This window comes from Rhopalosiphum maidis, chromosome 1 (assembly GCF_003676215.2).
Source record: "Rhopalosiphum maidis isolate BTI-1 chromosome 1, ASM367621v3, whole genome shotgun sequence".
NCBI classification, from domain to species: domain Eukaryota; kingdom Metazoa; phylum Arthropoda; class Insecta; order Hemiptera; family Aphididae; genus Rhopalosiphum; species Rhopalosiphum maidis.
Window position 1 is genome coordinate 42,750,310 of NC_040877.1, and position 143,325 is coordinate 42,893,634.

Genomic DNA, 143,325 nt, shown 5'->3' on the forward strand with positions numbered 1-143,325 from the left:
TAACAAATTTGAACAATACAATACATAATCATTATAACATAAGTAAACAATAATATGAATCTATAATTAACAAATGGTAAAAATTGGTAATAAACTGCTTAGATTACAATACTATTATTAATAATTTTATTCATTCATTATCGTCTTCATGGGGATCATATAGGTATAATTTTAAACTATATATATATGATTTCGCTTTTAGATTTTGGCTTATCATTTTCATTTTTATACGTTTTATATAATTTGTTCTTATGTGCATGTTACAAATACACGTATAATTAGATATGTAAATAAAATATAACAAAAAAGGAGGAGAGGATTGATGGAGTGGATATCCATCAATCGCTGTCCCTCAATTACGCCACTGAAAATGCTCATTTCTTTGTTGTGGTGTGCGTAATGCCGTAGAAATCCGGTAGAGCTCGCACCTTGTACGCGCGAGTACGTATGTGACGGATTATGCGCCGTGGTGGTATTGGCAGATAGACCAACGACAGCGCGCCTGTTCGCGTCGACGCACTAAAGCGGACAGTCTCGAATCACGCCCAACGTGCCGCCCCGTTCTCAATCAGGTCGATCGTCCAGTATTTTTATTTATTCACTTCCCCCCGAAGCCTCGACCACAACCGAAAAAACAATTTTACTAAGAAATAGTGTATATCTACCAATATACCATCAAAATGGAGTAATCCTTCAAAATAATAAAAATGTATATATTATTTTCGCTGCAGGCATACATGATGCGCAAGTAGGTATGATCATATTTATATTTCGAAATACAACGAATACTTATTTAAAAAATCTATCTTTATCACTATAATCTTAGTAATTTCCGTAGTATTTTAAAATGATTGGATAATTGAAAATAATGGTTATTTATAATTTCAGCATTTTTACGTTATTAGGTAATTCTTATAATTTTCTTATTGTAAATTATATAGGTATGTATTATTTATACTATATTTCAGGGGTAGCCAAACCGCAGCTGGCGTCATAATAGACTTTTGCGGCTCTCATCTTATCTTAACATTTTTACAAACATTTTTTTTTAATATGAATTAATTTATATATATTTTTTTACATTTTGGCTCTTCCATATTTATTAATAAATTTGGTGACATGCGAGTCTCTTCTCACTGGCCACCCTTGCTATACATATACCTACCTAAATATAGGTATTAAAGTATTGTAATTTTATATAAAATTACACGCAATTGTCGCAATTAATTTATAATACTAGTTATGATGTTCACAGAAGTAATAGAAAAAATACATTTGAATTAATTCCAGATTATTAAATAAAAGTATAAGTTATTGTCATTAAAATAAATAATAATTATATAAAATGTAAATATAACTAAGATATTTTTATATAATTTATGTCCTTTTATGATGTAAAATTAATTTTTGGGAAATAAATAATACAGATAATATGACATGATAAATGATAATAATTTTTGAGAATATTGCTTTTGTGAATTTCGTAGTTTAATGTAGGTATGCTTCAGTTTGGACCTCTTTTTATGTATTAAAAAGACCACAATATAAAAAATGTTTTCAAATTTTCCAAATTATATAGCATCATATTTCACAATTTTCAACTGTTTTAAAATATTTGGAACCAATTCGAATGCACATTTTTACTTTTTGGGTACATAGATATAGGTATCAATTCCCATCGTCACCCCCCTTGGTCAAAACGATTCAATTCTACGTGTACCTGTACTAACACGTTTCTGCAGGGCGCAGGCTGTAGTTTGGTTGACTTCTATAGCAGTCGTATTTACCCATACACAAATACACAATACATACACACACACACACATATATATATATATATATATATATATTAAGTGTAAAAATATGTATATTGTATTATACTACCTTAAACGCGCATAAAATTGAATAGGTGCCTATTGAAACTCTGCAGGTCGACCATGTTTATGTATTTTTTTTTCAGTACAGACAGTTCGGCGGCAGAACTATATATCTATCCACAGTCCATACAATAATCGACATTCCTTTACTACCGACATTGGGTGGTCCAAAAATTACGCACGCATGCATTCCCACACGACACACCCTCACCATCGCGTAGTTGTTTCACACACGCACACACACGTTCCCGTATGACTCGTAAGAGTTCTCAACACATCTGGTCCCGCGTTTTCAGTTCGTCTACAGCATGAGTGACCCTTTCTCGATTTGATTGATTGATCTATAGGTATAATTGGGTATTTTTTATACTTATTCTATAGGTATGTCAATTAATCGCATTTTACCGAAAAAAAATAATATCTAATCGTTTAATAGTCGCTAAATATTTAGCCACGTGTACGATAATATAAAATAACTATAATAACAATAGTAAATAAGTTGTAACCGGACGCTATGTATATTATATGATAATAATATAATAATCTTTATTAACGGAAATTTAATTCCAATTTACATTTTTTTTTTTTTATATAATATAATACAAAAATGTATTACTATGAGTATAATGATAGGTACGAATTTATAATTTACAAAAATAATTTACAACAGTTTTAAAATTAAATTAAAAGATACATACAAAATACAAAGTATTTATTATGTATATATACTTATCAGGATATGTAATAAAAAAATAATATTGTAGTGAATACTGAATAGCCTCTACATTCTGTTGTCTGTCTCATTCTCTCGCACTGGTGACTCGTACGGTCGCATGATTGGCCGCCACGTTGCCAGATCACACGCCGTTTCCGCCGATCGATGTAACGTTGTCGGCTCTCAGAATCACTGTTGGTGACACTGTGACCAACTCCATCCGGGAGTGCACGTCCATTTATCTTTCGTTCGTGGTTCGCACTGCATCGCCTCGTGTACACGTCCTCTGTTATCACGTAATTATCATCAGTTATCTCTCGCCGCTGTTTAGAGTCACTGTTCACGTGCTGTACTTTGCTTTTATAATTCATATTTGATTTAGTCTAGAACATAGGATTGTGTTTTGATTTATTTTACAATATTGTGAATCACGATAAAAACTCACAATGGTTAAGTCTGGGAAAAGAAAGTTTGTAAAAAAGGAAAAAGCCAAAGTCCATTTAAAAGTCTCACACAAGACACTACTACCCAAAGGACAAAATGTGACCGATACGAATTTCAAAGTACGCAAGATCGTGTTACATGGCCAACTTAAAGAACGTGGTGAGCATGAGATATTGTCCAAGGGAAACTTAAACATCAAGGTATGTACTAAAATTTTGTTCATCGTAACGATACATAATATGCTGTACATTTTTGTAGGAATTATTGTCAAGACTAAATCATCATAACATGTGGCAAAGGCAGTCTGGACTTGAAGGTCTTATAGACTTGGTAGCTTCTTATCCTCCACAAACCATGGCTGTTCACTTGTCGTCATTCTTAGAAGCAGCTTCACGTTTAACACTAGATTGTGAGGCGGACATTCGCCAATTGGCTGTCAAGTTATTATCATCAATATTAACAGCAGTAGATGAAAAGCAGATAGCTCCTTCTTTTGAAATTGTCATCAGATACTTAGCTTGTGCCATGAGTCACATAAACTCTGCTGTAAGAGAGACGTCTCTTAACGTATTGGATGTTCTTATAACTAAAAATCCGAAACTTACAGCAATTCATTGTCAGGTATTATATACATTTACTATTTTAATTAAACAAATTGAACTGACTAGAACAAATTATTCCTTTGTATAATTTAGACTGTAGTGTTACCAGGGTTTTTAGATTTAATATCTTCAAAACTAAGTGATACAACTTCTCGGAAACTTACTGTACAAATCAATGAACATACTACTACAAGTGTTTGGAGATTAAAAGTATTAAATAGTTTACGTTCATTGTTGAGTGCGATTGTCAAAAATACTTCATTTGGATCAGAAAGTAACTATGAATATCTGTTAATTTCTATTATATTAAAGGTTTTAGGGAACTTTATACCTACCTGTGTTGTCTTTATCTTACTAACTTACAATAAAGAACATTTGCATTTAGCAAAATTTGTTTTATGCTGTTAGCTTTAATATTAGAGCCAATTATTTACCTATTATACAACTTAAAGGAAATAATATTATATTGAGAATTTCATAAACTTTTATTGATATTTTCATTTTAATTTAGTATTATAACTATGTAAAATATTACAACTTTATAATTAGAATATTAATAAAATCCCACGAGACTCTAAATAATATTCTTACCTTTAAATCTTATAATTGGTAAATTGGCTCTAATAAAGCTAACCACATAAAATGGAATCTGTTGAATACAAATTGTCTATATTTTGTATAAAAGAGAAACAATACATACAAGTATGACATTCTCTTAATACAGCAATTTCCAACTGCTTTGGTATGAAACATAAATTTACTAAGTTTTCCATGTAATTTTTGACTTATAATGTATGTTAAATATATTTCATAATATATTTTTATATTAACTATAAAATATACAGTAGTTTCCGCTTATTAACTGTATATTTATTTCTATGATGTCTGTACTATGAAATACTGTAAAAAGACCAAGTGTGCCTTCAAGTAAAAAATATTGAGATTCCCTAATTAAATAGATACATTTTATTATTTATTATTATCAACTCAAAAACATTTAAATTAAAAGCTGTATATTATATTTGATACATATTTATAAGGTATGTAGTAAAATATTAAACTAATAAAATAAAAATGTATAATGTATATTCATAAATATATTATGTTATAATATATTGATAATATATATATTTATAATATCGAAGAAAATATTTAAGAAAAGATAACAATTATTTTAATCAAAATATTTAACTATAGAACTAATATAAGATTGAAAAATATAATTATTGTGTTTTTTTATAGATTCTTCAAATCTAAATAGAACAGTCAATTGGAAAGATTCTTGTCGTTTGCATGTCCCATTATACAATTCCATAAGTTTGAAAGCTGGTCCTTTGGATTTCAACATCTTTCAAAAAACTGAAAAGAATTCTTCAACAACTGAAATACAGGTTAGAAAAATAAATATAAATTGATTAATTAATAACTAAATATTATTCTTAATTATTCTTATTTGATTTGATATATTTAACATGTTCGTTGCGACTCAATGTTGTATACTCATACCTGGGTGCTGGTCAAATTTACGAGTTTTTTTTTATAACACTTATTGGCGTTTGAAACTTGAAATACAGATTGCACACACAGTAATATACACTGAACAAAGCTAAGGAAAACAAAAATTCAAACTCAAGGCTGACCAAATTAAAAATAGAAAATTAATGTATAAAGGATGCCTTATGGCGTCATCCAGTAGCGAACATGTTAATTAGCAACGGAACTTTTTTTTTTCAATTTATTTCTGTTCTTTAAAAATTTTATTGATTTAATATATTTTTTAATTTTAGAATTATACAGCATCATTGATGCCTCTTTTAATTGATACTTTCATTGAAGTGGCTCCCAGCAAACGAGAAAATAAAAACAGTTCGGAAATTTCATTACAAACAGCATCAATATTGAAATGTATATTGGATATTATCCTTTTGTTATGGAAAATTTTTCAAACTTCTGATAATCCGTCAGAAATGGTATGTAGTCTATACACTATAGCAGTGGTTTTCAAACTGGGTGCCGCGGCACACCAGTGTGTCGTGAGAATCCACTAAGTAAGTGTGCCGCGGTTTTTTCATAAAGTGGAGTACAATGAAGTGTACGGTGTGCCGTGCATAATAAAAGTTTGAAAACTACTGCTCTATAGTGTAATATACTATAAATTTAAATATCAATCATATTAATTTTTAATTAGTATTTAATAAATGTAGGTTATTTAAATTTATATCTATACATGAATCATATTTTATTTCAGTTTAAATCTTTCAAAATATGTAGTTTAAAACAGCTTAAAAAAAATCTTAACTATTATTCATTATAATTATTAATTATTTTGTCATAATATACATTTACATGTTAAATTAAGTTTTAATATTTTTAAACTATGATGTGAACTACACTAAAAGAAAAATACATGATATAATAAATGAAAATCTCATAAGAAAACCAAAATGTAGTTAGTACAAGTCTAACTCAAATATCTGGTATTATAACTGTATCCAGTTTCCATTTAACTATGTTTGAATGGCAACTTTAAATTAATTCTGCATAGATCTAGTTAGATGTGCTGAATCCTTGGGAACTCAAAAAATCAGAAAAAAATGAACATCATTTGAATTACAGGGCAATTCTTTTATTGTTGAAAACTCATATATTTCAAAATCTATTAAAGTTAATGAAAAAAAAAAAAAACATTTAAATTATAACTTATTAACTACTTTTTTGATTTAAAATTTTCATATACAGTGAAACCTAACTTAACGGACACCTTTCTTAATGGACAAAATGACCAGGACCCGGCAATAAGATAGGCATTCCAATGTATTTCGACTTGTTTATAATTATAACGAATTCTTTGTATTACGGGACACAGACACTAATATTTTACCCCGGTGATTTTGTAACAGACAAAAGTCCTAGTTCAAATCTAAATGTAATATTATATTATGAATATACGAACTATGAAACAGCATCAATACAGAGTGAAATTTAGTACACGTGAAAACACAGATTATGACCGATTGCATTATTGTCAATTTCGATAACGTTAATTGCGAGTACCTATAGAATTTATGAAATTGAAAATAGATATAAATCCAGAAATAAATTGTTATAGTATGTTTAAAAGAAAACCATAAGTAATTCTAATGTTTTTATTCAGTTTCTATTGGTTTGCAGTCAGAGTTTACATATTTTTTTTAGCAATGACATTTACCGTACCGCGTAAATCTTTCAAGTTAAAACACAAGGTGAACATTATTTGTTGTAAACAGTCTAGCAGTTTGTCTATTCGCAAATTTTCTGATGAATATTAAAATTAAAATAATTTATTACATACATATATGTAAAATATAATAATATAATAATAATGATAAAGATTATAATATGTACTATATCAATATAATATAAGTACAAAATTTTCATATTTCCTTAAACAGACGTTTCTAATTTTACTTATAAAACACTGAAACCTTTCTAAAACGGACACCTGTCTATAATGGAAAATTATTTTGATCCCGTGACTGTCCGTTATATACTTATATACAGGTTTTACTGTATATATTATTCTATACGCTGAAAAATATTCTTTTTAAAATATGAAATTAAAAATATATGTTGTCTTACAAAAAAGTAAAGAACTTAAAAATATATAATGGTAAAATATTTTGCTTTATTTTGAATGAAAATCATAATAAAAAATATTTTCATGAGCTTTAATTTATTTTTAATTAATGAGTGTTTAATGATAAAAGAATAACTCTGTATACAGTATAATATACATACTTATGTTTTAACAATTCATGGTCTATAATTATAAATATTACATTTTCAGATGTCTTGGTTTAGCATTAACTATGGTCCTAAGATTTGTCAAACATTTATATCAACTGGTTTTCCATTTATTACACTCAACAGTGGTGGCCGTACTCCAGATAAAGTCAAAAAGCACAAAACTGACACAGATGTGGTTTTAGATTTATTTGGAGATAGTATGGTACAATCTGATACAAAGTGTTCCAAACAAAATATAGACCTGTGCCTTGTATATTTTTTACTTAGTAAATACAAAGTATTACCTGTACCAGTTAAAGTCATATCTTTATATATTAACAGTAAGTATAAAATTATAATTTTATTTTTTAAGATTTTAATAGTTATTAATATTTTCAGATTCATTAAATTCATACAAGTCAATTGATCATCAATCTTTTGTCGTGCTAATGCATTGTCTAGAAACTGTATCTGACAATGATGACTTAATTAAACCAAAGGACTCCTTTGATTTGAATTCTGTCATAGAAAAATTAGTTAATATTCACAATGAAATGGTAACTACTGATGGTCGTCATCGTCAAGAGAAAACCAAGTTAGTTTTTAACTTCTTGTGTTCAATTACGTCAAAAACACATTTGAAAATAGCTGAAGAGTAAGTTATGATGTTTTTATATTTGTATAGTTTCTTAAGTATATCAATTAGATAAGTTGTTAAGCTTTTTCATTCTTTTTAGAGTCGAAGATTTTAGTAGCTGGCTGACTTTGTTGCCAGAATTCATGTGCCAACGCAAAGTACCATATCATTTAGTGAAAGCTCTATCAAATGTGTCAAGATATAATTTACCACAATTTACGAAATCATTGAACTTGTTAAAGCCAGCATTATTGAGTAAGTATTTAAATTTAGTGTATTTCTAATTTTATTTTTACTTGTACTTAAATTTTTTATTGTATATATTTTTAGATAATGTTGACATTGTAGCAGATAACAAAGCTGATAAAATTAATGGTCAGACCTTATTAAAAGATATGATGTATACACAATATGATTGGGAAAAAGAAATAGGACTTGTTAATTAATGTGTACAAACTATTTTGTTATGAAAATTAAATTTCAGTTTTTATGCATTCTAACTAATAATATTAAATCTGAGTTAAATAACTAATAATTGTTATTTATGTTTTATAATTTTAATCATACAATAAAATCATAGAACAATAATAAAAATTTTCTAATTTAAAGACAAACATTTTTATTTTATTTAAATGCTTGAATTTACTTTAGCTATAAGTCATAACTATGACTAAAAAGATAAGTATCATGATAGTTTTTAATATGCACACTTGTTATATTATTTTAATATTTTGCCTTTATTATAGTTCTCCACTTCTAATTGTATGACATTACTATATATTATAGGGATAAAATCAACCAATCAAAAATACAACTATCATAACATGCTCTCATGAATCAAATTTTAGATAAATACTTTAAAGTACTTATTTAGGTTGTTTTTTCAATATGTATATTTTAATAGTGTCTTAGTATATATTTTCTACTTTAGTAGAAGACAAACTAAAACCACTCACTGTGGACACTGACAATAACAAATTAGTATTTGTGTTCTTGGAAAATTATTATTACCATAAATAGAAAAGCATAGTGCCATGTAATAAAATTGGAAAAACAAGAGTTTTTTTTTTAGGATATATTATTATTTTTTGGATATTAAGGGGAGGAGACACAGGAATTAATTTTTTTTAGCACTTATTTGGATAATTTTGGATGCTTTAACTTTGATAATGACTTAATTCTACACATTTTATATTAATATTATTATAAACTTCTTTTAAGTATTATGAATTTTGTCAAAATTACAACTTTAAACATTTCACATTAAATAAACATAACTATTTTTATGAATATCCAACTAATAAAAAAATAGTTAACAAATGTTAAAGATTTTGACAAATTATATAAATACTTAAATTGATAATAAATAACTCAAAATAGTAAAAATATTTTAACTAGATTATGTAAGCACTTGATGAAAATTTCATGTTTTTATGGTGATTTGTTGTTGAGTCAAAACAATATACAAAATCTATTGTGTCAAAAACTAGTTAATAAAAATTCCTTTTTTGTCTCAAAATAATAGAAAATCTATTAATAAATATAAATTATAATACAATTCAATATCATGAATAAATTAAACTCCCGAGTCATGACTGCCACACTGGACAAAACTCGAAAATCATAAGAAATAATACATTTTATTTTTAAGATTGAGTAAACCTTTGAAAACAGTTTGATGTATAAGTTATACATTAGTAAAATTGTTACTGAAAATAATGCGAAGGACTGGATAGATTTTGTTAATAATTAGAAAAACCAAAAAGTCAATGAATTTATTAGTTTAGAATTTTTATTTTATTTTAATTATATTAAAGTTTTGAGTTTACAATGTATTCATAACATTGTAAAAAAATAAAAAATTATGTTTATTATTGTTTAAAATTATTTATTAAATACAACATAAATAATAATAAATTCTTATAAAAATTTATTTTGAACTTTTCTTATCAATGATTTTTAACTTTACCAATGACCAAGGTGGTACCTAACCTTTCTATAAACATATCAGTAACCTGTGTTAAATATGTCAAAAACTGGTTGACTCTAACCTCGCCCAAAAGCATAATTTAGAAGCTTTTATGATTTTTTTGGTGGTAGAAAATCAGGCATTGACTTATACAAATAATAATAAGTATGTAAATAAAAGTAAACCTGTGAAGTTATGAAAAAACTATACTTATCTTAAGAAATTCAGTAAATTAATATTCCTTTACTTAAAGTTATTTTAGTTTTAACAATCCAATGAACAATTTAAAATTGTAAAAGTTTCATGAAATTATAATAAAGTATAAATTAATATTAAATAAAAATAAATAGAATTTATGAAAAAAACAATTTGTATTTCTAATTTATAGAAGAAAAAAAAATTAAAATTCACTTTTTAAGTATAGTACATACATAATACATTTATTATTAATGAAATAATTTAAAAAAAGATCTTAGCTGTTGGATCTATTTTAATTTTTGGCTAGGTAAAAAAAATCACATTCTTACATAAATAAATATCTTATTAAAATTTTTGTAAATATTATCTTATTAAAAATTATGTAAATATTATCTTATTAGGTATTAATATACAATATAAGTTTAGGTACAGTAATAAAAATAATTAAAACAATACTGACTAACAATATTTCTTAAATATATTTTGTTTATAGTATAAAATGTATAAAATATATAAAATTAACTTATTGAAAATTCATTTCCGGTATCATTCTGCAAATTTTCGTTTAATGTAAGAATTAATTTGTGTAAATTTGGAGCTTCCGTCTGTAGCAAATCTAAAGGATCCTGAACATTTAAAACATGTTTATAATCATTTAAATGAAAATTAAATTAAATAAGGATAAAACATGTTTTAATTAATTAATTATTACCTCCACTGTATGCATAGCGTTCATATAATATGGAGCTAGAGCAATATGTTTTTCCATTTGAAAACATATATTTAAATTCACTATTTTAAAATCTTTTTCAACTTCCTCTTCATTCAAATTCTTAAACATAAACCCTTCTTCGCGCTTATCAAATAACTAAAAAAAATTCTTTTAGTAAAATATAATAAACTTGTTTTAATATTTTAATGTATTGTACTTACCTCTCCTGTTTGAAGCGCATTATAAAAATCTGCCATGTACAAGTCAAACAATTGTAACGTTCTTAAAATTGATGGATTATCTGCTATGTCCTCAATTCTGTCAGTATCTACCTTAATGTGCCTAAATATATTTTAATTTTTTTTTTTTAAGATTTATTTCAAATTATATAAATATCATAAGATAAAAATTAGTTTTTAATTAATGTGTTTATATGTTAATCCATTTAACATAAAACACTCATTATTTCAAAAGTTATTGTTTTTGAATATATTTTTGTCACATAATTTTAAATCTTTAAAATACAACTTTTTCTAATATATATTTTTAATGACTAAATGCATTTTTTATTCTTTAATCTAAAGCAGAACATTTAAGCTGTAGTATATAAAAATTAGATTTAGACAAGTAGATTAATGAGCTATAAGTACTCATATTACCTATAATGTTTAGATACAACGTAGTGTAGTATAGAAGTACTCTGCAAAATATTAGTCCACTACTCAGCTCGTCCTAACTTAATTTAAACCGATTTTGATAAATCAAAATACTCCATATGATATTCTACTTTGGAAAATTAAATAAAAAATGTATCCTGTCATTCAAAAGTTGTTTTTTTTTTAGTAAAAACTTCAAATATTATAAACTATAAATAATATAGTTGAATATAATATCTTTTTTTCAATATTATTTTGTAATGACATAAGATTATTTAAAATATAGGTTTTCAAAGGCGTAGTTATTTTTAGAAATAATGAGTGTCTAACATTAAATAATAGATCACCACATATAATGATTATATTATCACAGTATAATTGTATAAGGTTGCATAAATAAATTATTTATCATTAATATCTTGAAATATTGTATTATTTAATAATAAAAACATTGTATATCACATACCTTAACATAAGTTTAGACAATCTATCTAACCAATAAATATTTATTGACATCAACCCATTATAGAAAACATTTGGTGGCATAATTGTCCAAATAGGCCAAATAGATGGTTTCAAATTTTCTAAAATAGATACCTAAAAGCATTTTTGTTAGTAATTTAATTTATGTGCATGCATAAAATATACTATATTATTCTTGATTTACAAGAAACTCACTTTTTCAAAAAATGTATAAACTGTATGTTTTAATTGTTCTTCTTGTGGATAATTATAAATACATATTGAGCACCAATGTGATATATATTTTGTCAAACATTTTACTATTTCAAATTCTGTTTCTTCTCTTAATTCTTCACCAAATAATGTACAGTTTTTATTTGTTCTGGTTTGTTTAGAATTAAAATACTAAATAAACATTAATAATCAATTCAATTATTTAATGTATTAAAAGATAATATTCTTAATTTGAGAAAATAAATTAACAATAAACGATCCTTAGCTTGTTGAGAAATGTTTTAAGTATAAAATGATTTCAGTATACTAAATAAATAAATTAGAATATAAACATTTTGTAAAAAGTAAAAAATTTAAACCTAAAACTAATATCGTAATTTAAAATAAAAATAAACAATTAATTTATAAAAATTACAAATTTTAGGGATAACTAATCATTTATTTGCTAATTTAATAATAGAGAAACAAATTAATTAATTAAATTATTGATCCTAATATGACTATTAGAAATAAAAACCATAATGTTAACAAATAAAATCACTATTCAACTTACCAAATTACAAAGAAGATTCGTCAAAGAATTAATTACCATTCTATAAATTAATTCATCTCCAGTAATAAATATAGCATATAACTTTTCTAAAAACCTATTTTTTAATTCTAAACATAAAAATAAAATTAATAAATATAAAACTTATAATTATTTCTTAGCAACACAACCTTCTTCTGAAGTGAATGATAAGTATTCAAAAAGTTCATAAATTATTCGACTATTTTCCATTCCATCCCATGAAATTATGTATTGAAATATAAACATATTTACTGCTGTCAAACCTCGATGGGCAAATTTTTGAAATTCCAAAACTTCTTGTAAGAATTTTGTTTTTTTTAATGATTTAACAGCAACTTCATTACTTAAAAATACTAAAAACATTTTACAAATTAATATTTATAATAATTATAAAGTTAAAATAATACTTTAATTACTTTGATCTAGACTATGATATAAATTATTTGAAAATCTATGTTGTAAATTTAATTCTTTATCATTGTTCATAAGTAATTTACACCAGCCGCTCACATTACCCAAAAGTATCAAGCTGTTATTAGAAGAACCTTCTTTTATGAATGATTTTGCTAATTCTTCAGTACTGAAGATAAAAAAGTTATTTATTTTAATATACATAGTAAATATTATTAAGATATTTTACCTTGGAAATTCAAATTTGTTATTAACATTCACAAACTGAATTTTATTATACAATTTATCTGAGGACTTTCTTTCCTAAAATAAAATAAATATGAGTTTAAAATGTGTGTTTAAATTAAAATTTTTGAAGATATACATAATCTATGAGTTGCTGAGTGTGTGTAGACTGAGGATGTATATTCATTAATTCTTTTCGAACACTACGCAAACCGCATGCAAGTTCTTTACAAAATGTATTGTTACAATCAAAAAGTCCTTTTGGGCGCGTATTGTTCATTGAATTAGGGCTTTCAAAGAGACTAAAAAATTGAAAAAATATATGCTGAATAATTAAATACCATTGTTTTAAAATATTTATAATTACGTCAGTAATTTGTTCAGATGTGGTTCAGATTTTGAACCCTCTATATTATTCTTCAAACATGTTATCATCCACTTTTGAACATCATCAGATTTTGTCAAACAATAAATAATACCAGCAACAGGTTGATTCTAGTACAATAAAATTATAGTCAAATATATCTCATACATGTTTGTTTTAATATTAATAATATTATAAATATTTACTTACTACATTTTCATAGTTACAAAGATGAAATAGGACTTTATAATATTTATCAACTATGTCCATATTAGTTAATTTTTCTTCAACTACGTCTATACAAAAAAAAAAAAAAAATACAATATTTATTTTAATAATATAAATACAAATAAGTAATTAAAAATTTATAATTCAATATCAATACATCATACTAACAAATTAGGCAATACAGGTTAAATTAAAAAAATGTATTATTATTATTTTTTAATTACAATTGATTATTTAATATATTTATATAGTTTAAAACCATAATACTTACAAAGTAACCAATATAATAGACATTGAGCTTTTGTTGCATCATTAGCATTTTGGCGATAAACTGATAAAGCCCAAACTATAAGTTCTTCGCAAATATCATGTGGTATTGATGGTTCTTCTGGTACTAGTGTTAAAAGTATTCGTTTAAAATTTTGTACACCTAAAAAATATTAATTTGTAAAAATTCTTAAACTTAATCTATCTAAATCTTAATAGTTACCAATTAATAATATAATATTTTAGTAAGTAAGTTGGTACATACATTAATAATTTAATATATTTTTCATAATTAACTTATGATATAGTTGTAATACTCAGGTACTTACTTAAATTAACAGTACACAATAATTGGCAAACAATATTCATCTCTTCATGAACTAATCCATTGTGTTGAACAATGTCTTTAAAATCGTTTAGATAATTACTAAATAATATATTAGTTGATAACTTGTTTCTTTCTAAAATAAATACAAAAAATTGGAATTAATGCACCAAAATATTATGTTTTTAAAAATGTATAAGACAAAAATATCCCAAATATAAGCTACTAAATGGAAATAAAAAATTAAAGTACTTTATTTTCTGAAAGTTCTAAATTTTGTAGCATGAAGTGTACAGTAGTCACGTTAAATTTTGAACAAAACATGTTGTAAATTTGCTCTATTTAGGATAAACTTGTATACACTATCTATTACTTTAAAATTTAAATTATAATATTTATTACATAATCAAGTAGAAGAAGAAAATAATTAGGTATTTTTATGTTATGTTATAGGTAAAACTTACCAATACTTTGTGACAATTCATTGAAAAACATAGCACGGTCATAGTGATAATCCTCTTCTTGACCACTCATTGTTATGAATTTTACTACAACTTACAATAGAAATATGCAATACAATAATTTTTCATAAAACAATTTAAATATTATTTAAAGAAGTAGTAATTCTGCCATTGAAGAACTATAGTAATACACTATTAAGATTACTGTTTAGAGTTTTTCCCTCGCAACAGTTGGTTGTAAAAACAATGTTTTATGGTTGGACAATCTCAATAGACAAAGCTACAGTCTAAACGTCTAACGAATAACAAACGGACTAAAACGCGGACCAACTTGATAGTCAGTAGTCATCAGTTTGAAATTAGCCATTCTCGAGAGACTCACTCGAAAAAGCTCGATAGACGATACTGAGTATTGAATACTGACTACTGACTTCCAAGTTCCAGTTTCCAGTGGCAGAGTCCTGATACCATAACCAGATACAACTCATACAAGTGATACAACCAAATTGGAAAAAAATAACGAATTTTCGTTATCAATTTATCAGTTATCTCAAAACTCAGCTACCATGTTAGTGGTAAACTGGTAACAGAATAGTTTGTTTTTCGTTCTAGAAATTCTCCCACTTTTTTATTTAGTTATCGTTTAATTCTTTCGGTGCTTACTGCTTACTTCATACTCATACTATATAGTTTACAATGAGTAGTAAGTACTAAGTTTCATTAGTTTGGTATTTTGGCTTTTTGACTAACGGCTCGCCTATTTTATTATTTTTGACTTGTTTTTATTAAATTTATATAATTTTTGAAGTTTCCTAAAATATTATTTTACTTAATATCGTACATAATCCTACCATTTAAGCAAGTAATAACGAACAAAAACAGAACCAGTGAATGTTATCATCCAAAAAATATCATTGAAATGATATAAAACGAAAAACATTGAATACAATAATCAAGATTTTACATTTAAACCTAGTATTTGAAAAACTAGTGCACAGGTACCTTCAATTTTTATAAACTAATATAACTGTCTCATACATTGTATTGATCTTTATATTATATTTTTATGTTACTGTTCTATAGTTAAACATTAACAATGAGTTACGGCGATTCTGAAGCTAAAATGAATCTTTCTGCTTTGCAAAGAGTAGACCCATATGTTGATAGTATTGTACAAACGGCAGGACATGTTGCTTTGTATTCATTTAATGCAGAAGCGAATGCATGGCAAAAAACCAATGTTGAAGGGACTTTACATGTGTATACACGATCTGCTGAACCATTACATAGTATTATGATAATGAATAGATTGAATACAAACAATTTGATGGAACCAATTGAAAATGGCCTAGATCTTCAACTTCAAGAGCCATTTTTACTATACAGAAACTGTGGTGGTTCCATTTATGGTATTTGGTTTTATGACAAAGAAGAATGTGCCAAAATTTCTAATATACTGAAATCATTGATTAAAAACTTGATAGTAAAACAAAATGATAAAATTACTAAACAAGAAACTGGTTCCACCAAAAGTATTGATCTCGTTTCAATGCTCAGTCGAGCACAAGAAGATTATAGGTAATTATTATTTTATTTATTCAATATGCTTGTATGCTTAATCCATCGGTGTTAAAGATATGATGAAATCAGTTGATTTTTTTAATTTAGAGAATTATTTTAATATCTTATTAAGATGATAAAAATGGATCATTGACTTGCTATTTAGTCAAATAACGATCCATTTTAAATTTAAAATCCAAGAATTTAGTATAACTACTAAACTACACTTTTAGTTGTGAAATTTTACAATTCATGATGTAGCATTTTTCATACTCGTAACAAAGTTAAATAATATTTAGATTAAAATAAACAAATCCTGGCTCCTCATGACAACTTTTTTTAAGGTTAAAATGGTAGTATAAATATTGGTTTTTGGTTGATATTTTTTTTTTAATAATAGCGATTTGTAATTTGTGATAATATATTAAATATTGCTCAGCTCATTATACTATTATTAACTATATTAGTAATAGGCGCTCATATTAATTAGGTAATACATTTTTTACTATCTTTAATGTGTTAGTGCTAGCAATAATATTAATTTAAAGACCAAAGCCAGTAGATGTAACTAAGAACAGCGGTTCCCAAACTTTTACGACCACGGCACCCTTGAGAAACAGTTTATGTTTCCTGGAACCCCCTTTTTTTAAATAATATAAAATAATAATTTTTAATAATATAAATACTCCAAATATAATTTAAAATAATTTTCTCAATAATCACATACATCAACCCTTGAGATTGTCCCGCGGAACTCTAAGGAAGACACTTTGGGAAACGCTGGCTTAGAACAATGTTTGTACAATTTCCCTGTGTAGGTTAGGTTTTTAAAGGCAACATTTTTAGTTGCCAAATAAATTAAAATAATTTTTATTAAATTTTAAATCGGTATATCAAATTTATCACAAACCACCAAAACTACTATTGAAGCCTATACCTTAAGTAAAAACCACAAAAATAGCAAACTTCAAATTATAATAGCTTTTTAATAATGATTTTCAATAACTTCTGCAAAGGGCGCCAAAATACAACTATTAAAAAAAAAAAAAAAACAAAGATTATAACCATGAAGGTGCCACTTATGTTAGGTTTAATATTTCACAATTGTATTCTTCAATTTAGAATAGTATGTCAGGGATAATCCCCTTACAAACTTATACCTGATAAGTTTATATTCAGACTATATTTCCAATATTTTATATAATTATAAATAATTTATGCATATATAATCACTCATTCACTCATTACTTTTTCTCAATAATAAACTTAAAGTTTGAAATACTAACTCCTCTAATGCTCTAGATGTACAATAAGAAGGGATTTTAAAGATTGGGCTCACACATAATTTTGTCTCAAAATATATATATGTACAGTAGAGTAGAGTCATGATAATCTAAACGCGATTGGGGAAAGGGGTTGTCCGAATTACCAATTTGTTCAGATTACCTATGATTGCGTACATGGGACCATATTCTTGTACTTTTTCGACAAAAACTAATAATTGTTATCAACATATTATGGAGTTCGATGACGCATGTTTTTGATATGCAGTCATAATAATTGTTATAATTATAATTTTATTGGTCTACTAAGTACAATAATGAAACGGTGGCAATGTACATTCGAAGTCGTTCAGATTATCATGTCTTTCAAATTAGCCTGTGTTTAGATTATCTAGACCCTACTGTATAATATGTACTATGTAGTTGCCATTAGTTACAGGAAAAAAATTGTCAGAGTAACCGCATAGCATTAGAAAATTGACTTTTGCAATTAAAAACCAAACTTATTTATAATATTGTTTTTCCTTTTATTTATCTTAAATAAAATAGCTATCATAATTGGATATAGTTTTATATTTGATCAAATAATCCTATTAATAGTGTTCAAAAAATGTGCAGTTTACATTTAAAGGAGTTTAAAAAGGGATAAATCATTGGGTATATAATTTGTCATAGGCAACACTATGTAAGATCAATTAATAAATTATATATTATTCTAATTTAATAGGGCCAATAAGACCAGTTCCAAAGGATCCGAAACCCCATCCAAGAAAGTTGAAGAAAATGCCCCCCCTCAATGTGTTATGGATTTTTTTGCAAAAGCAGGAAGTGGGAAAAATTTCTCAGAAGGATTACCATCATTATCAAGTTATGCAAATACCCAAAGTACTCAAACTCCAACTTTAAAAACAGGATCTAACGAAGCTTTGTTGCACAAGTTGATGGCAAGTCCAATTCATACAGTAGAACAAATTGAAATGCAACAAAGATCAGCAACACCTAGAACAGATATCTTGGTCACAACTCATACTGAGCAAATTAAAACTAAATCATGTTCATTCAATAAAATAAAGCCCCGAAGTTTAATAAATCAATTAAATCAACAAGATGAAGATAATACTTCCCATGCTAATCGAAATGGATTTCATCGGCCAAAAGATAATAAAGATAATTCATTTAGTGCATCATTGATTGAGCATTTTCTTAATCAAAGTGATATATCGGAGAAATCAAGTATAGCTATGGGTAAGTACTAAATATATATTTGTATTAACTTCTACTAGATTCCTTTAAAATAAATATTACATTTATTAAAACACCTTTTTTGAATGTTTCATTTTTATAATCATTATTTAAATGAGTTAAAAAAACAAAACACTTTTTTGTCCTAGGTGCATCTATGCCATTAGAATCACAACTTGAATCAGATGAGTTAATGCCACCTACTAGGTTCATAATGGATGAAATTGAAGATGAACTAGTTACCTCTTCAGTAAATGCAATGTCAATAACAGAACCTAAACACTTGGAACCAGCAACTAATAGATTGGAACCATTAACAAAGAATCAGTTATTACAAGCTTTTGAATACTTATTAAAAAATGATCCAGATTTTATGGTTAAAATACATGAAGGTTATGTCAAGTCATTATTACGGAATTAAGATTATCTATTAGGATTCCATTACTTTAATAGAAGTATGACTATTTCTTTTCGACATTTTGACAAAAATTGCATTATTTTTTAAGCAATATATATTTTTTTCCAAACAATAATAGTTTTTAATTGCTATACATAAATAATAAAAAAAACTATTCCCTATTTTATTTTGTGATTTGAAACTGTTTTATTATTATATACAATATACATTCTTGTACTAATCTGTGCAGTTCAAAACAAATGCACGTATAAATTGAACATTTTGATTTATATTTTGAAGGTTGTAAGTGCTTCAAAGTATTTTTTTCATAATCAATAATTAATAATTTCTCCAAACGGTATTTCAATTTTGAAAAAACAATACAATTCTTATTACCAACTATCATATATTTATGCTGTTGATTAAAATAGCTACTGTTGGTATATTAATTGTACTTCACTATTTAATTTTTAATTTTTTTTAAATAAATCTTTTGGTTTATTTTCATGCCAATTTATAATTTATTTTATTTAAAAAAAAAGTTATGTAACTTCAATGTTATCTATTGAAATTACAACCTTTCTTTAAAATTAGACTTCTGTATTTTAATCATGTATAATGTTTAGATTGTTTTGTATAATATGAAAAACCTGTTAAAATTAAGCTTTAAATTATTATTATCAATTAAAATTAAACACAATTGTGTACTAAGTTTTAATGTTGATACTGTTAATAATGTGTGAAAATGTATTGATGCAATTTTGCATTTTAAATATATTGAAAAATAAAGTAATGGAATTTTAGTTATGTTCCAAACAATAATGATTTGCAAATACATTATAAAAATAATTTACCTATTATAATATTTTTTAGAAATCTAAATAATTATAAATTGAGATGGCTTCAAATGCATTATCATTGGCATTTAAGATATTTTATAAATGTATTATAAACTACTTAGTCTATCATCTCCTTTGTTTTTTTTTACATTGGACACTTAGATTTTGTTACTATCTGAAATACTATTTTGGTAGATCTGTTGAATAAATTCATATATCAAAAATTACATTAGCAATTTATTTTATAACTTATTATGATATCTGTTGTTTATAACAATTATAACTAAATATATATATATACAAGTACAAAAATAGATCATTAAACATCCTATTTTTCATTATTTATTACTATTTGTAAATAGTTTGAATAAAGTATAACCATACTAACATAGTATAAAGTGTAATATAAATGTGGATTCAGTTAAAATGTTTAAATTTATAGGCCAGCTTTATCAGATAATTTTTAGTTTCGATAATAATAACAAAATAATATTTGAACATAGTGATAAAATACACTTATGGTTGCTTCATAAAATCTATGGTATACCTAAGTCTAATGTACAATATTAAGACTTATTAAAAATAAAAATAGACAATAATAACTCATTAGAATTTTGACAATCAAATTCTAAATTAAAGTATAGTAGTGCTATTTCTATAGTCATTTAAAGAAATTAAGTGGTTTATAAAATTCTTTAATTATATTATATTTATCTAATGATCAGTAGTGTAAGTTAGTAGTAATGTTTATTTTTTTTTTTTTTTGGTGGGGGGGTCAAACAAATATTTTTTACCAATTGTGTATAGAAAATATAGTAATGGAAAAGGTAATAACATATCCCTAAAATAAAGGAAACAATTAAATAAATTTGTATGTGTTAAGTTGAAAAAATAGGACATATAGAGCCGTAGAGGTAATCACTCTGCTATACAATAGGTGTTAATGTGTATCTCTTCATAGATCAAGTCAGAAATTTGAGTGTTTGTTGTTAATGAAATGTTAGACACTTTAATGTATATATGTTAAATTTAAATTATGTATAAATAATTATTTACAAAATACGATTGTAAGGCGATCGTTGCATTGATTTTATCTATCTCATAAAGCAAGTTTTTACATGCAATAAAATAAGAATCTATAGATAACAACCATTAAAATTGATATTAAGCTATTAAAGTAATTTATTTACTATTACTAATATAGTTAATTAAATTCATTTTCGAAAACATTGCATTTGAAAATGTGATAGTGTATAAAATATAATATTTAATTTAAATTTAAAGTATAATGAATAATTAAATATTAAAATGTCTCTAGAAAAAAAAATAAAATTTTGTTTTTCATTCCTTAACTATAAAAATTTGAACATTTTACAAAGAGTCAAATATTTAGAAAATTATAATTTAAACATCTGGGGAAAACTTCATATATCTATGGTTATTTATTTATGGATTACAACAATATATCAAAAATCGATTGGCGATGAATTGTTATTTTACAGATTAATGATCAATGTTGTAAAAACTTCAAGCGCTCAAAAAATTGATGTGGCTTTATTTTATTATTTAGGTCTAACTAAAAATCGTAAACCACCAGAAAACAACTAGCGCACAATTATTACAATCTTTATAGTTTATAATCGTGGTCCAAAATAATCACGGAGACACGTAGTAAATAGTATAAATACATGTTATTGTACACTATAAAGTAAAGACCACGAATCAAGATACTTTCGTGGTAAAGGCTAAAAATATAGTTTATACTATAATATTAGATATGATAAATAAATAATCATAGACAAGTATACTAATACAGTAATACACTAGAATAATATATTCTTAGTAGCCTGTCCGCCGTCTATGAAGTATGGATGCTGTGACATTATCAATACCCCTTGACTGTTCTATGATAACTTATCACTAATAAATCTGTATAGATAGTAAAAAAAAATTAGTCCTAGAGAAGAACAAATATATTATTTAATATTTTATGAATTATGAACAAGACCCGGCATAGTTCCCATTAAAATTGCGGATTCTCGATTCACCTATTATCACGAGTCAGCATTTCTGTTTTCAATAGTCTATTCATAGATTAAATTTTCATAAATCTTTGCGAATACCTTGGTCGTGTTCTAATATGTTTGTCTACAATGATAACTCTTATTATTATAGGTTATAAAAATATCCGGTTCTCTTTTTGTTCGTGAGATTTCAGATTTTATATTTATTATTGTTGAATAGTAAAAAACAATCTGTTTTTTTCTGAGTTCTAATAAATATTTATTGGTGGACGTCTGGATATCCGATATTGTCATTATCGAGACGTTTGCCTTAACCTTGGATAATTTTGTTGATAACTCATTTATTTTACTCTGAAAGTCTGAATTACTAAATTTCCAAAACCCCAAAATGGACAACATTTTAGCTGCTAAGCAAATTTTAGAAAATTATGACGCTCGTGTTCCCAAGGATAACGATCGGGTGTATAAAGACGAATGTATTTATTCATTTGATTCTCCAGTAAGTATAGAGTTTTGCACATATAATATTAACCTTATATTGTATTGAGTATACATTGATGATAAAATTAATGTATATTTTCTTACAAAAAGTACACTAACATCTATGAGAAAGAAATATCTAATACCTTAATTTTATGTGTTGATTTTTTTTAATAAAGTGACATTAATTATACTAAATGTGTGTATAATATTTTACAGGACTATGAGAAAGGTCTTTTTATTTGTTTAAAAACATTTGCTGGGTTTGGAATTGATCATGTTGAACGTTATCATAGAAAAACTGGATGTTCCGTATTTTTACATATGCTTAGAGAAAAAATAGAGGTATGTTTATTATTTAAAAAATTCTAATCATTTAAAAATTTTTAACAATTCATTTTGAAGAATAAATTTTAATTTCGTCAGAAACATGAATAATATTTTTACCTATACCTATTATTTTATAGGATAATTCACAGAATATTATTAACTTACACAAATCATTGTAACAGTAAATTAAATATATTTTTTTTATATACAAAAGTAGAAGCTTCGTTTAATGTTTTTATATTAATCAAAAAATACTAGTAATTAGTATTTAGTAAATGCCAATTTAATATTGTAATTTATGTCAAATTAAATATTATAATATTTCTGACTTATAAGCTATTGTAGATAGTATGTACCTATCACATATGTATATATAAATTATTAGGTTGAAACCAAAATGACACAGGTAGGCGATGCTCCAACTGAACGTAAAATTACTAGACTAGCTATTGGTGTAGATGGTGGATTTGATCCAGATGCTGAAAATAAAAAGTATAAAACAATAGAAAAATATTCTATAGTTATATTACCGTCTTTTAATTCAATTCCATTTGAAACTAGTGAATTACCACAAAAAGTAATTATAAAGTTATATTTATTTTGCTGATTAAAACAGTTAACATATTATTTTAATTTATTTTAGATTATTGACTCTGTAAAAGGTATTATTGAAGCTAAATCTGCTAATTATTTGGATGAATTACAAAGTTTGTCTAGTACTTGGGATGGTGAAGTTCGACAAAAAACTGTGTATGTGATTAATTAAATTTATGACAGAATGTCTGTTTAAATAATGCTAATATAAAAATATACATGTCCATTAAAACGATGTCACACCCGTGTGTTATAATTATTTTAAAATAGAAAAAAAATGTATAGTATTAATATGATTACATAACTTGGTTCAAAATTAAAATATTTTCTTTAAAGATAAAATTTGCTATGTTGTACATCTGGAAAAAGGAAATAACATATGCGAATGTGACGTCCTTTTAAAAATAAAAAACAATACATCTTTCTTTACAATCATAATTTTTTATTCATTATTAACTAACTTTAAAAAGTTAGTACATTTATATTATTTCTTTGCTTGTAGTAAAATATTGAAGTTACTAATTTTAGTAACAACATTTTTGTTTGACTTTTGATTAAATATTCTGTCTTTTAACATGATAAGTTATGGATTTTTATGAGCTTTAGTTTAATACTTAACATTTTTTCTATTCATTAGATATGCTGATATAGAACAGTTAAATAACGGTAAGAAAATTGCTCCCAGTGGATGGAAGTGTGAATATGAAGATTGTGATAAAGTTAATAACTTATGGCTTAATTTAACTGATGGTTCAATTTATTGTGGTCGCAAATTTTTTGATGGATCTGGGGGAAATGGTCATGCTACTCTTCATTATGAAAAAACAAGTATGATATTAACATTTTGATTTAATTTTGAACTTGATCTAAGCTTATTTTGTATTATTATTATTTTAGAATATCCTTTGGCTGTTAAGCTTGGTACTATAACAAAAGAAGGTAAAGGAGATGTATACAGTTATCCAGAAGATGATATGGTGGAAAATCCAAATTTAATCAAACATCTTTCACATTTTGGTATCAATATTTCTGCTTTAGAAAAGGTATTGATTAATATTGTTCATTGTTTATATACAACTAAAAACTAATTAAATATAGTAAATTTACAATATTTAATTATAGACTGAAAAATCAATGGTAGAATTAGAATTAGATTTAAACCAAAAGTGTAATGAATGGGCAACAATACAAGAAAGTGGAAGTGAGTTAAAACCAATTTTTGGTCCTGGTTATACAGGTATTCACAATCTAGGAAATTCTTGTTACATGAATAGTATCATACAAGTTTTGTTTTCTATTTCGGATTTTACAGATAAGTAAGAAATTCATTATATTGATTTAATATTTATTTATTTATAACTTAAAATAAATATTCTTATTTTTAGGTACTATTTAGGCTCAAGAGATATATTTGAAATGTGCCAAACTAGCCCCATTGACAATTTTGATGTGCAAATGTATGTTAATTATAATATTCAAATATTTATATATTTATCTAAATAATTTTTTTAGGGCAAAAGTAGCCCATGGCCTATGTTCAGGAAAATATTCAATGCCACCTCCAGAAGTTATTGAAGGAAAAAAAAAATATTGGCATCATGGTATTAGACCAAATACTTTTAAATTATTGATCGGCAAAGGCCATTCCGAGTTTGCTACAAAAAAACAACAAGATGCACAAGAATTTTTCTTATATTTCTTGTCATTGATAGAGGTACATATTTTTTTGTTTTTATATACATTTATTTACAAAAGTAATAATCCTGTATATAATTTAATGAATATTTTTAGCGCTTTTCTCAAAATTCTCAGAATCCAGCAGAATGTTTCAAATTTAATATTGAAGACCGTTATCAATGTTCAACTACAGGACAAATAAAATATACTTATAGACCAGAATACTGTTTGCCATTGTCTATTTCAATGGACAATATTATTAACAAGACTGAAGTCGAAATGTTTAAACAAAAACAAGCTGAAAGTGAAATTAAAGAGTAATACATTTTTTTTTATTATTATTATTGCTAAATATATCCATTTAAACTAAACACGGTATAAGAAGTATATTTTTAGTAAAAATTAATAATAAATTAAAATTTCAATTGTTTGATTACTTTTTATCTTAAGGATTCATGCAAATTAAAAATAATTATATAACAAATATGTATTCATGTTTTATTTGTTTTTAGTGCAAGTTATATAGTCCGTCCAAAATTAAAATTTGCATCTTGTTTAAATTCTTTTGGCCAGCCTGAAGTCATTGAACAATTCTTTAATGCTGCGTTAAACCAGAGAACTACTGCAGAAAAGTATGTAGTATTGGCTTTATACTTTAAATTTTATGATGTATCTATGCTGTTTGTTCTTAATTTTCAATTATAATATTCCCACTTAATTTCAAGGATTACAAGATTTGCTTCTTTTCCTGATTACCTCATGATACATTTAAAAAAATTTACACTTCGTCATGATTGGGTTCCTATTAAGCTGGATGTATCTGTTGATATGCCTGAAGATATAGACATTGAATATCTTAGAGGAAATGGACCACAAGAAGGTGAAAATCTCATACCGGAAACTTCAGGTGTGTAAATTATTATCAAGACCTTGTTAACCATGTGACTTAATATTTCCTATAAACATTTTTATATTTTTTCAGATGCTCTTCCAGTATTTGTTTTTGATGAAAATATTATGTCAGAATTAACAAATATGGGATTTCCTCCAGATGCATGTAAGCGTGCAATATTTTCCACAAAAAATAAAAGTCTTAACGATGCTACAAATTGGCTTATGGAACATATATCAGATCCTGATTTTTCAAGTCCTTTTGAACAACCTGGAACGGAAAATAATTCAGGTTACAAAGTTATTTTTATGTTTAACTATTTTCTTATAATTCAGTTTTTATTAAATTAACATTATTTTAATTTTTCTTCTTTAGAATTTTTACCTAATGAAGAAGCAGCTGCTATGATAATGTCAATGGGTTTTGAACGAAATCATGTGATTGCTGCTTTGAAAGCTACTGAAAATAATTTAGATCGTGCTCTTGACTGGATAATGAGTCATGGACCAGAAGAGATACTCACAACAGATGAAACACCAAAAAGTAATAAATCTGAATTCAGAGATGGAAGAGGAAGTAAGTGAATATAAAACATTTTTATATAATACTACCTATACCAGTAACCTTAATTTTGGGACTCAAATTTATGAAGCTAATTCTAAGCGAGACACATTGTTAAGAGATGTTTATTAAATAGAATAATTTTACTCTTAAGCTTATGTCAAGAGCCGCGTGCAGTTCATGGGCCTTGTTGTGACCACCTCTGGTTTATTGAAATTATATATATATATATATAGAAATATAGATTTTTGTTATTTTAATTAATTTTTAAATATTAATAAGAATATTTTTGTTTTACAGTATATAAATTGTTTGCATTTGTATCTCACATGGGCAGTTCTTCCACGGTTGGACATTATGTTTGTCACATAAAAAAAGAAGGACGTTGGGTAATATTCAATGATGAAAAAGTAGCAGTTTCCCAAAATCCTCCTACTGACTTAGGTTACTTATATGTTTATAAAAGATGGTCTAATGATCAGGTTTAGTGTTATTTTATTATAAAATATCATAAAGAATAATTTTAATTTATTTATTTTTTTAATTCTATTATGAATTTTTGTATTACTTTCAACACTGAATAATTTTTTTATGAAAATGATTTTTGTAAATTGTATTCAAAAGTATTTTCTGATGACAACGTTTATAAAAAAATTAAATACATGTAATTCATTAAATATTAACATTGAAACCTAAGCTAAATGCTTACAACTAAAAAAGTTAAGTTAGTTATTTGTACTATTGTTCATAGCTTTATTAATTTTTTCTGGAAAAACAAATAATTTAATATATTTTAAATAAATTTGAACTTGAAATTTTAATTGAATAAAAGGTACCTTTTTCTGTTATTGCCTGATTTATACTGTACAAGAAATATATTAATTGAATTTAACCTTGTTCTTGTATTGCTATTTATAATAATAGATATTAATAAATCGTATTAAATAAGATAAGATTTTCAGCATAAATTATTATTAATATGCCTTTATTATTATTGTTATTAATAATGATCTAAATTTAACCAGCTACATGGGCAGTAGTTATCAAAAAAGTTACAATATTAGTAAACAAAATATACTAATCTAGTAATTGCATGTAAACTATGATCTAGTAATCATTCATATAATTTTACATGTAAAATCATATAATAAATTACTGAGTTTCAAAGACATTTTTCTAATATTGAGACTATGAAGACTAATGTAACATAAATTCGGCAACTAGGGGCATGACCTAATCAAAATGCATAACCCTGCTGCAAACCAATACGAAAATTTTTAATATGCTGTAATAAATATCTATTATTATTTTGCTACATTGCACATGACAGAAATGAAAAACAGCCTATTAAATTTATAAATACTCATTTTATACATATTTTGACAGACTAGCTTGTGTAGTTGTGTTGAAAGTTTATAGGTTGCCATTGATGGGTTATGCAAGTTGTTGAAATATCTAAAGAAAAAAATACTGAAAGATAGAAGTGGTAATTATATTTATACTATACTATAAATTATAACTATATTTTGGTTCTATTCTGTCTATATAAAAATGTAATATTTTCTTAATTTAACATCATATTGTATAGTTGATGGACGAATCATTACCATGATAAAAGAGAACAAATTACTGTTATTGTGCTTGTAATAATTACTCTGAAATCAAAAACTTGGAAAAGGAAGAATGGAAGATACCAAATAGAACCTTCAAAGTGCCAATGCATTATTTTTAGTGAAAGAATAAATATAATCATATATTCAATAATGTCAAACTGAGAAGTGTATATTTTAAAATACACCTACCTAAGTCACTTGGTGCAAAAAATGAAAAATTCATGTCAATCCCTCCAAATCAATTCAGATTACTTTAATCGCTCTTCTCTCTATCGATTGTTTTCCAGCCTACATCAAAAAATACCTCACCCGAGGTCCTTACCTAAAGACTAAGTGTCAATAATTTAACTGATGTATTCATATATGCTCAGACTCCTTTTCCGTTCAAAACTCCTTAAAAATAAAACGTGTATAATATACAGAGCGTTTTTACGATTCATCTAGTATTATGGTGTAACACGATAGGCCTCTTCTAAACCTTCAAGTACAAAAACCGTACAGGTATTTCAAATTCCAATCAATATGTCTAAGATAAATAACTAGCTCCCTGGTAAATAACTCGTTCCATAAATAACGTACTTTTAACTTTGCATTCCAACGTTTACTATATACTTGCTTCTCTTACAAAAAAGGAACTATTAAAATCCAATTGACAATAGTTTTGCCCTAAACAAGTTCCTAATAAGCCACCTAGGCGCCTGAAAAAAATTAATGTAGGAATGATCTACTTTCCCCTTAAAATTCTCACCTGAGGTGCCGCTACTGGGCGACTTCTCACCCACACATCTTGACTCATTTCTACAGGTACATAATATCAGCATATCACATTTACTTATTGTAACTTATAAGTGTTGTATTTATTTTGTACAGATTGTAAATTTTCATATTTAAAAAATAAAAATGTTTACTAAGTAAAAAAAATGAACACTTGGAAATCATTTTCCTAAATTCTTTATCAAAAAATATTTATACATTTAACATAAGTACACAAATCAAATAAATCAAAATAATATCTAGTTTAAATTTGAAATCACGCAATTTTACTTATTACAATTATTATACCCATTAATCCATTTATTGCAGAATAGATTATTACATCATTCACGATTTCTTCTAATAAAGCTTGTGTTCGAAGTTTGAGTTTCCACTTTTCCCAAAATATTTTCACTTCGTAGATAATATTTGAATTTAATGATACCTATAATTTATATCATAGTATAGTAATATTACGAAAAACAATTCTGAGAAATAATATGGTTTTAGATATTTCTACATTAAAATAATTTACTATTAATATTACAGTAAATGTAAATTGTTTTAATTTTCAATTTTCGGCTTAAACATTGCATTTATTATCTACATCATATTGTTATTAACTTTTGAGTCAATGCCACCTTAATTTAAACCTGTGAGAAATATAGGTTCATACCGTTGATGAGACAAACAAGAAATTCCTTAAAAATAATCTTTATATTATTTTGAAAGTATCATGCGTACCTATAGTAAAATACATTATATACTGGTATGCAAGTTTTAATAAAGGTAGTTAATACACTACGAATAATGTTTTTGAATTACAAAAAATAAATATAAAACATCTTTAAACTTCATTTAAATATATAATTTTGTCCTGCAAATTTTAATTTTAAATACTTATATATTTTTTTTTTTTTTTTTGGTACCTAATCTATAATCTATATGAAGTATTTCAAAGGAATTTCGTATTAAATTGTCAAGTTTTAACTACAAAAATAAAATATTTTTTTAGATTGTTTATTAAAAAATAATTCACAATTTCACAAAATTTTTTGCTTACTTATTTATTTTACAGTACTCACAAAAAATAAAAAAACTAATATTTTATTTACGACAGTCTGGTTACCACGGTAGTTATTTGACGAAGCTATTTTTCAAAGCTTTTATTCATATGCTAATAAAGAAATTTAATGCGCATACGGTTGCGACATGGCTGACGTAAATTTTCAGAGGGGTCCTGCCTACACGCTGGGCATGCTGCTGCCGCGGAAACAGACTTCACTCCGAGTGCCCGGCCCCAAGTACGACTTGAGCAACGTCACCCGTCACGGACCGGTCAGAGTGATCGGAGCCTCGCTGGCGTCCAAGTTAAAAGTACAGACTACGCGTACTCCGGGGCCGGCCGCGTACAACACAGTACCCTGCATGTCCGCCACGTTGCCCACGATACCATTGTGTTCTATAGGGTTAGTATATAACAACATTACGCACGCGTATGTGTAATATTAATTATTAATAATTGGGCAGCCAATGTATATTAATATTTTATAAAATATGTAGCTTAATAAAAGTTGTTCACAACGGTTTTTGGTTGACTTTACATGATTAACATTCAATGTATAAGGTACATATGCGGTGTATGCAATGTACGCTTCACCTAGATTTTATTCGGATAAATACTGTATAGCAACTCTGAGACGAAACCCATGTTATGTTAGTTATGTTTTTCAAAGTTCGAGGTATTGGTAAACAACAAAATAGTTCGTGAAATAAATATGATTCGAAATGAGTACCTACCTACTTTAGTATCCTGTACTATCACTATTTTTATTATTAATTAATTGGAATCATTATAACTGCAAGGGTTACGATTTGATTTTTTCATTACTCTCATGTGAGTTGTGACATAATCGTATTTAAAAAACTGTTCAAGACGTCGTATTCGTAACGTTCTTTTTTTACTTTGTTTTTCATTTTTCTGCCTTTTTCCCCACTTTTATTCTTCGATACGCCCTGGGGCTGTGGCAGAACGTTACTATATAAATATAGATAATAATGTTTAAGTACAAGTAAAAAAAAACCGTCTGTACAATATGATACATTATATACCTACTCAATAATGCGATATGCACGTCGTTCACAAACTCATCATCATACGCACTGCAGGACGAGACGGGACTGTCTGAGGAAAACCACACGCACGCCGGCGCCGAACGCTTACGCCTTGTCCACTACCATCGGCAACCAGGCGCCCGACATGCCGTCCGCGCCCATGTACACGATTTCCGGGCGGTCGGCCGAACCAGGACGCGGGGGCGTCGGCAGGCGGGGAGCGGCGTGGTACTCGTCACCGGGACCGGCGCGGTACTCGGCCGTCGCGCTGGACCGTTTCAAAAACCAGACTCCCCGGCCCGTGATGCTCGGCAGCGTCAATCAGCGGACGCGCGGAAAACGCACACCCGCGCCCAACGCTTACTTCCCCGCCCCCGGCCCGGCGTCCCGTTACGCCAACGCGCCGCAGTTCTCAATCGGCGGCCGTATAACGACCCGTGCCAATCCGTACTACACGGCCGCCGACAAGGTGCCCGACTGGGAATGACGTGCGCGTGCGGGCCGCTGTACGGTACACCAGGGCGTAAACTCCGATGACGTTTGAAAGGGTGCCCGCGCTGATCGGGAGCGGACGCCACGCGGCTGCGATTGCACCTGCGAAGACGTCGACAGCCGTTTTCGTTTTATTTCGGTTTTATACCCGTGTGAAAATCATTGTAAATTAAATGATACAAAAATGATTGGATTCTGTGTATTTTTATAACCGTTATTAAATCCGGAGGAAAAAAATATTGAGACTTCCGGTAAACTTTATTTTGTTTTGTTAGAGTTAAAAAATAACTTTTAAAGAATCTTGTATTAAAATTTAAAATATAAGATGTAAAAAATAATTGTATGCATTTATATCTACAAAACAATTTTCACCATTTTGAAAATTTTAACATCAAACGCTTGTAAAAAAAATATTATGAATACAATTATTTATTTTCTATATTTTTTAATTGGTGATAACTTATAAGGAAACTTTTATCAGATTTTCAAGATTTCGACCAAGCCAGTGATGGCATACCCAAGGGAGGGGTCTGGATCCTCCCATTGTTTGACAGAATTTTAAATGGCACCAAAATGGTGCAAACCACTGATCTGATTGTATAATACTTTTTACAGCATATATTGCAAAATGTTCATCGCATAAAATTATTTTAACATTTTTAAGTAATAAATACTAGATTCAATTTAAAAAAATTAAATATTTTAATTAAGTAGCCGGAAACAACTTGTTAACATCTCGACTTGGATATAACAAGATCAACAAAAAAATTATTTGCTCAACAATTCACAATAAAAGAGAGAGGTTTTTTTGGTATCAGTGATCACCGCACAAATCGTGTGTAAAATATCGTACTAGAATATTCCAAAGATCAGAATTTATCGTAGTGGAAAAAGAAGGCGAGTAAAAAAATGCGTGCATGATTGGTTAATCACCCTAGCAGTATAACATTTGTAGGGAATACGATCTTTTTGTGTAATTTTATTTTTCGTGCCGATTGCTGGGTAAGTATTTAAAAAATTTGTATTGCAAATTTATTTCGTCAAATGTAGATGTATAATATATGTCATATTTGTTTATATTTAATGTTACGTCATTGCAATCTAAATTTATCACGATACAAATAGCACTTATGCAATTTTCATTAAACGTTTATTGATTTAATTAAAAATTGTACTAATAAAATAATAGGTAATTATTAATACCTCAACATTAACGGCATTACGGTATCGTCGTATAACAATAAATATGAAAACAACGCAGTTATAATTAATACACACGCGATGAAATCTTACTATGAATTTTAATTATCAATTAACACATTCCAAAGATAAATGTGATAGATAACAACAATGTCATAATATATATACCTACTGTATAGCATTGTATATGCATACCTATGCATTTTATTATATTTTGAGTGATGGCCATTCGCTTAAAATAAATACGATCGCACGCGTGCTTATATAAATAAAATACTTCCTACTCGTTTCCTATTCGTTCTTTATTTACTATGTGCGTGAATACGTACCTTATAAATAATAAAATTTATATTAAATATGAAAGTAAGAAAAGGTAACTTATACCAAAATAGAAACTTAAAATTCATGGTACTTAGTGCTTGCAACATTTAATTCGATGTATCTATCAACTACCAAGTTGTCCGATTGGCTCTTTTTTATATGAAAAAAATCTTATACAATGATAGACTGGATAGAGGAATAAGACATAATAAAAATAATAAATGAGCAATGTACAATAAAATCAATAGATTGGACATTTATATGATAAAATAAAATAGGTGATTCGTTTATTAGTTATATAAAATCAGAATTTAATGTTTATATTGTGTATACTGTACATCGTATATGTACCTATTGTACCTACGGCATACCTATTGGCTATTTGTAAGTACTTATATATTATATTAATTTTTTTTTTAAACTTTTATTGGAATGACTAATGAGTAATGTTTAACAGTTTTTTTTTTGTATAATCAATGTATGGTTGATGATAGCTAGACGATGGACTGGACTGTCTGGACTATGCACAACGATAACATACAAACACTGGAAAAATATTTTGACTCTTAATTATCACCAATTTACTTCATAGGACACACCCTAGGATATTGGCTGGTATTTTGTATCATTATATACTCACGAAGAGTCGTAGATTACGTTTGAATATACTTTTACAATATTACATCAATTATAGTTTTAAAGTGATTGATAAAATAAAATAATAAGACATGCAGTATATAGTCCTATACATTCAAACTTTTTACATACGTCCCAAATAGTATTATTGAGGATTACAACTCTTAATAACCTATACATAAAATAAAAAATGTACCCTATAAAATGCATAATACTCCCATATAATGCCGTACTGTACGATTATTATTTTTATAGTTTAAGAATGTCAATAATTCGAACGATATCGTTGATTTGACTTTTTGTATCCGTAATAGATGCATGATCGGCCGAAAACCAAATACCAAATTATTGTCGTGTATATTATTTGAAGTCCATCTACATACTACATGTAACAATAATAATAATAATAATAATAATGATAATAACAGCAATAATAATAGCCAGTAGTAAGTATTATATTTATTGCGACAACAAAATATACATTATAAAAAAACTAGTTGCTGCAAGCTCGTCCAATAAGCGCGTATTACATTGTGCTCGAATACGGACGATATTCTATTAATATATATATCATGTATAGTACGTGTATTATAATGATTCATGACACTTGCTATACATAGTTCATATTAATATATTATATACGGAGCGGTTCGCGATATTATCGCGCACTCATAAATTATAATATGTAATAATAATAATAAATTTCGATCTGTTCGGACTGTTCATATCGTCTTTTTCGATATTTTCAATAAAATATAATAGGTACATATACCTAGAATATTATTACGTATAAGACTCGCGTCGACGGCGTACGAGACTGTACAGAAACGCGCGTCGTATTTACTATTTACACCACCGCTGCAGCAGGCGGCGTTTTCGGTCCGCCGTGTAAAAATGCCTCGGCCGCGCGCATCTTGCGCAGTGCGTTGCGTACAATGGGCGGCGTGTGTTTTACATCCTCAACCGAATATAACATGTGAATACAGTAGTCGACGCCAACTGTCGGGGGCGTAGGACGTGATTTGTTTTCAGCTTGTTTTTATTATTCGTTGCAGTTCGGCCGTACGCACGCACACGCGTTAAGACACATAATATTATTACCATCGTCGTCGTCGTCGTCGTCGATTGTTGTTAACGGCGTTTTCAAAGCGGCCGAGAGGAGAGAATATGTGCTTTTGAGATTTAAAAAATACTCCAGGTACGTTTTTTTCTATAATAGTTTATAACATTGACGAATTTATTAAATTCTTATACCGCACGGAATAAAATCTCGAAAACTTGTATAGACGGCACAGTTTGGTTAGTGTGTTATTTCGTTTTTTGAATAATTTATTTCTATTCTCGACACGCGAAACACTGGTCAAACGAATGAATTACATATATATATATATATAGTGTATATACACATATAGGTATAATGGAAGTGCGTGTTGTTGTTTTCTTTTTTTTTTTTTACACAAGCAATAATTATTAATAGACATCCCTTACCTATGATATTTCATATATACGATAGAGTTTAATATAATATTATAATATTCCGTTTATTCGCGAGTACAGCAGTTAGTAGTGGCCTTATACAACGCGCCGTCTTGTAAGCTCAGTATTTTTTATATCGTATACAATTTATAAATTTTTGTATATACACATCACACGCGCGCCCGCGCTATAGATGTATAATATCAGCGTTATCCATACACGGCCGCACCTTTGACCCGTTATAAATACTGGTGTGTACGGTAGCCGGGCCTCCGATTAACGTACAGCACGATTGCGTTGCCAAACTTATATTAATCATATTGTACGATGTTTATAACGCGTATATTATAACGTGGAGAACTGCTTGCGTATACGCGTATCCAGAGACGAAATTGATTAGAATCGGCCGGACGATTTGTTCGATGATTTTTAATTGCCAGTAATTAAATCAGCGGCCAACCGTCGTAATCGCGTGTTACATTTTTATTCATTGGATTAACGAACCGCATCCTGGACACGTTCGTCCGCGTGTCCGAAATCCGCGCCGCCCGGGTCCGAGATCTATATAATAATAATGTGTAATGTTATTGTACAGCTGCTCCGCTGTACCAGTAAAACGGCGACTGTATATAATAATATTTGTAATGGTATTATACTGCCTAAGCGCACGTTTCGTGACCCAGCCCGCCGCCATGGGGTTTGATTGTCTTTCAATTTAAGTCGTCGTCGTCTGAGAGCAGAGACCCGAGACCCCTCGTTTTTTTTCGAAACGCGCGATTGACAATATACTCAATAGAGCCAACCCGTTTGTATAATGTGAGTGTGTGTGTGTGTGTGTGTGTGTGTGTGTGTGCAACGTGCAATCGTCACCAGATGTTGGATGTGTGTACGTACAGGCACCTCAATATAAAATAAGATTTTATAACAATATTCCCAACGAGATTATTATACACGGCAATGGTGAGATTTATGAGATTGATCGGCGGGATAACCATAATAATATTATATATTATACCGTATTTACGCGCATATTGTTACGTATACATAATAATAATATTATACTTAGACATAAATATAATATATCATGTCTAAATGCTGTCGGATTGAAATATTAGATACATAATATAATTTATCAATTTTATATATTTTATAAAATACTCAAGAATTTAGCTTTCAATGATATGCTTCTCTTTAAAGAGCAAAAATTATTATAAATGCCTAATAAAATTTAAAAGTGTATTTGTTATCCAAAATAACTCTCATTGTTGTTAATATTTAAATATTTTTCAGTACAAAATAATCGTTATTCTATATCTCGTTACCTACCTATTAAATTGTAGGAACGTAATCATTAAGATATTTATATAATATGACGTATAGATAATAGATCCTTTAACATTTTGATGAACAACTTACATGTTTATTAATCAGAGTAAATGTGATTAGTTTAACGTAATCTTTTGACCTGTATGATATTGATAAAAAAGACCATCCTAATAGAACTGTAACAATACAAATTACTAGAGAATTATTATCCAGTTACAAGTTAAAAACATAATATACATATTATTTACAAAGAACATTTTATTTTATAATTTATAAGCAAAACTATACAAACATAAATTCCTTTAAATAAAATAGAACGTAGTTTATGTATATATTAAGTGGAAAAGTGGATAATGATAAACTTGCTGAATCTTAGGCTCTATTTCTTTTCGTAATATGATAAAAAATTTGAATCAACTCACTTGAATATTTCTACGCAATAAATTCTATACCGTTTATAGGTTTGATTATTAATTATAAAAGTATATTACAGGTGACGGTCTCAATAATAAGTACATTTTGAGTTTTGAATAGCTAGTATTGAATTTGAAGGTGCATAATCTGACAACCACCAACCCCCCAGCCAGAAAAAAGTCAGCTTCGCCAATGCTTATTATTATTACTTATAAATAAACGATATGTATGTACGTATACATAATATACAACATAACGACGATTGGCAAACATTTAATATATTTATGTATATAGATTATAGGTATGTACACAATCAACCATCAAGTATAAATGTCAATATTTGATATTTTGATTTGATTTAACATAATCATCTGTTAATTCCAATTTGTCATTTTTGAACAAGATAATAATGTTTTTAATTTGTGAGGAACCAATAAATAGAAAAAAGGAATCCAAATATCTAATATGAATTTTACACATTATTTAAATAATAAAATGTATGAAAATTAAAATTAAAATATTAGTCTTAGAGTAGGTTTAAGCCTTGTAATATCATCGACATTAATCATACCTATAATATATCATTATATTTATAGTATAGCTTCATTAATCATTACCCGTAAGCCATTGTATTCAATATAACTTATAAGTTATAATATAATATAACCTTAATGTTTATCGCTATCAAAAAATATAATATTTTATATAAACTAATCTTCGATATTGTACTAAGTTAACATATTAAATGTAGCATTTTATTTATAAATAGAGAGGTATAGTAGTACTTGAAATATTATATGCTCATAGACAATTGAAAATGTCTATATAGGTATAATATCAATCTGAAGACAATAATAATGTTCTAATTATACTGCATCCAAAAATATAATTATAAATTTAATACTTAACGTTTAAGTACCCATACAAAAAACATATTCTGTTTTTGAACATATTTTTTTTTATGGATATAGGTACTATAGTAGTATTATATAATTACGACTATGCTGCCACTAAAAAGCTATCATAAGCAATCATTAACAGGTCAATAATACGTTATTCAAAATACCACTTCTCAAACTCGATAAAAGAATGTATCAATCATTGAAGATCTAATGATGCTCATGGATTGAATCTAGAACGAATACAATAACAGTTTATGATAAGGTGCACACATGTGTTCTATAATGTAATCCATCGAGTCTAAATTCCTTAAATTCAAACACATAACCATTAACAGTGTCCATTAGTTTTTCGGTAATGAGAGGATGTAAAATAACGTACACTTAAACATTCTAAACATCGATACTGAGTAATATAAATTGTGTAATGGGTACATGAAATGCTAAAAATAATTATTATATTTATTCTTATTAAAAATAAATAAAACAACTTTTAAACGTTCACTAACAAATATTTCTACGACTATATTTCAAATTGGTAGTTATAACAATCGGTCGGTACTAAAAAATTAATACTGTACTATAATAGAGTCTCAAATCACAATGATTATAATTCATAGTATTATAGTTGATAAATAAGTACATACACTCAAAATACATTTTAAATATATATTTTTTAAAAATTTAAAATAACTAATTTATAGAATTATGGATTACATCATAATGATATTAATAACTATTAACTAAAACAATTACGTCTTAACGTTTGAATATTTAATTTTTTCAAACTTGTTTCTTGTTTGATATTTTTTTAATTATCATATTTTAAGTTTAAATATGGATGAAATCACAAATTTTAATAATGTATGTAGGTTATTTTGTTATAATTCAAAAACATTATTTTTGAGGACTTAAAATTTATATGTATCAATTTATAATTTTTACTATACGCAATAATATTTTTAAAATATTGGCAATTTTATTACATTCTAACTTATTAGAACCATTATGAGCATTTTAAAATTATATTGGATTTCCATACAATTTCACGTTTTTTCTTATTTTTCATTTTGTTTTTTTTTTCCGGTTATATAAAAAATCACTAGGAATTTTTAACTTTTGACTACCTAAAGTATCAATTAGATCCGCTTTGCTACCAGAAATAATTTTGGAAAATCAAAGCATTTTTATTGCCTTAAAGGTGATGATAGACAGAAAAAAATATACATAATTGTAAAATCATTGAATTAATACATTTATTGTTAGAATCTAAAATATTGGGACAATGCATATTTTTGTTTTTTACTAATTGGTAAATTAACAGCTCAATATAGGTATCTTTAGTTAAATTTAAAGTATTTTAATCTAGTGAAAATGTTTTGATCGATGTTTATATAATAAAAATAATGAATATTTAAAATATCTTTAAATATAGTTCAAAAAGAGTCCAAAATTAATCATGAAAATTTTATTAAGTATCTGAAAAGTTAACATAAACATTTGGTAAAATTTTCAAAATTGTTAATCGTTTTTAAGTTACACTAAAAATTGATTTTACGTTAAAATTCCCGTTTTTCCTAAATTGTTTGTTTGTTTTTCGATATTTTTAAAAATATTGAAAATGTTTAATTGTGACTATATTATTAAAAAGATCCAAGTTTCTATCGAAAAACTTCCTTTAATGTTGAAAACTAAAGCATTTTTCAAATATTTATCAGGAAAAAAAACACATTAATGAACAAAATCAATATATTATATTCATCGTTTCGCTCAGAATTTAAAATAATAGAGTAAAATAGATTCTTCCCGTAAAATTTGCCATGTTAGATATGCGTTTGTATAATATTGCGGAAACAACAATATGCGGGTATAAAATTATTTTAACAAAAGCCTACGGCAGTATGGATGTCATATTATGATGTGGGGCCATGAATGTCTAGGTGTAATGCTAAACTTCTATTTATTTTAAATGAAATAACGATAATATTTAAAACGTACTTAATATTATATTTAATTGAAATAACGTTATGACCAGTATTTATTTATTTTATGCTAATTGCTAAAATAAACATAAATCGTAAATCGTGTGGAAAAACGACAAACCTAATATAAATGGGAAAATAATATATTTTATTTTACAGAAATATAAAATGGTTTCAATTATTTTTTTATATTTAACAATAGCGTTATAATAACGTTTGCAAGCGCTGAATTTATTTATTAGAAGTTCAAATGCTGAAATAAAAATTAGAATATTTAAATAAAAAGAATTATTTTACTTATTAAGTATTTATTTTGTTACAATTCAAAAAATATTATTTGTAGGATCTTGAAACTTTTTACCAATACGTATATTTGTATTTATTTAATCAAAATAGTACAAATGACATTTAACATAAAAATAATGATTAAAATGTTAATATACGATATTATCTATCTAACTATATAAATGTGAAATGAAAATCTTTGTACAGGGTTAACTCTAGAACTACTTATCAGATCTTCCTGATTTTTTTTTTTTTAAACGAAAGAGATATATCACGGGGAAGGTTTCTATTGCAATAACATTTGTTTAAGTTAAAAAACCTCTGAGTTATCTACTAATTAAAATAAACGAGTAAATTATATAAAATGTATACCTATAAATATCATACCTATAATATATTGTGCGGCCCGCGGATTTCCAGCTAAAAATGCAACTTTAGGCGGGGCAATTATATAAAATTGATATGTCAGAGACATCATCAATACACCAAATCAAAAAACCAAAAATTGTTTTTATCCTTTCGCTAATTGTTAGCATTGTTAGCATTATATATAATGCCTATAGGCAACCAAACTTAAGACGGGTGCATTTTGTACGGGCGACGAAGTACACGGGGACATCTATAGTATAATATATAACGTAAAAGTTTTAACTCAGTATAAACTTGTGGGGGGTTAAATGAGTTACGAAGTAAAAAAATATTAATGAAGAAAATAATAAGTTCAAAATTAAAAAAAATAATAGAAAACAATACAAATTACAAAGTAATTTATACAATTTATATATCATATTAAAGTTATTTATTAAATACACAAATAGTCGAATTCATCTATGTATAATTACCAAAAATTCTTTTAATATATATTTCTATACTTTAACGGGATGATTAAAAATATTTTTTTTATGGTCAAAGGTAATGTGTTAAACATTGCTGGACCTAGATAATCAATACATATCTCTATTCAAATTACACGCGTATACACACTAATATCTTATTTATTTTCTTGTTTAGTTGTAACTACTAACATGTGATTATATTATTATTATTCGCTATACAGTAGGTATACACAATAAATTGTTTTAAATATTTACTTTCATTTTAAGCTATTTATACCGTGTGATCTTACACTATCCTATTTACATTGCTCTATGGTATTTGCTACATCGGTATTGACTTAAGTTAGTATCAGCCACTATACATATTTATTTTATATGAAATTAGATTATTATAATTTATAATTATTATAAACTATAGGTATGCGAATTATTTATGAAAAAACCTTGTTAACATCAATAAAACTCAACTCTAACGTAAATTACTAATAGCGATATAAATATATATTATATAATTGAACATCCATAAAGGAATATAGACTGACTGTCTATGTAGCTATCTTCATTCAGAGTCGATTTTCGTAAATAATAATTTATCCTTGAATTCAAATTCAACACATTTATTACACTATTATTTAATAATGAAATAGGTACCATTCTATACTTAAATTTGTATTATCGACACCTTCTACATACTCAGCAGAGCGACTTCCCCGGTTTTTATTATATTTTAAAAACTGTAGAAAACGTGTATACATATAATGTATTTATATTTTCTTAATCCAATTTCACTGCACCCCAATATTGTGAATCCCTGATCTAAACTTTTCACTTCAATTTGTGTTGATTAATTCAAGAAACAAACTTTAATGTGATGTACTTACCTATATAATACGTATCGTAAATTTCTGAATCATGGATTTTTTAGAAATTCGGATCATTGTTCGCAATAATGTATAATATAATAACAAAATAATATTCTATACATCCTTACATATACTTGTATACAGTTAATACTAAATAATTTTGTATAATATATACCTAAGTTTTTATATTCTTTTTTTTTATAGATTTCCTGAGAATTAGTGGTATAATGGATACGGCAATGGGTAAGTAGCATTGAAGATGGTTTTACTACAATATGATGTTCAATAATAACTTATGCGCTACATATGCACTCGTGTGCATAGTAAATAAGAAGACCACCACACTATATATTATATTATATTATACTGCATATTGTATATTATCTACGCTTACACGCACGCGTGCGCGTGTACACACACAATGCCCATTAAATCGCCCTTCCTGCATATAAAACATCCCCGTGACTAGAAATACTTAATCGATTATAATATATAATTTTTTTTATTATTATTATTATCATAATATATTTCTAAAACGTTTTCTTTTCAAAACGATTAAATTTTTTTTAAACAGCGGGGCCGCCGACTACACACGATTTAGTGTGCCACCGCACGGAGATCTCATTATACATAAGTATACATCCGCCGTTGTCCTATAACCTATACCATTAAAATCGTCTATTAAATATAACGCGGAACATTATTATACCATAATAGCAAACCATTATTAAATTAATTTCTATCATAATATTATTTATACGATTTACTCGTTCTTAGCACACTAAATTTAACATTTTCCAACCGTAGATAACTGGTACGGTCCTACGACCCTAACGAGTATATTATTATAATTCATATTTACGTTAAAACGTTCGTTTCTTTAAACGTGGTTTTGTCGGCGAAATATTATAAATCTCGTTGTATTTTTGAAAGGCGGCTAGAAAAGACAATTCGCGTAATATTTAGATACACTTCCGAGTACACTAAGCACACTTGTTCCATCGAGATAATATTATAATCCACGATGACGTGTAATAAAATATAATACATTCGTAGGTATACCAACATATATATAAACATCACTTTATACATCCGGATGCATTTAATGTTTTCCGTTTGTAGATTTCAAAAACCGCGCATGCAGCCAACATTCGTTAAATATGGCATTGTGTATAGTCGGATTATTATTTCCCGATATTCGTATTTCACCTCAAAATTCAGTCAAGATGTCTGGTGTTACGGGGTCCGGTTTCCTGTCAGTGACGGCGCGGCGAGTCAAAAGACATACGACCGCGTGTTTGTACAATAGGGCCCCAGAAGGTCGGTCTTTTTATGACCCAAACTGAACTGTTAGATGCGGGAGGGGGGAGTATTGCACACACGATTGGTGCCATGTGTAAATCGTTTATGAACAGCGTGTACGCGGACGGTTACCATCAGCCTACCGAAAAATTATAACCCCAAAGAAAAGATTCAATCTGGACAACGTCATTACACTATTGTTTACGGAGAAAAAAATATGTATATATACGCAGTACGTAATACGTATACCTACTATATATGTTCATTATTCACACAAAAATATAATATTAGTATTTCAAACATGTACAGAAAAAAAAAAATAAAAAAAAAAATCCCTAAAATAGGCGTGTAAAAAATAAATAATCAACGAGTATTGTGTATGTAGTGTATATATAAGAAAAATAACTATATATGTATATATATATGTGTAAACAACTGTTTATCATTGTAGACAACCCATCTTATTTCGCGTTGAACCAAGGGTTGCGGAGGGTTGTCCCGGTGGTTGATAGGCAGAGGATGGCCAGGAACAAAACAGAAACCGGATCGATGGGCAGGACCAGAAAGACAGATAGGAGCGGTAACAAGTGCCTAACGAGGTCCTTTAGCGCTAACATTGAAGAAGCCAGATTACTGGTGATGGGACAGCCTAGACCGGCAGACGTAGCACCATCAGTTAAGCACAGGAGACACGCTAGCACCGGTCACAAGGTAAGGTTTTTATTCTTACTACTAAGTACTAACTGTAATTCATTGCCGGAGATTTAATCATATAACATATACATTACGACCGAATATAAAATATAATTAATTTAAGTTTTTCTAAATCACAATCTAAAAAACTTTGATGTGCAATCAAAATTGTATGGCCAATGTATTCAACTAAAATGAGATTTTATAAAAATACACATTAATCTAGATAACAAAATTAATCTACTAAAAATGTTTAAACAATACACTTATTAAAATTTGTATCCTTATACGAGTATATATATCGATGTTTAAGTATAATATAATTTGTATGAAAAGATGTGAACGAGATAAATTTAGAAAGGTAAAATTTTACCAGTAAAAAATTGACTGTTTATTTTACAAGCTTTTTTTACCATTCAAAATGGTATGAAAAAAAAAATGAATTATAATAATTCTTTTAAATGAATAATAATTAATTATAATTTATGAAACTTGTTATTGATTTTTGCGGTTATCACTGTATTATTAGTTCTCAATAAACGGTTAATCACATATTATATACCAAAATTTTGTAAAATTTGGAAAGTTGTGGTTAATTGTTACTACTGTTTAATTTTTTTAAATATATTTTAAACAATATCAATTTGAATAATATAAATTGTTAAGAAGCTCTTTCCGTGCATAAATACAACAAAATATTATTTGTACATTTATATTCATTGTATTTGTGTATACTTATGTGTCAGTGTCGAATATAATAAAGTATTAATACAATAGTGTATATATTATATTATATACTACCATTACTATTTCGAAATGTTTTACATTAAACCTTCAAATAAATTCTACTATCATCCAATCAGTCAAATAGTTTAAACTTGATATAAATAATAAATAGCCTTCACTTTTATGATGGACATTTGTGTATTATTTTTTAAACCTTTGACTATTCTTTTCTACAAGTATAATATTTTATTATAACCACTCGACGATTGTTCAAATGTTCAATCATTCATTATAATATTTAATATTATTATTGTTACTTAGTGATTTAAATTCATATTATATATAATTATACAATAATATTATAAATTCGTACGTAACGCATATATATTATTTGTAAAGACTGAAGTGTAAGGACACCATATAAATATTCTTGAGTAAATAGGGTGCGTTGCGTGTTTACTAGTAGTCATACAAATGACAGGTTGAGATTTAAGACTGATGATATAACACAGTCATTCTAAACATTAATTTTACGTCACTTTACTACAAGTAAAATGATTGTCTTTTTACAAAATATATATATAACGCGTTTAACATAGAAAGAAATAAGATGTTGTTTAAAAAAAGTAGGTGTAATATGTAATATTGTAGGTACTAATGGTACTATAATAGTATAATATATATTTATACTTAATGCTCAAGTATTTAATCGCGATCATTAGATTAACCTACTTAACTATTGATAAATTTATTGTATGCAATTTAGTCATGTATACGTTCACAATAAGGTTATCTACCAATAAATATTCCAATAAACAAGGAATAATTTGCGACAAAATATTTACAACTAAAATATTACTTATAAGTTATTTGTCATTAATAACTATAATAACAATACCATTATTGATTAATCGTGTGTTGTTTTTAAAATTCTAATTATATAATCATCAATTATTATTAAACTTTAAAAATATAACTTGTGCAGTTGTTGGGCGCTATTGGTCTATAGCAGTATAATTTATAGAGATAAAAGAATTTTAAGTACACAATAATAAATATATATATATATATATATCTATTTGTTTGGAAAGTCATAAAAGTCCGACAAATAGTTTTTCTTATACAACTCGACAACTGTATAAACATAAACCATATAATCCAAAAATAACACAACTATACATGATAGGGTTAAATTTTAAAAGTGATCCCTCATTTCTTATCTTAAATATTTTACAAAACAATCCTTAGTAAACGAAAATGTCTTTGGCAAAGGGTTTTTTCTTATCATTAGTTCAAACGGACGGGTAGACGGATTATTTGGCACTCATTTATGTGTTTCAAGGTGAAGGTTAAGATAAAAAATTGACACAAAAAACTGTGTACTACTAATACTGTGTACACTAATACACCTTTGATTTATGAACAATGGATAATGTAATAGTATTTTGTTGTTTTTCTTGAACCAATAATTTTAAACATTGATCTAAACGTCAAACTTAAAAAATCGTATACATTATTAGCAAGGGCTTAAAATTAAATAATTTGTTTTTTTTGTTAGTGCTAAGTTTTATTATTATTAATATTTGTATATAAGTTTTTTTGATAAATTTAAAGCTCTCCAATTTATTTACTGGTATTTTTTTTTTTAAATATAATACTTGTGCATTTATAATCGGATCTAAGATTTATACTTACCGTATAGAATACTGGATAATTAAATTAAATGTAGACATTTTATTGTATTTTGATTACCTATTATTATGTAATTAAGTTTATTGAATATAGCCACTGTATTTTAGAGTACAAATCTTAGTATTGTGTATATGTTTATATACATTAGATGTAATTTTTTAATAGGTATGTATATGTAGAAAAGATTTATATATATATATATATATATACATAATTGGTCCATCATATTTATTTTTAAATTATCCACTTGATGTTCAAATAATTTTCGATAATGATTAATATTAACCATTATACCATTTTTAACCATTTTATTATTCCCTTTTATGTATAATATTTATACTTACATCTTAAATTGGGCCATATGGCTATACGAATATGTATATTAAATCGATACTAAATATTAGTGATTGCTGTATATTTATAGTTAATATAATCATCGATACTTGCTGTTGCAGATTTTTTTTTGTTTTTAGTACGGTCGTATATATCGACTGCATGCAATGCGCATTATCATAAATCAAATATAACGTTTACTTTGAAAATTATTACCAAAAATTGATAGTCATTTAATTGTTTCTATATAATATATTGTAGGATTCGCTACAACACGATTTAGTTCACTGCGACTTACAACCAGACGGTGACGTATTCTTCAGTAGCAGCGGTGACGTACGGTACAGCAACCTGAAATCTACAGCTCGAGGGGGGCGAAGACACTCGATAAGCTCGTTTGGAAATTATTCCAGCAGACGTCCGCTAAGTGACTGCATGGCGAAAGCTCCTCGAGCAGGCGACTTCAAAGGTAATTTGTAATTTAAAGACTTGTGCTTCGTATTAAGTTTTGTACTAATCTTTTATTACGATAACTTTTTTTTTGCGTTGTGCGTTTTCGCACGCACAATTCAAACGGTCGATGTGTTTTACGAAATATTATACCTGTATAATATAGATTTTATTGGACTGTAGGAAATGAATACTAGAAAGTATTATGATAAAATTGTTTGCATTGTTTTCAAAACTATTATAGCGCAACAGTCGTAAAATTATAGTAATAATTATTAATCGAGAAGAAAGTTATGAAATAACAAATTCTTATCAACATAAAAAATATACAATTATATTGGTTTATTTTTCTATTTATTCAATTATAATTTATATTTGATCTTGATAAACGTTCTTATTTATAAAGTTAAAATTTAATATTTATGCGTAAATAATAATAACTGTATGCTCTTTTCAAATTAAATGTATTATCTCTTCTAAACGATTCAACACAGTACATTTAATAAAATAACTAGTTTCGCTATTTGAAAATTGATTTTTCTTGTCAGTTTTCATTAATAAATTCTAAATATTTAAATAATTAATAAAATAAAGTGTAGAATTATACGCATTCATCTAATAACTCTGGAAGAATCATTATTAACACAAGGTATAGGTTTCAAAATTTCAAATGCATTAATAAATTACTATAAAATTATTTATAAATATTCAAATCGTAGACAAACATCTCGGAATAATTAAATAAATAGGTACTCAAATACTTTCAAAATTAAAAATGGAATTATGATGCATTATTTACTTAAGTCATTTTTTTGTATTTTACCATACTTTAAAACATTACTGTACAACTGTAAAGTGCAATTTCACCAAAAACTAGGTCAAGCTAATTGAGTAGCAAACGTGGATTGCAGAATTTTATTTTTAGAGTAAATGTCTACAAGTTTATATACTTTCATTGTAATGTTTTCTTATGAATTATAAAAAAAAATATGATTTAATAATTTTTCATCTCACCAGTATTCACATTATCTATAATATATAAATTATTAAATTGAGGTTTAATTTTGTATAAATTATGTTTAAGCTATAGCATGTATAATGATAACATCTATACTTACAATTTTTGCTTTATAGTTACATGATTATTAGTAAATGTTGTTAGTGTATAATTATTTACATATTAAATATAAGTTAATTAGCAATATATATTTACTATTTAGTAACTGCAGTGTCACATGTAGATAAATTTAAAATGAAAAATTTTGATTAGGTAAATAGTTAAAAATAAAATAATAGATATACTCAATTATTAAAAATTTGATTTTACAACCCTTTTCAAAACAGTTGGTAATTTATTGAATTACTATCAGTTAGATTAATGATAAATATCACAAACATTTTATGTTAAAAAATTATCTTTAAATTTATTATTTGATATATTTGTACAATATCCATAATAGGCTACCTATTAATCTTTTTAAAATATCAAACAAAACACAATAATATATTAATAAAGTAATACTACTTCGAGCGTATTGAAATAATATATAAGATTACCGTTGTATTGAGCACTAGTGAACTACTAAAAAAATATTATAAAGGTTGCTGTTTGGAGAGCTTTTAAGTTTTTCTAGGGTTATTTTTTTAAAACCTAGTTTTTAATTTTTATTCGTTTATGTTTTATTATTTGTGCATAGGATTTATATGTGATCGAGAAAACTTTCGTTACATCTCGTAGTGTAGTTCCTGTATACAAACAATTCCATAAAAATAATAAAGTGTTGGCTAAACAAAACAGCCGTCTACCGGTCTGAGTATGCGTTCTAGAGGGGGTGACTATTGAGTAGGGAAGTGCTTAAAATAGTTTCAGTCCGCTACTTTAGTAGCACGTGTTCTCGCCGTGGTACACTATAAGGATGTTTATTTCCGTACCTGCAGATGGAACTAAAATGTTTGCTAAACGATTATATAAATAACGAAAAAAAGGGTTGACGATGTATGCAATTGTAGTTTATGTGTACATGTACATTTTTCGAGTAACTATTCATTTTTTTTTTATTATTATACCATTTCCTTTTGGTACGCAACACATACGACACACATGCGCATGTGGCTTTCCGGATTACGGCTGGCGTTTACTACGTCTAGCGAGTTTTTTTTTTCAATGGTACGGCGTTGGCTTCTACAATTTAAAGTACAACATTCGTAAGGCAATAACTAATAAAGAATAATAAATCATTTTATTTTTAAATTATTAATAACCATCATCACGTCTGATTCGTAATTTATAGTATAAGTATATACGGAGCGGTCCACCAAGCATGCTCTTTTCCTTTGTATCCTTTAATAATGTACACATTCAATTTCTGGTGGTTAGAATTTTTAAATATACTTAAGAATTATATTTTGAAATGTTGAGATTGAAAAAAAAATAAGAGACATCCTATGGGCATATAAAATTCTTTTTTTCAAATGAAAACTCCTCTTGTTTAATTTAAAGTGTTAAATAAATATATTTTTTGTTTTATAAATATTAATGTATCCTAGTCGAAATTTAAACAAATAGTTTCTGTCGTTTTTAAGAAGTTAAAATATATGTACTAACTACTAAGGACAGTACTTCATAGTCTTTTATAATAATTCAACTAATTAACATAAATTTACATAACAAATTTTTGAAAATCGGGGATGTGTAAATATTTGTTTTTCCAAAATAATGTTTGGAAAATAAAAAAAAAATGTCTAATTTACTAACGGAAAACAATTTTGAAAATTGTTAATTATTAATTTCAAATGTGAAATTTAATAATTTAAGTGTTTTTAATGCTTAAAAAAGTTGACAACAGGCACAAAAAAATATACACGTTATTGTAAAATCATAATAATAATAGAAATTGTTCGCTCCGGTCAGAATTTAAAATAATGGTTCTTATTCAAAAAAAAAAGAAGTTTGTGTTGTCCCATGGCACTCTTTAATTAGCATAACATATACTCGTATATAAGTAGGTAATTGAATAAATGGTCTTTAAGTATAATTAAAAATGTTGATAATTTGAGTATGTATAAATGCATAACTAATGAATAAATGGTGTCAAGCATGTTTTGTTAATCACTCTGTATCTATATTTTATTACTTTTGTCACAGTCACATTTAGAAACAAATAATAAAATGTTTTAAGCTGACTCCTAATAAAATAATATCGTGATTAGAAGTATTGATGATTTGATGGAATGCGTATGTTTTATTTTATATTATAATATATTATAAAGTTACGAAACGCACCGATTAAATAGTATTAGTGACTTTACACAAATACTGTCGCTGGTGTTTTTTAGTTAAGTTTCTAGTAGTTAATTATAAGTATATTGATCAATTTTTTTACACTATAATGTTCATTTTGAATATGATATTATATTCATTATTGTTAATTGATTTTATCTTTATAAAATCTTTAGTTTTTCTATTTGAAATTAGCATTAAATTATACATTCAATATTTATATATAAGTACCTACGTAGCGTTAAGTAAATATTTACTGACTTTAATTGTAATAAATATTATTAAATAATAATAATCAGATACAATTTCCAACGTAAATATTAAAGGTTCTTAAAAAAAGTTTTTAACTTCTATTTATTTTTGGGACAGAACGTCTATTATGATAATTTAATTAAGAATACCAATTACCAATGCAGACAATACAACCTACGCCTACCAGTACGATTACAACGGTAACAAACATAAACTATGATTTTTACCTACTCTATACCTAATATTATGTCTTATAAGATAAAGGAAGTATATTTTTTTTATCTGATGCACTATATTATATTATTACCTATACATCATAAATAAATGCCTTATAATAATGTGATGAATAATTATTAATATTAATGTAAATAAAATCATCATATTTTAAACAGCTCAACATATACATTATAAGCCATGATAAAAATAAATAATTATAGTTTTTTTTTATAACTTAACAAGTTGATTAAAAGAATGACATTTTATCAAATAATAAATTGTTTGATAAATGTGTATACACCATCATCAGTTTATGGTCTTTGACTATTATACTTCCATGAGTCATAATGATACTACAAATATTAAATTTAAATATATAGAATAATAATAATAATAATAATATAAATATTTACGTTTCACCTACTCATCAAAACTAAGGATTAAATTAAAGCAGTTTAGTAGCAAATTATTTCAATCCTATTATTAAATTTTAATTATAAAATTGTACTACCATAGTCTGTTTAAAATTAATTTTTTTTTTAAATAAATTATATTATAATAAAAATATAAAAACTCCTATTAAAGAATAATTTTTCCTCACATCTAAACATTACCAATATAAATTTTTAATTTTATACTTAATCTTTGATGTTTGTAAGATTATCAAATTAATTAAATTCGAATTCAAGTAAACTATCTAAAACCAAATATATGTTTTTTTTTCATTTATGTCACTATTATTTCGACCGAATAATAATATACAATTACTACATTTTAATGGGTTCATATAAAAACAACATTATGAAACTGTGTAGTTATTTATTACAGATTTTTAAAAATTTCCAAGAAAATTGTTATTATTTATATTTGGTCTTAAAATAATATACATTTTTATAGGGTTTCTATTTAATCTCCAGTAAATTTTCTTAAACTATAGCTAATATTCACAGATCCAAAACAGAAATGTTTATAAAAATATAAACAAACATACATTGTTGATAAATTAATGGCTTTTATATACTGTTCAAGATCTAAATACTAATTATGTTTATTTATAAATAAATTACCTTTTAAAAATAATAATGTTTTATAATATGACATATAAAATAATAGGTATTACAATTCAAATAATGATTATTTTCCAAAGGTTATTTATTTTTGATAACTTCATAGTCAATAGTATAGTCGTACAGAGTACTCCCTAATTTAAATTTTATTATACTCATCATTTTTATCAAATATTTAATAAGCTTAGGATAAAAATATAATACCGTTCTGAAAACACTAATGTTATCATTTTATTTAAAAAAAATGTATTATAATTTTCTTGATTTTTAAATTGTCCTAACTTAAAATAAAACATTTATTTTCGTATCACTTAAAACTTGAATAATTAATGTATGTAAATATTTAAAATAAATTTAAAACTGCATTTATTAACTACAAGCTGCGTTTGTAGTTATTGCGATATTCGTATATGAATAAAAAATATTTTCTCTACAACATGAAATCAAATCAAATAATATTAAACAATGTATTTTAAAAGTCAGAAAACAGTAAAATATTTATAACACTATACTTTGTAGTTCAATCGATATTATTGATATGGTAATGCTGGACAATAGAATATTATTGCTATAGAATATCTTGCTATTATATTCACTTAATGCGTTATTTTATTATTTAATGAGAAAAATTAGATTTTTTTTTTAAACTTTTATATAGAACAAAGTTACTACTTTAAAAACTAAACTACTAAGACATAAAACACTTTTAAAGCTAATATGGTATTCATCTTTAAAGATCGACTAAAAAATCAGATTTAAACAAAATGCAAGTATTTAAAAATATTATACAAGATTACAAATGTCCGCCTTTTGTTTCTATTCTGCAAGTCCTCCGCATAAATACCTTGAGATTTGAACAATAAATTGAGAAAAAACAGCAATCTTCAATAAATGTATCCTCTTCACAGACTTAAAAGGAAATGTTGTCGTGATCTTCTAATTTAATCCATTTATATTTCTTTCGTATTAATCCCAAACTAAACGTCACTAAATATCAATAGGTGGCTTTTTAGTCACGCAACTTTAATCATTTTTTTATTACCTACCTTAAATGTATGTAATATGTATATTAGTATATTGTATTGTGCCTATTGTATAACCTTCATATTTTGTATTAAAAAAAATGTACATAGCAAATCATCAAAAAATTAAGTTATATTATTTTAAAGTAGTCGGTATAGGTACCTTAATATGTATAAACATATTAAAATCTATATTTTATTAAGACATACAAACTGATAATTAAAAATTCTAAAATACTTATCTACATACAAGTATTATATATAATATATTGTCTACAAAACATTTTCAAAATGTATAATATATATAGTACAATTTTATAAATAATTTGAATCTTTTTGAGATATTTATAAATATTTGAAATTTTTATTTTTTTATAAATATCGAAAAAAATGTTTAAAAAATTCATCATCAATTTTTTATTCATAATAAAACACGTACATTATAACATTAATAGGTACATTGACTTACTCCTCAATAATGAGATAGGTACACTCGACATCTAATGTGTAGCAGAACGATTACTTTCGCTTTTTTTAAATTACTTTCAGTGGAATAGGTGACTTTAAAATATGTTTTAATTTCATAAATTACGTTAAAACAAAAAAGTTTAATTTTTATCGATGTGTGATATTATTATCGTGAAATGTCTATTTTTTTGGCACATCTTGATGTAATGGAAATAATATAATCTGTAGGCACATACTGTTTTAGTGATCATCAATTGTCTTTATTCACGCGGACTGTGGAGTAAGTTATTATACCTAAAATCATTCTCTACACTTTCAAAATTTACGATTAGAGTGTTTAAATGGTTTAAATTAAGGTCATGTCCTAAAATAAAAAATAGGAATAACTAAGAAAAACAATTTGATTCATGTTTTGTGATGAGTATTTTTTAAATGTTGATTTTTATTGTTTTTCTATTTTAGTAACATTAAACTATTTTATAATTCAAGTTTTTAAAAAATAGTTACAATAATACAAACAATAACTTTTTCTTAATTTTAAAAAAAAAAACACTTGCCAAAATTCTAATTAAATTATTTCTAATAATGTACACCGTAATTTTAACGACATGTATCTACAATCATATACGATTTCAGAAAGCTACAGTTTATTAGTAATAAATTATTACACCATACTCCACAGTCCTTGCGCGTGTATAGGTACACAGAAGTATACAGAACACAGGACAGATGAAATATTTTCCTTGTTGTAGACGTTATAGTCCTTTATTTGTGCTTATTATTTATTTTTTTTTTTATTTCATCGGTGTCCACTAAACAGACAGATTTCACGTATGATATATATATATATATGTCATTGACTATTGTAAATCTTTAAAACACGATTCAACGCGTTATCGTTGTATATGTAATTCGTTACATTCTAAAAACTTAATTATTATTATCTGCCGCGGTAAAATATTCTGAAAGCCTAATAGGGTCATCTATGCTATAAGCTATATACATCACGTTCAACTGTGTAAAACGGTCAATTATCAGTGACCCAAGCTGAATATCGATTTCTATCTGTAAATTATTTAGTATTAGTATTATTGTTATACACATATCGTACAAAACTACAAACGTATACGCATGTGCAGCAGTCCTCCAAAGGCGTAAAAACTATATAATGATAATTATGGGCGCACTACGGTATACGTGTTAAATAAATGAATAAATTTCAAATCTACCACAACTGAAACCATCAGTGTTTTGGTTGATGTGAATATCAATTTCCCAGCTGCGACTCAAACTGTATAGAAGCGTCAAGTTGTACGTTTTGCGTCATCCGAAACAACAAAGTGTATACTGTGTGTATAAATAAATATATAAATATATATACATATGTGTGTGTATAGGTACCTACGTGTATTAATATAATAATATACGTCCTATGCCTTAAATGTAGAAACTTTTTCGTATTGTAATTCCGTTGTCGTAACACGGACCGCGATGCGCATTAACAATTTGCTACTGGGTTTTAAAGCCGTACATAATATTATTATGGTACACATATTATATATATATATAATAAATATAATATGATTGGTTATGGACGGTTTTTCGCTGGACTAGAATAATGATTTTTTTTTTTATTTCTCTAAAAGATAAATATATTATTACATAAACATATTATATTATATACCTATACTGGCTATACTACTATTTATTAAACCAATAATTATTATACAAATAATTTGTACAACTGAACAATATATCATAATGCTTTGATTAAATATATACCAATGCATTGTAGCCGGTTATAGATGTAGATTAGCTTGTACATTTATATATAGTTCATATAGATGATACATGCTTATAAGTTGTTATAATTAGTTAATTCAAGTCAATGTCATTACGACATTACTAAAGTTGATTAAACCGGCTACCGTTACTTATCGACTTCGCTTCCTGTTGTAAATTTGATACTATTTCTTCGAAATAATTGTACTATCGATAGTTTATAAAAGCATGTTCAAAACAAATAATAATGGTGTGTGTTTCTAAAAGGTTTTTTCATAAAATATGTTTTTTACAGACCACAATTGTGATATATAGGTAGTCAATAATCATTAGTGAAGAGAATTTTTTTATAATTAAATTTATGCACTTGTACGTATAAAGCGTGGGCTATGGTTTTTTTTTATTTTCATTTAATTCGTATAAAAAACGATTTAGTTAAATTGTATTAAAATTTGTTTTGTAACAAAAATTTACACACAGAACGAAATTTTTTCAAGTTCTTTGGATGATGAAATATCATTTAAGGTGAGCTAAGGCTTTTCAAATACATAATACAACATAAAAGTACAAAACTGACAACTGTTAACATCAAATAATTATAAAAGTATGTACGTATCGTCATAATCATTTTAAATATTCATTAAATAAAAATTGGACTTCAGATACGCTTAAAAATTTATACGGTGAAAATTATATCAAAATTATTGCACAATCGTCTATACAATTTTAACATCTCTAAATATAAACAAATTTTAATATACCTATAATAACTAACAAAGATGAACGTCGGACAAGGTTAATTCTTTTTTTTTATAAACGTTTATTTTATTTTTAGAGTTTTGTCTGGCCATTTTAAATTTTAAAAACCGTCATGATAAAAGTATACGTTTTAAATATATAATACAATGATATGACCGTACAGACATCCTGGATTTATGTCTGTACCAATAGTTTAAATATATAAGAACATTCTACATTCTTAAAATTAAAGCTATTTTTAAAATTTACACTAAAACTTATATTATATAGTTTAAAATAAAATAAAAAGTTTTCTTTAATTCAAAATTGTGTGTGCTAACTATTTATCGCGCGAATGTAAAATTAAAATTAAAAACAATAATCCGTAATTGTATCTTTTTATTACACAAAAAAATAAGACTGACTATTGTTTGTAAACAATGTCAAGTTGTGATGATGCTTAATTTGTTTTTCTCTTATTTCTTCGCACCTACATATATTTTAATATCTGTGAGTTTTAATAAAACGTAAATCTAGTAAATCCACACAGTATACCAACACGTTACACCTGTTGGTGGGACGCCGCGCACCGGTGGAATATTGGTTTGGTGCCTAGGCGGGGTGCAAATATTAATTTCGACTTTACCCAGTTACGTAGGACTTACTATAATATCCTTGGGGGATCAAACACGATCCTTGTTATATCGTAGATTGTACATCGAAATTATGATATTAATATCTCACTACTGCTGTATAGTAATGGTTATAAACTTATAACTTATAATTTATAATGGCATAGAAAATATTTATTTGTTTTTCCGTGTAATAAGTCGCATTATATACATAATATTACGACTAAATATAGTACCCATTCGAATTTCGATTTACTTCGGTTTAATTTTTATAATATAGAACTTTATCAACTCTACCCAGTACCCACCCAATCACAATTTATTCATAATATAAATGTATTATAATAACACTCATTATGTACCGTATTGTCAGTGTCTCAGACCATTCGATACATATATACTTATATACCTTTATATTAGCCCTAATTTTCAAGTTCCAAGTGCTGCTGGACTATAAATATTAGGCCATATGTGTGATAGAAGTGATAGGTGTCACAATAAAATGCCTAATGACGATTTAATCATAGGTACGTATTATCATTGATAAAATATAATATAATATATTTCATCAATGGTATTATACGAGTATATACGTATAGCTGTATATGTATAAAATTTGCTTGTACGGACGTCAGACGTGCGATTGCTAAGCTTCCAGTAATTAATAATATGTACCTAAATTATGATTATTAATTATATGTTACTATATGTTATGATATCATGCCATTATGCGATACGAAACGCTGTAGTGGTGGCGGCAATGATAATGATATTAAGACACCGTTTGGGCTGTCGCTATGGTTTAAACCGAACCGCACAGAGTAGGTACCCACGACACGCAACGCTACCGTCGTCCGGATAATATTAATCGCGCCCGCTCGGTCCGCAAATGTGTTTGTCGACATCAGCGTTGATATTCGTCAGTGGCTGCGTCTGTCCGCACGTCCAACGTTGGTCCGTCTGGTCCGAATCCGTTTTCGTCAAGTTGTTTTCCATGTGCGATTCGTTGTTAATGTTATAAATTTCGGCGTGTACACGTATTTTCGTGTGCGTTGTATTGGCGTTTGTGGATAAATCGTGCAGTACAAAAATAAAATACAACATTCAGTAACAGCCTACATCGTCCACAGTCCGAGTACATAATATCTGAAGCATTAAGTGAGTTCTTAAATTTAAAATTTATAACATGCTGCAGCGTCTTCCGATATTGTAGTCTTGTGACGATTATCAGGTGTTTTTCGTTAAAGGTTGATAATATTATTATCGCTCTAGTAGCTCTAGTAGACGTGAATAAAACAGTTTTATGTTGTGGCCCGTTTATTTTTCAGTCTAAATGCTCGCCGATTTATAGTAACATATTATAAATTGTCCTCCCTCGGCTTTTCCTCTACGCCTTGGATAAAATATTTTTATTCCACTGCATATTATATACTAATATTATTTAAAAAAAAAAAAAAATTAATTACTTATTACAATCGTCGGTTATTACAAGTCATGACGTATTTATGTGATCTCAAATGAACAGGAGATTATTACAAAAATTAATTAAGACGATCACCACTTTTTTGTCTAAAAAGTTTGTATAGATTATTAAATGTCAAATTTAGCTTTAAATTCCCATATATTTTGATTAAATATACAGAAAAGAATATTATATTAATTCTATTGAATGTTTTTACAATCATTCAAACTTAGTAGATATTTTATTTAGAAATTGAAAAATTGTTTGGAATTAGACTTTACTGAAAAACTCATTAGATAAATAACTTATAAATAAGTTAGAAATGTTTATAAGTCTTAAATCATTTTCAATTAATTAACTTTTTTTTGAATGTATTTATAAGAAATATGCAAGTAACTACGTTTAGATCTAACTTAAACAGCTTATTGTTATAGAGCAAATTAAAAATTAAAAAAAATAATGTTTATTTAAGTTGTTTGAGCCGTTTAACGTTTTACTATAGTTATGAAGTCTAAATATTCAAATAAAAAGTCGTCTATTCATCGTATATTATATGATCATGTTATCATTAGTACTGAATTATTAATGCAAATTTAACTGATTATATTATATTCTATTATAAACTAGGTAGGTATTTAAATTCATTTTTGAAACTAAAGTCGTAAAATCAACTAATGCGCGACTAGTGGACGCTCACGCAGTTGCAGAATTTTAAAATGTTATTTTTTATTTTATCGTTTTTTTTGCGCGCACGTTGGTGGTTAATAATAATAATATTAATTAGTAAATACACCGCGTGACACTACGCGACGTTGACACTTAAACGTTGACGTTCATTTTGGCGCCACGTCCTAAATATATATTTATATATTATTATAATATTTTCCCAGTGTCGCGCACTCGCGCGTGCTCCTGTCCCACCCCCGTCTGTAATAGATATATATAATATATATTATAATGTTACCTACGTACTCACGTGCCGGATATGCAAATCGTAGAGCTGCAGTGTACATATACCATAACGATAATATATTTATATTTTATACATATAATATTATAGCAACAGGTATAGTATAAACGCGTTTATATATTATTATGATGAATTGGCCGGAGAGACTATACTGCACGTCTTGCATAATACATATACATAGTAGGTAGGGTAGCCGTAGCAGTCTGTTGACGCTAACCGGAAGGAAACCACTGTCCGGTACAAATTAAAATAATAATAATATTTTGTGTGTGTATATGTTTATAAAGTACGGTTCATCGAGGACACCTCCTATAATAGTAGTCCTAAACAATGCAGATAACGGCTAGTTCGGGGGGGAAAACGCCAAACGGTAAATATAATGTACAAGTACCAGGTACGCGCCAGAGTGTACACTGCGCACACTATACGACTTATATCGTCGTCTTGGCGTCTTGCTGTAGTCTTGAACTTTGTATTAGGTATATTGTATTTTATAATGTATATTGAGCGAGAGAGAGATAGAAATAGTGAGAAATATATCGGAATGATTATGTAAATATTTGCATTTCAAAAAAACCGTCTGTATTGTTTGATCACAGGCATGGGCATGAAATCCGACTGTTTGGACATCGTTATCGTCTCGAGCGGCGACAGCGAAGCCGCTATGATGTGGATTAATTTCCTCATCCAATGTTTTCAACATTTCAATCAAAAGGAAAACAAATCACAATACAGGTAAATATAGTGTACCTATTTATTATATGCGTTAGACGTGTATGACCGCCGAGAAGTCATATGAAATAATTGCATTGAAATTAGTGATTACTGATAAGTATAATATTATATGGACTTACACACGAATTGTTTCAAATTATTTGTCAATGCTTTAAATATATGAGGTGATGACACGATATAAGTATTAAATCGTTAACGATTAACAATAATTGGGTTTAGGAAAAACGTGGTACATTCTGTTTATACGTCTACACTCTACATCATCCATAATATATTATAAGTTTATACGGTATACTTAATATTAAACGCTATCTATAAAAAAATAATGACATATTATGATGACACGGTGTACAAATTATGACGTATATGTATTGAATATATGCATGATATGTATTATGATTTATTATAATATAATAGAAATATTTAGTATCTATAACCTATATATAACGTTATTAAAACGTTAATGTGTTATTTCATAGTACGATAGAACTATCGAGGAGTACTTACTATACTTACTTGAGTTACTTATATTATTAGCAGGAATTTTTACATTACATGTGTGTAATACATTAAGAATTTCATTGTAACAATATTTATTTTTTGTAAGTAGTAATTATTTGTATAATTATGAATTTTCTATATTAATATAAATCAGTTACTTAACAGTTATTATAAACAATTGATGGTTCAATTGTATGTTATCAATTATCTTACTTTACTTACTTTCACTATAGAAGTAAATCCGGCTATGAATGTCTAAAGTAATATATTTCATACAATTATATGTTATATACTGTTAAGTTATAACTCATAAAACATATAGCTATTATCATCCCGTTTTTTGATCACTCAAGTTTTGATAATAATTTTTTAACTCAGCGTATACATACTGTATATACTATATATTATACAGAATTTCTATTAGATTTTTGAAAAACAATTAAAATCAACTACCATACATTTTAAGAATCTTGTATACCTGTTTAAGATATCAGTAAATCTATGAACATCTAGAGTATTTTGCGCCGCAATATTTCTAAAAATGAATGTTCTTACGATTTGCATGGGTGGTTGATAAAGTTTTCTGTAGACGCTTATTGTTGGAATATTTCTAGAACCATTTATTAAAATGACTAATACATTTTCATATTTTAAGTAGGTATTTTAAAAGTTTTAATTCCCAGAATTAAGCTAATGCTTTTATAAACTAAATAAGATTACTGTTGCATGTTTTTGGAATATGTCCAATGGTCAAAGTATAATAGCACTCATCTAACAAGTAGTTTTCTCTCAGATTAATTTTAATTATTACTCATCATATTATAGTGATAGTATAGGTATGCGTCGTATTTAGTAGGGTTCAATTATTTTTTTTACTTACACAGAAAAACTACGGCCATATTTTAAAATATGTTCATAATATAATATTTTTCTTAGTAAAAAAAAATCTATTTATATTTACTGCGTTTAAAACTATATTTACATATTTTTTTTAATATTTTAGTTTCACGAATTTTAACTTCTAATTGATTTCAATCAGATTGTGGTATTAAAAACTAATTTAACACGTCATAACAGTGATATTGTCTTATTTTTTTGTGAAAATTAAGTAAAAAAAAAATATATGTAACTAAAATGTTTGTAAATAGTCTAATGTAATCAGTAGTCTTGTTGACTTACAAGTTACAAGTTAATCACACTTATAAGATATATGATCTAAATTTAGTTATTTCTTCTAAAAATCATCACAATGACTTAAAAACTCATACAAATATATAATATTATTAAATCATAATATACTTATTTCAGAATTCAAAGAGTAAGATTAGAAGATGTGTTGTCTGATGTAATGTCAGCACCGCGCCAGGAACGATGTAGTCAAGCTCGACTACAGATTGTACTGGTTTGTCCGATATTTTTAGAACGAGTGCTCGCACATACTGGTCGTTCTGATTGTCTAAGTGCATTGCTTCAAACCAATCGTATGTTGGCTTTATTAGTTGGTGTTACAGAATCCGATGTAACTGATCAACACAAAACTGGTGAGTGCTGCTCCTCATATTGTTCCGTTACTTATTTAGTATTATTATAACATATAACCAATACAGTTTAAACCGGAAGAAGCTAGCGATCTGTTACCAAATATTTACAGTATTTGTTAACAATACGTCAATATATATGTATTTATGTTACCATAACGAAAACTATTTTTAATCGTAATTACAGTACTGATAGACTACGATAAGTGGAGAAAAATGGCCGTGAAAGATCAAGATCGAGAATCTGTAGGTGATTTTTACGGAGTGTCTATGGATATTCTTAGTAAATCGATGCATGTTCAAAAGGCGGTTAGTATGCCTGAAGAAGATACGAAATTCTCCATCACTCCCAAAAAGATCAAAATCGTGAGTACACCTGTCTGTATACAGTATTATATACATATACAATATACATAAACGACTATAGTAATCTTACTATTATATAAAAAGTGTATTTTTTTACTAATCCACTAATCAATCGACTGTTAACAGGGTCAAAATAAACTCATCGTCTTATTATCAGAACCATTGGTATCGGAAGACAATGTCATAATCACCGTGGATAAAAACGGGCATAAAATAGAAGTGACAAACGTAACGAGAAGAAATCCGTATACGCTACAATTTAAAATGCCGCGTTAGTACAAATGCATATTATAAAATAATATGTATAAATGTATTATATTTATATGCTGATAAAATTACACATTTGTTTTTTAAAAAAAAAAAAACAATAACCATATGACATTGTTCATTACAGTGAGTTGTTTGCAAGTATCTGTCTTGGTAAACGTTATCGTCGAAAAAAATGGCCAGCCGTTGGGCCAACGTTCCGTAAAGTGCGAAAGCCGCATGAGAGAATTAGATCAGTTGATACGTTCGTTGGACAATCCATTAAATTTTTTGTGCCAAGTAAGCATAATTCTTTTTTTAATAATATAATTTGTTATGGACGAAATAATTAATAAATTATGTGTATTTTCTCTAGACGTTTGGCTTGAATCCCGTCGATAGAGAACAATTAGATTTGTTTTTGGTCACGGCTTATGTGAAGAATGTTCCGCCCAATTTTCATCTACTTCAACCAGCTGGATCTCGATTCCAATATTGTAAGTTGATAATCACATTGCATAATATATAGTAGTCATATAGTGTCTATGCCAACATTCATTGTTATATGTTTTTCCGAGTTTTCTTCGTTAATCTCTATACCTACATCGGCTACATCGAATAATTAATTATACACAAACCACTATTAATCGCATTAGATCTAAATTTTATTTTATTTTTTTAAATAATTCAAGAGTTACATTTTTAGGATAGAACAAATTTATTCGATCGGTAATCAACCAAATTATTTTAATTTATAACAATCTGAGATTCAGTAAATTAACGGACACAATTTATAAATATATAAATGTACGTTAATTATTTAAAAATGATAAGAGTCGCACACGAAAAATTACGTAATAAACATTATAAACGCACAATACTACAATAAATAATGTTATTGGAACACAATTATATGAGTTATTATATAATTGTTAGTATATTTCACAATGTCTATAGTTTTTTTTATTAAAAGTATAGTATATTTATTTCATATTCATTTAACATTTTTACATTTTGTTTACAATTTTTTGTCAACTTTTCCAAAAAGGTTTGGTATCTACGTTTATTTTGTTTGAACCGGTTAATTACATAATTAATTCCCTCCTACCCACAACACAAAAACAAATTAAAATTCCATACCTGTGTACACTGTTATTATTTTTTACACATTGTTTTTGTTTTTATTAGTAGCAAGATCTCGCCCCATACTAATTAAGGTCACACACATTAATAATTATAAATTTCACTACTTTCATATTTTGAATCGCCAATAAAATGAAAACTCTAGATGCCCTTAAAATTCGAGTATAAATTCTAGAGTCGGTTATACCCATAGTCCGCTGCAGGGCCCGCTCGTTTACATTTATGAACCATAATATCGTGCATATAATATAATAATAGGCGTATCTATAACAATTGGATTGTGTGGTCGCAGGTCACGAGGAATACCCGACCATGTTGCACTTTTCCGCCAAACACGGGCTGGAGAAACTGTCGTGGCACTTGCTGGAGAGCCCGGGCGGCGAACAGGCGTGCCAGCTGCGGAACGCGTCGCAGATGACTCCCGCAGACGTGGCCGAGGCGTCCAACCACCAGAAGCTCGCCCAGGCGCTGCGGGCGTACGTGCAAATGACCGAGCTGACCAGCATGTATAGCATACTCAAAGGCATATCGGATGGACACCACCAGCAGACGGTCGGCGGCGACGACCCGGACGCCAACTACATGCTGCCGCGGCCGCTCAACGACAGCTATCTGGTGCCGCCCGCGCCCAGGCCGGTGGCCGAACAGCCGGCGGCCGTCGCCCATCCGCACCAGCCCAACCACTGTTACACCAACGTGGGCTCGCCACTCACGACCAACGCGACCATGTTCAACTATCAGATACCGCCGCCGCCGCAGTCCATTTTCGCCACCAATTACCAGGTGCCCACCAACGGCCGGCCGTACAGTCCGGCGGGCGGTTCGTGGTCTCCCACCCATCCTGCGGTGCCTTCCTCGCCCGTCGACCCGGTCCCGTCGCCGCTGGGCTACTTGGAAATGAGTTCCAACAGTGAGTAGCCTACTCACCCACCGGATGTGAATTCGCGTACATTATAGTAGGGCCCCGGTGTTGCACATGTCCTCGAAACGGTTTTTTTTTTTTTTTTTTATTGTAAATTATTTATTTGCGTAAAACCGCATTTTGAGATATCAATACAGAACACTGATGGTCGCTATCGGCTCATAGCGATAATTACTATAGTATAATGTTATAAGATTGAGCACAAATGCAATACTTACAATATAATTCAAATGTATAAATTAGAACTCGACTATGATAATATTCATATTTACTTTTGAATCATCGTATGTATGGTGAAAAACGATTTTGATTTTTGATACACCTCGTGCAATTTTTTACAACATACCCAAAAAATAAAAATGTCTAGGTACTTTATATTTCTTAAACCATTATATAAAATATTCATTTCAAAATAATTAAAACGTCATCAACATCTGGACCTTACAGTAGCTAAGTAGATTGTAAATCTTGTATAGTTGTAGTTGAAACAGTTAAATCGAGTTTAAAAACAACTATACCAAAAATATTTAAACTCGTATTAACTTTTTCAATCGACTCCCTTGTGTATATATAATTTTAATTAATTCACTTTCTTCGTTTCTAACTAAAGGTCTGGGATCCGCCAACTATTTGCGAGCAAATCTATCGTTGAACGATAGCATTAATAATAAATCAACTGGAAATAGAAATGATTTCTCGATTCCTAGTTCTCGTGGTATGCATTTTTTTTTTTTATTTACCATTTAAATTTTAAAATGTAACATACATTTTTTTTTCGAATATAGGTAGTAATCAAATGTTGTCTACGCCTCAAGATGAACTATTGGAAATCATACACGATTTTAAGAATAACGTTCTAACCATTAACGAGGTGGAAAATTTAGTCGAAACGTGGAAAAATCGAAATGACGTGCAACAGTCTTTCAAAGAGAAACAGGTAAACAGATGGTTCAGGCTAGTCGTTGATGGTCGTGTAAATACATTTCAATAATATATTTATAGGAGCAACTGAATCAAATGAGAGTCGAATATGATCGAATTCAACAACGGATGAAAGATCAATTGAAACGACCTACTCCGTTCGATCGCATCAAAAAATTCTTTGGCAAAAACAAATCTAAACGTAAGAATCTTTTATTTTGTAATACATTAATATATTATTCTTTTATACTCACTTAAATATGTATTATTTTTATTAAACTATTACTAAATGTATTGTTCAAAGTAATCAAATTAAACGTTTAACATTTATATTTACAGATTCTGAAATTTCACACGAAAACTTAACGAAAAGAAGTGGTTCAGAAAATCATTCTAAAAGACCATCTAGTAGTCTTAGTCTACAGAGCTCGAGCAGTAAGTTATTTGTTAATTTAAATAATTTATTAGTAAAAAAATGTCTTATACTAATTGTTATGCATAACAGGTTCTACTTCTTGTGGTCGGTCCAGTACTGTAAGCACAAGCAGCGTGAACGACAACCAAACAATCCAACAAGACAACTTGGATGACGGAAAGGTAATGTATAAAATAAAAAATAAAATATAATTATGAACAGGTGAATCGCGTTTAACTGTAGCTGTGTTTGGATTCTTCTGATTTTTGTGTTTTGATGTATATTTAGGTACATTTTTTTACACATGAATATAATATTTCACCGTTAAACAATAATTTATTACAAATGAATAATTATTATATAATATAGTTTTATATATTATCATCAGTGTTATACTTTAGTTTAAAGTAAAATATTTATGGTTACGTAATACATTTACTATTTACCAATGTTTATATATTATACATCGATTATAACAACAGTTCACAGTATTAGATCATTTTTTGTTAAAGCTTTTAATCTGTCGTCACTTCGTCAAACATGTAGTATAATAACAATATCAGCTTGTTTTAAATGGAAATACGTATCTTTAAATCTATCTGTATCTCTACACCATGCCCACAAATCCCACAATCCACTACTATATTGTTAATTATCAGCATTAATAATATTCAGTAATCACCTGCAATAACTAATAAACGTATTACCTATAGTCTATAGTGCTACACCATCACTTTTAATACAATTTACACTGAAATGCATATTGAGTATCGCTAAATACATTTTTTCTGTTTTAATTCTAGCCTCTGAAGTCGTCTTTCTCGTACTTCGATCAACCACACTCGTTCTCGACGTTCCTTCAGCAGGGCAGCAAAACGACTGCCGACTTCGCGGGTCACGATTACGGCAACGTCGTGTACTCGCCCGTGGGTTCCGCAACCGCTGAGACTATCATGGAAGAGGAAATCGATATGCCGTCCTGCAACGCTTCCCGGGCCCTTGGCGCGTCAGCACTCCGGTGCATGACAGGAATAGCTTGTACGATCGCCACTTCACCCACGACGGCTGACAAGTCCGAGCACGACGAGGCAGCCGTATTCGAGCAGTCATACAGTGGTGGTGGCGGCGGTAGCTCTGTCAGCGGTGCGGATTTCGAAGACGTCGAAGACAAGGTGCAGAGGTTGTTCGACAACATGCCGGACTACACGAACGTCACGGTTTCCGACCGAAACTCCCGCAAATACGCGCCTTTGCAGACGTGAACGCAAAATCCGTGTACAGCCGCTCGCCGCCGAATTCGTTTTGCGTCTCCCCGTGTAAAATTTAATATTTATACTATACCGTCAATGCGTATAATATAATAATGTATATAATATTATATTTTAGTAGTGCGTGACTATGAGATTTTAAGAATCCATGTCGACGGCGAAATATTTTCTAGCCACTTGAAGTCTGTGTAAAATAATATAAAAAATATACCTAATATAATAGGCTGATTTATACAATAATGAATTTTAATATGTTTAAATACATTTTTACGATACGTTGAATACGTAACGGACTGGTTAGTGATAATATAATATTATTAAATATTTTTATACTGGTGACTAAGATTAATAAAATTTAAATTCTAAAATTAAACGTATTAAGCGTAATGCGTCGAGTGAAAATAATAGCGTGTGAATATGTGCGCGCTCAAAAAAAAATGTGCACTTTGAAGTTTGAACGTTGTAAATCGTTTTATTTATGAACCTATAATATTGTTATTTATATGTTATGATTTTTGTTTATATTTTTACTTCTTGAAATAAACTTTTTTTAAATAAATATATATATATATATAATCTTGTCTTGTGTTATAAATTCTTAGCAGAGCGATAAATGTATAGATTTTATAATGATGTTTGTTTTCTTTCTATCTGAAGATAAGGTACTTATTAGAAGCAGAAAAAACGATTCAATTTTTAATATTGAGGGTGGTTTTTAAAAATTCCCAGTACTTTTTTCAAAATAAATGGGAAAAATATTTATATTTTCTTTAACAAGAATATAAAATTCAAAAATTTAAGCAACACCAGTATTTGAAAAATCTATTTGGTTTTTTGTTGTAAATCAAAAATATATAGCATATATAATATATATATATATATATATATATATAAATAAAGACTTACAATTATCACAAAATATTAATATGATTTTAAAAATATTTCGCCTTTTTTTTTTATATTTATTAAAGGTAAAAAGATGATTGGTGATTTTCTGTCTTTATTTAACATATGCACAACAAATGTATTTATATATATTTATATATATGTGTTTTATTTCCAACTTATCATTTATTTAGTGAATCAGTAAAAATTCAGTAAATTTTTGTCTATAAATTATATCTTATTATTTTTTTAATGAATACTGGTTATAGTTATCCACAAATCACAATTAAAACAGTATTCTGTCATTTTAAATATGCCTTGATATTAAACATTAAAGTAATCTGCATCCGTTATGTCAAACCTAAATAAAACAAATTGAAGATGTTACAGAAAACGTTGTCTTAGGAACAAATGAAAACGTGAAAAAAGAAGAAGTTGGAATAGCAATGTAAAATGGTGAAGTGATTAAAAATGGTGTTCTTATGAATACCGTAGTAGTTGCCGATAGTACCTAGTGCCTACAGGCTACAGGTATAAAATATTAAAATGTATTTTAGATTAAATTTACATTATAATGCAGTGCTTTTCATTGTGTTATTTATTATAGATAAGCAATAAAATTAGAAGTTAAAATGCAACACCAGTATCTATTTTATAATTTTTTTTTCTAGTAAAACAAAATTTATACAAGGTTCGACTGTTTTTAATTTGTTTCCAAGTACGTTTTTCTTATGGCAAATGGCTATTTAAAAATAATAAAAATATTTATCTCAATTTTTGTTTTATAACGGTTTGTAGTTAAAATTTTAATAAAATTCATTATTCCTAATCACTATTATTTAAATTATTAAAAAAATAAATGTATATATTTTTTAATTTTAATATTTTTAAGACTTAAGAATTAAAAATCTTAATAAATTGTTCGTACTAAAATTTAAAAAAAATAGATTGGCCAATAAATAGTGCTCTGTTGTACAAAAGCCATAGTAGTCAGTAGATGTCAAGTGGAATACTATAATGATGTATTCAAAATAGTAAATTTGAATTCAATGATATGTAGATCATTCTAAGCAAAAAATAATTCTGAACGGAGACAGCAGATTATTTAGTGTAGTCGGGATAATATCTTCATTCTCTGCTCGCGATCTATGCTTAAAATCCGCATTATTACAACATTAATGCCAAAAAACCTATTTCCTCCTACTATATGATGTAACTTATTATACTTACATTAACGAAAAAATATGCCAAACATGAGGGGTTTATTATACGAGATGAAGTCAATACATTAAAATATAATTTATTTAGTGATTTATAATGTATGTAGCATTATTTATTTATTAAATATATAAAATATTAATTAAACAAAACACTAGAATTTAATAGGTAATTAATAATTAATTCATTAATATAATATTTTTTTTTTCATGTTTGAAACCGGCGGCGCCGTGGGAACTGTTTTCGCATTACTCTTATCACGAGTTTCGAGGCGCTGGATATAATATACTTACATACATGCATATTAAAGTTAATAAAAACATAATTTAAAGATTAATAATTAATTTAGTAATAATTATTAATTATAAAGCATTAGATTTGCACTTAAGGCTGATTAAGTTCTTATTCATGTATTCAGATATTAACTAATTAGCTATCTCTAATTCTTTGAGTTTTATAAAATCTGTGTTCCACGTCAAAAATATTTGATGAATGTTGATTTTGTATTTTCTTCTGGTGAAAACGAAATGATTTATAAGATGGTATTTTTTCATAACAAAAATATTAAATTTAAATACATATGTCATTGTAAATTGATATCTTTCAGAGTAGTCGATCTCGTACAGCTGCAAGATTCGACTTCATTTATTAACATCTGAACTATATTATATATATAGTGCATGCGTTTTCAGAGACGTACATAAGAATTTCGCAATAAGGTAAGCGTAAGATAGTTCATTACTTGATGAAAATGACAAAAACTTATTGTTAAACATTTAATTAATGTACATTAATTTATACAATATCTTGCGATAAAGTGTGTACATTATTATATGTCATAAATTTATGTAATATTACTAATATTATAATATCAAAATGAATTATAGCCGTCTGTAATCATATCTTATATTAATTATTTCATAATATTATTATAGGTGGGTTAAGTTTTACATTCACTGCGGGGTTATGTGATTTCAGCATATTTGCATATTGCATACATCAATATTCAACATAATTAATGATTACAATGTTATAAAATATTCCTATACTAATAACCAACTATAATCTATTATATTATATTTAATATGGACTATGGTGGTGATTGGTGAACTGTAAGTAATAAGTTTACAAATATTTTTATGATGAAACAATAACTACTATAACTTATAAAGGCAACATTTATCAATTATTTTGAATAGTCTTAATAATAATAATTAAGTACAACATTGTTTAATTCAGGTACCTAAACGTATCAACTTAAAAATATATATAAAAAAAAGTAAATAGATAAAATGTATATTAATTAATTTTCAATCATTTTTTATACATATAACTTAAAAGTAAATCAATGCCAGCTTATAACCATTTCATTTTTACGAATTCTTGGTTATATAACTTATAAGTCGTAATAAAAATGTTGTGTCAATAACTGTAATATTAGCTAATACATAATATATAATACATATGTATCTAAAATATTTAATTACACATAATATATGTTTGATAAACATGATAAGTATGAATAACATCAATGGTTCATTTTTAACGTATGTGTAAAAAATGCCTATAAATTTAACTGCTATTATTTTGTTGAGCTAGTTTTGAAGGTTCTCGTGGTTCTCGTGGTCTCGTAAAAAATGAAATTATATCGATTGGTAGTGGGAATACGATTGTTGAATTCTTCTCCGCTGATATTGTATTCAATGTCTAAAAAATAAAATAAAATGAACATCATGACTTTGAACATTAATTTATTATGGTCGGAAAAAATTTAAAATATAGGTATCTTCATATAATATAAAATGTACAATATATATTATCTACGTCTAACCTAATAAGGCTATAATGTTTCATTTTTATTGATTGCCTGGCTTAAAATAGGTGTTTAACTAAATTTCTAAATACATAGTAAAATTGCATAAAAATTAAATTCTTTGACTATAATAGTTCCAGTAAAATGCCTGATTCGAATTTATGCCTACGACGCACCACACATGCACACAAAAAATTATATTATTGTAAAATCAAAACACTCATTTTTCCGTTCAAAATCTGCACAAACATTAGTTTTTAATTAATTATAAATGTACCTATTAAGTCATAAATAATCTTTAGTTAATAAATATAAGTTTTTTTTAATTATGAAGAGAATACATTTTTATTTTTGCTATTTTTCATGTTTTTAGGGCATATTATAGCGCTTATTTTAAGATTTTTTAGGTCATATTATAGTGCATATTTCATTTATTTTTAGTGCTATAAACTTCCCCTGCTCATAACAAACAAAACTCACTTTAAAAGATTTTTCCTAGATTAATAGAGAACACTATAATATTTTTAAAGGTTCCTTATAATTATAATTTTATTTTTTCAATTAATTTTTTATGCGACCGATAACTTATAATTCTGTTTTTAATATAAAATTGAATCATACTTGTAGGTATCTGAGTTGTAAAGCAGCCGGAGAATCACTTATAACTTCTGAAGCTTCGCGAAGAGCTCTCGATGCTTTTTGTTCACCTTCAGCCGCGATGACCTTAGCACGAGCTTCTCGGGCCGCCTCAGCTTCCGCCGCCATTGCCCTCTGCAACTGAACTGGCAATCTCACGTCTTTACTGTAATGTTTTTCACATGTTCATATAAGTAACAACATACACAATATTTGTATAGGTATAGAAGAAATAAAAACATCCCTCAAAAATAGTAAACTCACATTTCCACTCGTTCTACTTTGATGCCCCACGACTCAGTGGCTTCGTCCAACGACACTTGCATGGTTTTAGATATGGCATCTCGGTCGCTGAGAATTTCGTGCAACGGCCTCGTACCTAAGACGTTTCTCAATGTGGTTTGAGCTAATAAGCGAGTAGATTGGTGAGCGTTTGCAACGTTAGCTACCGATATCGTAGCGTTACATACACGATAATAGACCACGGCGTCCACGGACACCGTCACGCTATCTTTGGTCAATACCTAAATATCGTACGATAGGTACGTTAGGTGATGTTTATTATTTCGTAAATATATTATTAATCTCATAACATACAATATTAAATATAAATAAAAACCTACAAAATGCATACACTAGAATCACTAGATAAAATTCATACCTCTAAATTTGATAATGGTATTATATAATACTAAAGGAAAAATACAAATTTGGTTCTATTAAACACAACTTTTCTATTATATATGCTGTACAATGTACATTGGTAAGAGTGGTAAGACAGAAATAATATCCGGTGTCGGTGTTATGTCCTTTTATAACAAACAATATAATTTAAAAAATGAAAATAAAATTTGTTAGTTATAGTTTAGCCATAGGTGGGGAGAGGGGATGAACCCTTTCCAAATCGAAGGTAATATGTTATAATTATGTATATAAGGAGGTGCGGGTGCGAAGCTCCTACAGGTAACTTTATATTGGGTTGTTATAACCCCCCTAAAAATTCAACCAAATGTTCGCCAATGAATTTAGCTCAGAACCCATTATTTAAATTGAAAAAAAAATAAATTAAAGTTTAACACGTATTTAATATTGTCAAAGGAGTGGTGAAGTAGTTAGTATTTCAAAGGTTTAAAATACCGACATGACAAATTTTTAATTACCTGAGTACTTCAAGTACTCAGTGCTTATACTATATATATATATATATGTTTTAAACCACTTGCGTAAGTTACTTATTGTCTAACAATGTTTACAATATTCACTGACGTGTACTTATTCATGACCGACGAAGCAAAAACCTCATTTAATTTCAAATTACTTTCTTTTTTTTCCCCAGTTCTAGAATTTTAACCTTTTATTATTAAAAAACCAAAAGTACACTTCTACAGAATAGCCTATACACTCTATTTCTAAAGTAACACAGATAATACAGTAGCTAGAATAGGAATACTGTATACAATATACATATATTATATCTATGTCGAGTATATCAATAATATTTATGTATTTGTCGATGCCATTGTACGCTAAACCCAATATTATAATATATAATAATAAAATGATGATATTATAATAATATTATAAATTATACGATACTTCTTGTGGCGGTACATCGTACGTGCGTGTTCTTAAGTCAACACGCGCATAGTTGTCAATACATGGTAAAATGAAGAATATACCTAGAAAAAAAAATCGCTCATTAATAGTAAATATTTTAGCGTATTTATATAGATGTATACTCACCCGGCCCTTTCGCCCCACCCGATACCAGGCGTCCCAGGCGAAATATTACGGCTCGTTCGTACTCCTGAACTACCTGTCAGTGCGCAAAAATAACATAACAAATATATTATTCCAATCATATTCAATATAGTTCCGGGATACAGGGATTTATAAGTAAACATAAGATCAAATTTCTATGTACACTAACTTTGAAACAGACGAACAGAGAAAACGGGAACGTGATGACAACAAGTACCCAAGCACATGCCGTCATAAATTTACCGCATACACCTGGATCGGTTGGCGCGCTATCTTCGGCTAAAAGGTGAAATTGATTAAATTATTATTGAAATCGTTAAAACATATAACCGAAGACAGCTATGACAAGCCCCCTCCATATAGAAGCAAATTAAAAAAAACCACACGCTTCAATAAATCGATTGAAAACGAAAAACGTAGGTATTTTTTCGTGCGCAAGTACATTATATATGGTTCCTATATATTACAGTATATTACATATACCTACCTACCGATTATATAAATTATAATATTATACATAGGTAATGGTATTTTTATGAAATTACACGTTGATGAAAAATAATTCAAACTATAGAATATTAAAAGTTCAAAAATGTAATTAAATTATCGATTAGAAGTGTTATTGACATATACGATATATTAAAATCAAATCTACGAATATAACTCCTAATATTCATTTAAAATTTTAAAGCATGTATTGAAATACGATAAATATTAAATTGTGTATTAAATGAAAAAATAGGTAAAAATAGGTACCTGATACCTATTCTTGTTTCAAAGGCTATAAAATGAAGAATCAAAATCTACTCGTACGTTTAAAATAATATGATTTATGAAAATGATTTAAATAAAACCTAACAATTTTTATAATTTGTAATGAAAATGTTATTTAAATTCAATTAAATACAAAATGTTTTAATATCCGTAGTTCTAACGACTATCATCTCTACATTTTTTTAGACTAAAATTCTATATTTTAATTTTAAAGCGATAAATATATTGATTTTAATGTGTATCTTCAAAAAGCCGGGAATTTTTATACAAACTCTGCAGTTTTTGACAGAAAAAATGTTCTTATATTGTTAAAATTACGAATAAAAAACGAATAACCGTATAAATGTTTGAAATTTTCACCAACTGTTTATATTAGAATTTTCTATACACTGTATAGTTTTCAAAATATTTTGTACTATTTATAGGCATACAAATACATTTCTGACTTGATCTATAAAATGGTATACTTGACACCTATACTTATAACTTCCTCCATTTTTCTTTTAATTAAAATTTTATTTTTTGTTTCCATATATTATTAAAATAATCATTAATAAAATGTAATACCTATAAAAAGTAAAAACTTCATGTTTCGCAGAATAAAGAATCTCTTATCTCCTGTCTATTAAAAATGGTTACATGAGTTTAATAATTTTTTGATTAAAAAAAAAATAAATAATAAGATACATTTTGAGATTAGCTATTTAAATATATTATTTTATTATTAATATAATAATTTAATACAGACAAAACATAAAAATGATGAGAAAAACAATCAAAAATTAGTTGGCCCATGGGGGGATCGAACCCACGACCTTCGCGTTATTAGCACGACGCTCTAACCAACTGAGCTAATGGGCCACATGCCTCCCAAGTAAATATCATTAGATTCTGAGCTGAGTGTTGAATGTTTTACCCAAGGTGAATTGATATTATCCACCTTGGTTTTACCTATCGGAATGACATAATAATCTATTTTTTTCTAGTTAGCCATGAGTAATAGTTGTAAAATGGCAAGACCCATCAAATCAATAAACCTTCAATTTTCATTTTCTACTATCGGATTTCCGATAGTCGTGTCAAATTTGAAATTATTGATACTATGGTGAGGCGGGGGTGGGGAAATGTTGTACAAGCTTTTTCATAAGTTATATTTAGTTAAAAGTTGTTTTTATACTTCAAATGCAAAAAATACACTCGCTCGAGAAAAAAATACAGGCTTTCGTTTTGAATCTTTTTCATCGTGTTTAGTTTATTTATATTGTATGTTATGTGTACAATGATTTATCATAGAGTTCAAATTTAACACATTCATAATCAGAGAATCATTACAGAGATGTATTATCCACTCAATGACGAGGTACACTCGACATCTACTATACAGAAGAAAGGGTTCACGAATTTTTCCTTAAATCTTTTTCTATTCTGTTATCCAACGATATCACCATTCACCCGGAGCTGTATAAATACTGAAGAAGGCCATATATAAGAAACTTCTGTTTCCAATTTTTTTTAAAACTAAAATAAACGTAATTGAAAATCAAAAATTTCTCTTTGAAAATTGTGTATATGAATGCATAATTACTATGCTATAACTACACTTTAAATATTACTCACATAAATGATAAATCTATATTCTATGATAATATAAATATGACTAAATTATATTATTAAGCTGTACTATATGTCTATATATGTGGACACGTGGTGCACAGTATTATATTATATTTATAGACTATAGACAATAGTTAATAAATATAATATGTAATTTATTATTCACTATCATTACATTTGCTTATAAATATTTCTAGCATGGGTGACAAATATATAACCTTATACTATATAAAATAATGTTAATATTACAAAAAATCATGTTCAAATAAAACGAACGAAATAAACTTATAAGATGATACGGTACATCGAATATAATGAAGGACAATTCTCCTGCATACTAATATTTATTATTACAAGCTTCAACCTTGACATCAATATAAATATAATTATAAATACCGAGTGGTTCATCGAACATGCTCACCCCCATTTTATCATGATTTATTCAAATTCCTATTTTTGTTGTTTTTAATATACTTAAAAACCATATTTTCAAATTTTTAATATTTTCTGTACTATTTATGGAGTGTCCTGTGCCGATATAAACTCCTGTTTTTTACTATAAATTATTTATTAGATCATTTTTGTTTTTATTTTTATGTTAATATCAAATTAAAAATGTATACATTGAAGAAGAAAAGGAGATGAGCAAAAATTAAAAAAAAACTATAGAACCGGCTTATACTATATATAGTATATTTCGATAGTAAACCAATCGATTGAATATTTAACTGTAATCTGAAATATTGATGTTTTAAATTTAATGAAAAATTATGATATCTAAAAGAAAAACAATTTTGGTTGTCGAACAGCCTAACGATAGTCTTTATTATATAATATAATATAATATAAATGTATATGTAAATGCATTATAAATTAGCACACATCTTTAAATTCAGAATTTTGATCAGATTTTTGCCAACATATCGTAATATGATATATTATATTATATTAAAAAAATGGTATAGATATCGTAGGATTCCGTAAATACATTCGTGTTATAAATATAGCTTAAAATAAATAAAAATAATCTTGAAGATATCTTTGTGAATAGGTATAGAAAGTTAGAAAATGATAAATGAGTAATAACACTAATAATGGATATTAAAATAACTAGATACGTCATCAATATTATTTTAATTAAAATAAAATAAAATCGTGTTATTTTATCGTTTTAAATTTTAAATATCGAATTATATTATATTTTTTTTTACACCCTTAGAGTACCAACCAGATCTGATACCAAAAACTATCAAAGTTGAATTTGAAGCAATTCAGTGCTCCATAACCAGTGATGACATACACCATAAAATAAAAACATACAACACTGTAAAACCAAAATATTTAAAATGTTTATATTTATAATTTATATAGTACTAGGAAGTAGGGACTAGCACTAACTGATTTTATATTATTAATCAGCCTTATATTTAGTCTATACAGCAGTTCCACAACTACCGATGGTATGGAGGAACAAGAAAAAACATTTTGAGGGAAATGATACTACCTCTAACCTCCCTAGTTGTACCACTGTGTAATTAATATTTCGTTTACCCTACAAGGCTACAAAAAATAATATGTCACGACTCACGATATGTTGCGTGTCGCTCATCCTAACCCACCTGTTACAACTGTCATTATTTATTTACCTGATAATTAAATAAGTTATTTCTTAAGTCATTTTTTAATTTGTATAGCTATTGACGATTGACACACTTATGAGTAATGACCAAAATACATTTAAAATTTAAAAAAAACTATTGCTATTGCGTATTTTGAATAAGTATCTATGAAATTTAATTAATCGGATTAAATATTTAAATTTTAAAATGTTTCTATACTGTTTAATGGAAATTCTATGTTTAAAAGTAGAACAATTTGGTCTGCATATGAACTTTTTTTATTGATTTCGGTAAATTAAAATATTCTCCCTAATTAATAGAATTATAGAAAGTCCGAAAGTAGATATAATAATATGTGTCCACACACTGTATTAAAAAAAACCAAACAGTTCATGACTATAGTAAAATAAAATTAATAATAATAATAACATGCAATATTTTTTGTTACGAATGTACAAAAAAAATAATTATAATATGTGTTTAATGTATAAAATTGTAAATACAAACGTTAATAATTTTACATTTTCAACAATTTTTCACTGACAGACTCACAATATTTAAGTAGGTAAAAATAAAATTGTGTTTTCATTGAAATGTTAGCGAGTAAAGTTTAGTTGGGACTTCAGGACTTATCGACCCAGGAAGGGTATAAACTATAATAAAGGCGGTATTGATTTATGTAAATTTAAATGAAATTTCAAATTGAATTTCAATACTGTCTCTCACGGTAAAATAAAAAAATAAATAAAAGATGACCCTTATGTATTCATTTATATGTAGCATGTAGGTGAATATCGACAAAACTAACATCCCTATTGCATTCACCGTACGTTCCGTTTAAATGGGATCATTCGCTTTTAAATCATATATTAATAATATATTATACCCCATATCACAACAAACTTCAAACGAAATGTTTTTTATTCTGTTATCTTCATACAATATGTGCGTAAAAAAATAAATCTGTTCTCAAAAGAAATACAAAACACTATTTTTACAATTTTATATTGAAACTGAGTACCTAGTTATAAACAATAATTTTCGTGAAATGAACGTTGAACGCCGTCAAACTTATTATCAGCGATGAGCAAAAGAATATATTATGTCATTAATCATTATAATATAAATATAATGTACCCACTACCCGCACGCTGTCACTCTTTTCAACAACAGATCTGTCAGATCTTGTCTAACGGGCACGCGAACAGTTATCTCTTAAATATCTTTAAAGTATAAAAATTATTAAACAATTTTTGTAGGTTTTTTCGATAAAGTTAAGCCAAAATTATTTGTTTAATTTTTTTTTTTTATGTTATAAATATAGTCACCATGATCTATAGGTCACTATAATAATGCTAGCAGTTCAGTAACCTGTTAAAAAAAACTTAAAACAAACCATAATATTTTAGCGAGTATGGTAGGTATATTTACAATAATTAAGAGATACGCTGCCTACACTAGTTTAGGTATTTAGGTACCTATCGGCAACCATATATAAAAAATATTAGTATTTTTATTGGGGACACTGATAATATAGCTAATTGAACGGTCGATGTTTGTTGTCTTTTTAAAGTTATAGCATACGCGTGATCACGGTTCATTACATTAAATGCTAAATTAATGGCTTAGTTAAGTAAATTATACTCAAAATTTAATTTAAAATTCTGATATACCAATAACCACCCACCTACTGACTTGAGTCCCGGGAGACTAGAAAAACTGACTCCGCGCCGCCACTGATTTGTATGAATAAAAATAATCAATAAATAAAATAATTTAGATAAAATATCATAATTGACTGTCAAAAATTCCGAAGTTTAAATTAATTTTATATTACCTCTTTAAAAATATTAAAATTACATTTGGTTTAATTTATTTTAATAAAATAATAAATATTCTTGCTATATTTAACTGCATGGATTTTTGCAAGTCGTATTACTATCGAATATCGATGTATTAATTAATTATTCGGAACAGTGGCGTAATTACGGAGCGGGAGAGATTTAGGTATCGTATCCCCCATGACTTTTTTTTAAAAATACACTGGTTTTCATTAATATTTACTGATTTAACAATAAATATTATTGTATATTATTGAATATTTTGTAATTATTTGTTTCCGTGTCACATGCGTGTTAAAACATTTAAATTTATTATTTAATCAATTTTCATTAGTATCGACAAACGATAAATAATTAAAACGAGTGAATAAATTAGTTGTATCTGATATCCGCGAAATTCACTATTGATAAATAAAACTATTTATCTATCTACCTAATTAAAATACTTACCTCCGATTATACGATGTCTTTGATCCACAGTTCTAGACGTGTCAACGTGATTGGCCAAGTCAATAACTTCAGTGGAGTCAGCATTTTGCATGTTTGCAACTACGTGTGATGTGTAGATAGGTGTATACCTATATAAAATATAACCGTTCTCAGTCGACGGTCTTCCTACGTCTGATTCGGAGGGACTCGCGACGGCGCGACGACTACATACACGACGCGGTGGCGAAATAACAAACAACCGACTGAAAATTGATCCACGAACTATTTACATTATATAAAAAAAAAAAACAAATCCTAAATTCTTAAATGTAATCAAAAGACGATATAAAAGCTCTGTTTATCTGCACATGATATATTATATTTATATAAAATACATTTTATAGCATATATCTACCTACCTTCTATTTTATTAGGTTAATCTTATTACCTATTATATTAATATATAAGGATAATATAATACTTATAGATAGCTACGCGTGACTCTGTACAATAGTTTTATATATATATATATAATATAACCGTTTTTAGTCGACGCCCGACGATCTTACCAGTTTCTCACGTCTGATTCGGAGGGACTTGCGACAGCGCGACGACTATTAGCTATTGTATATATGACGCGAAGGTGAAAACGACCGATCGAACTGAAAATTGATCCGCTTACTGTTTAGGTACTATGTATTATACAAAAAACAAATACTAAATTCTTAACTGTAATCAAACGACGACGTAAATTCTCTTTTAATCTACACATGATATATTATATTTTATAGTATACACTATAAATGTATATAAATACATTTAAAACATATCTATTTATCCTACTTTATTGTATCTTATTAGTTATTACCTATTTACCTATTATATTAATATAAGGGTAATATAATATTTATAGATAGCTACGCGTGACCCTGTACAGTATATATAGGGTACAAATGCGAAGTTGCCGTTCCAGACATCAAACGTCTAAAATATTTAAAAACTTAACCGTGATGGGTGGGTGTGGGAACGAATGTTTACGTCTTTTCAATCGTATACAATTTTAATGAGATCAAACCGTAAAATCGATTCGTATAGAGAAATAGACTATACCTACAAATATTAATATTATTATTAATATGATGGAACAGTGCGCTGTGGACGCCATGTGAAAAAGAGTAGGTATAGTATATATCGATCTGAAAAAACTGACACTACTTGTCTTCATAACCCGTCAATTCGTATGCCCAAATATAAAAATATTTGTTTATTTATTCATACTACCTAATCATATTATTGTATTATTATATACTAACAAAATCAGGTGATGGTATAATATAATGGCAAAGACCCAATTATAGATAATTGGTTTATAATAATTTAATATAAATGCCTATGAATTGTAGTTTAAACTTAAGTATTCGTATGTATTATTAGTAATTACGTGGTTTGATGTTAATATATATATATAGTTATAACGAAAGAATTTAAACACTCCATCGTTAAAAAAAAATAAAAAGGGTACCTACGTATATATAGTAAAGTGGTAAGCAAGCTGAACTGCTGAAGTACTATTTTTTTTAAGAGATACTTTGTTCTCTGCACATATTGAAGTAGACAGTAAGTCCTTCTACGCGTTCTACTTACAATACCCCATACCTATATACTGTATATATATTACTACATTAGGTAATAATTTATTAAATGTAAAATAACTTAATTCCTTCGAAATGTGGGGATTGTTTTAATTAATTAATTTAACTATACTACGCGTCTATGCAATATGAATATATATTGTGACAATATATAAGTAGATAAAATATATACAGTATACCTCGTTGGCTAAAGGTAGTACATTTCTTTTGACTCAAAAGTTAAAAATAGCGTCCGCAGTAGGAATTAGGATGTATGGACTTGAGAAGCCTCGCATTAATTAGTAAAAATTAAGACTTAAGAGTTAAGAGCATCCTATGGAGGTGAGGTCGGTAGCGTAAGTAGGTATATTGTATATAGAAGCCCGTGTGTAATGAGTAATGACTCATATGGGACCTCAGAAAAAAGATAAATAATCAATGACAACATTTAATGTATCCCATTCCCATGGTGTAATATAAATATGAACTATTGTCTATAACCACAAAAAATTACATAATATGTAGGTATTTTATTTGATAAACATAGTACTTTACTATTATTATTACTACATAGAACTTACTTCAATAAATAAGTTTTAGTAAACAGCTGGATTTATTGTTTACAATTAAGTTACTTAGGTAAATTATATTATTATAATATGTGAATAAAAGACAAAATTCAATTTAAAAAAGATTACATCTTATATAAATTGTATTAAAAATACTTTAAAAATTTGAAGAATGTGAAAAGTTTACGGAACATCAAATAAAATAAAATATGTTTTACCCATGTTGTAATGATCAACCAAAAATAAGACCATAACATACCTAATATTTACTATATTAAGATCATATATAATTTAATTGATAAATAATATCATTTTTTTCTTTTGTATAATTATTTAGAAAATTTATAAATTAAATAAATACATTAAGTATCGTGAGAAAATGTTTGTTTCTTTACTTTGAATGTGCAGTAATTTATAATTTTTTCAATATTAGGTTCTAATGTTTTTTATCTTTCAATATTGAGAATTGCAATATTTGTGAGTCTTTCTTGTAAAATTGAGTTTCTAACATAATAGTTACAAATAGGAGGTATAGAAATATAATGGACGATTGTGAACTCCGCCATAATACCGGTTAGATAAAAGGGTAATGAAAAGGTCTAATGTAAACTCCTCCAGTTTTACCTTCTTACCTGTACGCGGATACTCGGACTTCTCACATTTAATACTTTGACATCCGTTGTAATGATATACGTCGTAATTTCTTAAGTCGATATGTAAAACTCAACAATGGCTATATCTCAAATTCTCAACTGAATAAATTCAAAATAAAAAATATAGTGTTACATAATACATATTTAATGATTATTATTTATTACGATTATTTAATATAATTCACATTACAATTTGGCATTGATTTATTCAGACAATTATTATTTTATTATTTTGTTTTGTATATTTTTTGGCATATTATGCATACCTAATTGTTATTTAATCTAGGTAATTATTTATATAACAGTTATAATTTTTTTTTTTTTTTAATAATATATTGTAGGTATAATTTTATAATGTGGCAATTAATAGGTATGCGCCCAAATATAATATCTACCTATATTGGTGAAATTAGTATAAGATTTAAAGAAAAAGGGTAAAAATCTAATAGCTTACCAGAGGCGAGAGAGGGGGCTAATAAACCAAGCATACTCATCTCCATTTCTCCATTTAATAACGTTTATTCAATTTTCAAGATTTTTTTGTACTACTTAAGGAATGTTTTGTGACGATACAATCTTAATGTTTCAAATCAAAAACCGCCTTTTGACTGAAAATTATTTAGAGTAAATTTCTTTTTTAAATATTTCGATATAAGTACTAAATGTTTTGAGAAAATTTGAACGAGTATTTAAGCAGTTTTTCAGTAATTTAAATATTAAATCTAAGGATGAAAGTATTTATAGAATTTGTACAATTTTTACAAACTATAAATGTTAATGAACTAATTGTAATAAAATTTTAAGTCACTTTAACCTTCATATCTTCCAAAACCATAATCCTTGGAACAAAAAGTTAAATAATTCGAAATTTATCCATTAATTGATTTACAGTAAAAATGGTAGGAAGGAAGATTCTCATTTGAAAAATAGAAGTTTGTATTACTTCAATTAGAATTTAGAATTTTAATAACTAGATTATTGAAAATAAAGAGGTTGAATTACTCTGTGTATAATAAAGGATGTACTTATAGAAATAAGATGATTTTGTGATTAATTCAGGTTATGGACGAATTCAATAATTATTTCAAACAAACAAAATCAAAATCGTTTTATTTCAAATAAAACAAGGATTCTTAAAAATTATAATAACAACTTTGTTTTTAATAAAATAAACATTAAATAAAAATGCCAGAATCAATAACTCAAATCAATTAATAATAATTTGTATTACCATTGATTATAAACAGTATTTCATTACCAACATAGTATTAAGCATTCAAAATATATTATAAGGAATGTATTGCAAACAAATATAGGTATATAAGTTAAACATATAAACACGATATAACTAACTTTAACTCCTTTGTTAAAACATACTTCATATATTTTTATTTAATAATTTAAAAAATTAATTTTTTTAGAGCAACTAATATTATGTCTGTGTATCTTTAACAGTATATTTAAAACATAATTTTATTGAATTCTTTCGAGTCGCATGTTCATTTATTTATACCAAATCCTTTATTTGTCGATGTTAGGACAAGTTGGTCCCCAATACACATTTCATGAAATATAAATAACAAAAAAAAAAAAAAAAATAATAAAAATAAAAAAAACATGAAACAGATAATAAGTAACTTATAACTGTTACAAATAATAGTGAAGGTGATTACTTAAATAATAATTACTGTGATAATTGAGCAAAAAATTATAACTGACATTTTTTTGACACTAAGTTCTAAATTTTGGCACCAATTCAATAAAAAAATTCTAATTTTTTTAAAAAAATTATAATTAACAATTTTTGGTATTTGATATATATACTAATTACAATAATTATGTTTTTAACATTAACAATTTGTAATGATTGATTACATATATAAAACAAAATTTTAAGTACATAATCTTATTACAAACATATTTTATCATTGATACAGATCTTAGTAAATTAGGTATCTTACTAAATAAAAAATAACCATTTTCAACAAAATGTTTGGTTTATACAACTTCAAACATAAATTAATAAAATAAAGTATCCTAGTTTCAACTATTAAATTAGATATGCCTTAGCATTATAACTTGAAAATTTATATGCACCAGTTTAATATATATATTTTTTTTTTAATCTAAATTGAATATAATAATAAAGCATTATTCATCAACATTTTAATTTGTGTTATTAATTTCAGATAACCACCAAAAAAGAAAATTTATGAATTTATGAGAAATAACTAAACAATATTAAGAGTATACATTTCAATAAAACATAAAAATAATTTATAACATGTTGAAATATTCAACTCAATTTAAGTACATCTCATGAGATCTTCTTTTAACATCTACAAACATTAAAATATTTTTATTTTTTATTTATTAAGATACTTTGTTATGATAATTATAAGTCTCAACAATACATATAAATTGTAAAATTAATACTTATATTAGGAACAAGTATACATCAAAAAAGCAAGGACTAAAACTAATTTAATACAAATTATTAATATAAAGTTCAACACAAGATAAATTACAAGTTAATTTAGTTTTGTTTAATTTATACTTAAATATTTGTAATTGATAACATAAGAATATAGAATTTGACAAAAATGTTCTTGGTATGAACTATATTGAAAATTCATTATAATATCAAAAACTTTTTTAATCAAACCTTACATTATTTCAAATTAAGGAAAACTTAAAAGGAGCAAAATCATTGTTTAATTTCTTTAACTATGTACTATTGAGTTTAAGTTTTATAAACAAACAATCCTATCCATACCACATTTTCCTTTAAAATTATGCTAAAATAGTTATAGCTAACAACAGTGATAACAATATTTTTTTTTATAATTTTACTATTACTCAAAATTAATTTAGGAAAAAATAAATATTTCTTATTAATTATAATAATTAGCCTTTAATCCTTGCTTTTATTAATGTATTAAAAATTATATTGTCATATATACAAATAAGAAATTCATTTGAAAACGGACTTAATATTTTAAACAAATATATTAAAATTGAGGATACTTTTTTAAAATGTAAATTTATTACAGTAAAGATCATTCCTAAAATTAAAGAAGTTTACCACGGCCCATTATTTATTTATCTAGATTTTATCACTTTATTCACTGGATTTTAAAAAAAAAAATTATATTAAGAACTACTGAAATAATTTGTGATATAATTGTTTATGATTTTTTAAGTTTTATCATTAACATTTGAAATATGATAATTATACGTGAAAAATCAACAAAAGCCAAAGTTTTTCATAAATAAGACAATAAAAAAAAAAAAATATTTATTAAGAGGTACAAATTTTCTTGGAATGCAAACAATTTAATGATTAAAATTAAATACATTTGTATTTGATTATAACTGGAAAACAATAAAATTATCACTAAATTGATTACCTACATAACGTATTATCTAGCTTAATAGACATTAAAATATATTTAAAATATTTCATGTGATTTGACTTGTTAATTTGGCTAGGAATATAATATAAATTAGTTAAAGAAACAGCTAGTATTTATTATTGGCGCATTTGAATAATGGCAAAATACTGTCTCATCTTTAGACATAATTTAAATAAATTCACCAACTTTTATAAAATTAAACTTATACAATTCAATTGACTACTTTAATTTTATTATATATTAATATTTAATTGGTAATATTTTAAAAATTGGTATTGAAGAACTGAAATTATTGTTCAAAGTTACTACATTCTAATTATATTTTCAAATCATTGAAAACCTTACTTATTTTATGTATACCCTGCCGCCACAACAGTGTTATTTAAAACAATGATTTCAAGATATATCTTTTATTTTTACTCCTTTTCACAAGTATATAATACATTAAATCAATTGAATTTCTTATTTTTAAGCTATAAGTAGACAGAATTTGTGTATTGTTAATACTATTTTTATTATTATTATTATTAAATAGGTATACATGGTAATATTTTTTTATTAAATTTTATATAACAATACATTAGTAAATATATATGTACAATTTACAAATTATATGGTTATTTAAAATGTATGTAATTAATTAGTACATCATTAAAAATGATAGTTATACTATACACTATGTATAATGTAGTTGGTATATGTCATATGTCTATAAATATATCACTTGAAACTTTTTATAATAAACACCCCTTAAAGATAATTTGTAGCGCTTTATAGTTCACACTATATAATTAGGTACCTCCTAAGTATCTAAAATAAAATTATATTATAATTTATACATACAAATTGTTTTATAACTTTCATTTTTAAAATCAGCCTTATTTAAAAAAAAACCTACATATATATTATTTCCTAAAATAAAAATAAAATAATAACAAATAACTTTTTTACATACTACTTTATCACAATTCATTATTCAATCTTCAAGAAAATTATTAAATATTAATCATATTTGTTTAGTTATTACCAACATTTACATCAAGTCCAAGGTTGGTTGAAGATGAAACAACAGCATCATCTGGTTGTAAAATAATATTCCAAAATTTTCTCATTGACTGATCTGCTTTATTTAATAAGCAAAATAAAAATTTGCGACTAATATTTCTATCATCCAGTATATCAGATTCGTCCACAGCTAATTCTCCTAAATCTGTTTGAGTGATATTCTGTTTAATTGCTATTGTACCAGTTATGTGAACATCATCAATCCAAAAATATGGAGTCACTTGTGCTTCCGTGTATAGTTTATAAATTACATCTGGCGAATAAACTATCGCCCAGCCTCTACAATAAATTGGATACCAACGATTTGGATATTCAGAATATGAAACTCTCCATTTAGATCTGTATGAACGTTTTACCATACTCGAAAACATGAGTTGGCACATAAGCAAATTTCGCGCGCCTAAAGGTGATAATCTATGATTGAGTATTTCCAACAAATATGGTGCATTAACCAACGTATCATCATCAGTTTTGAGCAAATACCTGGCACAAGGACAATAGTATAAAGTCCATTTTAGTACCATCACATGTTTATAAGTTAAATTACGGTAACAATCTATAAAGTCGCCTTGAATAATATCACTGTACAATTGATTTTCTAAAATAACATTGTTTTGAGTAATGTTTGAATCTGGGAGACCCATGAAAAATAATGTTGGTATCATCTTTGCCCATGTATCTCTTATAGCCTGACGTTTGGCATAATGTCCTGGTGCAGTATGAACTAAAGCCACTATCAATTTAGTGTTGTTGTTGCATACTTTTTGGTTTATATTGAAATTAAAAGATGGCAGATCGATCAAAGAGTGAAGATCTGTATCTGACAAAGAATGTAACTCGAATGGTTTTGTAGTAACATTTTCTATTGTAAGTATACGATATTCGACATGGCCAGCATGTGATTCGTCGACATTGACTATCTTGCTCCATACTGACCACAAAGAAAATGTGATTAATGTAAGGCTGCCAAGCGATAAAATTAAAGAATACAATCGTCCTATCATGGCATTTCTTCTAACTATTTACTGCTCTGAAACAGAAAAAATTTAATATTTGAATATTTGAATTTTAATTAAAATGTATAAACATTTACAGAAAGTAGATTGTACAGATAAAATAAATAATAAAGTAATATAAAGAAAAAGTATTAATAATTCAACAAAAGAAAACACATAAATTATGATAACATTTTTTAATATTCAATTATTATTTATAGTAAGTCCAACTACTCTCCAAGAATGTTATATAAGATAAATACTTAAGATATACATTAAATAAAAATTAATTAATAAATAAAAAACTGGGAACTTGCTATATTGTGTAGTAGATGATTTTTAATGTACCTTGGTCATTGAATAGGTCATTATAATGTTAATGTTAAATTAATTGAACTCCGTAATAAATCATTGCATACAAAAAACGATTCTGAGTGGAGACCAGACTGTCAGCCTACATTACTAGATATTTTATTAAATTCCTATTAAATTTGCTATGAGTAATATTCAATTTATTAATATAACATATTATATAATATATTTTTTGTTAAAACATTTTGAGTTAATAACCACTTACCATAAAACAATGTGAATTAGTTTCAGATAAATAGCTTAAAATTAATTTAAATGTCATTGACCATTGTATAGTAAAAAATAATATTATATAAAAAAATTGTACATGAACCCTATATTATTTTTAACCCTTAATTAACTATAAACATTGAAAATGTTACACATTTTTTAACTACAAAATTGTACATTTTTGTGATTTTGACAAAATTAGTCAAAATTTGAAAACCAATCACTTATAAAAAATATATGTAGTTTAACACATCATTTTTTTTTTAATTTTCAGTAAAAGAATCTTGCATTAAATATAGATAATAAAATTCTAGCTATTGATTTTTATATTTTAATTGGGAGATTTAATTTATTAAAAATCTATAATAAATTTTGATTTAAAAACAAAATACTTGAAAAATACATGATAAAATATAAAATACATATACATAAATTGAAAATTAATTTCTGTCTTTTAAATTTTATTATAAATATAATACATTATTATATTGTTGAAAATTAAAAAAAAAAAATACTATATTAATTTTGTCAACTCATTTTACAAAAAATTTACTTTTTTCATAAACTTTTTTAAAATCTAACTTTAGAATCTCCCTCTCACCAAGTCACCCAAAGCTCCAATCAGAATTCAATGAATGCCAAGTTATAGTCATTTTTTTGAATCACACAATTTTTATTTATTATTAAGATGTAGGATGATTACCATAAAAGACAATTTTACTACAAATGTATCATTGTACTTACATCATTCAGTTTTAATTCTTCAATTGTCTTTTGGAAGTTATTATTATTATTATTGTTCTAGGACCTAAAAAAAAAAAGTAGAAATTATAAAAAGGTATAAAGCAAGATTGTTAGTAAATATAGTAACATGTGTACATTTCAAACAAACAATAATAGGTTATACGTTATACCGGTTATAGTATTATGTAATAGATCAAAATAAAATCATTTCAGGAATGTATTTTCTTTGTGGACTATGAAACTAACATTAAAATAATAAAACCAATGCCATTTAATATTGATTATATCATTATTTTTTGTACTGTTTTGTGATGGTACATGAGCATGATTTATGCCATGGTTAGTGTCATTGAATAATTTTCAGAATGACTACTGTTCCATATCTAGTTTTAAATTACTTTCACTAACTAACTTCTTTAAGCCTATTTAATTTAATTCATTACTTTAACTTGGTAAGACTATCAACTATTTTTTTTTTTTTTTTTATATAATAATATAATGTTCTGGTTTAATGAGCTAATACATAAATACATTTTTCTAAGATGATTTTTCAATCAAAATCTTAGACATTTTTAAAATTATCTAAATTTTTTTGTATTTAAATAAAATATAATTTATAAAATAACTTAATGAAAAATATTTGTTAGTTAAAACTATTATTGTGACACGTTTATCAATTAAAAACAGCATTGTATGACCCTGATGGCAAGAAACAATTTTATGATAAATCAACTATGTTATAGAATTCTAATTAGCTAGAAATGGATATAAATAATTGATGACCATAATGTAAGTAGAGGGAGTACCACCTACCTCCTTCAACAGAATTAAATTAGCAATAACTAATAAATAAGTATGTCCTAGAAATGAATGCGAATAAAATTATTTATAACCAAGGTATTTGTAAAATATATTTTAATGTTAAGAGAACACTGTATTTTATATTAAATATCTCTTCTATACGTGATACAAATTTAAATTAAAATGAACGAACAAAAGTCATAAATAGATGATTCAATCAATAATTATTACAGAATTTAATATATATCAAATTAAATCTATTCTAAAGTGTTTGAGGTAGCATAATATAATCGATTCTAAAATGGAAATCACTAGTAATTTTTATATAAAAATATGTTGAAACTTACTTCAAAGGTACTGCAACATAAAGTTTATAAAGAGCATAATAAAAATATAATTGTTTTGTATTAGGAAAGGCTGTAAGAAAAATAATTCTATGCAGTAAACATTTGAAAGAATTATTAAATTTTTAAAATCTATTCATTTTTTTTAGTTATTATTAATATAGCCATTACAGTTAATATATTGCCATACCTGTCAACACATAATTTTTAAAATAAAGCAATAGTCAATTTACAATTCAAAAACTGACATTTTAAAATCGATTGAAGTAGGTAGGTATTACCATTATTTATATTTAACCACAATAATTTATGCACTAAAGAATAGGGTTGAAATAATGTCTATATGATGTCGCCACAAAGTCCCTTGCAATATTGATGACTTAGTTTTCTAAGCAGCTGTACCCATGATTATTTTGCTTCAAGGACAAAATACAAGGATATTATAATTTAAAGTTTATGTTTTATACCAACAAATATATAATATAAGTAGGTATATATTTATAAAATTAATATTTAAATTATTATGTAGGTATGTATTCAGGTATAATATTGTACAATACTAACATAGTAACAGTATATATCAGACTATGACAAACATTTAATGTCAAGTAGAAACTTTATCAATCACTTGGACCTGTTTAATATAACCCTAGATAAGTTACATAGTATGAGTATCTATTTTTTAAATTATATTAATTGGTTACTTCATTGTTCATTTAAATTTTTTATTTCATTAATGTGAATCTTTACATTTATACCTATTGTCATTGTCATATATTTGTAAATTGAATTATTCTTATTAAAATGTATTATCTAAACATAAAAATACTAATGAATGAAAATTAACTATTCACACCTTAAATATAACATATGATTCATGAACCTAAAATTGCATAAACAGCATTGTAATACTTAAATTAAATACATTAAGACAATGACCATTTTATTAATTATTAAATTTGGCAGAAAATAGGTACCATAAATAAATGAGAGACAAGAAATATAAAAAGTTTAAAACTATTGTTTAACATTCTGTTCTCAATGATCTAATAAATAAATATTAGGGTAGGTTTAATCTTTATATATAATTAATAATTATATTTTAAAAATTAAGTAGGTGATGAATAAATATTGTAAGTATTTTTTTTCTAAAAACTTACAAATCTAAAAATCTATTTGATAAACATATAAATATGATTTACACATACAAAAAAAAAGTACATGATGGAAAATTAATAACAGTTGAAAAATTAGAATAAAACATTCTTCGCAGTCGGTGATAAGTGATAAGTTTGACTGGTACTTTTGAAAAGCATTTTTAAACTTGATATAACTATAAATAAACTTAAAATGGAGCCTAAATACATTTTAACTTACATTAAACTATATTTATTGTATTATTAGTATAGAAAACAAAAAACCAAATAATTAAGTACATATTATTCTTTAGTAAAGATTATTGTATGGAGGTTTGTTTAAGCTTGTTGTTTGATTGTACTAAAGTAATTTTTGGTATTAATATTAATAAAACATATACAAATAAAATTAATAAATTATTAATTAATATTTAAAAAAAAAAATTATTTAGGTACCTCAAAATTAAAATAAATTAGTACCTATTTTTTTTTTTATAGTTAAATGTTTCAAAATATTCAAAGTTATGCTCAAGAAATTAAATATTCCCTAATTCTTAAAATATTTTCAAGTATACAAATAAGATTTTCTTGTAAACACAATTAAATACTATTAAATGTGAAATTTAATTAATCATCTTCAGTCTTCACTCTAATCAAGCAAATAAATAAAAATCAAGACACTATAGCTATAGTATGTAGGACATATTGTTGGCATATATTTAGTTTTATTTAGGGGCAAATAGGCTTATGGATAAATACAAATTTTCCATGTAGGTCATGACTGTTTGACTCTAAGGAACTACTTTTTTTAGTAAATGACAATTTATTTTCTAATTAATATTTTTCACACAATAATAAATAGTTTATCCATAAAATCTGGAGAAAACCATCTTCTTGAAATAATATAATCTAAAAATCATGCTGCCTGGTTATTTAGCCAAAGTATTACAAAAACCACAATAACTTATTTATACTTATAGATGTATGCAAGCATCTAATGAAATTATTGTGAAAATATGATTATATTACACTATATTATTTTATTAATTAAATAAATAGATATGTAATAAAATTAAAACATATAGATAAGTAAGTTAAACAAATGTGTTGCGTAATTTTTATGGATCTCGAATAACTTTGAATGTAGCATTTAAGCAATTTTTATGAGTAGTCTTTATAATATTTTTTGTATAACAACAAAAATTACCTAACTGGCCCTGGTAATAAGTATTATTTTAACAATTCTTATGATAAGCAAATTAAATATCTAATAATAAAAATAATAAATTATGTAAGTAATTTATTTCTAAACGTCTGTAAAATATACTGTAGAAAACAGTATAAAAATTTTAAAAAAATGTTTATTTTATGACCTAAAAATATTAACAATCAATACAAAATTATTAATACAAATTAGAAGAAGACATACATAATTTCAGAATTGACTGGAACTGAAAGTTGAACCAGCGTTAACATTTGCTACCACTTGTGATTTTTTTTTTTTTAATCTTTGCTTAACACTTTAAGTATCTGGCCCTCTGAGACATAGTCTTTTAAGCCTTCTGGGTATGTTATATGAAAAATAAATGCAGAATAGTCATTTGGTAAAATTATTTGTATGTGTGTTTAGATTTGAATACAATTTAGTACAATGAGATTTGGTTAACTCATTGAATGAGTATTTTTGGTTAATTAAATGTTGAAAATTAAGATTAGACACTTAAAAATGTGCGTATGAAATTAATAATATGCACACATTTATATAGTATGTTTAGGTATAATGGAGTGATGTTCTATTTTTTCTTCTAAAATGTTACTAAAGAAAAACAATATTTAATGAATATTGTACCTAAAACTTATACTCATAATATATAATATAACAGAGGTGGCCACTAACCTTAACTTTGGGAGCCACAAATTTATAAAGTTGATTAGAGGTGAGCCACATTGTAAAGCAATGTTTATAAAATTGAGATACATTTTTCATTTGAAATCAAATGAAGGAACATTTATTTCCATTTAATTTTAGTCTAAGTTTAGTTTAAGAGCTGCATGAAATTGATTTAAGAGCCGCATGCGGCTCGCGAGCCTCGTTGTGGCCACCCCTGTAATATATTATATGTAATATTATTACAAGTTTCCATTAATAATTACAATAAGTTTCCAAAAATAAAAGATAACTTATGATAAGCCAACAAAGAAAACAATAACAAAATATGATAACATTTAATTGAAAGATCTAAATAAGATATAATAATGCTCAATATCTTAAAATAAATAGGTATCTCAGTAATTTAAAATAAAAAGTACCCACAATGATATTAATATAATTATTAGTATAAAATTAAGGAATCCGTGTATCTATTATAATTTATCATACATCTCATAGGAAACTAACTTTCTAAGCAAAAAGTAACACTCTAAACAATTAAAATGGGCTACTCTGTGTTATGCTGAAATGCTGAATAACCACAAACTAGATGCCAAAAAGTTAGTTATCCAAATTTGTTGAGTATTTACATGGAGAAGATTAACGACAATAAATCAGTAATTATTGTATATTGTTGTTTGACAGTGAACTAAACAGGTATTGACCCAACTAGACAATTAGGACGAGCTTTTGGATTAAAATGAAAAGATAATCTTAGTCTACACTAAGCATTAAAAAAATTAATAAAAATTACACAAACGTTTTAAAGTGTTGTTTTTCGAATCCAAATATTTTGTCCGAAATGACATTAATAACAATCGAAGTTTCTCGGTTTGATTGACTATAGTATTATGATCTGACCACGAGTTATTGAGATATATCTACTTGGGAGCATTAGTGAAACGCGCGATTCAGGACTTTGGAATCATGCCCTTCAATAAAATCGTACGACTAGCTCGTGGCCTATCCGTGGACACATTACGACTTAATAGCTGAAAACAACTTTTAAATAATAATAATAATAATCCGCACGAACGTCCCTACCACGAAGGGATGTTGGGTATGGAGTGGCGGTCAAAAAAATTTTGTCCGACGTGGCGTCGACCGGCGTATGTCACCATGTCGTCCGCATTACTTACCGTCCGAAGACTAGCGGTGGTGGCGGTGGTGGTGGTGGTGGTGATCATAGTGATATTGGACACGGCGATGACGACGATCTGTGCGCGGATCGTCAATTAATTTTTTTAGCACGTCTGGTCGACGAACCGGCTTCGACGTCGCGATGTACGTATCCACAAGCCCTTCGCCCGCCACGCAACGGGACACTACTGCGGGTTTGCGGCACGCAAAGCGAATGGCTTAGCACCGGCGTCGCACTACGGTCTACGACTAGTGAGTAGCGACTACAGCCGCGTCTGTGTCGAGTGTGTCGATGACGATGGTGGTGGCGGTGGTGGTGGTAACGGCCGTCGTCGGCGCGCGGTAATATAATATTTAACAGCGGTCGGCGGCAACGCTAAACGGCCGCAGATCAAACGATCGGCGATGCGGTGAACACGGCGACTGCCGAGATGACAACGATGACGACGTTCGACGGGATATCGAGACATTTCCCGCTGGATTAACGGATGACGCGAACAGCCGTTTTTTCGGGCCACACTATTTTTAACCGACAGCATTGATTCCGGTTCATATTTCGATAACGGCGCGACGGATGAGCGATGGCGATAATCACAATTAAGGACCGACAATAGGAAAAATAACCTGCCAAAGTCGACAGTGCATAACGATAACCCAGTCGCAAAGTGTCACGGGACACGGACCGCTGTACGGTCTTGCGGGGCGGGGTAGTACTGATGACTCGGACGCTCGGTGTGTGGTAGACGGGAGGGGTCGGTCTGCACACTGCAGTCTCGGGCGGGGCGGTGGTGGTGGTGGTGGTGGCGGCGGCGGCGGCGGCGCGCGCGAGTCGGTGTGCGCTTGTGTACCGGTACGGAAGTGGCCGTGGTGGCATAGGTACGTCGCCGGTGTGACGTGTATGCGTTATTGCGGCGGTCGTTCGGCGCGGTCAAGGCACGACATCGAGACGAGTTCAAATCGCGCGCGTCACTATCGCCAACCGACGGTCTACGTTACTTCCCGTCCGAGAGCCGTCAGTGTTGCCACCGCTCAAGGCGTTTATGGAGACAAATATCGGCATAGATTGTCTATGCTAGAGAATTTAGAGATAATACTTTGAACTTTCCGTTTTCCACGATAATTACTTAATCGTGACTACTAACTATACAGTACTGTTTTTTTTTCGGATTTTGAAATTTCGATTTTGATTACCTACAAAAACGTATATTTTTACATAAAATACCGCTACTGAGTACTGATCATAATTTTTAACAAACAATGTTTTTGAAATGTATCAAACAGTGGCCACATACATACATACAATTTGATGAGCCTGTGTGGGTGGGTTGAATGTTTGGTGCAAGGTGGATATATCCACCTTGGTTAAGTGATTAGTAATTATTTATCATACAATGACTCATCAGTGTAATATAATTTAAAAAAAAGTACTTTAATGAATCATTTTATAATAAAATAGATGATCCTGCATGGCGTTGTTGTTCTAAATTGTACATTTTAAAGTGTTCATACGTCGCTTTAAAATTAAAATATAAAAAAAAAATTGATAAGATTCACTTTATAGTATTCTTATAAATTTGTTGTAATATTAGGCATAAAAAAATTAAATGGATTCTTTAGAATTTAGAATCTATTATTATATCGTCTATGTTATATAATATACGTTTATAAAACGAACTTGACGAAGACAATGCATGCGGGTGTAATGTCTCTTTAATAAAATATATAGGTAGGTATCTTCAGACAATTTCTAAATGGTACTACAATATTATAAATCATCAACGCTGGCACCCGCATTTTAAAATTTAATTCTAAAGGAACACTAGTAATTAACCACAAATTCAAAATCTTTTCACTGTGGACCCTGAGGTCCTTGAAATGTTTTGGTATTAGCGATACCATAGATTTTAACCTATTATAATATCAAGTCCACGATTCTTCAAACAAATTATGAAAATATGAACTAGTGAAGATTATAATTTTAAAACACAATATTGCATAATTTTGAAAAATAAATACTTAGTATTATTTTATTTGTTCAGGTCTCTAAGAATATGTATTCAAAACTAAATATTGATAAGTAAACAACGTGAAAAATTAAGTATACAATTGTGAAAGTAAAACACTGACCATTTCTTAGAAAATTATGATTTTGAAATTTTAAAATACCTATTATGGTCTTTGGTCACACAAGTGACGCAATAATAGGTATACGATATACCTATCTTAAGCAATAAATAATTATACTATTTAGTATTTAGTATATTATAGCATATTATTAGAAGTATTAGTACATACTGATTAGTAATTAGAGATAAATTATCAGTTATCACTTAAGGTTGGTGTTCGATGGCAAGAAACATTTTTACTTTATATTTTATGCAAATATTTAAAAAATGTATTATAATATAAAAAAAAAAATTCGGAAAAAACAACCAATTATTAATTAATTAATTTATTTATTTATTTCTCACCCATATAAAATTTGGTAATAATTTTATTTATATTTTAAGACGTAAATAATCTATAATGACATTATTATACATAACATATCCAAAGAAATTGCTAAAGAGCCCCTTAGCCTCCCTTGGATCCTTGATTACTTATTCTTATAAAATCTTTGAGATAAATACCGAAATTCGTGATCATATAGTTTCTAAACATATGAATACTATATACTTTCTATTTTTGAAACTATAATAATTTTTATTGTTTAACATGGGTACTTGCACGGATGCACGATATAAAAGACCTTTACCGCTATTTTTAGAATTGTCTAAGCTAAATTTATCAATTACTAATAAGCAATGCCATATGATTTTAATATGATTTTAGTAATAATAATAAATCACAAGATGCGAAAACGTATACAGCCGTACAAGATGATACATCAAAATAAATATTTTGTATAGAGAATTTAATAATAGTAGATAATCAAAAGTGAATTAATTATTCAAAATCATCGTTATTTTATTGCTTGTTAGTTGTTTATATGCAGTTTAGACTAAATTGATGAATAACACTGTATGGCGGTTTAACAACTTATGCAGTTGTATGTACTATAACAGTGAAACTCAAAATGAAAATTACAAAAAAATACCCAATAAGTTGTCCAGTAAAAAAATAAAATGTATTAAACAAAATTTTTAACTTTTTTATAAAATTAATGTGTTGTTATTGTTTTAAGGGCTTAATTATATAACCGTTACTAACGTAGTAGTGTTACATAATTTAATATTTATGCATACCAGCGTACCTATATATGTTTCTGTTTTTTTGACGTGACTCAAAAACTCAAACACTAAATAAACTTATAATTTAAATAAGAATTACATTTTTTATTAATTATTAATAAATTCTGATAGATCCATTAAATGTAACAAAATAAACAACATAATATAATATTAGCTTATGTTTTTTCTGCTTAATTCAAATAAAAATTAAAGAAAAATTATAAGTTAGTTAAAATTATAATAACTTCTAAATATCACATTAATAAAAAGGGGTGAAAATTAAATTATCTAGCCTAAACAATATTAAAATAATTATTTTCAGAGTTACAATCAAAAAACTAAAAATCACACGCATTTTGCAGTTTTTTTATTGATATAACTTGGTCAATTTTGGACTTGGAAAATTTATTTAACAACCAAAACTCATTGAAAAATTATGCAAAAAATAATTAGTGGTTAAAGAAGGTAGTTACCATTTAAGAAAAAAAATGTTGTAAAGCGCAATGCGCATGTCTAATTAATAGTTTAAAAAATTCAAAAGCTATAAAAATGTGTATTTTTATGTCATAATAACTAACTAAAATTCAAAATTCAGAGGTCTACGCAAATATATTGACTGTTCTCAATTAGCGTTTAAATATTGTATAGATATTTTAATTTTGAGTTAAAATTTAAACAAATAATATCGATTTTAGTTATTTTGTAAAATGTATTTTAAAATATATTATGCGTCGATTCTTGAAACTATTATCATTTTTTATTTTGCATACCATATCCACAATGACATTTTCAAATGCAATGTTTACGGTTTCATATAAATTCATTCCATCTACTGTATTACTTATAAATAATAAAAATGTAAAATACATTACTTTAATAGCAATATAAATCTATGCGATGTTTAAAAATTAATATTATTTTTTATTTCTTTCTTTGTAATTTTGTCCTCTATAGACTCATAAACTACTGATGAGTTTTTAATTTAATAATATAAGTTAAATTAAATAAATTATTGAATAAATATATATAATATATATTCAATAAATGCCTTGAGACTTTAAAGAAGTAGGCTTTGTAGCTTTGAATTTAAATTTATATAAATATGCTATGTGACTAACAAATGCAATTTGTTTTCGGTTCATGAAGTTAGAATATTTTCCTGTTTCTTAAAATGGTTGCAAATTTGCTATACGTTATAGATGACGCTTATGGCTTATTATTAGAAGTATGATAATAGCCAGATGGTTATTGACAATGACAATAATGACGATTGCAGGGGCGTATACTCAGGGAGGGGCGACGGGGGCAATCGCCGTCTTGATATTTACATGTGTATGTACCTATATCTACTGACAACTAAAATTAATCGAACTAAAACTAAAATGTAATAAAACATTTATTTTTTATTTAAAATTCGAAAATTTGTCAACATCAATAATATCTTCTAGTTCTTATACTGTATAGTAATATAGTATACACAATAATATTATTAAATAATATAATTTAAGGGGCCGCTACATCAGTATTTATTTTCTCTGTCTACCTCACACATAATATAGGAACAAAGATACTCCGTATTTTCACGATTACGATACTCTGGTTCAGTTTATGGCAAAAGCACCAATTATATATTTTACAAAGAAGAGTATTTTCTGTGCATTACCCGAAAATATTTTTAATATTTACATTTTTTTTTATAAATATAAGCATCGTTAATTTAAAATAATTTCGATTACTTTTAACCATTAATAATTTATTCAAATATTATTTAAGTATGTATATATAGTATAATATAATAATATACTTTAAATTGCCTAAAGGATATTTTTAAATTAAAACAAAATAACTGAATTGTTATTTGAAATTCATCTGTTCATGAAAAAACATTAAGCTTATAAGTTAGTAAATAATTAATTAGATTTTAGGTTTCATAAAAAATACTTACGAAAAATTATTTATTTAATTTTAAAAATTTTATACATTTTTAACTATACCACAATAATTTACAAATTATATTAAATGTTCAATGTTTTTGATCCAGCGAAAAATGTTAACAACATTTATAATAGAAAAATGGAAAACTAAAAATATCTAAAATTTCAAAGAGTTGAGTAAACAAAGTATAAATAATAATAACTTATTATTAGCATATTAGTTTTCACAATAAATAATTTGTTGATTGTCGATTATGTATATTATACAGGCCCGTATTTACAAAAATTACCGTCTGGGGCAACATACAATTTTCCACCCTCTCCCACAAAAAAAAGGAAAAAAATTTCAATATTTTGCCGTCCCTAAACCTAATTTTAATATTGCCGCCAGGGGCAATGGCTTATCCGATCCCTCCCTTAAATACGGGCCTGATATTATAGGTAAAAATATTTTAGGGGGTGTTCAATTATTCAAATCGATTATGTTAATGAGTAACGAAGTTGACGGATCAATGTATCATAAAACCATACAGACCTGGATTCACTACCCATAGGCCATAGGTCACATTATCTTCTTTAAGAATAAATAAAATAATATATAATATCTTAAATATATTAGGCTCATATCTATCTATAATTTATATAAATTAATGTTTACTTCTTTGAGTTCTTTGTCCCCCTAGACTAAAAAATAACTGGACCATTTTCAATAAAAGTTATATTAATAGATTTCATTTGGAAGGTGTTTGTAGATTATTTTTTAAACCCTGATAGGCCATAGGTAGCCTAACCTATAGGGTGGCTCACACTAATCAGTGTAACTTGGGAGGACTAGGGGAGCTTATCCGCCCTGTATTTGTATTTAGCCCTTCTATAAGGTTTTACTGTTTAGCCCCTCCATAGACCATACTCATAATTAATAATTATATTATATTGATATTGTATTATTGTGTATGTACTAAGATCGAGTTTATAAGTAATTGGTTTTAGCATTTAGCATTGATTATAAATACCAATAATAATATATAATCAATCGTTTTAGACGTTTTAGTTATCGCGAAAGATTATTGTATTGACTATTGAGTTAGTACTATTGACACATCACAATATAAATTATTAGCCTATTGGCGTATTGGTTTACATAAGGCTAAAAATTGAATTTTGGGTACGAATGTACCGATGAGTCGATGAGTGTATGAGACTTATTATTATTGTTTATCAGTTAATACTTAATAGTTTTACACAGAATATTTATAAGATTGAATCATGTATTTGTGTTGATACCCGTTTTTCCAATAATTTATTACAATAAGCAATACGTTTGTCTTATGTAGTAATGTGTATAGCTATAATTGTATTTTAGCTTCAAACTTCAAATCCATATCCCGAACGGCGCTTATTATAAATATTATTATATTTGCTATCTATTAGATAACCGTACATATTTGTATATTTATATAGTTATATTATAGGTATATTGTATAATAGTTATATTAAAATATTTTATTTTCCAAAAACTTTAAATTTACTATGCGTCTGTGCACTATGCAGTCGTGTAGACTATAATTAGGTATAAGTGTACTAGACTGTCAATGTCGCACTTATTATTTTTATTTTTGAATATACGTTAAATTTTGATTTTAAAGGAAATCATGTGACTACTAAATTTCAGTGACACAATGGAGGCAGAAGTTATTTTGAACTTTAGTTTTTTAGGACTTTAGCCCTCCCCTCGTAACTATTAAACCCTAGTTACGCCAATGCTCGCATAAATTTAGACTTGGCTCAAGAAAATAGAATATTATTTTGTTTATTAAAAATGGTTACCACTGATTACAGATTAAATTACTACATTATTAATAGAAGAAATATGGCATATAAAAATTATAAATTATAATTTATAAGACAACAAAATTGTATTATTTACGGGCAAAACAAGGTTTTAAATGAAAAATCATACTATATAGAATCAAACAATGTATTACTAAATATAATAAGAAATTATATTATGCAAATTACGAATTCGACATGTATGAATAATAGTTTTAAAAAAAATGAAAATAATTATTTGACACATAAATATAATTAGTAAAATTAAATAGGTATGTCATATGTAATTTCTTTCACTTAGAGGCGTAACCGGGTAATTTAGGAAGCATCATAGGCTTCGTTATTCGTTTTTTATATACTATAAAATAAAAAAAATTGTTATTTAACACGTAAATATTCAATTTTATCAAAATTTAAACTTCAGACTAAAATATATTTGTATACTATTAAATTCAATTTTTTTTAAATATACCAGTAATAAAATATGAGGAACCTTGGATTAAATTTGCAAATCTTGTATGTTTGTTTTAAATTATATATAACAAAATATTTGAGCCATTGATCATAATGCCAATTCATTCTGTGCAATATAGGCATAATACCAATGATTATAAATATAAATTTATGATCAGTGATAATACAGTATAAATAATACCTATTATAAGCACTTAAAAATACGTCAAAATTGAGTCATACTCTATTATAGAAGTTGCCTACTTTCGCATTGACATTAGACACGAGTTCGTCAGAATCCGATTTGCATCATATAAACTATAAAAAGTTGTTATACGCGTTTTCGTTGCACAAATCCATAATGTATATATATATATATGTGTACTGCACAAATTACTACATTAGTTCAATTGTATACGTACAGACTACAAACTACAGAGACAGTCCTTCTAGAATGTATATCGATAACTATGGTCTATAATATATAACTTTGTTAAACGATTAAGTATTTTAGGAATGAGCAATCCATGTGACTGGATACCGAACAAATAAAATGGTCAATTAACTAAATAAAGAACATAAATAAAACCATATTTTAATACCTATTATAATTATATACATATATCATTATTTATGTAATAAGTAATGAGTAATGGTTTTCTTGTTTATTATGTAGGTATCTAAATAGCACTTAATAAAATGTAATAAATGTTAGGTCTTATTAATAAACGAAAAATATATTTTAAAAAAATTACTTACTAAGTAAAATACATTTTTATTTGAATAGTCCACAAACGATAAGTAGCTTATATCTAAATCGGATACACTGCGTACACGGAAACAATCGCGATAAACATACTAAAACTGGAAATCTTATTTATACTGCAGAGAGTAAAACGTTATTTACTGGTCGTAGGTACATTCACTGAAATTCAAATGAAATAAAATGCTCGTCCGTCCTACACCTGCATATAAAATATGTTCGATACGCAAAACGGGTTCGCGCTTAACGATGATGATTATTAACGCGCGCAGTGTTCCGTAAAGTGATATCAGATATACATAATACGCACACGGCCATGGCACACGGTCGAACAACTGTCCAATGTCGACTGGTAACTATATAATAGTGGTGAGTGGTGGCGACTGCGACTACTGCAGACCGAAACTAAATGGCAAGTAATAAAAAGTTTCAGGCGTCGGGCATACAGCGAACCGACAAATGTAGCGCCTGGCTAGTCACTGGCCATCGTCTGCAGTCTAGTATAATATGGTTCTAATCGTGTAAACTATTTAATTGTTATTATAATAAAATTATATACAATATATGCTGTTTTTATTTCTGTCCCTCTCTTCTCCGTCGCTTACTCACTCTCATCACACTCTCTCTCTCAATCAACATTCCCCACGCCTCTCACACTCTATTTCCATCTTGTGGCCCGTGCACATTAATATTTTTGTAAATGAGCTGACCGATTGGGGGTTTCAATAATAATTTTAATATCCGTCAAATTCTATACGAATATATTCATGGTAAGGATAAACATACGATAACGACACGCACGTTCGACTACTGTACCGAAATCAAACAAAACATGCATACGGTTTATTATTTAAATCGCATTATATTATATCGAATTATCGACACACGCATAATTTTAGATTTCTAAATAATACAATTCCATTAATTTCATATAATTTAACTTGTACAATGAACATTATCATGCATCATTAAACATAGCCAATATTTTCAGTATTTTAATATTTTAACGGATATAATAAAAACTTAACTATTGACATTGAAATACAAAAAATAACAAATAAATTAGCAACATTTAATTTTCCAACATTTGTTGCTTTTTAATTATACGTTTTTCGTTTTTGGAATTTTTATAAAATAAGAAAAAAACATTTAAAATATTATAAAAACTATTAAAGATGTAGGAAAAAATGTTGATTCATTAAAATAATATATTAAAATATTTTTTAACAATGTTTTATATCAATTAATTCAAAACCATCGAAAACCAAACAGAAATGTATAAGAAATATTATTTCAAATAATTAGTTTTGGAATTAATGAGGTACAAATAAAACATTTTAGAATTAAATTGATTATTAAAAAAAAAAAATCTTCTTTAAACTTTAATTTTAAATAAATAACACTTATTATACTGATTATTGACTATGGTCCTTGACTGCGTGGTTTCCAATGTTGGTGGTAATTTTATTTTTGTCTCCTTTTGGTTAAAAATGATGAGACTGGTTTTTTCGGAAAAAAAAGCTGGTGTTTTCAACAAAAACATGAGCTTGTTTGTGGATTTATTATATGTTGGATAGAGTTGATGTTTGTACTTTTGAAGAGATTAGTAAAGTCATTTGCATATTATTGGTGTATATTATTTCTTTAGCGATGTCATTGATAAAGATTGGAAAGAGTGTTACAAGGTAGTAAAGCTTTGTAGGGATCTCCATTTTCTTCGTAAATTTTGTTAAATAGAGTGTTTGATTTTTGAACTTGAAAAAGTGAGATGTCTAAAGAAGTTTGTGATAAAGTGGAGCATTTTTTCTTTAGAAATTATTTTGATAAATGTATCTATTATTCTGGGTCTATGTAATAGATCAAATCGTCATGTCGTATATTTTTGCAATGTCAAATCTTATCATCCCTAAACTTCGAGAGTGAGATGATTAAAATTTCCAAGAAACCATATTAGACAGTTGATCGTTTTCTCAAAACGTTTACGTCGTTGTACTATTGTAGAGTATTAAGGAGACAAATAGGTCGGTAACTTTCAGCTCGAAATTAATTTTTGTTAGACTTGATAATGGGAATAGCATAACAGTGTCCATGTGCTGAGCAATATGTTAAGTTTTCCAAATCGTGTTGTACATAGCTAAAAGGGAGTTTTCGCTGTTTTTGGGAGGTTTTTAATAATAAGAAATCCTGTTAGATCCCGGGATTTTACTTTTATGGTTTTGAAAATTATGAATATATTATTAAAAGGTATATCTAAAATTGTTAGTTGTTTATATATAATATAATAGTAATAATTAATATATTATACGTTAATACATCAAGTAGATATTAACAGCAGTTCATAAACTTAATAGAACTTATATATATACTATGTACATAAAACGTTTACTTAAAAATATTTTTTTTCTATCTTAACAATTAACTGATTAAGAATAATTTAAAGTTTTGATTTATGCATGATGTATTTATCATATTTTTTAACAATATATTTATAGCTTTTTTTAATTTCCATGTATTTTCGTATTTAAAACACTAACAGTTTTAAAAAAATCATACGAAATCACACCATGGGATTTTATTAAATTATTTATTTGGCATATATTTTCATAAGTTTGCATGATAAACAAAGTATGAAAATGTAATTTAAAATAATTTACCTATTACCAATTATTTATTTAAAATTTTAAAATAACATACGGTTTATATTTATTAAATTTTGCAATTTTCAAGAAAATTATAAAAAATAATAAAGTATGATGATTGATGATATAACGTAATAACGTAATATTATTTTAACTTATTTACAAGAAAATGATAACCAACGGTTAAAATAATAAAACCACTGATTCAAATTAATTATAATTATCTTCCAAGAATTGTTGATGTTGATTTAAAATTTTAAAAATAGATAACATGAATTATCAACTATAGATTGTAATATTATTTTATAGTGCTGATTATTTTCACAGGCCTAAAAAGTTAATTTAATACATAAGTATACATATTAATAGACGTTTTTTTTATCTGATTTTGGATTAAGGCGATTAGGCCATTATAGGCTAAGGCAATCTAGGCTAAATCATACATACTATAGTATGTCTAAATATAGCATAGATTTTCAAACTCAAAAGAGAACCAATAGAATTGTAAAGAATTAGTGGCAAAAAAATATGAAAGAGACTTTTTAAATTTTTAGTGTTTTTTCCATTTATATACTAATGAGTATAGGACCAATTGATTTTTATTGGCATACAGAATACCTGCATACATATATGTATATTAGTATATTATTTTATTTATTCTTCAAGAAAATATAGAAAGTGAATCCTAGTTTCAATATGGTCGTATTGTACATTATTAACATAATCAACTTGAATAATTGAATACAATTGCATATATATACATACATATTGTATATAATCTATGCACAAAAAAAGTTAGCAATTGAAATTTTTCTTGTAAAAACTAATTTTCTAATGATAATAACTGATAAGTAAATAGTAATGATTTATACTTGTTTAACAGTCATGTTTTAGGGTTCAATAACTACAACGTGTTGGTGACAGTTTATCAGGATCAATGTGATTTAATAGTTTCTAAAATTGAATTATTTGTTTTAAAATGAAAAGAAGTAGAGGTCAATCATTATTATTTACTTTTGGTATGTAAAAAATTAAAAATAATGCAAAAAATAAAAATGAGTTAATCGATATTACAACTGACAACAATACAATGTATACTAAATTCCTACTCCACAAGCATAATCTAAAATGACAAATGAATAATATCAATGATTTATCTGAAAATAATTTTCTAAGAATTAGATTATTTTTATCAATTTATAAAATTAATGACGGAAAAAATACGATTTTATAAAAAAATCCTTGGACACTATCTAAAAATTACCAATTTCCTAATGAACCATAACAGCGACTAAAATACCAAATGGATTAGTTATTTGGTTAAACTATTATCCTTGGATAGCTTATTCGGAAAAATTACAAGGTGCATTGTGTAGGTGCTATGTTAGTGTTATATTTTCCAATAATGTATATGGTAAAGGGACACATCAAAAATTAGATGCTTAGAAAATTGAACCTTTTATAAAATGGAAAGACGCCATTTAACGTTTTAAATTTTAATGATCATTCAAAATCAAAGTATTATAACAATGATATAACATTGAAGAGATTATAAATAGATTTGAACATTTAATACAATGTTATTCATAAGTATTTCATTTACCAATTATCAAGTATCGAATAACATACATATAATCACAATATTTTTTTATAATTGTTGAAAGTCAATATTTTAACGAAATTCAATAAAATAGTGAAAAATTGTAAATCATTTTATAGTTAGAAATCCATGAAAAATGTTCTTTTTATATCTATTGAAGGTTAGAAAATTGAATATAAGATTTCTCATAAATTTATTTTTACTTATTATAAATTATAATAAAAAATAATGTTTTACGAAAAATTAAATTGATTTTTATAAGCATTTTAAGTTTTTACAACATTGAGTTTTCATTCGTAAAATATATATATTTTTTAAAACAGTTTTGTATATTTTATTGTAATTAAAAAATGAATAACTGTACTACTGTAGATATTAAAAATTTTCACAAAATGTTTATGTTAACATTTCTTACACATCATAATATAATTTTATAAATATTTTGACTCTGTTTAAGCTATTTATAATTTGACATTCAATTTTTTTCTATATATGCCAATAAAAAAATGTTCGTTGGGTCAAAAAACTTCAAAATTGAATACAATATCCCACATTTATTGTCATTTTAGCTATTTAAAAGTAGGTATTAAAGATATATTGTAATTTATAAATATTTTCCGTGGCTGCTTGATATTTTTATCTTTATTTTTGTGTTTTATATACAGTACACACATTGGTATTTTTAAGTGTGTAATGTTTTTGACAAAAATTAAGTAAATCTACTGTTATATTACTAATAATAAAATAAATTACTTTAATAGTAATACAAATATATTATAATAAGACATAATTAGTAATATAGGCTGACAGACCGTCTTCACTCAGAATCATTTATTGTACGCAATGATATCATCATTGAATTCAAATTTAACACATGTATTATAATTACTCCTGCAGAATGTCACCTAATATATATAAAAGCGGTTACCTACTTTGGCCCCTTTTTGTTATTTTTCCCCGAGTATATTTATTTGTTTGTACTTAGTTGTTTTGTGATCTGTTTGTCTTGGCATAGTTTTATCTACTGAATTGTAATCAATTTATGTTTGTTATTTTTTTATTAAGAGTATTATTTTTTACAGTTTCAGTGGTACCGACGCTAACGATTGCATCTATATTATTGTTATTAAGGAATTCATAACAATTATGTGTTGTTGTACTGCTGCATCGCAGTGATTCATACTGGATGGTTTTTTGATATTTAAGCCATTTATAGTTTATTATGTGCAATAAAATATTGGTATTGGATTTTTTTATGAATACCTATATTTTTTTTTAAATTTAATAGATAATTGTTTTAACCTGTCAAATGTTTTTCTTAAGTTATACTTTTACAAATAATACAAATAAACATGAATAAACAATTTATTACTAATTCAATATAGGGGATAACTCAGTCATAAACATTGATTGATAAAGAATGTTAGTATGTTAAAGTGTCGTGTATCCGCATGTGACTAATGATTGTTATATTGTAAATTGTAATATTACCGACCTTGGTGAGTTCTAAATTATTATTGTTAAGACTATTATTATTGAATCTGTTGATCTACATCATGTTTATGAAAATGTTGGTTGGTATAATATATACCCGTGTCTGTGTGCGGTTTTGGTTTTTTATAAAAAGTCTTCATAATTTGATTCATTATGAATGTGGCAGGCTGTTTTTTGTGATTTTTACTTCTTTTATAATGGAATTGATGAAGGGTGAGTTTCTTTTATATGAATATGGTTTTGGGATTTTGTTGTGATGTATTTTGTATAATATATTGTGTTGCTTTACTAGGATTCAAAATGTATTCTGTACTTTGGTATTATTCACATTATATAATACAATGAATGTTTTCGTATTGCCTTTCTCGTGGATAATACTCGTGACATCTGTGTCATTATATTTAATATTACGCCTATGTAATATGTACAGAGTGATTCAGCAGTCACAAAGCATATGCACACTCCAAATTTTTTATTTAATAATAAATTTTTAAAATTATGATTTTTAGATTTTTAGATGTACCTATAAAAACCATAATATATAGTTTATTATATTATGATAGAAACCATTGTATTTTCAAATTCTTGAAATTTTAACTTATACTACCTATGCATATTAACCAGAGCTCTTAACTTTACACTATAAAGCTTAAAATGTGCAAAAATAAATGGTTTAAAATATTTAAAACCGTATACTATAATAGACCAACTACATGTTGAAACTTGATAAAATGTGTATAGATAAATTAAAATTGAATTTGTATATCTATTAGAATTGTATTATTAATCAAGTAATTAGTATACCTATATAAGTACAAACTACAAATGTTCAATATAATGATACAAACAAATAATCCGAATATTTTACTAATATATTTATTATTTATGAATTAATAGTGTGACTTTAATACGTCTCATTAGTTTATTTCCATATTTACCAAAAAATTTAGTTATACTTATAATATGTTAGAATATAATTTTGTTATTGGGTAGGCTGTGGGTATTAAGCCCTTTAAGCGAGCGCCAATTTTTTTTTGCACCGGGGCGCAAAATATCTAAATACGGCACTGTCCCTACTTCCCTAGTACACAAAGTTAAATAACTCAATAATAATATAGCATATAGATAAGGAAAAATGGCAGCCGTATTTGTTTGTTAAATTTAATATTTGTCAATTTTGTCAATTTTAAATAAATTTAAGTTATATGTATTTATATTTTAATATATTTTATGAAGGTATTTGGTGGGACACACAGCTATTAATATTTATTCGTCGTCATTTGAAATATAAAAAATATACTTGTAGCTTATACGACTGCACGGAAAAAAATATGCATATTATATTAACTACTATTATATTTTATTTCTGGCACCGAGTGGCAAGTACACTATAGTTACTATTGGCATACATTATGATTACAAGTTACAACTATTCATTTAACGTTAGCCGTTACAATATTTAGCATGTATTAATATATTGTGTCTTTTTTATTTTAGTTTGTTTAAACAGCTTTTAAATAAACGAGACAGAAAAAATAAAAACGTAATATAATGTGAAAATATTTGTGATTTGGCTATTTATATATCTGATTTTGAAAACTGGTGGACAAATAAGTTTGCTTTCTGTCATCAACATTTGGAAAGTGTATAATATGTATAGTGTATCTATATATTTTATAGCATGCAAATAATCACGCATTCCGTGTCGACGAACTATCAATGGGTGTTACGGTTTAATGGTTATGCACTTATGCGGGAATTTCGTAACTCAACGATGTACCATTATTTGGGTTAAATTTACAAATTAAATTTTCAATTACCTGCTGTGGTGAAAAATGTACACAATAAACAGTGGTGTAGCTAAGAATTTTAGGTTAGGACAAGGACTTCTCGTTGATAAATGTCAAAATGTCAGCTAGCTGCTAGCTGATATAAGTTATAGTATTATTATACTAAACAAAAAAAAGTCGTTCAAGTGAAAATTAAAAATAATAAGTCTTTCCTTTTTTAAGTAATTATAAAATTAAAAAAAACTTCAAACAGAAATTCTGTTACAGAATAATGATAGTAAAAATAAAAGCATATCAATATAAAAAAATATAAATTATAATTTTAATACTTAAAAGTTAAAATAGCTAAGACATAATATTTTGCAATATGCTTAGTTATAACTTTATGAGTTACAACTTATAACTGCATTAATCTAAACCAGTTTGTTTTGCGAAATTAATTTTACTACAAATTCCTAAAACCACAGATTTTATTTAGTGCTTTAGATGTACGTACTTATAACTTAAACTTTATTCATACTTGATAGGTTAAGTTAACTGATAAAGTGAGAGTAAATTATTAAGTGATGGTTATGTCAATTAATTGCTAATATCAGATGTTTTAATATTTCGTTAGCTATGATTTTTTAAATTTACTAATGGAACTTAATGATTTGGAATGTTTATATATAATTATAATTTTAATTTATAACTTTATACATATAAGTAATCTTACGTGAGATATACGAAATTGCGGTTATTATGATGTCAATACCTATTATTATATTTAAAATTCGAAAAATATTTTCACTTTTTGAGTGAAATGTTAAAAAAATATCTATCTGTATATTATATATTAGATATAAAATATAAATAATATTTTTGATATCCAAATGTTAGTTTTTAAATTTTAAAAAACCGTCATATAATAAAATGTCAAGACAATATTGTACAATACCTAATGATGACTGTAGATAAGTATACGGTATACCAATGTGTTTAGATAATTAAATAGCTAGAATTTGATTTATACTCAGATGACACTATAACAGATATTTTTTTAGAAATATAGGTTAGGTATTCGTCGGCGAACAAATAACACCCGCCCATCATTGCATCGGATACCAACTATACCATTTGTATGCCTGCTGCGCGCAGTCTGCAGCTTTGTAGTGAATCCGGCGCTCCTGCTCAATGCATCCAATTGACAAATCGGCGGTTAGACGTCGAGAGAAACGCGTCACTTTAATAATGCCTGCGCGCTTATAAAATGGAAAAGTCGAAAACAACACAGCGATCATCACATCCGTCATCCACTCAACTTGAATAGACTATATAGAATGCCTATATATAGGTAGTATACTACCTAAAAATTTAGTTAAAAATAAATGAATTAAAATTTATTGATACATATTACAAAGAATAAAATTGGTACAGCTTATTTTTTTAAATTTGATTTAAAAAAAAAAAAGTTATTTAATTAGTTTAATTTTGACTAGCGGGGAAGGAAAAATTATCCCTTCTATATCATACGCATGCAGTTTCCTTTATATATTAATAAATTATAACATTATAGGTACAATAATCTACATACGTAATAACCTAGGTTATTTTGATATTGATTATTTACAAATTTGGAAATAGAGCATTCTCGCACTATTTTTTTTTCTAACACCAACACGCTAACATATAATACCGCATATTATCATTTATATTTATTTAACGAGGAACGACGATGGGCCACTTTTAGAAAGTTTAATAAAATAGGAGTAATGTCTTTAATGAAAAATGGTTTACCGAGCCACTTTATTAAAACAACAATGAATAAATTTTCTGTGGAGGAATATGCTACTTTGCCATAAACGCTATAGTTATAGATAAATAGAATCCTATATAAGTATATAACCAACTGGTTTGACAACAATGTATATAATTGGTATTTATTTTCTACAGTTGTAACATGTTTTAAGTCATTAAAAAGGTGTTAAATTGAATTTTATACTATCGTCTACAAATAATAAATTGGAAGTTTTACTTAACCTGACAAATGTCATATGGGAAAATTTTATAAATTTTGGGTACCTATAATAAATAATAAAAAATAAATTTTCTTATCTATTTTTTTATATTCCCTTTGTGGAACATCTTTGATTTTATTAAATATAATCGTTACTATTTAATATTTATAAAAATGTATTTTATAAATTATTACCTACTACAATATTGGTTTAAAATATAAAATATACAGTCAAGTTTTTACTACACTGTGTTTCCGCGCATGACGGCTGCCAGGTAGGTGTTTACTATTCCTATTTTGTTTCTTTTCCTTAGTAGCTTAGTTCCTTACCTTAGTTATTTTCTTATTATATTTGTAAAAACTATATACAATAGACATATAATCTTTAATCTTTATACTCTAAGTAAAACACACGGACTATATGAAAAGAAAGCTTATTATAAATGTCATATCATATTTTCTCTAGTGGTTAATATATAAATGTAGGTACAATACTTTGTGTTAACTTCTTAGATTATATGTATACTTGTCTTAATGGTTAATTGTATAATGCTGTGGTAGATCTTTAGGAGATATAAGTGCCAAAAATCAAAATGAGATAAGAAAAAAAATTCGTGTTATAAAATAGCGCCAACACCTTATTCCTATGAACTTGTGTGTATTTATATAAACCGTGTATGATGTGTACTTCATTTTAGGACTATATCGCAAAAAATATTTATTTATGCATTTTTCTAACACAAAATTAAGAATATCTTACGGAGATGTAATTGTATAATGGAAAAAATTAAAATCTTTAGATGGTAAAACAAGTCGATTTGAATATGTGAAAAAAAATTGAACAAAAAAGTTAACCAATTTATTAAAACTATATTTATTTTAATGTGTATTGTACCTATACTTTATTGGTTATAGATAATTTTAAATATTTTGATATACATTTTTAAAATATTAACATTATATAATTTTTTTTGTATCTATTGCACTTGTTTCATATGTATTAAATATAACAGGTATATAATAATATTAGATTGGTAATTATGCCTTACACAATAGGCGCAAATTATGTCATTTTTACACCTTTGTCGATTACGCTAGTGGTTTTCAACCTTTTTTGAATCACGACCCCCCCATTTTTTATTATTTTGTAATGTGACCCTCTTAAAAAAAAAAAAAAAACGTTTTATTCATTAAAATTTGATTTATATATGTATACTATTGTACTATCCAAATGACACCTGTATAGGTAGGAACTGATTATTATAAATATTTGCGACTGAAATTGTTCAAATATACTTACGTATACGATACGAGTTACGAACAATTTAATAATCTATATCCGCTATCGATAAGATTACGCTATTCGGCATGTTATTGTATAGTTATTAGTTATAGGACAAAATAAGAAATTATAAATTTATTTTATAGGTAATATGAAAAAATAATTTGGTCATTTATTTTTGGCAACCACTAGGTTGAAAACCATTGGTTTATATATTTATTTTTTATTTATATTTTTTTTTATACATCTTGATAATACGTGGTAATAATGATAAACTGATAAACTATAGTCAATAGTCATAAATGATGGATAACGAATAATGATAGAGCCACGGCACATATATAAATACGACAAATGCGTATTGCATGTTTGAAGACAGCATTAACGAGTATAATCTGTACGTTTAACTCCTATTGTACATGATGATGGTATGCCTGTAGTGTACTCACCGAAAAATTATAGTGTATTTGACCAATATTTACCGTAATAGTTTTTCCTGAGTTTTTATCATGAAAATGAAACTAATATAATAACTAAGATATCTTAATTCGTGGACTCATTATTTTTATTCAGATTCCTATTCATTGACATTACATATAACATGACTGCCTCTGATGGAGTCTGATGGCCATACTTATCAATACAATTATATAACCACATATATCGGCTATATCTATCGATTATAATTCCAAAAATATATACAAAAATCATTCATTCATAAAAATTGTTCAATTCTAGTCAACAACTAGCTACTATTAAGCTACTACTTACATTATTTACTTACATGTTATGCATGTTCAATCCGGGGAAAATGTTCGGCTACATATTTAAAAAAATTCAAATATTTCAAAATAAAGATTAAGAATTAATACAAATGTGCCGTGGTTCATAGTTCATAAGTAATTAAAATATTATACATAGACTTCTAAATCAATAAAATAGAAGACCACATACACGACCTATAAAAAGATTTTCATAATTCAATAGTTCAATACTCAATTCAACAGGCTCTTTACGTTACAACCTTCATATTCATACACCACTCCAACGTTTAAAACGCGGCCACCCACACGACCTCATTAGTTAAATTCTATCTATTATGTATCCTTAATACGTCAATTATAATTGTTGTGTTTGTTTTATTGTTTGTTCTACATTTTGTATATATAATATTAGTTAAATATTTAGGTAAATCGACTGTATACACACCTGTTAGTATATTTAGATTAATAATCATCTTGTTAATATAATAGTCACAAACTTATTATCCTGTATTATCTATAGATATAAATAATTATTACAAAATAGTAATAACTAATAAATACATAATCAATAAACCGATGTTATATAATAAAACAATTCAAAAATACTACTTTTTACATAATTTGCCATGGGAAATAGGAATTATATTGGTGATATTTCAAAATTACCTATAAAGTTATTAAGTAGACAGTAGTTTAAACAAAAATATTAAATCTAATTTATTAGTTTATTATTATGTTTATATAACTAGAGTCCAAATTTAAGCAACTAAGTAAATGTACATATAACAAGAGTGGTTATATAAATAGTACAATTAAAAGATACAAATCGTAAAAATCGATTGTTTGTGGTTTCTATATCGTGATTTAAATTAAGTCGATGAGAAGAATTTTAATCAAGACGTGACCGAACGACTGAACGAGAGAGCAATAAAGGTTTTTTAAAGTATACATATTATTGACAATATTTTGGAAATATGTATGTTAACAGTTAAATTAGATTCAAATATGACACTCAAATAGTCAAATCCTTAAGAGGACGTCTCACCCGCATGTGTTGTCCCCGTCTTACAAACACGTACGATAATATTAAATTTTCGTTCACTAGTTTCAATAGTGTGCTTTTAGTTTTAATATTAGAGTGAACTGACCGATCATCAAACTTTAAGGTAAGAACATTATCTGTGTTCTCTCGTTGGCTTTTTACGATATTTTAATTTTTAAGTGAATTATGATCATTTTCAAATATTTAATAATTTCATACTCATAAAAACTACTCACCTAAAACTTAAAATATCGTAAAAAGCCAACGAGAGAACATAGATAACGTTCTTACCTAAAAGTTTGATAATAGGTCAATTCACTCTAATATTAAAACTAAAATCACACTATTGAAACTGGTAAACGAAAATTTACTATGTCGTACGTGTTGTAAGACGGAGACAACACATGCGAGTGAGACGTCTTCTTAATATAAGTAATAGTCGTAAAGATCGGTAATTCAAATTTCAAAGTTTGATATTGTTTATAGGGATACAAATGATACAATGTTGATTTTGTATAGGAAAAAATGAAATAGAATTAAATTTAGATAAGTTTAAGTTAATATAATTTTTTAAACACCAGTACACCACTTCTCAACTGCATTAATATTATTTTATAAATAAAAGAATCGTTAAAAAAAAACATAAAACGTTGTTCAACTAATGGAAAAACTCACTAATTATGTAGGTAAATCTGAATATATTAAATTATTATTAAATATTCAAATATAAAAGTATTATTTACTTTTGAAATGAAATTTATATTCTTGTATATTTCCATAATGGCGTTTACTGGAAACTTACTATATATACCCCCCCCCCCCCATCATAAATAATGTGATACTCAACAATTCAACGTGTTATTTAAATTAATAATAATAATATAAATAATAAATTATAACCATTCAAGTCATTACTTCGTACTTTGGTATGCTATTACTTTATTTCATACAAATCTCGAAGTAGTTGATAAAGTATAATATAAATAATGGTACTCATTTTATTTCATGTTGGGTATTGATAGAGTGTTTCGAGTGCTTTGGGTATCTGGGCAGTCTTGGATGATGTGCTGGATGCCTGGATGGTTAAGTCTTGTTGGCATTTATTGCATGTAGATGTTTGATCTTTTCTAATTAAGAATGAGTGGGTCAAAAAAGAATGTCCAATTTTCGCTCTGATTAGAGTGACTTCTTGACGTCTGTTTAGGTTTTGAGGAATGTGCCATTTTTTGATTTTTTTCAGTTTGTCGAAAGCCAGGACAGAGTCCCAATAATTCTGCCATGCTAATGTGAATTATAAGTTTAAATTTTTACATTACAATGAAATGTAATTAAATATCGAACTATGTGCTATCATATTACGAGTATTTTATCTATACAATAAGTTTATAATAAGTCTGTAATAATTTAAATCTTCGCTCTAAATGTATAAATCTATCATAGTGTCGGATTTATTCATGGGTTTTATTCGCAATGTAGAGAAGATCTTCTCTACATCGTGGTTTTATTACATGTGTTTATTTTATACGCACAAACGTAGTCTCTTTATTTTTGTAGTCTTCATTATCAAAGGTATTGTGGTAATTACGATTTAAAATATATTTAGGTATATTATGATCGTATACGACGATTAAATCGTGGTTATCACAGTACAATTACTTATCAATACTCGTGATAATAAACGTAAATATGTATTACAAATTTACAATTAAAAAGAAATAAGCTATTAAAAGTAAGTATTCAGCGTTTATATTGAACAATTTAAATAATTTACTTTAAAATTTAATATCAACGAATTACAATTACAAGTATTTCAACATTGTATAGTCAAATAACACTACCTAAATAGTAAATACTGTTCTAGCATTAACTATATCGAGTTTGACGCTTTATTGAAATTGAAATGGGTTTAGACAACGAAAACCCAACTTTATTTGAAAAAAGCGAAGAGAGGAAAGTTAGTGAAAAAGATTTAGATGACAACGAAGCGGAAGAGTTTGATTCAAGGGAAATATTTGGTAAATTAGTTTTAGTAATTATAAATAATACACTTTTACTAATACAACTGAACTATTGTTTTTTTCTTGAAAATATTAGATTTAATTAGAGGAATAACAGATCCTGAACATCCACTGTCTCTTGAAGAATTAAGAGTTGTTGATCAAAGTTTAATTGAGGTAATTTTATATAATAATGACTCAACTTGAGAAATTCTCATGTTGTTTTCCCCATGTTAGCGGTATCGTAAAAAAAAAAACAAATTACCATTTCACTAAAACTTTCAAATGAATTACATATTATGTATATTTTAATAAATTTGATTATAAAGTAGTTATGAATTGTTTTGTTTTTAATAATCTTAAAACTGCATTTGACTCATTAAATTCTTTATGTTTTTATGTTCTATGCATTTTGTTACTGACTATTGAGTTGTATAATATTTAGTATTTACAATCATTAAACAATGATTCTAAATCCTTCAAAAACCATAATTATTTTTTAACTATTTATTTATAATCTTTCATTTTTAAGTTTTTACTATAATATATTAGTCAAATTCTTTATCATTATTCATAAAATATCAAAATAATCTTTTATGTTTGTATAGTTATCTATTTTCAATTGTTTAAATTTAAAGACGTCTTAAGACTTGCTTAATTGTTTTTAATGTTACAACCTCACTCGAATATTACTTATGATCCATCATAGTTGTATATAGTTAAATATTCAATATATAAGTTATAAAATTGGTTAATTTAAATGTATTAAACTGTTATAGACTAAATAATATAATATATTATATCCCCATTTTATCACAGTATGCTTTTTAAGTTAGACACCATATTTTTCTAGATAAACATTGTATATGTATATTTTTTCTAAATACAAGAATATGTTCAATATGCAATTATATCTACTGGGTTTAAAGCTTTATTATATTATTAATAATTTTATGTATAACACGAGGTTCTAAAATATCTAATACTTTTAAAATATATTAATAATATAATATTTTAATGTTATAGGTTGAAGATAGTAGCAATACAGTAAAAGTATTATTTACACCAACTATCCCTCACTGCAGTATGGCTACATTAATTGGATTATCTATTAAAGTTCGACTCTTATGGTGTCTACCACCGCGTTTTAAAATATCTGTTACTATAACACCTGGTACTCATGCATCCGAACATGCCATCAATAAACAATTAGATGACAAAGAAAGAGTGGCTGCAGCTTTGGAGAATACACATCTATCAACAGTCTTAAATAAATGTATAGCTACTGCATAAATCATCATTGTTTTAGTCTTAAAATTGTTCTTTAATCTAAAAGATAAAACATGTATATATATACATAAATATAGTTTTTAATAAACCATATATATATATTATTATATTAATAGTGTATTTTACATAATATTATCAAAAATAAATCACGCTAATACAATATGCATTAATCATCCTTTTAACTTTTTGATACATTCAAACATTTTAAAATTGTATCCAAGTCTTTATTTTAAGTCAATATGGCTTGACTGCTTCAAACTTCATACGATCTAATCGAACCTTTTGAGTTACCCTTTTAGCCCCCTTGAGTGGCAATCAATTTTTTAACACCCTTGTCCCTAAGTGAGAATTCTATAATTAAGGGCATGGGCAGAGAAATAGGAAGGGAGTTGATTATGAAAATGTTTAGATTCTTATCCCTTTATTCAATTTCATTTTAAACTTGCATTTTTTTCCACAATATGAAAAAAAGTGTATTGAGTTATTTTAAGAATGTTATGTTTAATAAAACAATATAGAATTTCCAGCACTTTATTTTTCTTTATTAAACTAATTTTACTTTTTTTGAATTTAGTTTTTCTACTTTTTTCTTTTCTTCCATATTGAAATTATATTTTAATATAGAGTTTTCAAAAATAATACTTAACTTAATAAAATAGGATTAATAAATGCTAAATTCCTAGTATAAAATAAGCATACTGCTGAAAAACAATAAAAGTATAGTAATACTTATTGATAAATTATACTTAATTTGTTTTTGTTTTTTTGAAGCTATAAATATGTCAAGTATCATAAATCTTTTGATTGTTTTAATACAGTATTAACAATAATGAATAAAAAATAAATAAAAATTTTAAAATATATTTTAGATCAATGTTACCCTACTTTCTTGTTATAGCTACCTACAAATTTGCTGTTATAAGTATGACCCCCTAAAAATAAAATAAATCAAATACTTGTTATAATATGGTAACATTAATTACCACACATATTAAGCACAATAAAACAATGCCTCTCAGTGGCATACGCTGAATTTTGTTAAGGGGGTGTCAAATCTTCCTGACACCCCCCCCCTGTGTATGGCACTGATGCCTCTTACAACTTACTATCCTTATATTACATTTTCAAACATCAACAATAAATCTTAAAAGTAAAAATAGTATACATTTTTAACAACAAAATAGTTTTCAAATTTTTGAGAATTTGATGAAATTGAAATTCATTAAAATGTAAAAGAATTTGAAAAACACCAATAAAAATATTTGTGGAATTATATACACTTTTTAATTCTATTTAAAAAAAATAAAATAAGTATAAATTAAGAAACTGAAATTTTTACGCAAATCCAATAAAACAAACTAAATAGATTTTTTTATTTTGTTATGATTCAAAATCAAATAATCATAAAAACTTAAAATTTTTACCAGGTGTTTATATTATCATTTTCTATTTATGGACTATGGTACATATAATTTTCAAACTATTTTGATTCTATTAGAGTTATTTAATAATACTTGAAATTTTCTCCTTTTTTTAGTTATTTTATCTTTAAATGTTAATAAAAATTCCCATTGAATCAAAATTCTTGAGAAGATTATATAATGTACACATAAGTTATTTTTTAAGTTGCATTATAATATTACATTACATATAGGTTCACATTTTTTTTTTTTTATATACGCATTTCAAATTTTTAAAAATTTTGTCAGATTCATGACAATTTACAAATATTTACAGTATTTTAAAGTAATGAATTTATAATATCTTCAATTTCTATAGTTTAAGTTTAAAAATTAAATACTATGTTTCAACTGTTCCAAGTTCCTCATAAATAATTTATATGGAATTAAAAAAAATTTAATTCAGCCCACTGTATTACTGTAATAGTACTATTGATTATAGAATAGACCAGTGGCGTAGCCAAGGGGGGTGGGGTTAAAAAGGCTATAGCCCCCCCAACTAGTCGTATTTTGTGTATTGTTTTGAAATATTTAAATTTATGTATGAAAGTTGTCTTACTAATTTTAATTATTTAAAATAGTTAATACATTAACTGCAAATAAACGTTAATATGTTAACAGTATTTTTGTTTTGCTGTTGTATAAAAATAAAAAGTATAAATATAAGTTAAAAGTATTTAGCCCCCCCCCCCCATATAAAAAAACGCATGCCAAGTCAGAGATCGGCATGTAAACTTTCTTAATTTTCAATTTCTAGAAATGTATTAATTTTATGCAATGTATTTTATTTTCATTTTCATTTAGTGAGATAGATCTCCGAAACCGGAGAGCGGATTTTGTTGTTTGGGGTTTTGTTAAATTCACATTGTCTAGGAGAAGTGCAATGAAGATTTTCAGAACTTTATTTATAGTTAATTCATTACAGAGCTTCAAAAAAAATTATAAATATTTTATTAGGCGTTTTTTTATGTTTTTCAGCTTTATAGCTTAGTAATGAGTTAACGATTGAAGATAGTTCTGAAAATTTTCACAGCACTTTTCCTAACTAATGTGAATCTAACATTCTAAAAAGACCCCAAAAAACAAAATCCGTTTTCCAGTTTCGGTAATCTACCACGCTAAATGAAAATCTAGCAAAAAATAACTATTTTTTTAACTGTGAAAAATTAAATAATTTTTTTTGAAAATTTTTAATTTCACATTTTGTATCTACTTGATAATCCCTTTTTAATAAGCTGAATATTAAAAATCAAGAAAGTAAAAATTCTGGCTACGCCTCTGAAATAATAATTGACTATACAGTAATAGAATATTCTTTATCAACTAACAATGGTAATAGATAATAGTAAAAACAATTACTTTAATATCAGGTATATAGTAGGTACCTAATTAATTATACATAGGGTTTTAAAATTTCATGAAATTTATTTTCTCGAAATATTTCATTTCAATGAAAAATAAAATATAAATTATTATACCTTAAAGTTTATAATCTTGTCAATTTGCAAGTGAAATTTTTTTAAAGTTGATTTATTGTATGAAATAAAGAAAATATATATAATAAATAATAATAATAAATTAATAACCAATAAAAATCCAATTAATACAAGTCATCAATTCTAGGGCTCGGAAATTGTTATATTTATTTTTTTTTTGGACTATTTGATTTATTGTTTAGTGAGGTAAAAATCTTTTCCCAGACACTACGAAAAAAATATTAACACTTTATAGTGCGTATAATTGCATATTCACTATCAATATTTTCTGTGTATAATCAATATATTATTTCTAATTAACTATGAACTAACACGTTTAAAAGAAGAAAAAATATTTTTCAATATTTCAAAGAGTGAAATTTTCAATTGAAAAATTTCAAATGTAGAACCCTAATTATATAGTAAGTATTCTAGTAAGTAGTAATATACTAGGCTGACAAATAGTTACAAACTTACAAACGTCAACGCTCAGAATGGTTATTCTCATCCAATGATATACATTTTACATGTTCCATTGAATCGAAATTTAATACATACGTGATACGTCATATATTTCACTCATTACAATGACCCACTCAACACTTTAATACTTTATATCTTGCACTCTTGCAGAGTGGTATCATTAACTTGTCCATTTATTTTTAGATTTTAAGTCGAATGACTAATGTATTGGAATTTGATTTTACAATGATGTCTGTACGGTTTTTTTCTGTTTTAAGTCTATCATCACTTTTTGCAGCAGTAAAAATGCTTCAAAAGGAAAATTTGAAATTTTTACGATATTGGATATATTTTACTACTATTACAATTTACAAATAATTATTTTCTTTAATATAGTCGTGGTAGTTATCGGCAATTGGCATACGCTTGACAAGCGTTGGTGGTTATTGGTTACTGCCTCCTGGTTACCGGAACATGACAAGGACGGTTCGGTCAATACATTTACCAGTTTACTGACTACTGTTGGTATGCCTTCTGACGGTCGTCGACGGTGCTTGCTTGCCCCATAGATCTTTTAGTATAAGGTCTAATGGCTTGCCCAGCTGCTGCTGCTGCTAACACTATTGCGGCCTCTGACCACTGATAACGCCGATTGATATTTTGATAACGTTCTCGACTACATATTTTTTAGTCGTATCACATTTCTATAAGTACTTACTACTTTACTACATAAACGAAAAATGAATAATAAATTATTACGTTATACATTATTAATATAATAATATTTATTATTTAAGTTTTTGCACGCGCACACTGCACACGAAAATAACGACATACCTATTTATATGGTACCCAAACACTACAGTCTTCGCGTCGCATGAAATGAGGTACAGGCATCCGACGTGCCCAATGCGTTTTACACAAACACACTGCTGCCGCCGTGCACCGCAATTTGGTGCACGTACGAAAATAACGCGAGCAATGTGTTCTTTAATTCATATTACTCTAATTTTTTGATCAATACAGCAGTCAATAAAAACGCCTATCTGCGCCGTAAAGCTCAGTGGTACGGAAGACGGTATTACCTGACCGCCATCGCCGGACATACAGTTCATCGAATTACCAAAATTATCCGTCATCCCTCATCTGTTGATTGCAATCTCAAAAAGAAATATTATCAGGTTGGCATATTCTCCCATTGTTCAATATTGTGTTTTGGTTAAGTTTTGTAGTAAAATAACAGGACACTTACTATTCAATTCAGGAAACAGATTATAGTTATGAAATCAAAATGAAATAAACTTTATTAATAATATATATATATAATATATTTTTAATACAAAAATTTACAATTTGTGCAAAATATACAATGTATAATAAGTATTTTTTGGGAAGGAATCAGGAAGCGTGAGTGGGGTAATCGTCCATTAGAAGCACCCTGGAAATCGTATGATTAAAAAATATTTTCCGCATTTGGGAGTAGTAAGACATATTCTGATATTTGTATGTTATTAATAATAGGTTATTATTTTTTGATTCATCAAGCTAGCTTTTTAACTTTCAATAGTGTGTTTATTTAAAAACTAATTATTTAATTTTTAGTATACCTAGCTAGGAACTTTGACTATATTTGCAGATTCATATTTAGATTTTTAATATCATGTAAAGAATTGTATCATATTGCAATAAACATTTATTTTAATTTAATAAGTACCATCCTATTTAATTGTACATAAATTATTTAGCAGATAATTATTTTGAACATTTTTTTACATATAAATCAAAATTTGAATTAGTAATATAAATTGTTTAACTTTTCACACCACAGATCAATTTTTAATAATTATTTTATGTAAATTTTTATAAAATATCGTATTATGTAAATAAATACTTATTATACTCTAACATATTTTACAATAAAAGATGTGGATTTCATTAAAGCTGTTTAAGTATAATATGTTGTCTGTATGTGTGCCTATAATTTTTACTAACTAATGAATAATATATTCAGAAATTCATGTTAATATAGTTATTGATTTTTAGAATGGAAACTGACTGTAAATCAATTTCAAATCAAAAAAATGAGTCTACATCTAATCCAAGTTATAATTGGAAGGATGTTACTCCAGAATTTTTTGATTCAATCAAAGGTAATATATTTATTGTTGTCTTACAGAATGAATAATCTATATTCTTATATGTTGTTTTTGTTTTACGCCATTATTTTATTTTATAATGTTTTAACTCTCATTTTAGTGAGTAAGTAATTCCACTGAGTTTTTAATGATGCTGTAAAAAATAGGTGGCATATTATTATTATAATTATTTTTGTATAATGTAGTATTATTATAAATTTTTTTCCTGATTATTTATAATTTATCATGGTTAATATGTATTGGGGAGTATATTATTTTTGTTATTAAACTGGTGGATAAGTTTCTATAATTATAAACAGAAATAATTAATTTCATATTTTATGTTTAATGGTAGCATATTAGTATTTATAATCAATGATGGTAGGTATTTGCAATAATTATTTCAATATAAATATTTATACATACATGTCATAAAAATAGTCAATGACTAAATGTCTTAATGTAAAATTATATTGAATACAAAAAAAATAATCAAGTATGAAAGTTACTTATTAAATAAAATATATCCATTAAGTATCGAATGTCTATTTTATTTTTAGTTTTGATATGTATAAACTATTTTGGTAACTGTATTCTAAAATATCATACACTTATTTTTATTATAGATTTTATGTAAGAACTACTCAGTCTTTATCTGATTAAATAAATATTAACTTTATTAGTTTTATTAATTTTATTGTACAAATAGTTCTTATTGAAGTTCAAGAGGATAAGATATAATTAAATATTTATATATTATTGTTTTCATACTTACATTTATTTTTAATAAATAAACATAAACTTTGCTTATTTCAGAGTTAGAATTAGGTGAACTTTTACATGGATACTTTTTTGGTTTGTTTGAAGCCATGTCAGCTATTGAAATAATGGATCCCAAAATGGACGCAGGGATGATGTGTAATCGTGAATCAAAAGCAATAAAAGTAAAACTAATTTTTATTATGTATTTATATTGGTATTCATTAATTAATTTATAAACTTGTAAAGGACTAACAGAATAATTCAGTGTTAAATATTTATTTTACTTATTGAATACAGTAAAACTTGTTTATGATGTTTCATTGATAGTAGTGATAAAAAATTTCCTGCTTGATATATTTTTTTCAATTAGTTTCTTGTAGATAGTCTTAAATAAGTTTTTTCTGTTTATTAAATGTGTTTTAATTAATGTATAAATAATATTAAAAAAATATAAAATTAAATGTATTCATGTTTATTATGAAATATAATTACAGTTAGAGGATTTGAAATTAAGTGATCTTTCTGTGTCTGAACAAATATCAATAATAGATGTTACATTAGCTTGTCTTGTATCATGGCTTGAAGGGCATTCTTTAGCACAAACAGTGTTCACAAATCTATATTTCCAAAAGCCATATGAAATTGAAGTTGTTCCATTAAAAGCATTTTGTATATGCATTTATAAAATTATTGAAGAAATTAGGGACTTTGCTAACAGGTTAGTAATTTTATATATTAAACTAGTAAATAATACATTGTGTACCACAAGTAACATATAATTATACCAGTTGTCAAAAAGTTTAGAAACTCTTAAATACTTTATGCATATTTTAATACACACATGAAACAATAACAGATAACATTATATTTATTATGTAAAATATTTAATAATCTCATTAATTATATCAGTTTATCATTTATCAGTCTCAATTAGTCTAATGACTATTTCCAAACTTTTAACAGTTTTTGAACATCTTGTATAATAAATTATCTAATATATAATTATATTCTACAGGGCACAAGTTTTTGAAGAAGAAGATTTTCAACCTGCGCTTTATAACTATCATTATTTTAATGAGATTTCTGTCACTCGTGTGATTGGCATGATGAGAGAAGTTGATGAGTCTATAAGTCATAAATTAAAATCAAATGCAAATAATGATGAAGTATAGTACATGGATTTTTTTTTTTAGTAAGCACTGTTTTATTTTTAAATAATTTTTTTTACAGAATGAATCCTATATTGCATTAAATACACGAATTAAGTTTGTTAGACTTTTTTTTCAAATTTTACTTTCTTTTAATCGACGTGAGAATCATTCAAGTTCAATGGGAGAAACCCAGAGGTTGTTAACTACTTGTGGATTATTAATTCCTTCTTTAATAAGCACCGTGGATAAAGGAGTTCCCAAAGTTGGCCGTGAGAAAACATCAAATTATTTTAATTTTATGCTCTATTCTATTTTTTGTTTATATTTTTCAGATTGGTGTTATGATTTGGGCTTTGACCCATTAATAAATCAAAAATTGTTACCACCTACATTTCCTCGTTATACAAAAATTAAACCGGCTGATGAAGCTTATGTTTATTTTGATTCGTTGTTAACAAGACTGAAACAAATTTGTAAACTGACAAATTGTACAACTTTTATTAGTGCTTTGGTATGTTTTGCTATCATAGTATATTATATTATTATATTAATATTGAATACCTATAATTTAATTCTGTACATGTTATTTTTTTTTTTTTTAGGAATGTTTTATTGAACTTGGTCACAATAATCACTTATGTATTGTATCTAGATCAATTATGCAAACGCTTTATTTTCCTCAACCTAACCGAGTATTTGGTACTCAGGATTTTGAGGACTGTCTTAGAGAATGGGCTAAGGCGTTTATAGCACCACCATCACTTATACCGCGTTTAAACATTTTGTCTAACTCTCAAGTAATATTTATATTTTCTACCTTTTGCAATACAAATAAAATGTATTTAATTTTTTTAGGCTAAGGACTGTATATACAATTTTTTTGAACATTGTACTCGTCCATTTGCCGGATTGATTCAAATTTGTGGCCACAATAAAGCTAGACAAAGAGATAAGTTAGCACATCTTATGGAAGATTTTTCAGCACTACAAGATGAGGTACATATTTGAAATCAATACATTTTAATATTAATATTGTAACCTATTGATTATAAATCAATTTATTTAGTAACTGTTTTAAATTTTAAATATATTTATTTTGTTATTTTATTATCAGTCTCAAAGGGTTGATGCATTTTTGCACTCATTCTCATCAAAATTGGATCCACCAAGAGAGCATTTAGCTAGCTTTAGTACATGGATAATTTATCATACAATTAGAATTATGATAATGTACTTACTGTCTGGTTTTGAACTGGAACTGTATAGTCCCCATGAATATCAGTATATTTATTGGTAAAAATTTATACTTAAAAAAATTGTTATTTATTTATTAATAAATTGTTATCATTTTAGGTATTTATATCAATTTTTGTATGGTTGGTTAGTGTCTACATTAAATAGAGCAGATAATGTGTTGCTTGGCAGCGATTCACTGGTTGATTCTCAAAAAAATCGAACAAAACGGAATAAGCCTAAAAAGAAAAAACCACATCCATATAGTCAAGAAATTGTTATGTGTCATGCAATGCAAAGTTTAACTGGTGCTTATTTTAAGGTATACTATTTATACTACTCTTAAGAATTACAGTTTATAGTATTGACCCCTTGGCTTCCAAAATAATTCTTCACTCATTTCTCTCTTTAGTAGTAATTTTCCAGTTCAATATACCAATCTGTTATGGATCTTTATTTGTACTATCTAGCCAGCTAATTCTTGGCATCTCTAGTTTTCTGATTTATTTCACTTTGACAAACATGCTTTTGAATAATCTTTCAACATTACTCAATCATCTATCTATTTTTCTAATTCTGTATGATTCTACGTATTTCACAATATTTTCATTTTATAAAATGTATTCTATTATGTTGTTGTTCTGTACCACTTTTCTCTCATAAATTTGTAATCTATTGGCATTTGATTACGACAGTGTCCAAATTACAGCTCCATAACAGACTAAGGATCTAATTAAAGTTTTGTATAGCATCATCTTAGTAGCTTTCATGTGAAGCTTTGATTTGATGATTATGATAGTGACTAAGTAAACACAATTGCCAGTCATATTTTTTTTTCTTTTAAAATTGTATTACTATTATTAAATAAAGATCCAAGATACCCAACATTTTTTAAACCTTCAAAGCTATATTTTGTATTCACTGATTGTAAGGTTTTGTACCTTGAATTATGCCTCTACTGAAAATAGTTTCATATATTTAATTTTTTGTTCATTCATTTTTAAGCCCAGTATTCTCCCTTATTTTCTATACTGCTGTAAGTTTCTTTCATAGAATCTTTGTTGCTTGCCATTATTTCAATATTGTTTGAATATTCTCAAATTAATCAAGAATTCTTGATAATATTTACTATTTTAACTATATCTTTTACAACTTGGTACAAAATAATATTGAACAATATTTCAAATAAGGCAACGGTTCCCAACCCATGGGCCGCGAGAAGCGTGGTGCTGGGCCATGAACCATATAATATTAAAATAATAGTATTACATTTTTTTATTGTACCTAATAATATTCCCGTATGTGTATGTGTATATGTATATATATATATATGTGTGTGTGTGTGTGTGTGTGTTGTTGGTAGTCAATACAATGTAGGTGTATTGAAATAGAGTAGTATTCAATTCTAAGCATTTTTATATTATTTGTATATTTTAAGATTTGATCGATGGTTCCTTTTCTGCTCATTCAGTATTTCTTCAGAATGTGTTTCTAGTTTTATTAGCAGTTTAATGGATAAAGTTTTATATGAGACATTTATCAGCATAATTCCTCTGTAATTTGTGCATTCTATCTTATTTCCTACTTTGAAAATAGTACATATTATTCCATTACTCCAATTGGTTGTTATCGTTTCATTTTCTATGTACAGTATATGAGAGTTCATACATAGCATCTTTATATTTCTTGCTACTATTTTTGATCTGTTAAATTGTCCCCACTAGAAGATTTATTGGCTTTTAGTTTGATGATAGCTACATCAAAGTCAACTCCTCTTGGTTTGTCAATACAAAGTTGAGGGCCATATGGCATTCCTTTGCTGGAAAGTTTGTAAACTTGTGTTTGTCAGCTCTGTTGCAGTTATATGCACGCTTGGGGATATATCTTGGTCACATCTTATAATGGGCATAGACTACTGAAGGTAAACTCTACCCCCATCCTCTGGGAGATTATTTCAAGTTATCTGAGTATAAAAATGCATACACTTAATTATTATTTATTAGATATAGGATTTTTTGAATATTTTAAAAAACAAACGTTATCAATAACTATAAAAAAGATGATAGATGTCATGAACTATATTTTTTTATAAATATTTAGACTAGTAAAATATTTAAAAACTATTATATTAATTATTTTACAGACATTGATAGGATTTCAACTAGAAGGTAAAATTCGAACACCAAAACATGCAAAATTTGATAATGAAAAAGTTCGCTATGAACACAGATTTGCTGCATTCTCTGCAGTAGCTGTACCTCCACCATTTTCTTATAATGAATTTCAAATGACTAGATGCCAAATACGTGATTCAGCATCTGGAGATTCTGGAATGTTATATTTAAATAGTTGTGAGCTATTTCATCAAGCAAGGTGTCTTTTAGATACAATTGCACAACCACACTCGCAACAAGTAACTACCAAAATTAATTAATAATTTTATTGTTGTATTAAATACTAAATTCTGTGTATTTTTTTTAGGTACTTGATTTAATAAAAGTATGTAAAACAAATTTTGTAACCATGAAGTTACTAGCTAGTGGATATATGAGAGGACCAGATGTATCGTTGGATTTTGATTTCACAACTAATTCTCACTTTCCTATATTAAAGCTCAGCTAATCTTGAACAATATTTTTAGACTAAAAAGATATTTAATTATTTAAAGACTGTTTGAATCCAAAATAATTAAACACAAAATAATTTAATCATTAAAATTGTATGTGGCATTTGTTTGTTTTTTTTTATTTTGTATAAATGTGTTGAGACGTGTTGTGATGTAAAAATTTTTTTGTCTAATATATCAATTAATATACATTATATGTATATAAATATATAATGTGTGATAAAAAAAGAACACTTTTTTCTTTTATCTGTCAATCTTATAATATAATTATAATCTTTAGAGCATTTTCGATTTGTTACTATCAAGGGTCGATCACAAGTTTACCTTAGTTTACTAATCAGTGAAAATTGATCAATTATTAAAAATTGTGTAACTTATAATCACCTTCTAACCAAAGAAAACAAACTTGCAATAACATGTACAAACATTGGTTATTACTTATAAGATTTTATACCTACAGGTAATGACATATTTTATGGGGTGAATGGGTCCCTCCACCAATGCCTCTTTTTACTATTTTACATCTCAAGGAAATTCATGTTCATAAATTAATATTTCTATACTTTATATTATATATTATATTCAATTTCTAACAATCAAACTATTTTATTTGAATATTATATTTAATTGTAATTAGTGGTAATTTGGTGTATATTTAGTTTATATTATACTTAAATTAATAATTATATCTAAATTTCTTAATATTTCATACTGAACATTATTATATTTTTTGATTATGTAATTATATCGTTGAAGGATGGTGTTCTGACACCCAAAATGGCTAAAACACCCCTCTCGCCTCTCCTGGATACGAAAATGATAAAATTACTGATATTGATATAATCTAGATACCTAGTAGCTTAAGTACTTTGTACGCTACTCAAAATTAATTATGTGTAATAAACTAATAAATATTAATGTATTGCGTATCAATTTCATTGAATTGCGTTATTAATATTTGTTTTGAAAGTTAAACCTATTAAACTTCTACAAAATGTTATTATATACAAAGTAATAATGTGACTTTGGCCGTTGTATTTTCATTTGAACTGAATTTATTTTTTAAAATTCGGCATCACTGATTTATAATCAATTATTTATTTTTTATAATATATTATGATAAATTGTTAAACTAATGTGAATTATTTCGAGACTAGACGGTCGGTTTATTAGATAAATATTGTGTAGTTCAATAAAAAAAAAATGATAAATACAACATTTAAGTGGAGTACCTATACACACTTTGACGATAGGTACTAATGGTACTATAATGTACATTAATTTGGAGTTAATTCTATTCTAATATTCTTTATAATACAAGACACAAGTGTTTTAATGTTTATATAATCGTCAATGTAAATATAGTAAAATTTTTAGTCATACAACATCTATATCGCTAAGCCACCGTTTATTGGTTTATCCGCTTATTCAGCTTTTGAGCTTAAAAATTCTGAGTATTACTTGGTACTATGTCTACTTATTAAACATTCATACGCGACGAGGATCTATAGTGGTATATAAATCCAGTATACTTAATACTTATATACCTATATTAGCTATATTACCTATATCACTTGTTTGATATGTTTTCCCGTAATCCCTGCAGCAGTTCTCCCTCTAATAGAAATTTAAAAAATGCACTGTATAGTTTTGGATGTATAAAAGATAGAAGAGTCAAGTGCCACTGCTGGGTAGCTACTCCGGCTACTCACCTCAAGCATTTAAGCTCATATCTACTTTGTTGCGCTCATATGCTTATTGTAAACTGTTTAACAAATTGTATATATTTCTATTAAATGTTAAAAAAAAATGTGTGGAAGTATTATATCGATATCGAATATAGCTAATGCTTAATTCGAAAAAACTTCATATTATCTACAATACGTGTTTTATTTCTTCAACTCGGATACATTTTTATATGCCGCACACAAAAACATGCACGTACATCAATTAAAATTATTAAATTATTAAAATTAGTTAGTTTTATTTAAAGGCATGATCTATTTCTATTATATTATCAACATTCAACTGACATAATAATTGTTACCATTTTTGAACAATTTATTAGGTTTATTAGGGTGATGTATGATGTTTGATATTTTCACATTTTACTATTTCATGGTACTAAGTTGTTAATGTTGTAATAATTGATTTAAATACTTAATAATACGAAAAAAATACAATTTTTTACGTGAACAATTTTTAATTTTATTGTTTTTTTAATAACAACAATTTTTTGAAAAAATTCAAAACAAAATGTAAACAAAAATAGAAAATACAAATATTAACGTTTTTTAAAAAAAAAAAACAAATACAAAATGTGGCCCAAAGGCTCAAGCAGCATCATATTTAATTTTGTAATATTGAAATAATTGAAAAAAGTATATAATTTTGAGTCTGTCTAAATGTGTGAAACATTATAAACAATAACAAAACAAAACGTATTTTAACGTAAAAAATATTAGTAAAAAAAAAAATAATTACAAAATGTGGTCTTATAGGACTCAGACAGCATATTCAATTTTGGAATATTGAAATAATTGAAAAAAGTGTATATTTTTTAGTCTGTCTCAATGTGTGAAAAAATGTAAACAATAATCAAAAAAAAACGTGTTAACACGAACAAATATAATTATCCTTTTAAAAAAAGGAAAAGAAAAAACGAAATAAGGTAAAAAAAAGGGGGAGGGGAACATCGGAAGGAAGACACAATAAACTGGGAGGGGAGATACTGGATGGCGAAATGAGTGCATAAAAAGCGTGTAAGATAAAAAGGCTATACTGGTCACCTGTGCAGCATTCTCGCGACCGGTCTCGCGGGCGGACGAGTGCCGCTGGAGCGTTTGCCCAGGAGCGCGATTCGACGACCATCGTGACGGCAGGCGAGTCCCGACAACTTCGGCTTCAGGAGCGACGGCCGACAGCGAGCGGCTAGTGCGCGATGTGGTGCGCGTCGACGATGCAGATATGATGACGACTCTGGCGACGGACAGCGGAGACCGAAACGCACGGGGGGAACGAATAAATTGATGCTACAGAATCGGTGACTACCGGAAGCGTGACTCGGCCGACGGAATCGCCGCGGGACGAAAAAGAGAGTCAGCGTACTCTCTGTATAGATCTCGTCCCGGCGGTCCCGTCGACCGTGTCTGCATCCGGTGGCGACCGGAGTCGCGCGCCGCCCGACCCTGAAACTTCGAGTTTCGCGGGTCCGGCGGAGCTGACTTCCGTGTTCCTAGCTACAATCATCACTCACCCCGTGCGCAGCAAAGTCTCCACCGCCGTCGTAACGAGTCGCCATCACAGCCGCGTCGATGGTACAGCGGTCGAGGCGGAGTCGTTGCCTTCGCCGGTACAGGCTAACCGCCGTCGTCGTCGTCGTCCGTCGCTCCGCCAAAACTGCCGGGAGCCCGCCGTGCCGCCAGAGGGTCGATCGCATCCACCGCCGAGCATTCGTCTCCGGCGAACCCGTCGCACCGCGAGTGGTCGGAGAACGCGCGCAGGTGATTTACCAGCTTAACGCACCGTCCGTGCTCTTTCCAGTATCTATTCCCCGATCCCATGCGTCGCCGTCTTCCAATCCTATGTCTTCGGTCAGGGAGGCAGTTAGGGTTTAACCGGCCCGGGTGCAACATATGCATCGAAAAACTCGCCGGAGTCGTTTCCACGCCGTGGAGAATCTACTCCGACGGCGTGGAGCGAGTTGCGGCATGGCTACACCAGGTTGAAGCCAACCTACTAAATCTCCGAACATATTCCGTACTTCTTCTCCTCTGCAGACCGGTAGTATGTCCATATCGTTTACTTCTGCGTCAACATCCGCCAGCTCGACATTGGAAATGGTGGCCGTCGTTCCTTGATCAACGGTTAAATCGATGGACTGCAACTCCATTTCCAATGTCGGCGCGTCTCCGCCCAGCAACAGATCTTCTTCCCTCGTTGGAAGCATGTCCACATCTGTTACTTTTGAGTCGCCGTCAGCCAGTTCGTCGTCAGAAACGGCGGCAGCCGTTCCTCGATCGAGGGTCAACTCGACCGACTGCACTTCTGTTTCTGACGACGACGACGACGACGAGTCTTCGCCCGACAACGGATGTTCTTCGCAACACACTGTCTGCAATAAATCTTCCATCACGTCTTGCACAATTTCGTCAACGTATGATTTTAGTTCTTGTATAGATTGATCAATGAACTCCTCGAAGTCAGTAATATGTTTATCCATTTTATATTGTTGTTATATACTGTGATGTTATTAAAAGTGTGGTAGTGTAGCGATAGTTTGGACTAGGAATTGTAAATGAACTTTTATAATATTGTCCGACAACGAAAAAATTGAAAATCTCCCTGACGACGGGTACAGTATTGTTTATTACTAGCCAACGATGAGGCCCGTATGCCCGTTATTTTTCCAAAGACCATTATTATATATCTAAAATGTTAATTATTTAAAATTACCAATATAGTATACAGTTTATCAGGGGGGAAGCAGAGGGGGCTGTAGCCCTCCTGAAATATTAAGAAAATTAAAAATGAATTTAAATTTTTAATGGTCTATATAAATCGCAACAAAAATCTTAAATTGTATTTTACAAAAATTGATCAGCCCCTCCTTGAAAAAAAATCCTGGCTACGCCAGTGTACTTAAGTATAGATACTGTAATATTTTAACGTGAACTTCGATTTCTGTATTATACCCGTTTTAAATATTATACAATATTTTTTGTTTTTGATTTAACTAATAACTAATGTATAACATATTTTCCCAATAAACAAAGCTTTTTTCCAATTATTTTACATTTAATACAATGACGATCAGTGTCGTATTCAAGGGAGGATTTTGGCTTTAAGCCCCCCCACCCGGAATCTTTTATTTTAAATAGTGTGTGTATATATATATGTTTTTAAATTATTACCTATTTTCTTATAGAGTTAAGTATGAATGTTTAAAACTATTTTATCTTTGACATAAAAAAAGGCGTATGGTGGACGACATTTGCCTAACGACCCAATGAAATTGCGTATTCCTAGAAATTTATCTTGAATTTAAAAATTAAAACTAGTGTGGATGAATATACAGTCGAACTTGGTTTTCTCGAACTTCCTTAACTCGAAGTCGTCAATACCATGAACTTTTACTCCGGTCCCTAGAATTTCCTATTTAAACAATGTAAAAAAATCTTGTTTAACTCGAATATTTTTGTGAATAACTCGAAGTTTTGAGTTTTTTTAATATTATAAGATTGTGATTTTTCCTCATTTATCTATATAAAATAAAGTTTTCAAAATTTTTTTAAATAATTTTCTAACTTAATTTTTGTTTATACATACATAAATACATATACATAATTCATAAATAAATACATAGTAAATATTTTTTATTACATTACTTTATTTATAATAATTTCATAGCAATAGAAAATAAATTTAATTTGGATAACTAGAATTTTTTTCCCGATCCCTTCAACTTCGAGTTAACCAAGTTCGACTGTATAATTAATTATCATCATACTTTTTTGTATATTAATTTGTCTTAACAAAAATTTAAAATTAGCATTCAGTTTTAAATTAGGTATCTATAAATATTTCACGACTTTACGTGTTCACACTGTTCACACTGATCACCGTTGTTCAGTGTTCTACTGTAGTAGGTTTATGTAATTTTCTAATTTTCTATTAACGTTCATCTCATGTAGTGTATTGTTCCAGTATATCTTGTTCATAATTTTCATATTATTTATAAGTATTTAAAACCCAAGTTGCAAATATTGTAATGAATCGCATTAAAGATAAAGTGTTTTTTTACAGATTTAACGGTGGTGAACGTAAAGGAGTTCGGTAAGTTGTGTTTGTTCATACTTAAATTAAAAACTACCTTCACTTTGAATTTTATATATCTATTTTTATTGTTTAAATTAATAAATGTTTAATATATTTTTATTTTTGTTATTTGACTTGCTACAAACATTTTTGCTAAGTATCTGCAATAATTAGGTAAAATGGTTTAATTGTAAGTGGTAAAAGCCACAGTCATTTGCCTAATAATGCTGACGACAAATGTTTAAATGAAAAAATTTAATTTAGAAAAAAATTACTATTAAGAGCTAAACAAGAAACTACTCTTAAAAATTGTATATGGTTTAAATCTAGAAGAATGCATAAGGTAAATTTAAAAATAATAAATATTTTGTTCATTATTGCCGGCGATCGGAAATCGCGTATCTCTTACCGAACCACCGGTTAAAATAATAAACTAATATATAGGTAGTATGCACTGAAAAATAATATAGGGATATCCGAATGTATTGCTCATGATGTGTGTGTTATGTTATTATTAAATATTGTTAATTGTTATTTTGTATTATTTCACATTTATCTAACGACGTTTATGCTTCACGAGCCATATGTCACCAGAGGCGTAACAAGATGGGAAAGGGCCCCAAGGCAGTAACTACATTAGGTCCCTTAATTCTATCGATAAGAAAAATAATATTATACGTTATATTGTTGTTTTAAATATAAATACCTCTATAAAACTATTAATGAAAATAATAAAAAGATGATTAATTGATACTCAAAATAAAAAGGAAATCCATTTAATTACTAAAACAAATTTTAAATATTATAATTTCATCGTTTTTAATTAATTAATTTTATCTAATCAAATTTACAATCTCTTAGGAGCTTTAATATTAGCAAAGTGATCTATAACTTTACTTAAATCTAATTTTAAAGCTGCCTTGTTTTCAACTGCAATCAATGATAAATATTTGAGTCAATCCTGTCCGGTATTATTTCTAAGATACTTTTTGATTATTTTTAGTTTGCTAAAGGATCTCTCAGTTCCTGCAGAAGTTGTAGGAATGGTATAAAATAGTAAAATTGCCATGAAAACTTCTGTTATATCACATTCCATCACTCCAAATTTGGTTATAATATCCTTATATAACTGGTAAACACTACACGTCTCAGTTAATTCAGGTGAAGTGAGATGGTAAACATTGAGAAACTGTAGCGAACAATTTGGTCCTATTGCATCCGAATACTTGCTTTGAAACTGGTCACATATTTGTAAAAGAGTTTTTTTGTCAATGCTACGTAATATTTTTGTAGTTAAAAAATCAAATACTTTGCTGACTTTATTCATATCAATAAAATGCTTATTTAATTCAGTGATAATTATGTCTAATATATTATTAAAAATGGTTATTTTAAATATATCCTTCTATTTCCAAATCGGTGATCTGAAACTAAATAGTCAAAATGTTTTTTAATTTTGCTTTGCCGTCTTACTTGAAAATGAAGACCAATATCATATTTTCTTGCAGTTTCTGTGGCCTTACTGTGTAATGATTCAAAGCCATTTTTGTAAATTTTCAATTTGTCTTTAGTCTCTTCTAAAACGTTACTTGCTTGATCCAAATTGATATAAAATTTTTGTACAATTTTGTATGCATAATTTATGTTGTTTAAAACATAGTGTATAAATTCATAAAGCAACACAAATTTAAATTTACCTAAATATTTTTTTTTTTAAATAATACCGGCTTCATTGCGTTTGTCAATGAATCCAATTTTTTATTTTATTTTAATTATTTTATGGATGTATTTTTAAAATTTACCAAGAGCTCTGAGAGCCCCTGAGCTCTAGGGGCCCCAGGGCACTGCCCTGCTCTGCCCGATGATAGCTACGCCACTGTCTATAATTATGTTGTTGGAGGTAGTGAGGTCATTGTTTAAATATACTTATTTAAGGTTTGAAATTTGCTTGCCACGCTACTAGACATCAGTATAACTTCAAATAGAGTTTTTGCTATTTATTTCGAATGCATTAATCAGTGTTTGTTAATAAATAATTAATACCTGTAGTTTAAAGTTATAATTTATTATACTATATTTTCACGTGTCACCATATTCTATCATTCAATTCAAATATAATATCTATTCATTAAATTTTTCTTTTAAGTTTCAACTATTGATTTCATTAGTTAAAGTACTATTCAAGTCTAAAATAGAGTTGATTACAGATAGCCAAAAAACTAAAATAATAATGAGCACAAATGTTAAAATTAAAATTAAAAAAGAGTATAATATATATAAAAAGCATATTGAGTGCATAGGTACGTATAATTGTAAAGTATATAAGCAGTTACAAATAATGGTATATTTATTATATTTAATTAACAATTTTTCCCGCAATTATCTATCAACTATAAAATTAATATCTTAATGGCTTAATTAATTAGCTGTTTCTATACAAGAAATTGTTTTTTTTTATATATTATTTAAAATAACAATATTTTTATTTATAATTGTTTCTTATTCGAATATATTGTTATGTACTTATGTAGATACATATTATACTAAGTAGAAGATATATTTTTACATTTTTACAGTTCATAATAAATAACGATTATGTTTTTTATAGTATTTTGTCTTTACGTTATAAATATTTGTTCTGCGAACGTGATTAATTACGATTTATTAATTGGAGACTTATCATTTTATAACCAAACACTGGTATTTGCATTACTTGAAAATGAGAGAAATGGTACAGATATGTTGCAATTAATTGAAAATTTAATGGCACCATGGCACAATGGTAATATATTCGATGAAAAACATATTGTAAATGAATGCATCGTATATTCCGAAATATTTATAAACTCAGTAATGATAATATGCAAAATTTGCTGGCTTATGTTTTTTTTTACTATTGTGATCATGATAATGAGTTTTCCGTTTAATATTTACCAGAAGATAAAAAATATATTAAATAGCAAAAATAAATTAAATAGTGCTTATGATGATATTTAAGATTCATCATAAATGCTGTCTACTTTATTTTTGCTATTAATATATTTCTCATGTTCAGGTAAATATTAAATGTAAATCTCATAATCATGATCACAACATAAAAAAAAAAAAATAAGCCCAAAACTATAAATCGGTCGGCGTAGGATGATTCCCGTTCATACCGACAAAATCACCTATAATAGCAGAACGGCTATGTTAACCCACTGAGCTTAGACTCGGAAGTGGTTCAATGACTGAAACATGGTCGACTCAGCCTGTATATTCCGCTCCATGAATAAGCTCGGTTAAATATCAGAGCTACTGTTCAACGGGTCATCATTCGGCAGATCTGTGACTATAGGATCCGTGGTTTCATCATACCTTGAGATGGGGACCGAACAAAGTCCCAAGGTTTCACGTTGGCTGTCATGAGCTTACTAGACGAGCGACTTTCAAAACTGTACGTAAGTTACTTGAATGCTGGAGATTTGAAAGAACGTCTGAAAAGATGTCGTCCAATCACTATTAAATCTTGGAGTCATTTGAGCAGAAAATTATAACTCGGTGATTTGCTTCAAAAATTGACTTCTTCACTATACAACGCACGATCGTTATAATAATAATATACCTACATAATTTTATTCTGTATTAATTAATATGTTATAAAGAAATTTAAAAATTATAAAGTAAAAGTTTTTATATAACATATAAGTATTTATAGAGAATTATTTGCATAGAATGATTAATAATGAAAACATTTATTATAAAAGTAATAAAAAGTACAATATTGACCATGTTTCTTATTGAAAGTCAATCATTAATGCTCTAATTTGTTATAATGTTATAATCAGCAAGTCATTATAATAACTTAGAAAGTTAGTGTTGATAGTATGATTGTCGATTGTATCTAAAAAATCTTCTATATTTAATATTAGTAGCTTATTAAATCATTTATATACCAATTACAAATGTTGAAAAAAATATTGTCACAAAATTTTCTTATAAGATTAGAAAAACCAATGTAAGTTCCTCAATATGTTTTTATTATAGCTATTTAAAAATATTAAAGAATAAACACGATTTTTTTTTATAATTATTTGGTTAACATAATTTATTTATTTTTTTTTTTTATTCATAAAACTAAATAATTGTAATTAAAAAATATTCTTCGTGAGCATTTGCAATTTTTACTTATATATTTGTATGTATATAAAATTATATTTTTAAAACATTCTGATTAATTTTATACTTTTGCTTATTTATAGTTGGTATATTTTATGTTATAATGTTTATATACCATATTACTAATAATAAAATAAATAATGATAATAATCAATATCAATATATTTATTTGCTATGTTTAAATTAGTAAAAATTAAAAAAAGAATGCAAAAGTGTAAAAAAATGTGTATATCTAAATATTTAAATGTCTTTAATTAGGATATAACTATATGGGTTACACCCTCTATGACCTCCTCCTCAATTCAAGCATTATTTATGATAATAGACCATCTCTGCTAAAATCATTATTCATTGAATTCAAATTTAACACACTCATTTTGTCATTTTGTAATGTTGTAATGGATGTAACTACATCTATGACGAAATGCTCTCGACTCCTACTATATAGTATGTCCCAAAAGTTCCGTATCACCCTTAATATCTCCATAGAAAATTAATATATTTAAACGCGGGTTTTTTTACAGTACTAAGTATGCAAATTCTGATTGAATGGCATAAAATTCAAATTTTTTTTTTAAAAATACAAAAATTGTCAAAAAATTTTTTATGCATTTAAGAATTTAAAACTTTTAAGATAGCCATTTTATTGAACACATTTTTTAAAACAGTTCAAAAAAAAAAATTATTAAAATTCAATAAAAATTGATCAAGTTAGAGCATGTTATGTTTTTAAATAATTGTAATAAAAAAATCAATTGTTTCACATTTTAATAATAAAATATTTATTTCAGCATGACAATACTTTTACAGACCTAATTAAAGTTTTGATTTGAATAGAAATAAAAAAAGCCGTGTCTTATCGTTTGCTGAACAGCGAAACTGGTTAGTTTTACTCATCTTTAAATGCTTATAAACAAAAATTGTGACTAACGCTTTTTGATTATTTTTTACTATGATAAGTACAACTTATAATAAACCTTCTATTAAATTTTAAAGATTTTTTGGAATGTCAAATTTTTATCGACATTTTTTTATTATTTGAAAAAAAAAATAAAAAATTTCAATTGTCTATAAATAGCTTAAAAAGTCAAAATATTTAAATTTAATCGTAAATAGATTGTCTAAAACTGATTATGCGTGAAAATTCCCGTTTTTCCGTTATATTTTTAGTGATTTTCGTGACGCTTTTGAAAACTACTGGAATTTTTTAAGCTTTTTTTTTTTGACCCCCCCTCTCCAAAGTACCAATTAGATTCATTTTCCTTTTCAAAAAGGGGCTGAAGTAAAATATTAAATCACTATTACTACTTCAAAATGTGATGACAGACACAAAAAAAAAAATAAATAAATAAATAAAAACATACATCATTGTAAAATCAATATATTCATTTTCATCACTGCGCTCAGAATTTAATAAAACATTTTTATAATTTTATGATTTAAATAAATAACAAAGGATTATCAAATCTGGTTATCAATCATCAGTATTGCAAAAGGAAAAATTACTTGTTAATTTTTTTTGTTCTTATTTTGTGTATAAGTGTACCCGGCCTGCTGAAAAATGCATGTTGTGTAGAGTATTTATTTCTAGGAATCAATATTCCAAAGGGGGTGCTATAGTACCCTAGCACCCTTTCAGGTCAGTATGTGAGATCAGAAAAAAATAAATAAATCATAAAAAATTAAACTACATTCTTAAAACTATAAATATTTGAAATTACAAAGACGTGGAACTTGGGGGTGCTTAAAGTAAAGCTGGGGGTGCTTCAGCACCCCTAAACACCTCCGTAGTTTCGCCACTACTTGTCTATGATTTTCGTTGTTTCGGAAGTAACATTTCACCATGTCGATGTACTCATGTACTGAGAATATATGAGTAATTTTAAATATTGAACAAAATAAGTAAGAAATAAAAAGTTATAGCTAAAGACACAATACGTACTGTACATGTGACACTAATAGCTATAATAGCTATAAAGAAAGAACACAAAATAATAATTTTGATTATAATTTACAATATTGTGATATGCGTAGGTATTATTATTATAAATAGCATTAATTATAACTGTAAGATTATGTCCAATTTCGTAACTTTAGGTTCACTTCATGATAATTAAGATACTTAAAAATAGGTAACCAGTTTCGCTAACCTAAATCATAAGACACGGCTATTTTTATTTCTATTCAAATCAAAACTTTAATAAGATAAAAGTATTGTCATGCTAAAATAAATATTTTATTATTAAAATGTGAAACAATTGATTTTTTTTATTACAATTATTCAAAAACTTAATATGCTCTAACTTGGTCAATTTTTATTGAATTTTAATGTTTTTTTTTAACTGCTTTAAAAAATGTGTTCAACAAAATGGCTATCTTAAAAATTTTAAATTCTTAAATGCATAAAAAATTTTTTGATAATTTTTGTATTTTTAAAAAAAAAATTTGAATTTTATGCCATTCAATCAGAATTTGCATACTTAGTACTGTAAAAAAAAACCGCTTTTAAATATATTGATTTTCTATGGAGATATTATGGATGATACGAGACTTTTGGGACATACTGTACCGCAGAGTGGTTACATACTTTTTTCTTTTTTTAAGAAAACAATGGCCAAGTGGGATGCTGCAGAAGCTATTTCAAAATACACCGTTAACTATATTCATGATGGACTATAGCGTATTTTAACGCTGAAAATTTCATTCTAATCTCCTTTTAATGACTACAGATCTTCTCTGACTTTCTTATAAGATAAAATTCAGATTGGAAATTCATATTATAATTTATTAGTATACCTTTCGTGAAGATAGTTTATCGGTTTAGTGAGGTTTACCACCATATAATTGAGTATGAACCTTGGAACACTTATCAGGATACGTAATTTACACTTGTATTACAGTGTAAATAATAATGTAGTGTAATGTTAAATTGTTAAAGTAATATTTTTTACTAATTAGTAATTACACACACGGTTACACCAATATATATATAT

At 27.0% G+C, this 143,325-nt stretch overlaps 10 protein-coding genes and 1 non-coding gene across 15 annotated transcripts; 7 read left to right on the forward strand and 4 right to left on the reverse strand.

Annotated features, from left to right (window-relative positions):
* The first annotated feature begins 2,918 nt into the window (after positions 1 to 2,918).
* Positions 2,919 to 8,575, forward strand: LOC113548075 (testis-expressed protein 10). The gene is made up of 9 exons (XM_026948741.1): positions 2,919 to 3,236; positions 3,295 to 3,657; positions 3,732 to 3,912; positions 4,881 to 5,029; positions 5,426 to 5,608; positions 7,465 to 7,744; positions 7,803 to 8,058; positions 8,141 to 8,295; positions 8,371 to 8,575. Exons 1-9 carry the CDS (start codon positions 3,039 to 3,041, stop codon positions 8,484 to 8,486), a joined length of 1,881 nt encoding a protein of 626 aa, XP_026804542.1. The 5' UTR covers positions 2,919 to 3,038; the 3' UTR covers positions 8,487 to 8,575.
* Positions 8,576 to 10,637: 2,062 nt separating this feature from the next.
* LOC113548754 lies at positions 10,638 to 15,596 on the reverse strand. The gene is made up of 15 exons (XM_026949798.1): positions 15,127 to 15,596; positions 14,667 to 14,798; positions 14,342 to 14,500; positions 14,053 to 14,138; positions 13,846 to 13,973; positions 13,618 to 13,780; positions 13,483 to 13,556; positions 13,259 to 13,422; positions 12,992 to 13,195; positions 12,825 to 12,931; positions 12,254 to 12,442; positions 12,042 to 12,172; positions 11,141 to 11,261; positions 10,920 to 11,075; positions 10,638 to 10,833 (listed from the first exon to the last, which is right to left on the reverse strand). The coding sequence occupies exons 1-15, from the start codon at positions 15,194 to 15,196 to the stop codon at positions 10,726 to 10,728; spliced, it is 1,992 nt and encodes a 663-aa protein (XP_026805599.1). The 5' UTR covers positions 15,197 to 15,596; the 3' UTR covers positions 10,638 to 10,725.
* A 182-nt stretch (positions 15,597 to 15,778) lies between these two features.
* Positions 15,779 to 19,735, forward strand: LOC113561289 (mRNA-decapping enzyme 1B). Its single transcript, XM_026967624.1, has 4 exons — positions 15,779 to 16,121; positions 16,207 to 16,701; positions 18,694 to 19,211; positions 19,358 to 19,735. The coding sequence occupies exons 2-4, from the start codon at positions 16,220 to 16,222 to the stop codon at positions 19,627 to 19,629; spliced, it is 1,272 nt and encodes a 423-aa protein (XP_026823425.1). The 5' UTR covers positions 15,779 to 16,121; positions 16,207 to 16,219; the 3' UTR covers positions 19,630 to 19,735.
* Positions 19,736 to 22,468: 2,733 nt separating this feature from the next.
* On the forward strand, positions 22,469 to 27,810 carry LOC113560628 (ubiquitin carboxyl-terminal hydrolase 5). Of its 2 annotated transcripts, none has more exons than XM_026966617.1 (15): positions 22,469 to 22,967; positions 23,168 to 23,293; positions 23,685 to 23,855; positions 23,922 to 24,028; positions 24,510 to 24,700; positions 24,770 to 24,915; positions 24,995 to 25,188; positions 25,258 to 25,329; positions 25,385 to 25,586; positions 25,664 to 25,866; positions 26,062 to 26,181; positions 26,275 to 26,456; positions 26,532 to 26,732; positions 26,817 to 27,017; positions 27,303 to 27,810. In XM_026966617.1, the coding sequence occupies exons 1-15, from the start codon at positions 22,857 to 22,859 to the stop codon at positions 27,488 to 27,490; spliced, it is 2,415 nt and encodes an 804-aa protein (XP_026822418.1). In that variant the 5' UTR covers positions 22,469 to 22,856; the 3' UTR covers positions 27,491 to 27,810. The 2 variants fall into 2 exon arrangements, with proteins under 2 accessions (XP_026822418.1, XP_026822417.1); XM_026966616.1 differs by having other exon boundaries at positions 22,470 to 22,967; positions 23,664 to 23,855.
* A 3,680-nt stretch (positions 27,811 to 31,490) lies between these two features.
* Positions 31,491 to 31,970, forward strand: LOC113561049 (outer dense fiber protein 3-like protein 2). Its single transcript, XM_026967244.1, has one exon. It carries the CDS (start codon positions 31,491 to 31,493, stop codon positions 31,968 to 31,970), a length of 480 nt encoding a protein of 159 aa, XP_026823045.1.
* A 3,105-nt stretch (positions 31,971 to 35,075) lies between these two features.
* LOC113549331 (phosphoinositide 3-kinase adapter protein 1) lies at positions 35,076 to 67,929 on the forward strand. 2 transcript variants are annotated; one of them, XM_026950580.1, is made up of 17 exons: positions 35,076 to 35,330; positions 42,418 to 42,456; positions 43,967 to 44,226; positions 47,221 to 47,428; positions 59,898 to 60,033; positions 61,843 to 62,075; positions 62,260 to 62,438; positions 62,565 to 62,709; positions 62,833 to 62,984; positions 63,061 to 63,181; positions 64,120 to 64,737; positions 65,360 to 65,464; positions 65,535 to 65,686; positions 65,752 to 65,872; positions 66,010 to 66,105; positions 66,176 to 66,267; positions 66,889 to 67,929. In XM_026950580.1, exons 2-17 carry the CDS (start codon positions 42,441 to 42,443, stop codon positions 67,345 to 67,347), a joined length of 3,093 nt encoding a protein of 1,030 aa, XP_026806381.1. In that variant the 5' UTR covers positions 35,076 to 35,330; positions 42,418 to 42,440; the 3' UTR covers positions 67,348 to 67,929. The 2 variants fall into 2 exon arrangements, with proteins under 2 accessions (XP_026806381.1, XP_026806382.1); XM_026950581.1 differs by lacking the exons at positions 35,076 to 35,330; positions 42,418 to 42,456; positions 43,967 to 44,226; positions 47,221 to 47,428 and adding an exon at positions 57,714 to 58,024.
* A 2,859-nt stretch (positions 67,930 to 70,788) lies between these two features.
* LOC113557498 (band 7 protein AGAP004871) lies at positions 70,789 to 80,123 on the reverse strand. Its single transcript, XM_026963060.1, has 7 exons — positions 79,965 to 80,123; positions 73,836 to 73,945; positions 73,649 to 73,721; positions 73,502 to 73,584; positions 72,170 to 72,429; positions 71,891 to 72,071; positions 70,789 to 71,163 (listed from the first exon to the last, which is right to left on the reverse strand). Exons 1-7 carry the CDS (start codon positions 80,053 to 80,055, stop codon positions 71,029 to 71,031), a joined length of 933 nt encoding a protein of 310 aa, XP_026818861.1. The 5' UTR covers positions 80,056 to 80,123; the 3' UTR covers positions 70,789 to 71,028.
* Positions 75,228 to 75,301, reverse strand: Trnai-aau. The gene has a single exon. It is a non-coding gene; the product is annotated as a tRNA-Ile (tRNA).
* A 6,439-nt stretch (positions 80,124 to 86,562) lies between the features above and the next one.
* On the reverse strand, positions 86,563 to 103,597 carry LOC113555874 (beta-1,3-galactosyltransferase 5-like). 2 transcript variants are annotated; one of them, XM_026960474.1, is made up of 3 exons: positions 103,156 to 103,597; positions 89,599 to 89,662; positions 86,563 to 88,307 (listed from the first exon to the last, which is right to left on the reverse strand). In XM_026960474.1, the coding sequence occupies exon 3, from the start codon at positions 88,279 to 88,281 to the stop codon at positions 87,229 to 87,231; it is 1,053 nt and encodes a 350-aa protein (XP_026816275.1). In that variant the 5' UTR covers positions 88,282 to 88,307; positions 89,599 to 89,662; positions 103,156 to 103,597; the 3' UTR covers positions 86,563 to 87,228. The 2 variants fall into 2 exon arrangements, with proteins under 2 accessions (XP_026816275.1, XP_026816266.1); XM_026960465.1 differs by lacking the exon at positions 103,156 to 103,597 and adding an exon at positions 94,949 to 95,683.
* Positions 103,598 to 117,363: 13,766 nt separating this feature from the next.
* LOC113548881 (MIP18 family protein galla-2) lies at positions 117,364 to 119,160 on the forward strand. Its single transcript, XM_026949971.1, has 4 exons — positions 117,364 to 117,495; positions 117,628 to 117,781; positions 117,861 to 117,940; positions 118,790 to 119,160. Exons 2-4 carry the CDS (start codon positions 117,667 to 117,669, stop codon positions 119,054 to 119,056), a joined length of 462 nt encoding a protein of 153 aa, XP_026805772.1. The 5' UTR covers positions 117,364 to 117,495; positions 117,628 to 117,666; the 3' UTR covers positions 119,057 to 119,160.
* Positions 119,161 to 123,129: 3,969 nt separating this feature from the next.
* On the forward strand, positions 123,130 to 130,517 carry LOC113556581 (N-alpha-acetyltransferase 35, NatC auxiliary subunit). Of its 2 annotated transcripts, XM_026961627.1 has the most exons (13): positions 123,130 to 123,337; positions 123,477 to 123,631; positions 124,494 to 124,600; positions 125,402 to 125,529; positions 125,842 to 126,065; positions 126,363 to 126,513; positions 126,578 to 127,009; positions 127,101 to 127,295; positions 127,354 to 127,494; positions 127,613 to 127,791; positions 127,852 to 128,053; positions 129,875 to 130,144; positions 130,213 to 130,517. In XM_026961627.1, exons 3-13 carry the CDS (start codon positions 124,495 to 124,497, stop codon positions 130,351 to 130,353), a joined length of 2,169 nt encoding a protein of 722 aa, XP_026817428.1. In that variant the 5' UTR covers positions 123,130 to 123,337; positions 123,477 to 123,631; position 124,494; the 3' UTR covers positions 130,354 to 130,517. The 2 variants fall into 2 exon arrangements, with proteins under 2 accessions (XP_026817428.1, XP_026817435.1); XM_026961634.1 differs by lacking the exons at positions 123,130 to 123,337; positions 123,477 to 123,631 and having other exon boundaries at positions 124,495 to 124,600; positions 126,578 to 126,767; positions 126,831 to 127,009; positions 130,213 to 130,353.
* Positions 130,518 to 143,325: the final 12,808 nt, after the last annotated feature.

Coding starts and splice junctions, on each gene's coding strand:
- LOC113548881 (XM_026949971.1), top strand. CDS start 117,667: ATGGGTTTAGACAACGAAAACCCAACTTTATTTGAAAAAAGCGAAGAG. Junction 117,782..117,860: donor TGATTCAAGGGAAATATTTG/GTAAATTAGTTT, acceptor TGAAAATATTAG/ATTTAATTAGAGGAATAACA. Junction 117,941..118,789: donor TTGATCAAAGTTTAATTGAG/GTAATTTTATAT, acceptor TTAATGTTATAG/GTTGAAGATAGTAGCAATAC.
- LOC113561049 (XM_026967244.1), top strand. CDS start 31,491: ATGCGATATGCACGTCGTTCACAAACTCATCATCATACGCACTGCAGG.
- LOC113549331 (XM_026950580.1), top strand. Junction 63,182..64,119: donor TGGATCTCGATTCCAATATT/GTAAGTTGATAA, acceptor GTGTGGTCGCAG/GTCACGAGGAATACCCGACC. Junction 66,106..66,175: donor TAGTCTACAGAGCTCGAGCA/GTAAGTTATTTG, acceptor TATGCATAACAG/GTTCTACTTCTTGTGGTCGG.
- LOC113560628 (XM_026966616.1), top strand. CDS start 22,857: ATGGACAACATTTTAGCTGCTAAGCAAATTTTAGAAAATTATGACGCT. Junction 25,330..25,384: donor GACAATTTTGATGTGCAAAT/GTATGTTAATTA, acceptor TAATTTTTTTAG/GGCAAAAGTAGCCCATGGCC. Junction 25,867..26,061: donor GCTGAAAGTGAAATTAAAGA/GTAATACATTTT, acceptor ATTTGTTTTTAG/TGCAAGTTATATAGTCCGTC.
- LOC113556581 (XM_026961627.1), top strand. CDS start 124,495: ATGGAAACTGACTGTAAATCAATTTCAAATCAAAAAAATGAGTCTACA. Junction 126,066..126,362: donor ATTAGGGACTTTGCTAACAG/GTTAGTAATTTT, acceptor TATATTCTACAG/GGCACAAGTTTTTGAAGAAG. Junction 127,495..127,612: donor TTTCAGCACTACAAGATGAG/GTACATATTTGA, acceptor TTTTATTATCAG/TCTCAAAGGGTTGATGCATT.
- LOC113555874 (XM_026960474.1), bottom strand. CDS start 88,281: ATGATAGGACGATTGTATTCTTTAATTTTATCGCTTGGCAGCCTTACA.
- LOC113561289 (XM_026967624.1), top strand. CDS start 16,220: ATGAGTTACGGCGATTCTGAAGCTAAAATGAATCTTTCTGCTTTGCAA. Junction 16,702..18,693: donor CGAGCACAAGAAGATTATAG/GTAATTATTATT, acceptor CTAATTTAATAG/GGCCAATAAGACCAGTTCCA. Junction 19,212..19,357: donor GAAATCAAGTATAGCTATGG/GTAAGTACTAAA, acceptor TTTTTGTCCTAG/GTGCATCTATGCCATTAGAA.
- LOC113548754 (XM_026949798.1), bottom strand. CDS start 15,196: ATGAGTGGTCAAGAAGAGGATTATCACTATGACCGTGCTATGTTTTTC. Junction 12,932..12,991: donor ATCATTCACTTCAGAAGAAG/GTTGTGTTGCTA, acceptor TTTTATGTTTAG/AATTAAAAAATAGGTTTTTA. Junction 12,173..12,253: donor TTTATACATTTTTTGAAAAA/GTGAGTTTCTTG, acceptor AAATGCTTTTAG/GTATCTATTTTAGAAAATTT.
- LOC113548075 (XM_026948741.1), top strand. CDS start 3,039: ATGGTTAAGTCTGGGAAAAGAAAGTTTGTAAAAAAGGAAAAAGCCAAA. Junction 3,913..4,880: donor TACTTCATTTGGATCAGAAA/GTAACTATGAAT, acceptor GTTTTTTTATAG/ATTCTTCAAATCTAAATAGA. Junction 8,059..8,140: donor CATTTGAAAATAGCTGAAGA/GTAAGTTATGAT, acceptor CATTCTTTTTAG/AGTCGAAGATTTTAGTAGCT.
- LOC113557498 (XM_026963060.1), bottom strand. CDS start 80,055: ATGCAAAATGCTGACTCCACTGAAGTTATTGACTTGGCCAATCACGTT. Junction 73,722..73,835: donor CTCTGTTCGTCTGTTTCAAA/GTTAGTGTACAT, acceptor GCGCACTGACAG/GTAGTTCAGGAGTACGAACG. Junction 73,585..73,648: donor GGGTGGGGCGAAAGGGCCGG/GTGAGTATACAT, acceptor TTTTTTTTCTAG/GTATATTCTTCATTTTACCA.